The sequence below is a fragment of the Dendrobates tinctorius genome, unplaced genomic scaffold, assembly GCF_039654945.1.
Source record: "Dendrobates tinctorius isolate UK_male_01 unplaced genomic scaffold, ASM3965494v1 ptg000058l, whole genome shotgun sequence".
Lineage (NCBI taxonomy): Eukaryota > Metazoa > Chordata > Amphibia > Anura > Dendrobatidae > Dendrobates > Dendrobates tinctorius.
Window position 1 is genome coordinate 9,955,405 of NW_027361726.1, and position 131,777 is coordinate 10,087,181.

Genomic DNA, 131,777 nt, shown 5'->3' on the forward strand with positions numbered 1-131,777 from the left:
GCCGACAAATCTGCGCCAACTGTGTGATGCCATCATGTCAATATGGTCCAAAATCTCTGAGGAATGCTTCCAGCACCTTGTTGAATCTCTGCCACGAAGAATTGAGGCAGTTCTGAAGGCAAAAGGGGGTCCAACCCCTTACTAGCATGGTGTACCTAATAAAGTGGCCAGTGAGTGTGTATATATATATATATATATACACAGTGGGGAAAAAAAGTATATAGTCAACCACCAATTGTGCAAGTTCTCCCACTTAAAAAGATGAACGAGGCCTGTAATTGACAGCCTAGTTAGACCACAACTATGACAGTCAAAATGAGACAACAGTTCCAGAAAATCACCTTGTCTGATTTGGCAAGATTTATTTTGCAAGTTATGGTGGAAAATAAGTATTTGGTCACCTAAAAACAAGCAAGATTTCTGACTCTCACAGACCTGTAACTTCTTCTTTAAGAGGCTCCTCTGTCCTCCAATCATTACCTGTAGTAATGGCACCTGTTTGAGATTGTGGACAGGTGTCTTTTATACTGATAACAAGTTCAAACAGTCACACTCCAAACTCCACTATGGTGAAGACCAAAGAGCTGTCGAAGGACATCAGAAACAAAATTGTAGCCCTGCACCAGGCTGGGAAGACTGAATCTGCAGTAGGTAAGCAGCTTGGTGTGATGAAATCAACTGTGGGAGCAATAATAAAAAAATGGAAGACATACAAGACCACTGATAATCTCCCTCGATCTGGGACTCCACGCAAGATCTCACCCCATGGGGTCAAAATGATCACAAGAACGGTGAGCAAAAATCCCAGAACCACGCGGGGGGACCTAGTGAATGAACTGCAATGAGGTCAGAGCAGTGAGTTTTCTGTCAGCTGCCCTTCGGCTTGCAAGCCGTTCCTGCCATGCGCTGCTTACAAGCATAAAGCAGCTGCTGGCATCGGAGCAAGATGCGGCGAGGGAGTGCTGCAAAGGTAAGTGTAATGTGTTCTTTTTTTTAATGTTTACTGATGGGGCCATGTATACCAGGACCGGGGTTGGGGGACAATCATTCCAAGATGCTATTAAAGAGAAATGAATATTCATTGACCGCCCATGGGCGTGAAATGCAGTGACTATTCATTTCTCTTTAGCAGTGGGCACAGGATTTAGCCACAGCAGCCAGCTCCAGCCTCTGTGACCCACTGCTCCGCCGATGCCGCTCCCCCACCTCCCCACCACAGCCAGAGCCGGAACATCCAGACTATTTGAAGCACCCCTCAGTTTCCTCCACATTTTCGGAGGAAAAAGTGCATCTTATAGTCCAAAAAATATGGTATATTCTTTTACATAGGAGCAGTATTATAGTAGTTATATTCTTGTACATAGGAGCAGTATTATAGTAGTTATATTCTTGTGCATAGGGGGCAGTATTATAATAGCTATATTCCTGTTCATAGGAGGCAGTATTACAGTAGTCATATTCATGTACATAGGAACTGTATTATAGATACGAAGCAGTATTATAGTAGCTATATTCTTGTACAGAGGGACAGTACTATAATAGTTATATTCCTGTACATAGGGGGCAGTCCTATAGTAGTTATATTCTTGTAGATAGGTAGCAGTATTATAGTAGTTATATTCTTGTAGATAGGGGGCAGTCCTATAGTAGTAATATTCTTGTACATAGGGAGCAGTATTATAGTAGTTATATTCTTGTACATAGGGAGCAGTATTATAGTAGTTATATTCTTGTACATAGGGGCAGTATTATAGTAGTTATATTCTTGTACATAGGGGCAGTATTATAGTAGCTATATTCTTGTACATAGGAGTAGTATTATATTAGTTATATTCTTGTACAGAGGGGACGGTATTATAGTAGTTATATTCTTGTACATAGAAGCAGTATTATAGTAGTTATATTCTTGTACAGAGGGGACGGTATTATAGTAGTTATATTCTTGTACATAGAAGCAGTATTATAGTAGTTATATTCTTATACATAGGAGCAGTATTATAGTAGTTATAATTTTCTACATAGGGGCAGTATTATAGTAGTTATATTCTTGTACATAGGGGCAGTATTATAGTACTTATATTCTTATACATAGGGGCAGTATTATAGTAGTTATATTCTTTTACATAGGAGCAGTATTATAGTAGTTATATTCTTGTACATAGGGGCAGTATTATAGTAGTTATATTCTTGTACATAGGGACAGTATTATAGTAGTTATATTCTTGTACATAGGAGCAGTATTATAGTCGTTATATTCTTTTACATAGGGGCAGTATTATAGTAGTTACGGTATATTCTTGTACAGAGGGGCAGTATTATACTAGTTTCATGCTGGTGCATAAGAGTATCATTGTATTGTATTACTGGAGATCAGATGTTTTAGGATTGTGATCTGTGATTCATCCTTTCCCACTGTCGGCTCGCAGTCTTGGGTTTATGACTGGACACGTTCTCTCATTGTGAAACATTGACATCTAATTCCCCAAAATCACGACATCCCCAGTATATGGAGCTCCGGGGGCGGCTCGGGTTCCTCCGCGTTTGCCGCCTCACACCTCGTATTGGAGACATCACAGCTGCGCTACATCTGATGTTTTCTGTCTGACGTTCTTATTTCCCTTCTATAAATAAGTCACAGGTTTGTCATATGTAAGATGACAGATTGATCCATCCCGTGGTGTTTACTGGAGATACCGGAATAGTGCGAGGTAAACCCCATGTGGCGGTCTCTTACATCCCACAGAAATTCACCCAATAAATCACGATAAGTAATGAATTATAAAGGAACCAACGGGGTCACAAGTGTTGGGATAGGAGAGATACTGTGAAAGGTAAGGAAATCACAGGATTAGATACACCGCTCAGCAGTCAGTATCACAAAGGATAGGATTAGATACAAGGCTTAGCAGACAGTATCACACAGGATAGGATTAGATACACAGCTCAGCAGTCAGTATCACACAGGACAGGATTAGATACACGGCTCAGCATACAGTATCACACAGGATGGGATTAGATACACAGCTCAGCAGTCAGTATCACACAGGACAGGATTAGATACACGGCTCAGCATACAGTATCACACAGGATAGGATTAGATATACAGCTCAGCAGTCAGTATCACACAGGACAGGATTAGATACATGGCTCAGCATACAGTATCACACAGGATAGGATTAGATACACAGCTCAGCAGTCAGTATCACACAGGATAGGGTTAGATACACAGCTCAGCAGTCAGTATCACACAGGATAGGATAAGATACACAGCTCAGCAGTCAGTAGCACACAGGATAGGATTAGATACACGGCTCAGCAGACAGTATCACACAGGATAGGATTAGATATACAGCTCAGCAGTCAGTATCACACATGGCAGGATTAGATACACTGCTCAGCAGACAGTATCACACAGGATAGGATTAGATACACAGCTCAGCAGACAGTATCACACAGGATAGGTTTAGATACACGGCTCAGCAGTCAGTATCACACAGGATAGGATTAGGTACACGGCTCAGCAGTCAGTATCACACAGGAGAGGATTAGATACACAGCTCAGCAGACAGTATCGCACAGGATGGGTATAGATACACTACTTAGTAGATGTATCAAGTATGATATGGATACAGCTGCTTTTAGACAGTATAATATATTATTGGATTAGATACATTAGCTCCTGTGACAGTCACACACATATTAGATACATCTCCAAGGCAGTATCAGACATGATAGGATTAGATACATAGTACCAGAATCAATAACACACAGATTAAGATTAGGTACATAAGTAGACATTATCGCTAATAACAGGATTAGATACTTTAGCTTAGTCTAGTGTCAAATATGCTCTGTACAGTAATATCGCACATAAAAAGCTTAGATGCAGCAACTCAGCAGATGATCTCAAATAGTGTTGGTTTGGATACCGTATCCCAACAGGCCGTACAACACAATATAGGATCAGATACCTCAACACCTGAGCCGGTATCACACATTCTAGGATTAAATGCTGCTGCCTAACAGATGGCATCACACATATAGGATGAGATATTTAATATAATAGGCTTAGATACACATTCCTGAGATATAGTAGTCGGATCTGTGGCTTTCAGTGATGGCGGCTCGGGTTTACCACTGGATTAGTACAAGGATGTGAGTGAAGCTGCAGTTAAGGCGTTAAAGTCGTGTATATGAATTTCGCTGCCCCCAAGAGCTGACAATCCATCCGACATTTCCGGATTTCCTACTTGCCCCATTGGGCATCATTCCCAGGGGAATCGCTCTCAAGATCATGTCCACGTTACATAATGGCCTCTCATGCTTTAGGTTGTGTACCCACGTTCCGAATTGTATGTATTTTTGCTGCGTTTTTCGCTGTGAAAAGACTGCGAAAACGCATACAGAACCCACCCAATGCATTCCTATGGCTGTGCTAATGCTGCGTTTTTTTCCGTGGCTGAATCGCATAGCAGAAAAAAATGCAGCAGGCTCATTATTTTTGTGGAATCGCCGCCATTCCACAAAGAATCGCTGCTATTCCACACCCATAGGAATGCATGAGATCCGCTTACTTTCCGCATGTGGCTATGCCCACCATGCACAAAGTGAGCGGATCATGTGCGGATGGCTCCCAGAGTTTGGAGGAGAGAAGACTGTCCTCCAGGCCCTGGGTATCATATCCCTGTAAAAAAAAGAATAAAATATAAAAAATCGGGTTATACTCACCTTCTGGCGTCCAGCGCAGCCTTATCGATGCTCCCGCCAACTCATGCTCCCAGTAATGCCTTGCGGCAAGGACATGTGATGACGTAGTGGTTTCGCGAGACTGCTACAGTATCGTGAGACTGCTATGTCATCAAAGGTCACAATTTTTTATCTTTTTAATTATTTTTACCATTCTATCTTTTACTACTGATGCTACATAGGCAGCCTTAATTGTAAAAAGCTGGTCACACTCGTCAAACACTGTTTGACGAGTGTGACCAACCTGTCAATCACATTCCAAGCGATGCTTCAAATCGCTTGGAATGCGCTTGATTTCCGCACGCGAAAATCGCAGGAAAAACGTATGAGAAATCCATCCGTTTTTCCCACGGTGGGAGTTGTGGAAATGCTGCAGAAATTTCCGCAGCATCTCTGCAACATGGGTACATAGCTTTACTCCTAAGAGAAATTGCGGCCATAAAGCGGCAATTTATGAGCGCAGCAGTCGCGGAATGTTGTAGGACGCTGAATGTATCAGCCATTAATGTGCCGGGCTGCCGAGTTTTATAACCGTCTTAGTGCACCGGCACTCACCGAAAACAGGTACATAATGAATATATATGTAACCCTCAGGCCACCCCTGTAAGAGGCGCTGTGCACTGCTAGCATGCACGGGTGTCTGTGTCCGCTCATGGCAGTGCCATTGGGGTCTCCGTAGGTCAGCTAGATTTAATGTAAGGACGTCCATCTAATGACTGCTCCCCGTGGCGCCCACGCCGTTCTCTCTGCACACAGACACAATGGCTGGTGACGAGCGCGGAAAGAACCAATCTCATAAGCAACTGTGCAATGAAACCCTGCCACCTGCTGGCCAGAGCGTGGTTTAAAAACAATGCAGTGCCACATGTGCAAGTGCTACTGCAATCCAGCTGTTGCTCATTTTATTGCACAATTGACGAACAGTGCAGCACTGTAAGGCCGGGATCACACATGCGAGAAACTCGCACAAGTCTGACATGTCAATACCCGGTACTGCTGCCAGCACTCAGGAGCGGAGCGTGCAGTTCCATGTATTGCTATGAGTCTGCACGCTCCACTCCCGAGTGCCGGTGGCAGTGCTGAGTATTGACATGTGAGACTCATCCGAGTTTCTCGCATGTGTGATCCCGGCCTTACTGAAAAAACGGCATGTTTTCCTAATTTTGGATAACCCCTTTAAATTGTCACTTGAGCCCCTTCACCCCGAAGCCTGTTTTCACCTTCCTGACCGGACCAATTTGTACAATTCTGACCACTGTCAATTTGAGGTCATAACTCTGGAACACTTCAATGGATCCCGGTGATTCTGAGACTGTTTTCTCGTGACATATTGTACTTCATGATAGTGGTGAAATTTCTTTGATATGACTTGTGTTTATTTGTGAAAAAAAACAGAAATTTGGCAAAAATGTAGAAAATTTAGCAATTTTCAAAATTTTAATTTTATACCCTTAAATCAGAGAGTCATATCACACAAAATACTTAATAAATAACATTTCTCACATGTCTACTTTACTGCAGCACAATTGTGGAAACACAATTTTTTTTTTGTTAGGAAGTTATAAGGGTTAAAAGTTGTAAAAATGAGAAATCGCTGGTCAACAAAATTTGCAAAACAATTTTTTTAGGGACCACATCACATTTGAAGTGACTTTGAGGGGCTTATATAACAGAAAATACCCAAAAATGACACCATTCTAAATACTGCACCCCTCAAGGTGCTCAAAACCACATTCAAGAAGTTTATTAACCCTTCAGGAGCTTCACAGGAATTTTTGGAATGTGGAAGGAAAAAATAAGCATTTATTTTTCTTTCACAAAAATTTTCCTTTAGACCTATTTTTTTTTTACTTTTGCAAAGGTAACAGGAGAAAATAGATCATACAATTTGTTGTGCAATTTCTCCTGAGCATGCCGATACCCCATATGTGGAGGAAAACAATGGTTTAGGTGCACGGCAGGGCTTAGGAGGGAAGGAGCGCCATTTGGCTTTTTGAATGCAAAATTTGATGTAATAGTTAGAGGACACCATGTCGCGTTTGGAGAGCCCCTGATGTGCCTAAACAGTGGAAACCCACCCACAAATGACACCATTTTGGAACCTAGACTCCTTTGGGATCTTATTTTGATGTGTATTGAGCACCTTGAACTCCTAGGTGCTTCACAGAAAATACACAAATCAAATTTTTCCCCAAAAAATCTTTCTTACCTACAAATTTTGTATTTTCACAAGGGCAAAAGGGGAAACTGGACCCCAAAGTTTTTTATGCAACTTCTTCTGAGTTCACCGATACCCCATATGTGGTCGAAAACTACTTTTGAGGCACAGTGCAAAGCTCAGAAGGGAAGTAGCGCCATATTACAGTGCAGATTTTGCTGTACTTGTTTGAGGGTGCCACGTTACATTGGCAGACCCCCTGAGGTGCCAGGACAGCAGAACCCCCCATAAGTGGCCCCATTTTACCAATTAAACCACTCAATGAATTCATCTAGGGGTGCAGTGATTATACTGACACCACAGGTGTGTCACAGACTTTTATACCATTGGGCAGTGAAGAAAAAATAATTTACATTTTTACCACCAAGATTGTGTGTTGGCCGCAAGTTTTACATTTTCACACTGGGAAATGGGTAAAAATGGCACCTAAATTTGTCCCACAATTTCTGCTAAAAGTAGAAATATGCCGTATGTGCCTGTACAGAACTGCTTAGCCATATGGAGAGACTCGGGAGGGACAGCGTGATATTTGCCTCCTGGAGCGCAGATTTTCCTAGACTAGTTTGCAGACTCCATATAAAGAGCCCCTAAGTGCTAGAAAAGCAGAATACCCCGCAAGTGACTGCATTTTGGAAATTATACCCCTTTGGGAATTTATCTACAAATGTAGTGATGATTTTGACTCCATGGGTGTTTTCCAGAGACAGGCAGCAGCGAACGTTGCAGAGTAAAATTGCAAACTGCCGTTGTAGTGACCAGTGCCTTATAGTGGCCAGTACGCTGTAGCAGGGCCGCCAACAGGCCTGACTGGCGTATGGGGCCCGGTGGGCAGAGGGGGCCCGCATTGGGCCCGGTCTTCTCTGCTCACCGGGCCCTTAGTGCGGTGCTGCGGGCGACAGCTAAATGCCTGCACGTCATTATATGACATAGTTGTCATGGGAGATTTCAACTATCCAGACATTTGTTGGGAATCTCTCTCAGGCAAAACTAACAGGTCAAGGAAATTCTTATCCTCTCTTGCTGACAACTTTATCTTCCAAAAGGTAGGGGAGAAAACAAGGGGAACTGCTACCTTGGATCTAATCCTTATAAACAGGGAGGAAATGGTTGAGGAGGTAAAAGTGGCTGGAACCCTAGGAGGTAGCGACCATGCTATTTTAGAATTTTGGATAACTAGAGGCGGAAGACCTGTGAAGACTCAGACGTCAAGGTTAGATTTCAGAAAGGCAGATTTTAAGGGATTCAGAAAGATAATTGGAGGAATCCAATGGCTGGATATCCTTAAAGACAAAAATGTCCAGGAAGGATGGGAAATCTTGAAAAATGAAATTCTCAAAGCACAGTTGTTAACAATTCCGAAAAGAGGGAAGAATAGGAAGCATTTAAGGAAACCAGGATGGGTGAACACAGAACTGAAGCACATGCTAAAAAGGAAGAAAAAAATGTTTATAAAATGGAAAGAGGGAGGCATATCTAAAGAAGAATATAATGCTGTCTGCAGAATCTGCAGGGCACAAATCAGATTATCTAAAGCTGAAAATGAATTGAGGCTTGCAAGAGATGTCAAAAGCAATAATAAAAGATTTTGGGGATATGTCAAAAGTAAAAGAAAAGTCAAAGATGCTATAGGATTTTTACAGGATGAAAATGATGAAATGGTAAGACAGGATGTTGAGAAGGCTGAACTTTTAAATTCCTATTTTGCATCTGTTTTCTCTCAGAAAGGAAATGTAACACCAACTGTTATTCACTGTCCTATTAAGGGAATAGAAGAATCCAGGATATCTATAAACAGAAAGATAGTGAGGAAACACTTAGCTAACCTAAATGAATTCAAGTCTCCAGGTCCAGATGAATTACACCCCAGAGTACTGAAGGAGATAGCAGAAGAAATTTCTGAACCACTTTCCATAATCTTTGAAAATTCTTGGAGAACAGGAGAAGTGCCAGAAGACTGGAGAAGAGCAAATGTTGTTCCTATCTTCAAAAAGGGGAAGAAGGTGGACCCAGGCAACTATAGGCCAGTGAGTCTGACTTCTATACCAGGAAAGATCTTTGAACAAATTATTAAACAACATGTAAGTCAATACCTGGATAAGAATGAAATGATCAAACAGAGTCAGCATGGGTTTGTAACTAATAAGTCATGTCAGACTAACTTAATTTCCTTCTATGACGGTATCACTGATTGGGTGGATCAAGGAAATGCTGTAGATATAGTATATCTTGACTTCAGCAAAGCATTTGACAAAGTCTCTCATACAATCCTTATTGAAAAAATGACTAAGTATGGAATGGACAAGGCAACTGTTAGGTGGATTCATAGCTGGCTTAGTGATCGGACCCAAAGAGTGGTCGTAAATGGCTGCACATCCAGTTGGAAGAATGTCTCAAGTGGGGTACCACAGGGCTCTGTCCTGGGCCCTGTATTGTTCAACATCTTTATCAATGATTTAGATGAAGGAATTGAGGGTAAACTGATTAAATTTGCTGATGACACAAAGCTAGGAGGGATAGTTAATACTAGAGAAGAGAGAGAGAGGATTCAAAAAGATTTAAATAAACTGGAGAAGTGGGCAGTAACTAACAGAATGGTTTTTAACAGGGAGAAATGCAAAGTACTACATCTGGGCAATAAAAATGTAAAAAGCATAAATAGAATGGGAGGAATAGGGCTAAGTGACAGCACATGTGAAAAAGACTTGGGTATACTAATAGATCACAGACTGAATATGAGTCAACAGTGTGATGCAGCAGCAAAAAAGGCAAATGCAGTTCTAGGATGTATTAACAGAAGCATACAGTCTAGATCACGTGAAGTCATTATTTCCCTCTACTCCTCTTTGGTCAGACCTCATCTGGAATATTGTGTCCAGTTTTGGGCACCACATTTTAAAAAAGACATCAACAAACTGGAGCAAGTTCAGAAAAGAGCGACCAGAATGGTGACCGGTCTGCAAACCCTGTCTTATGAGGAAAGGTTGCAGGATTTGGGAATGTTTAGTTTGCAAAAGAGAAGACTGAGAGGAGACTTAATTGCTGTCTACAAATATCTAAAGGGCTGTCACATTGTAGAAGGCTCAACTTTATTCTCATTTGCACAAGGAAAGACTAGAAGCAATGGGATGAAACTGAATGGGAGGAGACACAGATTAGATATTAGAAAAAACTTTTTGACAGTTAGAGTGATCAATGAGTGGAACAGGCTGCCACGAGAAGTGGTGAGTTCTCCTTCAATGGAAGTCTTCAAACAGAGGCTGGACAGACATCTGACTGGGATGATTTAGCGAATCCTGCTTTGAGCAGGGGGTTGGACCAGATGGCCCAGGAGGTCCCTTCCAACTCTACGATTCTATGATTCTATGATTAGTTAACAGCCGCCAGCCAATCGGAGGCTGGCAGCTGACGTCAGCTGCAGCCCGCACCTCGCCGGCATCTTACGTCGGTGTCAGTCGCCGGATAGAGCGCGCTGCAGCATGGAGGGACAGAGCTTCGCCCACCTCTGGAGAGCGGCCAGGTAAGGAGAACTTTGTTTTTTTTTTGTTTGTTTTTTTTGACAGCGGGGATCCGGGGGGCCTGGGGCAGAATGCTGGAGACTGGGGCAGAATGCTGGAGACTGGGGCAGAATGCTGGAGACTGGGGCAGAATGCTGGGCATGGGGCAGTGATGCTGGAGACTGGGGCAGAATGCTGGAGACTGGGGCAGAATGCTGGAGACTGGGGCAGAATGCTGAACATGGGGAAAAATCCTGGACATGGGGGCAGAATGCTGGAGACTGGGGCAGAATGCTGGAGACTGGGGCAGAATGCTGGAGACTGGGGCAGAATGCTGGAGACTGGGGCAGAATGCTGGACATGAGGGCAGAATGCTGGAGACTGGGGCAGGATGCTGTGAAAACTGAGGATGAATGAACTCATGGAGATCATCATCCAACACTGCGGAGACACCATCACATGTTTCTCAACGCAGTGATCTAGAGCAATGCTCCCATCCCTTATGGGAAATATGCAAAAACATGCAAAACACAAGCCGCGGAGACACCATCACGTGTTTCTCAACGCAAGCAATGACCAGCCAGGTCTTTCCACGGGAAGGGCAGTCTCCAATGAAGGAAACCACCTATGCCAAAACATGGTATCCATCCACAGACAGCTGTTTCGGGGTATTGCCCCTCATCAGTGTGGAGTAGGAAACTGGCTGGTAGGAGCAATGCCTAGTAAAAGACTGTGAAAACTGAGGATGAATGAACTCATGGAGATCATCATCCAACACTGCGGAGACACCATCACATGTTTCTCAACGCAGTGATCTAGAGCAATGCTCCCATCCCTTATGGGAAATATGCAAAAACATGCAAAACACAAGCCGCGGAGACACCATCACGTGTTTCTCAATGCAAGCAATGACTAGCCAGGTCTTTCCCCGGGAAGGAACAACCACGGGAAGGGCAGTCTCCAATGAAGGAAACCACCTATGCCAAAACATGGTATCCATCCACAGACAGCTGTTTCGGGGTATTGCCCCTCATCAGTGTGGAGTAGGAAACTGGCTAGTAGGAGCAATGGGTCAGAATGCTGGAGACTGGGGCAGAATGCTGGAGACTGGGGCAGAATGCTGGAGACTGGGGCAGAATGCTGGAGACTGGGGCAGAATGCTGGACTGGGGCAGAATGCTGAACATGGGGGCAGAATGCTGGACATAGGGCAGAGTGCTAGACTGGGGCAGAATGCTGGATATGGGGGCAGAATGCTGGACATAGGGCAGAGTGCTGGACTGGGGCAGAATGCTGGACATGGGGGCAGAATGTGAGACACGGCAGAATGCAGATACGGGGCATGGTTGGAGATAGATGGTGCAGGGTTCGAGACAGATCGCTCAGGATCATGGGGCAGGATGGATACGATGGAGATCATATGGGGAAGAATGGATTCTCATGAGGGCGGGATGGGAGAACATATGGCTGAAGCCAGGAATGAGACACACGGGGTCAGGATGGGGATATGATTACCATAGGGGCTAATTAAGGGATATTATTACTGCAGTGATGTATTTAATTTTTTGAGGATACTGTTTTAAATGGGGGGGCGGTCCTGTTACTGTGCAGAGCGACACTATGTTGCTTTTTTTTCTTCATGTGAGGTAATGTAGAAGTTGAGAAAAAATAAGTAATGTGTTCTGTAAGCGGAGCTCTAGATAACCGTGTTATTTCCTGCAGAGACGATCCCTGGCTGGAAGACGTGATGGCGATCTGTGCTGGATGAATGAAAAGCAAGGATGAAGTACTTCACCTAGAGACATCACTGGTGAGTTAGTGTGTTACCTGTACACTGACTCAATACACTGTATACTATATTTACAGAGGTCCTGTGTATAATGTCACCAGTGATCACTGTGTTACCTGTACATTATATACAGAGCTCCTGTGTATAATGTCATTGATCACTATATTACCTGTGCACAGACACTGCATACTAAATACAGATACAGATCTCCTGTATCTCTTATGGTGATAGCATTATGTTTTTTTTATTAATGATCAGTATTGTAGTATTCAGTCACCATGTGGTGGTAATATGTGGTCTGGGCATGGTGCGATGGTATTTGTCCCTTGTATGTGCTATTATTTGGTCACTTTGTGGTGGTAATATTTGGCTCAGAGTGGAGGGGATAATTTGGATTTGGGAGTGGATAATTTGCTGCATTTCTTTTGGGGAGTGAGGAGCCAATTAGCTTTTCCAGAGCCTTTGTGCTACCAGTAATTTGGAAGCCCCCTATATTCTGTTAACAGATGACAGATCTGAGTGGAGACTTGCTTTTTGTGGATTGAGTGGAAGCTTTTACTGGGAACATTTTACATAACATTTGGGATCACACTTATCCAGCGCTCTATACTGACCACTTACTTTGGGATTTCCATCTAAATCTCAGAATGACGTGATAGATGAAACCCCTGATGGATCCATTCACTATAGTGAGGCAGCAGAGTCACTCTGGAAACTGTCTGGCCTCTGTTCCGCAGTGTCCTTCTTTTCAGAAGTGCACAAAACTGGGTCTGGTGGCACTTTTATGCAATCCTGAAAAGACACTGTCAGATCACAGGTCCTATGACATCCACAGTGCCTCCATCTGCCTCTTTATAGGGAATCTTCCACCCGGTGTTCCACCTGAATCACGTATTTCAGAGATTTACACAGAAACCCCAGTGTAAGGCTGGTTTCACATTTGCGTATGGAGGGATGCGGACTTCCTCAGTGAAGCTCCGCCCCTTGCGCCTCCTCCACCATGAAGCTCCGCTGGCATGCAGCCTGCGTACCCTATCTTTAGCATTGGGTACGAGGCCGTGCCGCTGTATGCGGATGCCTCCGAATGCGTTGTTTTAATGGTGCGGCGACCGCACCAAAATGCAACACGCTGCGTTCGGTGCAGGTCGCCACACTGCCAAAACGACGCATGCAGAGGCATCAGCATACAGCGGCATGGCCTGCGTACCCAATGCTAAAGATGGGGTACACAGGCCGCATGCCGACGGAGGCAGAGCTTCACTGAGGAGGCGAGGCAGGGGGCGGAGCTTCACGGAGGAAGTCTGCATCCCTCCGCAGCTCCTCCATACACAAATGTAAAACCAGCCTAAGCGCTCAGCGCAGAGTGCAGGATAAATGTGTGCCGAGCCTTATTGCAATCTTTGGGAGGCAGAATGAACAACTCCACAGCAGGTGAAGAATTGGTTTTGTTTATTTTTTACGCCATTCCTCGTGTGATATAAGTGATTAGGCAACTTTAGGCAACTTTATTCTTCGGGTCAGTGCGATTACAGTGATACGAGGTTTTTATGTTTGGCTGCTGTCACACACTAAAAGACGCTTTTTATTGCAAAAAAATAGTTTTTGCATCACCATATTTTGAGAGCTATAATTTTTCCATATTTCGGCTGACAGTCATGTGAGGGCTTGTTTTTTGCGGGACGAGCTGCTGTTTCTATTAGTACTTTTTTTGGGCACATTACATTTTTGATTACTTTCTATTTTGATTTTTGAGAGACAGAATAAACAAAACCAACAATTCAGAAATTGCTTTGTTTTTGTTTTTTATACCGTTTCACGTGTGGTAAAATTTGTAAGGCAGCTTAATTCTTTGGTTCAGTATGATTACAGTGAGATCTCATTTATATTTTTTTATGTTTTGCCGCCTTTACACAATTAAAACTATTTTATAAAAAAAATTATTTTTGCATCGCTTTATTCTGAGAGCTATAACTTTTTTATTTTGCCGGTGATGGAGCTGCATGACAACTTGTTTTTTGCGGGACAAGATGACGATTTCAGCGGTATCATATTTATTCACATCCATCTTTTTGATCACCTTTTATGGTACTTTTTGTTCGGCAGTATGATGACATAGCATTTTGTCTCATTTTTTATTTATTTTTTTACTGTGTTCACTGAAGGGGTTAAGTAGTGGGACAGTTTTATAGAACAGGTTGTTATGAATGTGGTGATACCAAATGTGTACTTTTATTGTTTTTTTTTATTTACATGTATTTATAGGAAAATATTTACCGTATTATTTATTTTCTTTATTTAGGGATTTAAAAGAAAATATTTTTACACTTTTGTAATTTTTTTTAAACTTTTTTACATTATCCCAGTGTGGGACAACGTGATCGCATCGCGTTGTCCTGATGGAAGCGTGCAGGGAACTCATTCCTTGCGCGATGCTCCTCTATGCCGCTGTTGTTACTGACAGCAGCATCAGAGGAGTTAAATGCCTGCAATCTGTGCTAGCACTGATTATTGGGGTTGCGGGGTGTCACCTCTCATACAGAGCTGACACCTGCACGCAATCACCACGGTGCTCAGCGTGAGGCTGCGCGATCGTGCCGCCGTACATATACCGCTCTTTGCGGGAACGCAGCTCCCGCAGATATGTACGGTGCTTGTCAGGATAACCTGTTATTTTTTTTTTTTTAATTGTAATCATTCTCATTTTTGTTCTCTCTCCATTCCAGACCATGACGACTTCTTCCTGCCACGACTTGTTTCTGTAAAGTTTATTCCCCAGGGATTATTCTATTTCTATTTTGGTCATCCTTCTCAGCTCTTTTATTTTGACCGCTCTCCTGGTTTCTTCTTCTAAAACCTTTTGCCCATGCAGTAAACACTTCCGTATTCATGGGAGTTCGGCATTGAAAAACAATTGTGCAAGTGTAAGGTTCGGCCAGGACCTGGGCTTTAGTGTCCTGGCCTCCCCTCACAGAAACATATTCATCATTTGTCAGCATACCTGTTCCTTCAGGTCCAGCTTCTTTGAATTCCCTTTTCTGCTGTGGGAGATCTTCTCCAGATAGGTCAGGAGAAACTGAGACACAGTCCAATTCAACTTCAACAATAACATCTTTACTGGTTTTGTTAAACAGCACATCCAAAGACTTCACATTCTTTACAACAGGCTTCACAAAACAATGTCCCTTTTCTTTCCCTGCATTACTCTCGTGATCACAAAGCGTGGGCCCAGGTTGGACCGTCCCTGACAGTTCCTCAGCATTTTCTCTGTGCAGCTCTACTACGGGTATGCTCCCCTTGGTCTGTTTCACCCCAGACACAAGATCATTAATCTCCGAAGTAGAAAGCTACTGAAAGAGAGTACTTCCCTTCTGTCCTGCCTTCGGCATTTGCACCAAATCTTTACTGTCCGTATTTACTGCTTCTGTGGGGTCCCTTGACCGTTTCACCCTGGTTCTAAGGGTTTCTGCCCAAACAATGAGTTGCCACATTAGGGCTCTTCAAACTGCACTAACCCGCTGCTTATCTGTTCTGTTGCTGTGGATGGCTGAAGTTCACTTCACTTTTCAGGTTGCATGACTGCTGTGGCGTCATGGGCCTATAGCCCGTGTGGACAGTTCGGGCGTCCCTAGCCCTCTGGTTCTCACTCTTCATGTGTCTAGCCTTACCACACAGCAGCCTCTCCTACTGTTAACCATGTACTGTACTACACTCTGACTATAAACTATGTGCAATAACATGCCTCCCATCTAGTGGCCAGTATATGCACTGCACTTACCCTATCTTACAATGTTAAACATGTAATAACATATCACATATAATACATTTAGCACAAAAATGGTAATACACTTTACTGTGCAGCAGTACCAGTAAGACAATAAATGGAAATATACCTAGTGGTGTAGCAGTACCAGTAATATACGAGAAAGGGAAAGATGAAGCTATAGCATTTTCCATTCCCTTATACAAGCTCCGAAGCAGACAGCGGCATTGTACAGCAATGTAGCGTGAAGCCGTCTGCACCTGAACATGGTGCGTTGCCTGGATTGCAGTCAGTACACCCTTGAGGCAGCAGTGTCAACAGAGCCAATTTAAAACAAAGTGGGGTCATGGGTAAAAGTTTAAAGTGGGGCCCCAAATGATCAATTATTGCACCATCACACAGAATCATTTTAGTTATATTTACATGCACTGAGTTCATACCATTAAACAAGCGCGATCAACTATATTGAAGTTGTTTGACACTTATTTCCCAGCCTCTTTACTCCGGCTGAGGAACAATGATGGGGACAGAACCATCAATAGTAAATTAATCTTTCCCAATACAGTATCATGTTATCAGCAGCACATCGGCAGTTTTCATCAGGTGATGTGCTGTTGAGAACAATGATTTCTGTTCCGGTATAAACAATCCAATCACTCGATGAATAGGCAGCATTTTGCTCCTTTAGTATAATGCACCCCATAGTCCTCCATGTAGTATAAAGCACAGTCCATAGTCCTCCATATAGTATAATGCACTCCATAATCCTTCATACAGCATAATGCACAGTCCTTAGTCATCCATATAGTATAATCCACTCCATAATCCTCCATACAGCATAATGCACAATCCATAGTCCACCATATAGTATAATGCACTCCCCATAGTCCTCAATATGGGGAAGAAGGTGGACCCAGGCAACTATAGGCCGGTGAGTCTGACTTCTATACCAGGAAAGATCTTTGAACAAATTATTAAACAACATGTATGTCAGTACCTGGATAAGAATGAAGTGATTAAACAGAGTCAGCATGGGTTTGTAACTAATAAGTCATGTCAGACTAACTTAATTTCCTTCTATGACGGAATCACTGATTGGGTGGATCAAGGAAATGCTGTAGATATAGTATATCTTGACTTCAGCAAAGCATTTGACAAAGTATCTCATACAATCCTTATTGAAAAAATGACTAAGTATGGAATGGACAATGCAACTGTTAGGTGGATTCATAACTGGCTTAGTGATCGGACCCAAAGAGTGGTCGTAAATGGCTGCACATCCAGTTGGAAGAATGTCTCAAGTGGGGTACCACAGGGCTCTGTCCTGGGCTCTGTATTGTTCAAATTTGCTGATGACACAAAGCTAGGAGGGATAGCTAATACTAGAGAAGAGAGAGAGAGAGGATTCAAAAAGATATAAATAAACTGGAGAAGTGGGCAGCAACTAACAGAATGATTTTTAACAGGGAAAAATGCAAAGTACTACATCTGGGCAATAAAAATGAAAAAAGCATATACAGAATGGGAGGAATAGGCCTAAGCAACAGCACATGTGAAAAAGACTTGGGTATACTAATAGATCACAGACTGAATATGAGTCAACAGTGTGATGCAGCAGCAAAAAAGGCAAATGCAATTCTAGGATGTATTAACAGAAGCATACAGTCTAGATCACGTGAAGTCATTATTTCCCTCTACTCCTCTTTGGTCAGACCTCATCTGGAATATTGTGTCCAGTTATGGGCACCACATTTTAAAAAAGACATCAACAAACTGGAGTAAGTTCAGAAAAGAGCAACCAGAATGGTGACCGGTCTGCAAACCCTGTCTTATGAGGAAAGATTGCAGGATTTGGGATTGTTTAGTTTGCAAAAGAGAAGACTGAGAGGAGACTTAATAGCTGTCTACAAATATCTAAAGGTCTGTCACATTGTAGAAGGATCAACTTTATTCTCATTTGCACAAGGAAAGACTAGAAGCAATGGGATGAAACTGAATGGGAGGAGACACAGATTAGATATTAGAAAAAACTTTTTGACAGAGTGATCAATGAGTGGAACAAGCTGCCACGAGAAGTAGTGAGTTCTCCTTCAATGGAAGTCTTCAAACAGAGGCTGGACAGACATCTGACTGGGATGATTTATCGAATCCTGCTTTGAGCAGGGGGTTGGACCAGATGGCCCAGGAGGTCTCTTCCAACTCTACGATTCTATGATTCTATGAATATAGTATAATGCACTCGCCATAGTCCGTTACTTAGTATAATGTACTCCCCATGGTCCTCCATATAGTATAATGCACCAATAATCCTTCATATAGTATAATACGCTCCCCATAGTCCTCCATATAGTATAGTACACTCCCCATAGTCTTCCATTTAGTATAATGCACTCCCCATAGTCCTCCATATAGTATAATACACTTCCCATAGTCCTCAATATAGTATAAATGCACCCAATAATCCTTCATATAGTATAATGCACTCCTCATAGTCCTCAATATAGTATAATACACTCCAATAGTCCTCCATATAGTATAATACACTCCTCACAGTCCTCAATATAGTAAAATGCACCCAATAATCCTTCAAATAGTATAATACACTCTCCATAGTCCTCCATATAGTATAATACACTCCTCATAGTCCTCAATATAGTATAATACGCTCCCCATAGTCCTCCATTTAGTATTATACACTCCCCATAGTCCTCCATATAGTATAATGCACTTTCCATAGTCCTCCATATAGTATAATACACTCCCCATAATTCTCCATATAGTATAATGCACTCCCCATAGTCCTCAATATAGTATAATGTACTCAAATCTTCCATAGAGTATAATGCTCTCCCCATAGTCCTCCATATAGTATACAGTGTTGGCCAAAAGTATTGACACCCCTGCAATTCTGTCAGATAATACTCAGTTTCTTCCTGAAAATGATTGCAAACACAAATTCTTTGGTATTATTATCTTCATTTAATTTGTTTTAAATGAAAAAACACAAAAGAGAATGAAGCAAAAAGCAAAACATTGATCATTTCACACAAAACTCCAAAAATGGGCCAGACAAAAGTATTGGCACCCTCAGCCTAATACTTGGTTGCACAACCTTTAGCCAAAATAACTGCGACCATCCGCTTCTGGTAACCATCAATGAGTTTCTTACAATGCTCTGCTGGAATTTTAGACCATTCTTCTTTGGCAAACTGCTCCAGGTCCCTGATATATGAAGGGTGCCTTCTCCAAACTGCCATTTTTAGATCTCTCCACAGGTGTTCTATGGGATTCAGGTCTGGACTCATTACTGGCCACCTTAGAAGTCTCCAGTGCTTTCTCTCAAACCATTTTCTAGTGCTTTTTGATGTGTGTTTTGGGTCATTGACCTGCTGAAAGACCCATGACCTCTGAGGGAGACCCAGCTTTCTCACACTGGGCCCTACATTATGCTGCAAAATTTGTTGGTAGTGTTCTGACTTTATAAAGCCATGCACACGGTCAAGCAGTCCAGTGGCAGAGGCAGCAAAGCAACCCCAAAACATCAGGGAACCTCCGCCATGTTTGACTGTAGGGACCGTGTTCTTTTCTTTGAATGCCTCTTTTTTTCTCCTGTAAACTCTATGTTGATGCCTTTGCCCAAAAAGCTCTACTTTTGTCTCATCTGACCAGAGAGCATTCTTCCAAAATGTTTTAGGCTTTTTCAGGTAAGTTTTGGCAAACTCCAGCCTGGCTTTTTTATGTCTCGGGGTAAGAAGTGGGGTCTTCCTGGGTCTCCTACATACAGTCCCTTTTCATTCAGACGCCGACGGATAGTACGGGTTGACACTGTTGTACCCTCGGACTGCAGGGCAGCTTGAACTTGTTTGGATGTTAGTCGAGGTTCTTTATCCAACATCCGCACAATCTTGGGTTGAAATCTCTTGTCAATTTTTCTTTTCCGTCCACATCTAGGGAGGTTAGCCACAGTGCCATGGGCTTTAAACTTCTTGATGACACTGCGCACGGTAGACACAGGAACATTCTGGTCTTTGGAGATGATCTTGTAGCCTTGATATTGCTCATGCTTCCTCACAATTTGGTTTCTCAAGTCTTCAGACAGTTCTTTGGTCTTCTTTCTTTTCTCCATGCTCAATGTGGTACACACAAGGACACAGGACAGAGGTTGAGTCAACTTTAATCCATGTCAACTGGCTGCAAGTGTGATTTAGTTATTGCCAACACCTGTTAGGTGCCACAGGTAAGTTACAGGTGCTGTTAATTACACAAATTAGAGAAGCATCACATGATTTTTCGAACAGTGCCAATACTTTTGTCCACCCTCTTTTTTATGTTTGGTGTGGAATTATATCCAATTTGGCTTTAGGACAATTCTTTTTGTGTTTTTTCATTTAAGACAAATTAAATGAAGATAATAAAACCAAAGAATTTGTGTTTGCAATCATTTTCAGGAAAAAACTGAGTATTATCTGACAGAATTGCAGGGGTGTCAATACTTATGGCCAACACTGTAATACATTACTCATTGTCCTAAATATAGTATAATGCATTTCCCATAGTCCTTCATACAGTAGTATGCACTCCCTATAGTTTTCCATACAGTATAAAGCACTCCTCATAGGCCTCCATAAATGATAATGCACTCTCCATATAGTGCATAGAGTATAATGCAGCCCCATAGTCCTTGATAGAGTATAATGCGGCCTCCATAGCGTATAAAGCAGCCCCATAGAGTATAGTGCAGACCACATAGAGTATAATGTAGCCCCCATAGAGTATAATGTAGCCCCCATATAGTAGGTTTTGCAGCTCACGTAGAGTACAGTGGGTACGGAAAGTATTCAGACCCCTTTAAATTTTACATTCTTTTCATTGCATTCATTTGATAAATTTAAAAAAGTTAATTTTTTTCTCATCAATGTGCGCTCTGCACCCCAGCTTGACTGAAAAAAAGAAATATAGAAATTTTTGCAAATTTTTAAAAGAAAAACTGAAATATCACATGGTCATATTTCATTTTTTCTTTTTACAGTACCCACTCTATGTAGCCCCCATAGAGTATACTGCAGCCCCCATAGAGTATAATGCAGCCCCATATTTTTCCAGTATTATGGCCAAACACATACCCACTGATTTAAAAATACATACATACTCACCTCTCCCCGTTCTTCGGCTGCTCCGGTCTCTGCAGTGCGTCTACTTAGCAGCTCCACTGCTCGGCAAAGCATGGCACGCGATGAAGTTATGTCAATGTGCCAGTTGTGTCAGACCAAGAGTGGAATGATCATAAGATGGGAGAAGGAGCCTCACCTGACACTCTCTCCTCTATCATTGATTTCAAATGTATCGGCATCCATGATTGATATTGCTGATACAATTGAATGCGTCAGGGGTGCCCCCAGTGTTGGCACCATGCCCCCTGGCTTATGGGCCCAATAGCGTCCACTAGCTGGGGCCCCTGGGCAAATACCTAGTTTGCCTGTCTCTAACCCTTGCCCTGACTGTCAATCAAGTAGATGGAAGGGAGGTTGGCTCACGATGTCATGACTCTTCTTGTTCCGGTGGAACACGAAGCCCCAATTAACATTCAACAATGGAAATGTTACAACGTAATATTCAACCAAAATGAAAAATCATGAGCAACATTATGAAAATCCCACATCTTCTTAAAGGAGAACCCTCACTGGTGCATGAAAGCCAATGGCCAAGAATTTTGGATGCCTAAAGTTTCCCAGAAATGGTCACCCGGAGGTTCCCAAAAGCCACTGACTGGAGACAGGATCCTTGGGGTCACCACATTGCACAGATCTCTCCTTGATGTGGGGTTAGATAAAAAAAAAAAAAAAAAAAAAGGTTGCAACCGACCTCTGTACTGGGGAGGGCCCCAGAGGCTTTACTGGAGCTTAGTAAGTGGGGGCCATTTTACAGGTTTTGCATTTTAGTCTAAGGCCTCTTTCACACTTCAGTTTTTTGCCATCAGTCAAAATCCGCCAAAATTTGAAATTGGCGGATCCGCTTTTTCTTGTTGCGGATCCGCCAATTTCCCCATTGGGATACATTAGTGGCGGATTTTGACGGATGGTCGTCCGTTGCGTCCGATATTCGGCGGATCCGCAAAATTCTTTGCGGATTCTGTCTGAGGGGGACGGAGAATGTAACGTTTTTTTTCGCCGTCAAAATGGCGGATGACGGCGGATCCGCCGTCATCAGCCATGCGGTAGAATGGGGCCCTATGGGCGGCGGATCCGCAGGGATCCGCGATTTTGCGGAATCCGCCGGCAGGATCCGCAAAATCGCACTGCGCATGCCCAGAAAAAAAGATACTTTTCCAGACAGTCCCAAAACTATATAAGATGGGCTAATTGGGCCCAGACATGCAGTAGCAGCCAGACAGCAAGCCAGCCAGACCACCACCAAGCCTGCAAGACAGCCACCAAGCCTGCAAGACAGCCACCAAGCCTGCCAGACCACCCAGCCTGCCAGACACCCACCAAGCCTGCAGCCACAGCTATCAAGAGGCCTGCCAGTACCAGCTTTACCAAGTGTGAGTATACCTATGACATTTCTGTGTATGGCCTGCAAGTGTGTAGCGTGTGTGTGTAGCGTGTGTGTGTAGCGTGTGTGTGTGTGTGTGTGTGTGGTCTGCGAGTGTTGCATGTCTGTTTTTTTTTTTTTTATATTTTTTTTTTTCTGTTGCTTGTGTACTGCATTTTATTTTCATACAATATAATTACAGTTGTATTTTTTATGCTGTGATTGCTGCGATTGAGTGGTGTATGGTATGTGGTGTAATTGGGCCCAGACAATCCGGCACCAGCAACATTGAATACTCCAAGCAAGATATCAGACTCCAGCCTGCCTGACAGAAGATTCAACTAGAGCTATAAAACCTGTCTGCACAGCTGCAAGTCTACCACCTGCAAGACCCCTGGAGCGTGTGTGTGTGTGTTGCATTTTTTTTTTTTTTTTCTGTTGCATGTGTACTGCATGTTATTTTCATACAACTTTAATATTGTATTTCTTGCTGTGATTGTGTGGTGTAAGGCTGGTTTCATATTTGCACTTTATAGCGCAGTGATAACCTGCACACGTCCACCACTAATCCCCGTCCCATCTGGTCATCACCGCCTACTAGCACACATGGACGCTTGCGATCTGCACACCCTATCTTTAGTATGGGGTGCGCAGATTGCAAGCGTTCATGTGCGCTAGTAGGTGGGGATTAGTGGCGGACGTGTGCAGGAAATAGCTGCGCTATAAAGTGCAAATGTGAAACCGGCCTAAATGGTATTGTATGTGGTGTTATTGGGCCCAGACATCTACATCAAACACCAGCCTGACTGTATCAGTCAGGCTGGTGTTTTAATGTAGATGTCTGTGCCCAATAACACCACATTCAATACCATTTAGGCCGATTTCACATTTGCACTTTATAGCGCAGCGATGGCCTGCACACGTCCGCCACAAATCCCCGCCTACTACCGCACGTGAATGCTTGCGATCTGCGCACCCTATCTTTATCATAGGGTGCGCAGATGGTGCGCTGGCAGGATTTTACCGTGTGCTGCGCACTTTTGAAGGTGTGCCCTTGTGCGCCAAACGCAGCATGTTGCATTTTGGCGCGCACGGCACACCTTCAAAAGTGCGCAGCACACTATAAAATCCTGCCAGCGCACCATCTGCGCACCCTATGATAAAGATAGGGTGCGCAGATCGCAAGCATTCATGTGCGGTAGTAGGTGGGGATTTGTGGCGGACGTGTGCAGGCCATCGCTGCGCTATAAAGTGCAAATGTGAAACCGGCCTAAATGGTATTGTATGTGGTTTGGGCCCAGACATCTGGCAACATCCACACTGAAGAAACCGAACCAGACATCAAACACCAGCCTGACTGATAGAATTTCAAACTCCGCTGCAAATCTTCCACCTGCAAGACACCTGGAGTGTGTAGCCTGGCTGTGTGTTATGCGTGTTTGCGTTTTTTTATTTTTCATGTATTGTGGTATTTAAAATAAAGAGCAGAGTAGCTCCTATTTTTTGGAAAAAAAAAAATAATAAAAAAAATAAATAAATAAATTGTTTTGAAAAAATCTACTTTGTATCATTTTAAAAAAGATAAAATTAAGTTACCATAAAGGTAATTGAAGTGTTCTGGTATACAAGTGTGGTTAAAAGTGAGATTGCAACATACCATGAAAAAATGGGTATACACAACTGAGTTTCAGGGAATTCAAAACCATGCAAACACAGTGGGTATACACAGAAATTAAACACCTTCAATCACTGGTTACATACTCTGTTGAGAGTTTCAGGGAATGCAAACACTGGTATACACAGCAATTACACACTACACGCCTTCACTCACTGGTTACACGGTGAGACCTTTTAATCACTGGTTACACTCTCGGTGAGAGTTTCAGGGAATGCAAACTGGTATACACAGCAATTACACACCTTCAATTACTGGTTACACTCAGTTACAAAACACAAAGAAAGTAGGTTTACACAAAATATTAGACACCTTCAATCACTGGTTACACTCTGAGATAAGGGAATGTAGACATGCAAACACTTAAAATTGCGTATAATTAGTTTCAGGGAATTACACATACAAAATGTGTTTTTTTTTTTTAACTTTCATATCATTTTCTTTCAGTTCACACAATGAAGCGCCACCATATTGGAAGACACGGCCAGCCCAACCGTAGCAGAGATTCAGACCGCAGCAGGGATCAACGCAGCAGACATGACCGGTCAGACCGCAGCAGAAACAACCCTGACCGCAGCAGAGAGGAACAGCCACACCGCGGCGTACAGGCAACCATTAGTTTCCCTGTAAGTATAAAGACCTGAAAGCTTATTATGATCCTTTGTATAGTAGCTTAACAAGTCTCTTTATACTTGCAGATCACTTCAAGCACTACCAGCAGGGTAGCAGCAGAGAGAGCCAGCCAGGCTGCAGCAGAGAGGCCCAGCCAGACCGCAACAGAGACTGCGCCAGGCCGAAGCAGATACTGCCAGCCAAACATTTTCCCTGTAAGTATAAAAGCCTGAAAGCTTATTATGATACTTTGTATAGTAGCTTAACAAGTGTGTTTATACTTGCAGATCAGTTCAGGAAGCAACACAGCTGCCCCAAGCCGTAATGTCTTCTCCTGAAAGCTCCCCCTCACATCATCAGCGAGCTGAGGTAAAAAAAATTTTGTTTTTTTTTTATTTAAAATAATTTTTTTGTGGTTAAAAACACTATCCTATTATGTTTTAACAGGAAGCTGATTCAGAGGAGCTTCCAGGAGGAGACGTGCAGGGTGGAGAGACACACGGAGGGGGTGCGCAGATTGTAAGTTTAGCACATACACAGATACATAATGCTACACCCAACACAAACATTCATCACAGTGCACACCATAACTATGCATCCATCCAAACATTTTTTTTTTTTTTCCCACAGTCTTCAGAATCCGGTGCCCGCACTAGAGTGACTCCCAGGACATCCCAGGGTCGTCAAGGTGATGCCTCTGGTGGTCGGCAAACGGTAAGTAACCCTATTTTGATAATTGTTTAAATGAACATCATGTGTTTGAATATAATGTAATTTTTTGCTTTTTGTTTTGTTTTTTATCTTCACAGGTTTCACAGCGTGCTCCCCGCAGACATCAGGAGGAGGGTGTCATTATTGATAGTGATGACCTCATCCATGAGGTGGAAATCCGGGAGCCGCTGTGGAACATGGCAAACCGTCTTCATGCCGACCAACCAACCACACGACGGCTCTGGGATGAAGTCTGTTCTTCAGTTATTGACAACTGGGAGGAACTCAATGCGAGGGCCAGGGATTTTGTGCGTAAGTATTACAACTTCAGTAACTTATATTTCCAGCATGTGAAGTGTTGAATACTAAACCTTTTTTTTTTTTTTTTTTGCTTCACAGGTGACAGGGTTATCACACGGTGGCGGTCGCTCCGGGATCGCTTCAAGAGGGACTACAACAAAGAGATTCAGACCCCGAGTGGATCGTCGGGAGGACGCCGGGGACCCCAGTACAAAAACTACCAAGCCCTGGCGTTCCTGCGATCTACAATGGCGTGCAGAAGGTAAATATTCCCCAAACAATTCCTGTAGTAGAAATGTTTAACCAATTTTTTTTTCAGCAGACTTAAATTAAATATCAATATTTTTAATATACATTTTTTTCTTCTTTTTTTTTTTTTAGCACCATCTGCAGCACTCGGGAGTCTGCATCAGAGTTGCGTCCCTCTGGAGTGATCCCTAGTGAGACCGCCCCCGGTGACCACATCGAGGTATCCGACCCCTCTGTACCTACCCTCTTGTCTGATCCCTCTATCCCCTCCACCAGCACTGGAGCAGCAGGGCAGACTTCATCACATGAAGCTGCTGGTGACGACTTGTTCCCTGTTCCCCACCCCTCAGACACTGCCGCAACATCTCGACCAACTTTTGGTTCTGGCCGGCAGCGTCTGAGGAGTCAGGAAAGGCTGACCTTGTCTGACTGTTTGAGTCTAAACTCAACTGTTCAACACGGTTTCCACACTTATGGACAACGGTTATCTTCTGGGTTGACCATGATCAATCAAAGTATCATGGAACTCAGAAGATACATGGAACAGATGAGTTTAGAATCAAACCAGACACCGAGACATACCTTTTTTCAATCTGTTGTCCGGCAAATGGAAGGTTTAAGTACTCACCAGCAGATGCGTGTGATGCAAGCCTGTCAGAATGCTCTAGTGGAAGTGCTTGCTGAAGCATCTCTTCCTCCCCCTGTCTATCCTTCCACAGTCCATCCTCCCCCTGTCTATCCTTCCACAGTCCATCCTTCCACAGTCCATCCTCCCCCCGTCCATCCTTCCACCACCATCAATCACACAGCCGTCCCTCCTCCTACCACTCCCTCTCCTTTCTCTAGTTCCCCATTCCATTCTTCCCAGTACCTACCTTCCCCATTGCATTATACCCCAATGCCCTCGCCATACCCACCCCCACATACACCTTCAATGTACCCACAAACCTCGTCTGTCCATCCACTCCCGTCCCAACCACATGTGTTAAACCCCCCTTCCACTTCTGGTCCTCACCAACTCCCTCCCCAGTCCCCTACCCCCCCCTCGATGTGGTCAACCCTGTTAACCCCCCCTCCAATACTATCTCCACCCAACATTATCATAGTTTGTAATTTTTCTGTTGTAATATACCAAAAAAAAATTTAAAAAAGGTAATATACCAAAAAAAATTAAAAAAGGTAATATTATACCAAAAAAAAGTTACCAAAAAGGTAATATACCAAAAAAAGTTACAAAAAAAGTTAAGAAAAAAAATTAAAAAAAAAAAATAGTTAATACAAATTGTCAGAAATAAACTGTTTTTTTTCAAAAAACTTTATTGTGATGTTTATTTTTTGCTTCTTTATTCAAATTACACCAGTGGTGTAAAAGGTAAACACAACACTTGTTAACACAACACACAACCCTGGGTAATAGTTCACAGTACACCGGTGGTGTACAAGGTACAAAAAAACACTTGGTAGCACAACATTTGATAACCAACACTTGTGAACATTTCAAAGTGTAAAACGCTTGGTACACAACACTTGGTAACTTTACGCTTGGTACACAACACTTGGTAACTTTACGCTTGGTACCCAACAATTGTTAACACTGCAAAGTGTAAAACTAACCAAATCACATGGTAAAACACAATGCTTGTGCAAAGCAAACACTTGGTAAAATTTCAGATAAAAAAAAAAAAAAAAAATTACTCACAATTGGTATGAAGAAAATTATATCATGTCATCTTGCCAGTCCACTTGTCCCTCTGGTGTAACAAAATAATCTGCAAAGGTATCCCTAATTCTTGCCACTGAACCAGTACTCCGAAAAGTTTGCTGCTCATAATCCCACAAGGTGGTTTCATACACATTTTCATCGATGGAAACTGGTTCCTTTGAAAGGACAAAATTGTGCAGGATTACACAGGCCTTTACCACCTCATCCACAGTCTCTGTTTTCATTTTCATGGCCGTTAACAGTACTCTCCATTTAGCAGTTAAAATTCCAAACGCGCACTCCACCACTCTGCGCGCTCTGGTTAACCGATAGTTATAGATTCTTTTCTGGTGTGTTAATCCACGACTACCATATGGCTTCAGTAGGTGTTTTGAAAGTTGAAAAGCATCGTCGCCAACGCACACAAAAGGCATTGGTGGGCCTGTTGTTCCAGGGAGTGGTCTTGGAGGTGGGAAGTTAAAATTGTCTCCATACAAGCGACGACCCATGGTGGAACTCTTGAATACCTGTGAGTCGTTAGAACGACCGTATGCACCAATGTCCACGGCAATGAATTTGCAGTTTGCATCCGAAATGGCCATAAGCACAATGGAAAAGTATTTTTTATAGTTGTAAAACTGTGAACCAGATCCCATGGGTTTCACAATCCTGATATGCTTGCTATCCACGGCACCGATGCAGTTTGGAAACTGGCAGATATCTTGAAACTTCTCTGCAATCTCCAGCCACCTCTCCTGGGTTGGCTCTGGGATGTATTCCTCCTGTAGAGAATCCCATAATGCCCGGCAGGTCTGTTGTACAATTCCAGCAATAGTGGAAATCCCAATCCGGAACTGGAAATGGAGGGAGGTGAAGGATTCTCCAGTTGCCAGGAATCTTAAAAAAAGGGAAAAAAAGTAAAATTAATACAAACTACAAGCCATAACATAACAATAAAAGCTTGCAGAATCTGAAACATTTTAAAAGGTAGATAACTTACCGAAGGGTCACCATCAAACGCTCCGCCGGTGATATAGAAAACCGCATGTAGGTGTCCCTTCTCCGGATTTGTTCTCCAACACGATCCACCAATATCTCAAAGAATTCCATCCGCATGCGCACGTAGTTGAAGAACTTGTCCGGATTCTCCCTCAATTCCAGGTACAGTGTGGAAAAAACGCCACGGGTGAACCTCTGCGCATTAATGGGATGAATCCACTGGCGCCGTCTCCTCATACGCAGGATTCACAGTCTTCTTTTCTCCCTCTCGATAGCAATAATTGCCAACCGATTCAAGTGAATATCCAATTCCACACAGAAGCTGTCAATACTCGCAATAACTCCTTCCAGACTCGCACTAACTCCTTCCATCGCTGCCACTAGCTCTAAAACCTTTCAAAGAAATTGTATCACAACACCCTAGATATATTTCTCCCTAGTTTCCAGCATCCAATCACATTTGAGAGCATTTTCCAAGAGCGAATCATATTTGGGAGCATCCCATTTTGGAGGTGTGGAAAAACGGATCCGCAAAAAAACGGATCCAACGGATCACAAAACGGATGCAAACTGATGGAACGGATCCGTTTTGTTGAGGATCTGCAGTAAAATCGGTATGGCGGATCCTCAACAAAACGGATCCGTTCCATCAGTTTGCATCCGTTTTGTTTCCATTTTTGCGGATCCGCCATTTTCAAATTTTTGGCGGATTTTGACTGATGGCAAAAAACTGAAGTGTGAAAGAGGCCTAAGGAGCTTCAAATTACTCCTATTCACTTATAAATATGGTACCTCTTGACAGAGGGACTCGTTAAGGCTTAAGAGTTCCCCTTTAGGCTATGGTTATAGTGGCATGTAGAAATTTGTGCAGAAATACCGTTGAGAACAGTTAAGCCAGTTGAAGATTAAATTATTTTTAAAAGGCCTAAATTTACAGATGACACATTTCCTTTGTATTTTAAGCAAAAAAATTGTCATCTTTTCATTTTAAAAATTACAAAAAGATAAATGGACCTATACAAAAGTTTGGGCACCCTGCATAGTTAGAACCTAGTAGCGCCCCCTTTTGCAAGTATCACAGCTTGTAAATGCTTTTCGTAGCAAGATAATAGCCTTTCAGTTCTTGTGTGAGGGATTTTCCTCCTTTCTTCCTTGGAGAATTCCTCCAGTTCTGAGAGATTCCTGGGGCATCTTTCATCCTCTGCTATTTTGAAGTCTAGCCACAGATTTTCAATGATGTTCAGATCAGTGGACTGTGAGGGCCATTGTAAAACCTTCAGCTTGTGCCTTTTGAGGTCGTATATTGTGGATTTTGACATGTGTTTAGGATCATTATCCATTTGTTTGAAGCCATCCTCATCCTCTTTTCGCCTTCAGCTTTGTTACAGATGTGTTTATGTTTGCATCAAGAATTTGTTGAAATTTCAGTTAATCCATTCTTCCCTCTACCCATGAAATGTTCCTTGTGATATTGGCTGCAACACAACCCCAAAGTATGATTTATCCATCCCCATGCTTAATGGTTGGTGAGATGCTATTTTCCTGATGTTCTGTGCCCTTTTTTCTCCACCTTTGATCATTGTGGCCACAGTGTTCTAGTTTACCCTCATCAGTCCACAAGACTTGTTTCCAAAATGTGTTAGGCTTGTTTAGATGTTCTTTTGCATACCTCTGACACTGAATTTTATGGTGAGGATGCAGGAGAGGTTTTCTTCTGATGACTCTGCCTTGAAGGCCATATTTGTGCAGGTGTCTCTGAACAGTAGAACAAAGTACCACAACTCCAGAGTCTGCTAAATCTTTCTGAAGGTCTTTTGTAGTCAAGCAGGGGTTCTGATTTGCCTATAAACAATTCTTCAAGCATCTCACTGAAATTTTGCTTGGCCTTCCAGAACTTATCTTGACCTTCATTGTTCCTGGTAACTGCCATTTCTTAATTACATTTCTAACTGGGGAAAGGGCAACTTTAAAATGCTTTGCTCTCTTGTAGCCTTCTGCTTTGTGGACCTTCACCATTTTCATAGTGCTTGGCAGCTGCTTAGAAGAATTCATGGCTGCTGTTTATGGCACAAGGTTAGAAAAGACTCAGTTTTTGTAAAGCTGGGAAATTTGCATCATCATCAGTGGACAAGCCAGAACCGTAACAGGCTAATTAAGGTCTGAAACCTTGGTCAAAGTTATCTGAGCACACAAATTTCCAAGGGTGCCCAAACTTTTGCATCGGCCCATTTTCCTTTTTTAAATTTTTAAAATGAAAAAAAATTACAATATATAATTGCTTTGCCTAAAATACAAAGGAAATGTGTCATGTGTAACTTTAGGCCTTTTAGAGATAATTTCATCTTCAACTTGCTTAACTGTTCCCAATAACAGTAATTTTGACTAAGGGTGCCACAACTTTTACATGCGCTGTACAAGGCAACTTTGGCCAAAGATTGATAGGTGTCGCTGCTACACTGTAGCACCACACAAGTGAATGGGATCGCGCGGAGACGCCAAGGGTACAACCAAGTCACTAAAAAATCCAACCTTGTCTGAATTTGTAAGGCTAGTTTCACACTAGCGTTTTGGAGCGCAGCGACGGCCTGCGCACGGCCGCCGCTAAGCCCCGCCCCCTGCCGAGCCCCCTCCAGTAGCTCCGCCCACCGGCGCATGACGCTGCATGCGCCCTGCGTCCCCTATCTTTATCACAGGGGGCGCAGGCCGTGCGCAGTAGGCGTTTGGCGGCGCATGCGTCCTTTTGACGGTGCGCCGACCTGCGCCAAACGCAACCTGCTGCAGTTTGGTTGCGTCGGCGCACCGTCAAAAAGGCGCATGCACCGCCAAACGCATACTGCGTACGGCCTGCGCCCCCTGTGATAAAGATAGGGGACGCAGGGCGCATGCAGCGTCATGCGCCGGTGGGCGAAGCTACCGGCGGGGCGCGACAGGGGGCGGGGCTTAGCGGCGGCTGTGCGCAGGCCGTCGCTGCGCTCCAAAACGCTAGTGTGAAACTAGCCTAAGCTTTGCTTGTCTCGGTCGCGGGACCCTTGAAGTCGCAACGTGACCTTATTGTCTTGCATTGCGCTATGATGTAGCAGTGACACCAATAAATCTTTTTCCTTGCGATGTCTTGGCCAAAGTCTTTGCCGTGTAGCCCCAGCCTTAGTGTCAGTCCATTACTTCTTCTAGTAGACAGATCTGAATATTTTGCTGGTTGAAATGATTTTCTTAAAACTGCAAAGTAAACTTATTCCTGTCACTAATCAGATGCACTCTCAACTAAAGGAACATTGCAGCAGATACTAAGGAAGGTGGAAAAGTGAAGGAGAGAAAATAACAGTAAAATTCAGGTTAGTTCAAAATAAAAAAACGAAAAAGACTAAACTGCACCGCAGACCCCCAAAATGAAGCCACTAGGGGGCAAATCTGTATGCTACTCCAGTGCACAGGTATATACTGATCACCCTCTAGTGGTGTGTTACAGAGACTGCGCCTTTGATCAATTGTCACCATATACAGGTAAAGGTGTTAAAGAGCAAGAAGTAACTGATAAAGAAACTCCAATAACATAATCAGGGAGTAATTGGAAGCATTTACAGGAGTTTCTTCCCTTCCTATCTCTCATCCCACTGAAGGACATTGTATTAAACCTCTGTATGTTTAGAAATGGCAGATAAATGGGAACAATAACACACAGTCAGCTGTACAACAGATAGATAAGAGATGGACTTTCTAGTGAGTGTCCCTTTAAATGTCCTTGCTTTTAGCAGTTAATGATTGATTCTTTCAGAACCAGTTGGTAACCTGATCTGTGACTCCTAAAACTGAAAGCGCAACTAAAGAGCTTCAGGTTGGAGGCGCTCGTCAAGTCACCTTGTATACCTGGGACGAAATCAATCGCCAGACTTCTTCACTTCCAGCAAATGGTGAGTAAATGCGATGAAGACCCTCATATCATAATATGCCTTTTGTTGCAGCAGTGAGGGGGTTAATGAGGCGGCATAATATTAGGACTTATGAAAATTACAAGTTAGTCTCTGACGAGTCGTCAGGCATGAAAGTAATAATTTTTTGAATGAGTCGGAACGTTATTAAAGGGATTTTCAAATGTAATTTTCTTTGCCAAAGGCTAAATGTATGTAATAAAGCCATCTATACTTGTCGCCTGATGCCTATCGATTCGCCAACCTGGCGCGATGTCGTCTGCGCGTCACTCACAGTGATGCCACACCAGGTTGGCGAATCAAAGGAGAAGTCAGAGATGGCGGCAGGTAGGAGGCGGTACGTATGGCGCCAAACCGGCGCCCATGGAATACTGGACCAGGGTCCCCGACACAATCCACTCATCTCCATTAGTTTTACATATAACAAGCTTTGCCATAAGAAAAAAAATAGAAATATTAGGATTTAAGTTTTTTTTTTTTAACAGCTGAGGGTTTGCTACAATTATTATATACTCAAAACTGTCAATGCGATTACCTGGACGCCCGCCTGATACAATGTATCAGAGCCAGGGAAACGTATCAGTATGATCAGTCTGTGCTGATGGCGGAGAATTATCCTGGATCGGTTTCAGCTTCTGGATGTGAACAGGAAAGTTTTCCTTTACGGGCAGGACGGATCCGGCAGTCGGTGTACAGAGATTATCTCTGGGGTTCACGGTGAATTCCGATGACTGCCGGGGATTTCTCTGCATTCTGATCTGCACACATTAGATTTCATCCTCCTGATTTCAAAGCTACAACGTAAAATACAAATTTTGACAACGTTTGTGACTGTTGGGGCATTGATTATTACTTTGTGGGATAGATTCTCTTTTTAGGTCAAAGTTTTGCCAGACCGTGAAGTATTGTTTATCTCACTGGAACGGGCAATAAACTTCGGACCTGCAAATACGATTTCCATAAAGCAAATGTGTAGACTTCTTGTGAAGAGAAACTGATAAGCTGATATGAGCATAGATGAGAAGGTATCACATACTAGAGCCATCATAGATTCCCTCAACTCTGATGCATGGCTGCCCTCTTCACATGCACATCACTTGTGGGACATTAATGTGTCATTACTTTGGGACGTTATAAACCTTTCTTTTTATTGAACTTTTTAGGGCTTTTTTGTGATTTTATAATTGAAGTAGTTTCCCTTTTGTTCTCTATCCGGCCCAGACCACTATGACATCTTCTCCCACCTTTAGGACTTGTGTCTGCCAGAGGTGTATCTAGGCTTTCCGACACCTGGGGCAAGAATTTGGTTTGCCCCCCCCCCCCCAAAAGCACTCGAGATTTGCATACTTTGTCATGTACCGACGAGCTGCTCTTCCTAATGCTCTCAATGTTCAGTGAAAAACTGAGAGAAGCAGGAAGAGAAGCTCATTGTCACAGGACCATAAGTATGAAAATCGCATATGAGATGAATGAAGTGTCCATGTGATGACTACTGGAACCTGCAGCGCTGAATCCTGACATTGCAGGCCTCTGAATTACAATGAATGCACTGCACACATTTAGGCACATTTAGGATTCTCCGGTACCGGTGGCAAGAGTACACGGTCATGTCAGCACAAGCATGTGATTTATATACTTCTGGCCACATTCCGAATAGACGTGCCCGGCCTCGCTCCATTCATTTTCATTGAGTGAGGCCACACATGTCTAGTCAGCATGTGACCGCATTTATGTAAATTATCGGCACGAGAGAATCCTAACAGTGTTCAGTGAGCACTGTGAGAGTTCAGAAGTCTGCAGTCACATAGAATGACTGCAGACTCAGCACAAACCTGGAAAACCCCTTTAATGCTCCTAATAAATAAAAACATGAGAATAATATTTACATCCAGGTACCTTAGAGATGACGTTTTCTCTGGAGTCGTTCTCCTTTTTTTCTTCTTGTCCAGACCCCATGATGAGTTTTCTCATCCACAGCCGTCTCTGTAGACTTCCATCTTCTCCGGTCTTCTGCAGCAAATCTCCATACAATCCCCTTAAAGATAGAAGTGTCATTATAATGCTCTTAAATAAAAATATCTGCAATATACTGTCGCCTCACACTATTCCCCTCCCTCGTCATAATGTCTCTTCTAACATCCCCCTGTTCACCATACTGTCTCCTCATATATTTATCCCCTCACTCTCTATACTGTCTGCTCACACATACCCCTGACTCCCCATACTGTGTCTGCACACATCCCATCACCCTCACTCCCCATACTATGTCCACATACATTTTTCCCATCGCTACTCATACTGTGTCCACATACATTTACCCATTCGCTCCACGTACTGTCTGTACCCATCCTGTTTCCTCAAACATACATACTCTTCATTTTGTGTCCTCCCCACACACATTAAATCCCTCATCCCCACTGCAAATCCCCTCACATACATTAAATCCCCCATCCCCACTCCAAATCCCCCCCCACACATTAAATCCCATCCTCCCCACTCCAAATCCCCCACACACATTAAATCCCCCCATCCCCATGCCAAATCCCCCCACACATTAAATAACCCCCCATCCCCACTCCAAATCCCCCCACACATTAAGTACCCCCATCCCCTCTCTAAATCCCCTTACACATTAAATAACCCCCATCCCCACTCCAAATCCCCCCACACACATTAAATCACCCCATTCCCACTCTAAATCCCCCATCCCCATGCCAAATCCCCCCACACATTAAGTACCCCCATTCCCTCTCTAAATCCCCCCACACTTTAAGTACCCTCATCCCAACTCTAAATCGCCCCACACATTAAATAGCCCCCATCCCCACTCCAAATGCCCCACACATTAAGTAACCCCCATCCCCACTCCAAATGCCCACACATTAAATAACCCCCCATCCCCACTCCAAATGCCCCACACATTAAGTAACCCCCATCCCCACTCCAAATGCCCCCACACATTAAATAACCCCCCATCCCCACGCCAATTCCCCCCACATATTAAGTACCCCCATCCCCACTCTAAATCCACCCCACACATAAAGTGCCCCCCATCCCCATGACAATTCCCCCCACACATTAAATAACCCTCCCATCCCCACTCCAACCCCCTCCCCGCACTTTATGTATCTCCCTTAATCTTCGGTGGATCTTCAGCTCCAGAGTGGAGCACACTTACCACCAGTGTCCTGGGCGCTGGCGAGTGACGTCAGCAGCGTGATCACATGACCTGATCACGCTGCTGGCGCCGCTCTGACCCGACGGTTAGAGCATCATTTGTACTGGCGTCTGTATAGACGCTAGTACGATTGATTGCTGGGAGCCGGCGCACTGTAGCTTCTCTGCGCCGGCTGTCAGCTTGACAGCTGACACAGAGAAGGGCCGACTCCCAGTCCGGGGAGGCAGAATGCAGCCGCCAGGGGAGACACTGTGGACCACCAAATTAGGCGGCTCCACTGCGCCAGGGGCACATGCTCCAGCTGCCCCCCCTGCTGGATACACCTCTGGTGTCTGCAGTCTTTTGCCCAGATATCTTGGCTTCCTAATTTTTAAAGTCCTCTCCCTTACCTAGTCACCAACCTCAATACAAGTGCCACATCCTCCCACTTACCTTTACGGACTCATACAAAAATAATAATACCTAAACAGTGTCCCATACAGTAATAGTGCCTAGTTTCCCCATGTAGTAATTGTGCCTAAATAGTTTCCCAGGCAATTATAGTGCCTAAGTAGTGTCCCATACAGTAATAAAGCCTAAATAGTGTCCCATACAGTAATAGTACCAAAATAGTGTCCATACAGTAATAGTGCCAAAATAGTGTCCCATACAGTAATAGTGACTAAACAGTGTCCCATGCAGCAATAGTACCTAGTATCCTATAGAGTAATAGTGCTTAGTGTCCCATACATTAATCATACCTAAATAGTGTCCCATACAGTAATAGTGCCTAGTGTCCCATGCAGCAAAACTGCCTAAACAGTGTCCCATACAGTAAGTGACTAAACAATGTCCCATACAGTAATAGTGCCTAGGGTCCCATACATTAATCGTACCTAAATAGTGTCCCATACAGTAATAAAGCCTAAACAGTGTCGAATACAGTAACAGTGCCTAGTGTCCCATTCAGTAATAGTGCCTAAATAGTGTCCTATACAGTAATAGTGCCTAATCAGTGTCCCATGCAGCAATAGTACCTAATTTGTGTCCCATACAGTATTAGTGCCTACATGGTGTCCCATGCATTAATAGTGCCTAAATAGTGTTCCATACGGTAATAGTGCCTAAATGGTGTCCCATGCATTAATAGTGCCTAAATAGTGTTCCATACAGTAATACAGCCCAAATAGTGTCCCATACAGTAATAGTGCCTAAATAGTGTCCTATACAGTAATAGTGCCTAATCAGTGTCCCATGCAGCAATAGTACCTTATTAGTGTCCCATACAGTAATAATGCTTACATGGTGTTCCATGCATTAATAGTGCCTAAATAGTGTTCCATACGGTAATAGTGCCTAAATGGTGTCCCATGCATTAATAATACCTAAATAGTGTCCCATACAGTAATACAGCCTAAATAGTGTCCCATACAGTAATACAGCCTAAATAGTGTCCCATACAGTAATAATGCCTAAATAGTGTCCCATTCACTAATAAAACCTAAATACGGTAGTTTCCTATACATTAATAGTGCCTCAGTCTTGCTCCGTGCAATAAAATGTTATCTCCCTCATGCTTCTTTTTGGACCCACGAGGAGATGAAGTGGCTGCTTGTGTGGTAGACCTACCCATGTCCTGACGTTTACCAGCTCACATAACGTAACACCAGAGAAACACTTAAACAGTTACGATAAGTTCTGGCTCTGACAACTCTTGGGGATGTAGAAATTCCCCCTGTCTTGAAAGCAGCAAACACTTGTATGTTTTATGTCATCAGGTACAGATCCAGAGATAGTAGACAGCTATGGAGACCTCGGTAAATGGATCCCACCCAAAACCTACAGAAGACACTGAACTGCGTAAAGTAGACAACGGAAATCTCCAGAGGCCCCTGCAGAAAAATCAAAGCTTTCTGAAAAAAATGGACAATTTTCGAAAGAGTAAAAGAAATTTGAAATTAAATGAAGAAAAAGAACCAATTTCTCCAGAAAAACTGGAACCGCAACTCGGAAAAGATCAGAATGCGAAATTCAGTAAACGTTCCATAAAGAGACAGAGCTGCGTAGATGAACCCGAATCTCCAGACAAAGTGGAAGCTTTTGGGTCTTTGGTGTTCAGACTAAGCAAGAAGAGCCCAAACAAGCTGGATAAAAAAGAGGAACCCAGCTCTCCAGAAAGGAAAGGACTCCAAGAACCGAGTTCTCTGGTGGACAAATTGAGGAGAAGTGTGAGAGCCAAGATGAAAGTTGACTACAACGGAGCTGAGAAGAATGCTACATTGGAGGAACCAAAGCGTAACGACAAGGAGGAACCTCAGATGTTGTCAGGTAAGGGGGTCCAATGTTGGTGCTGGGATCTACTATGAAAATGGGATAGTTCCTGAACAAATTGGTTCATTTTTGGCAATTTTTTTTTAGGTTGGTCAGATGTTACCTATTGTGACAGCCAACATATTAAAGGAGACAAATAAGTAGGATGTGTCTCGAGTATTGTCAATCCAATGTTGCCTTTGGAAAGTCCCTTTTAGTTAGAAAAGTCCCACAACTATAATTTAATCACACTTTCCCCTAGTGATTAGTTGTGAGTGTGATTGAACCAGGCAGCAAATGTGCATTACACAGTTTTAATTTAAATCAATTTGTGTATGACATGGACACACCGGGTCCTCCAGAGAGATACTCTTTGTAGCTGCACTTTGCCATCACTTATAGACGAGGATCCTGAAAAGGTGGAATCTTCTCTATTAATTCAGAATTCTTGGAATGAGCGAATCTGCAAAAATTCATATTTTCTGAATCGCTAGAATTATTCCCACGAATTTAGTTCCAGTACATAAGAAAATAATCTCTGGAATCTCTCAAAGGAGTTATGTATGTAGGGTGAAAAAAAACCCTACACTCTCTTGGCCGTCAATTGTCTCGTCGCTCAGCTGTGCTCCGGTCTGAAGTTTTCTAGCAGCTGCCATCTTTGGCATCTCTTGCGCTGACTAGGTTCCATAAAGGCTTAATGTATGCCAAAGATGGTGACCACCAGAAAATGCTGAAAAAATGGAGACTGGACTGGACAGAGGCTGCCGATGGGACAGGTGATGGCCTGGTGAATAAATATTTTTTTTATTTTTCACCCCTTCCTTTTACTTTAGAAGTCTATGATATAACTGCCAGCTGACATTTTGCCGGATTTGCCAAAAAATGAGTCCCCCCCAAAAAAATTTCAGATCTAAATGTTTGGAAAATTAATTTAGTCTCGAATCAATTTGCTCATCTCTGCATATTTCCTTAAAAGCTTAGCCTTCCTCTATCCCTGTAGAGACTGGGCCAAAAATGCTGCAGATTTTCTTTGCAAAATATAAATCCTCAACGGACAAAAGTCACAGGGAAAGCATCGTTATTCCAAAGGGAAACTGACGATAAAATCTGCATTATGGTAGCTTCTACTTTGGATTTTCTTCATTGGCCACATGCACACATTGAGTATTTGGAGAGTTTTTTACCCCAGTATTTGTAAGCCAAAACCAGGAGTGGAACAGTCAAAGGAAAAGCATAATAGAAATATTTGCACCCCTTCTGCATTTATCACCCACTCCTGTTTTTGGCTTACAAATACTGGAGTAAAAAACTCACCAAATACTGAATGTGTGAATGTGGCCTTTGACTTTGACTCAGAAGCAAAAAAAATCTGCAATCAAATCCGAGATTGGTGGAATTTTTCAGCAGATTATGTGCAGATCCGGAGCAAAACCCGTACCTGCAAAATAGGTAGAAAATAAAAACAAAGTGTATTCTCACTTTACCAATTTTCTGCCGAACCCCAGGGGAGAGCGGCAGAAAATTACCAAGGTAAGAATATAGATTTGTATTATTTTTTTACACTGTTTCCTACACACGGATCCAAAAGAAAACTCGACATTTGCTGCAGGATCGGTGAAAGGGTCGTCCGAAGGTGAAGGTTATCGATTTCTGTTTAATAAGTACAGTTCATTGTATTTCAAGGTCCCCGGATAACTGTATAGACTTGTGTGGAATGCAAAGTATGTGCAAGGAAGTCACAGTGAAGGTCTGCAGTGACCTGCAGAGAAAAACACGCCTGATATCATTACAATCTAATCAAAAACACGCTAAAGAATTGTCACAAACCATAAGTTCTTATAAAACTACGCACCTTTTAGAAGTGGCATATAAGACATGTTCACATTGATTTTTTTTATGTGTTCTTTTTTGTCTGAAAAATAAACATCTAAAAAAGGCTTCTAAGGCTGGTTTCACATTTGCGTTTTTTAGCGCTGGAAAAAAACGCATACCTGCGCATGCGGTTTTTCCCCTATATTTAACATGGGTGCGCATACCTGCGCGCTGGTTAGCGCATGTATGCGATTTTCATGCGCTGCGTTTTTTTGGGGTGTGCGTTGGTATTTTCCAGACGCAGCATGTTGCATTTTTTGGCCCTGCAAAAAAGCGCATGCGCACATATGCGCACGTTTTGCGCTAAAAATGGCCATTATAGCCTATGGATGCGCATATGTGCGCACTGGCATGCTCATGTATGCGTTTTTTTGCATATGCGTTTTTTTTTTAAACCATGGAATTTAGGGGTTTGGGTTAGAGTTAGGGTTAGTTAAGGGGGTTTAGGGTTAGGGTTAGGGTCAGGGTCAGGGTTAGGGTTGGGGTTTGGGTCAGGGTTAGGGTTAAGTATGGTTTGGTTAAGGGTTAGGGTCAGGGTTAGGGTCAGGATTAGGGTTAAGTATGGTTTTGTTAAGGGTTAGGGTCAGGGTTAGGGTTAGGGTCAGGGTTAGGGTTAGGGTTGGGGTTAGGGTTAGGGTCAGGGTTAGGGTTAAGTATGGTTTTGTTAAGGGTTAGGGTCAGGGTTAGGGTCAAGTATGGTTTTGTTAAGGGTTAGGGTCAGGGTTAGGGTCAGGGTTAGGGTTAGGGTCAGGGTTAGGGTTAGGGTTAGGGTCAGGGTTAGGGTTAGGGTCAGGGTTAGGGTTAAGTATGGTTTTGTTAAGGATTAGGGTCAGGGTTAGGGTCAGGATTAGGGTTAAGTATGGTTTTGTTAAGGGTTAGGGTCAGGGTTAGGGTTAGGGTTAGGGTCAGGGTTAGGGTTAGGGTTAGGGTTAGGGTCAGGGTTAGGGTTAAGTATGGTTTTGTTAAGGGTTAGGGTCAGGGTTAGGGTTAGGGTCAGGGTTAGGGTTAGGGTTAGGGTTAGGGTTAGGGTCAGGGTTAGGGTTAGGGTTAGGGTCAGGGTTAGGGTTAGGGTTAGTTAGGGTTTAGGGTTTGGGTTAGGGTTAAGTATGATTTGGTTAAGGGTTAGGGTCAGGGTTAGGGTTAGGGTTAGGGTCAGGGTTAGGGTTAGGGTCAGGGTTAGGGTTAGTAAAGTCATGGTTTGGGTAGTGTGAGGGGCCACCTAAAAATGTTGGAAAAAAACGCAAACGCGGTAAAAACACACTAAAAACGCATACAAACGCATAAAAACGCTGCGTTTTTTTCATGCATGCTCATAAAAATGCTTGAAAAAAACGCAGCAGTTGTATGCTTATGTATGCGTTTTTTCAATGCGTTTTTTTGCGGGAAAAACGCGCTGCAAAAAAAAGCAAGTGTGAAACTAGCCTAACAGACACATGGTTTCGAAGTTTTTTTATTTTTTTAAATGCGCTTTTTGTTTTTCACTATTTTGAGGTTAGATTGAGCATTGTCTGGTGATCAAGTGATTGCAGGTTCCAGTCCCCAAAGAAAACTAATTCAAAGTGCAAGAAATCTGATATAATTAGAAAAGCAAAAAAACACCTGAGCAGAATTTTTACTTTCTTGGCCTTTTTTCAGAGAACATGAATGATAACACCAAAACTTTTTCTCCACTCATGGTTAGTGGTTGGGTGAAGCTATTTATTGTCAAACTACTGTGCTTTCTCTTTTTAAATCATAATAACAACTCAAAACATCCAAATGACTCTGATCAAAAGTTAACACACCCATTTCTTAATATTGCCCCCTCAAACATCAATGATAGCTTGAAGTCTTTTGTGGTAGTTGTGGATGAGGTTCTTTATTTTCTCAGATGGTAAAGCTGCCCACTCTTCTTGGCAAAAAGCCTCCCGTTACTGTAAATTCATGGGCTATCTAGCATGAACTGCGCAGTTGAGATCTCCCCAGAGTGGCTCAATGATATTGAGGTCAGGAGACTGAGATGGCCACTCCAGAACTTTCACTTTGTTCTGCAGTATTCAATGACAGGTCGACTTGGCCTTGTGATTTAGATCGTTGTCATGTTGGAACATCCAAGTACGTCCCATGCACAGCTTCCAGGCTGATGATTGCAAATTTGCCTCCTGTATTTGTTGATAACATGCTGCATTCATTTTTCATTCCACTTTGACCAAGTTTCCTGTGCCTTTGTAGCTCACACAACCTCAAAACATCAGCGATCCATATCCGTGCTTTACATTAGGAACAGTGTTCCTTTCATCATAGGCCTTGTTGACCTCTCTCCAAATGTAACATTTATGGTTGTGGCCAAAAAGTTCAATTTCAGTCACTCCAAATTACCTTGTTCCATAAGTTTTGAGGCTTGTCTCTCTGCTGTTTTGCATATTGTAGGCGAGATACTTTGTGGCATTTGCGCAGTAATGGCTTTCTTTTGACAACTCGACCATGCAGCCCATTTTTCTTCAAGTGCCTCCTTATTGTGCATCTTGAAACACCCACACCACTAGTTTTCAGAGTTCAGTATTTCAGCTGATGTTATTTGTGGATTTTTCTTTGCATCCTGAACAATTTTGCTGGCAGTTGTGGACGACATTTTTGTTGGTCTACCTGACCGTGGTTTTGTTTTTACAGAGCCCCTGATTTTCCATTTGTTAATCACAGTTTGAATGCTGCTGACTGGCATTATAAATTCCTTGGATATCTTTTTGTATCCCTTTCCTGTTTTATACAGTTCAGCTACCTTTTCCCGTAGATCTGTTGACAATTCTTTTGCTTTCCCCATGACTCACAATCCAGAAATGTCAGTGACTGGATGAAAGATGCAAGAGTCTGTCTGGATCCCAGAAACTCACTCAGCTTTTATGCACACACACTGATTACAAGGAAACAGGTCACAGGTGAGGATGTTACCTTTAGTAGCCATTCAAACCTATTTGTGTCAACTTCTGTGCATGTTATCAAGCCAAAATCACCAGGGTATGTGAAGTTTTGATCAGGGTCATTTGGATGTTTTGAGTTGTCATTATGATTTAAAAAGAGAAAACACAGTAGTTTGACAATAAATGGCTTCACTCAACCACTAACCATGAGTGGAGAAAAAGTTTTGGTGTTATCAATCATATTCTCTGAAAAAAGGCCAAAAAAGCAAAAATTCTGCCGGGGTATGTAAACTTTTGAGCACAACTATGTGTGTATATATGTGTATAATCTTTTACATTCGGTACTGTCAAGGAGAATCATATTTCCAGGTCATTTTTACAACACATTTGCTGTAAGATCAAACCCCCCAAATCATTTTCAGGGTTTTTTTTATCAGTACATTATACTGTACAGTAAAATGAATGGTGTCATTGTAAACTACAACTCCTCATATGTCTATGTGGACAAAATAAATAAAAGAATTATGAACGTTGGAAGAAACAAACAAAACAAACTTAGAGTGCACAGGCAAAAAATTAATAAATTAATATATATACGGTATATTCTGGTCGTGATGGAGTTCAGGGACGTTGTAAAGAAAAGTGGACCCAAATTCCTCCAGAATGACGTGAGAGACTGATCAAGTCACACACAAAAAAAAGCTACATTCTGTTATTGTTACTAAAGACGATTCTATAAAATATTGATTCACGGGTGTACTTTCTTTTGTATACACAGCATTCTGCATGTTAGGTTAGTTTTTGCCAATTTGTCATGTAAATCTGAGGTTGGATTTACTTAATTTTAAGACATGTTCATTTTTATGACCTGATACGTAAAAGCATAGAATTCAAAGGGGGTGTACTTATTTTATTTCTCATCACCCCATATCATTTTGTTACATGTCAATGTTCTCTTCCCCTAGTGATGGAAATAAATGGTCTTATACAAAGCCGAGAACTGATAAAAGCCTTCGAAAACATAAAACTGATGGAAGATAAACTCCTGGAGGACTGTGGCGCCAATGACTTCCACGAGAATGTGACTGAGTTCACCATACGGGGCCGAGACGTGGACTTGCTCTACGAATCCCTCTTCAATATGATGAGGTCCATTGTAAAGGACTCTCTTGGCCAAGACCAGGTGGATGAACCATTGATCTCCTCCGTGGTCTCGGTCATTAAGAAAGAAGCAGAAACTCACAAAAACCCAACAAAGACCCCTGCACAGTCTGAAATCCCCCTCCTTGGCCAACCAAGAGGATGGAAAAAGTTATGGAAAGAGGCGGTAAGAGACAGCGTGAGCAAAAGGGTAGCGTCACTGCCTCTGAGGGACGACGAGAAGGGCTGGCTGGCGACTCACCTGGAGACCCTCAAGTCAACGACTATGGAAGACTTGAAGAAAGTGAAGAATTCCCTGAGAGTGCTGTACCCCGAGGACTATGACGTGTGCGGCACCTACTTGATGAGTTATCAGGACGCTCTGACCTCACACCTACAGAAACATCTCCTCCCCGTGGCCTCGGAGTTTAGTCAACTGTACGGTCTGCTGGACTGGATAATGAATCAGTACGGAAGGTAGGACAAAATAATACAGGTCATGCGGGGGTTGAAACTAATATAACGATCTGTTGTCCAAAAAAGATACAAAATACAAAAAAGTAATAGAAAATATCTTATGCTGTAGATTTAAAGGGAATGTGTCCTCAGAAAACGACCTAATGTTTTATCAGGATTTTATAATAAATGCTTTGTCCCCCATGCAACAATCTTTATAAAAATAACAGAACTAAATCTCGCAATTCTCACATTGGCCACCGTGGTATTTATAGAGTCTAACTTCCTGTTTCAGGAAATCCACAGTAACAGCAATCATCAGATTCAGACCCTGTGTTATGTATAAAGCATCTAATGCACATGTGTAAAGATCATTGTGAAGGGAGGGGGAGGAGGTGAGCTGTGACATTGCCTATTGTGAATAGTGGATCCTGTGTTATCTACTGTATATAGAGGTGTTATCGGTCATTGTACAGGAGGAGGAGGTGAGCTGTGACATCACCTATTGTGAATGGTAGATCCTGTGTTATCTAATGTATATAGAGGTGTTATCAGTCTTTGTACAGGAGGAGGAGGAGGAGGTGAACAGTGATATCACCTATTGTGAATGGTAGATCCTGTGTTATCTAATGTACAGGGTGGGCCATTTATATGGATACACCTGGGTGGGCCATTTATAAAGTTGGATCCAAAATGGCCGACTTCAAAATGGCCACCATGGTCTCCACCCATCTTGAAAGGTTTCCCCCCTTACATATACTAATGTGCCACAAACAGGAAGTTGATATCACCAACCATTCCCATTTAATTTAGGTGTATCCATATAAATGGCCCACCCTATATATATAGGTGTTATTAGTAGAGTTGAGCGATACCGTCCGATACTTCAAAATATCGGATAGGAATGGATCGGCCGATCTTTAAAAAAAGTATCGGTATCGCCGATGCCGATACCGGAAGTCCCATTCAAGTCTATGAGACTTCCGGTATCGGAATTGGAAAAACCCTTTCCTGCCCTTGTACAGCCTCTCGGGGGTCTGTATGGGCCTTCCGGGGGTCTCTGCCGGCCTGCCGGGGGTCTGTGCAGGCCTGCCGGTGGGCTGTGCGGACTGCCCGGGGTCTGTACCGGCCTGCCGGGGGGCTGTGCTGATGTGTGGGGGTCTGTACCGGCCTGCCGGGGGGCTGTGCCGGCCTGCCGGTGGTCTGTGCACCCTGTGGGGGTCTGTACCGGCCTGCCGGGGGGCTGTGCCGGCCTGCCGGGGGGCTGTGCTGATGTCCAGGGGTCTGTGCAGGCATCGTCCGATGGGACTACAAGTCCCATCGGGTGATGCCTGCTACCATGACAGTGATTGACACATTAGCCAATGATGGGACAGTAGTAGTCCCATCATCCGGCTAATGTGTTAAATGTAAAAAAAAAAAAATACTACATACATACATACATACTACATGCATGCTACATACATACTACATGCTACATACATAATACATATATACTACATATATACTACATGCATGCTACATACATGCTACATACTACATACATACTACATATATACTACATACATGCTACATGCTACATACATACTACATACATACTACATGCTACATACATATTACATACATACTACATATATGCATCATACATACTACATGCTACATACATACTACATACATACTACATATATACTACATGCATGCTACATACATACTGCATGCATGCTACATACATACTACATGCATGCTACATACATACTACATGCTACATACATGCTACATACATACTACATGCATGCTACATACATACTACATGCTACATACATACTACATATATACTACATGCATGCTACATACATACTACATGCTACATACATACTACATATATACTACATGCATGCTACATACATACTACATGCTACATACATACTACATGCATACTACATACATACTACATGCATGCTACATACATACTACATGCTACATACATACCACATATATACTACATGCATGCTACATACATGCTACATGCTACATACATACTACATACATACTACATGCTACATACATACCACATATATACTACATGCATGCTACATACATGCTACATACATACTACATACATGCTACATGCATGCTGCATACATACTACATGCTACATACATACCACATATATACTACATACATACTACATACATGCTACATACATACTACATGCATGCTACATACAATACATTCATACAATACATACATAGACATACAGTACATATAACATACTTACCAATACTTGTCACATTGTTCCCCGAAGCCATTGTCGTCTACGGAATAAATATTAACATAACAAACCACAAAAATACTCACCCATTATTACCCCAGTATTTTTGTGGTTTGTTATGTTAATATTTATTCCGTAGACGACAATGGCTTCGGGGAACAATGTGACAAGTATTGGTAAGTATGTTACTATATGTTATGTGTACTGTATGTCTATGTATGTATTGTATGAATGTATTGTATGTAGCATGTATGTAGTATGTATGTAGTATATATGTGGTATGTAGTATGTATGTAGTATGTATGTAGTATGTATGTAGCATGTAGTATGTATGTAGCATGTATGTAGCATGTAGTATGTATGTAGCATGCATGTAGTATATATGTAGTATGTATGTAGCATGTAGTATGTATGTAGCATGCATGTAGTATATAGGTAGTATGTATGTAGCATGTAGTACTGTATGTATGTAGCATGCATGTAGTATATATGTGGTATGTATGTAGCATGTAGCATGCATGTAGTATGTATGTATGTAGTATTTTTTTTTTTTTTTTTTTACATTTAGCACATTAGCCGGATGATGGGACTACTACTGTCCCATCATTGGCTAATGTGTCAATCACTGTCATGGTAGCAGGCATCGCCCGATGGGACTTGTAGTCCCATCGGACTGATAGGAACTGAAGGAGTTAAATTGAGTTCTGTCTATGTTGCATTCTCTTGTTTAAAACCTTATCTGTTCTTCGAGGAGATGTCTCAGACATCTCCCTTGTGAACCAAGGTCAAATACCTCTGCTTTTTCGCCTAAATGACTTTCTTTGTCGAAAACAAGTTGTAAAATCATTTGTACTGCGCATGTCTGTAAATGTCTAAATTCTTTACTATAAAAGACGGAAGCCTAACTGATAAGCCAGAGGCGTCTTGGAGGCATCCTGAGTTGTACCATACAGCTGGTGTCTGTGTAGTTCTTCTCCACGGAGCTGATTTAATTAGAGACATATGATGCTTCACACCCAAGAACATCGGTCCTTCAGATGAAAGAGTAATCTGAGGGATCCCGACAGGACGATGCCTGCACAGACTCCCGGACATCAGCACTGCCCCCCGGCAGGCCGGCACAGCCCCCCGGCAGGCCGGTACAGACCCCCACAGGGTGAACAGACCACCGGCAGGCCGGCACAGCCCCCTGGCAGGCCGGTACAGACCCCGGGCAGTCCACACAGCCCCCCGGCAGGCCGGCAGAGACCCCCGGAAGGCCCGAAATGACGGCGCATCATGATGCGCGCACACACCGCGCATCATGATGACGTCATTTCGGCTGTCAATCAACTTTGAACTTCCGATTCCGGAATCAGATATGACAAAAGTATCGGAAGTCAGTATCGGAATTCCGATACCGCTAATATCGGCCGATACCCGATACTTGCGGTATCGGAATGCTCAACACTAGTTATTAGTCATTGTACAGGAGGAGGAGGAGGTGAGCTGTGGATCCTGTGTTATCTGTCATTGTATCACGTTATCTGAACACGCCTGCTCAGTTTGCTTATCACTAAAAATTACTGATTTTGTTTTTTTTTTAGTAGAGCTCGTGATATGAAAAAACCATTGCCAAAATAGATAAACACAAAAACTTTATCTAAAGAATGGTCATTTTCAGATGATAGATTCCCTAGATCCTGAGTAGAGAGACCCCCTAACATGGATCTAGAAAGGGCTCTGGAGATACTAGTTGCGCTTGGACCCCGATAACTATGGTGACCCTACAGCACTTGTGCCCAGTAGGATGTTAGCAGTGACATATGGCCGGTGCTGCTAAAGTCACAGATTTTGTGCTGGGATCTGACCCTTCACGTTCCACCTCTGCTGAGGAGGAAACAATCCTTTCTGTAACCATTGCCAATAGGTCTGGAGATTAGTGTCCTGGATCCCAGCTCAGCCGTATATGTAAGATGATGAATGGAGCGAGAGCAGCATGCATGGTCACGTCTGCATTCACAGGTCCCATTCCTGAGACACAGGCAGGGAAAGCTATAAATGTGCCTTATTAAATGAAGCCGTGGGATAAAGCTTTGCCATGTTTGCTATCAGGGAAAAGTGTCCTCGTCCACACTTCCCAGCAGCCTGTAAATCCCCTTTCCCTGTAGGATCCCCGCAGATATTCAGAAAGCTCCGAGTTACTAGAAATTCCATTATGTGTAATATAATAACAAAAAGGAGGGGAGAGTAGGGGATGCAGCTGTAGTCTAACAGTTCACCCTGGTTCTCACACTGCCATGGTGATCCCTTTATAATTCGGTCGTCCATGACAGCACCACCTGAGAGAGGGGATCCGCCCTTTAGGAACAGGAAACCCACAGATACAAAAAGGGTGGCACCTCTCCCACGCATCAGTTGGTTTCCTGTTCCTAGAGGACAGGACTCTCTACAGATCGTCCATCATGGAGTCGTCATTTGAGTACCCAGGCCGGCTGACCGACCCAGGTAGCGAGGGGGTCTCCTACCTCGGTCAGTGCGGGGTCCCTGGAAGCGTCACGGTGGGGCCGGGTAGGTTACCACGGCAGTGGACGGAGCAGGTGGAGCAGGGGTCCGGTGGATGCCGTCTCCAAAACGCCAGCACCTGGTATGTATGCCCCGGTCCTGCTGCGATTCCCCAGGCCCGGTCCTCCCGGTCAGTGCTGGCCCCTGGCGGGCTCATGGCGGCGTGCGCGGGGGGGCTGGGGGGCATTCCGGGCAGGAGGCGCTGCGCAGCTCCTTCGCGCGCGCTCCCGCAGGGCTCTGATGAGCGGCGGAAGTGATGCGGCGGAAGGGGCGGAGTGATAGCGCCGAAAGCGGAAGTCGGGTGCCGGCCGGCCTCTGGCGCGCGCCGCGCGTGCATGCCCGTCCGGGGGTCGCGCGGTGACCCGGGTAGCGCGAGGGGGGCCGGAGCATGGGGGAGGGAACGTGAAAGGCCGGGTGGGTGGTGCTATGGCAGGATACCTGCTGACCCGGACACCAGGAGGCCATATAAGGCAGATGGGGACGCCGCTGGGGTGCTTCTGAAGGCCCCAGCAATGGATACAACGGAAGCCCCCTTAGACCAGCAGGACGAGGCGCAGGAACGCCCGCAAAAACAGGCCACGACAAAACCGCATGTGAGTGGCCAGCAGAAAAAACAGAGACGAACTAGCGACCAGAGCCGCGAAAGTTCCTCCAGAAAGGACCCCCTGCCTCCCTCCGTGATCCGGTACCTGCTTCATCTGCATGGGTAAGAGATCTCCGTGAATGTACCCTGATGCAGTGTTCCCTTATGTTTTTTTTTCAGGGGAAGAAGGCTACGGGAAAACAGAAGCACAGGGAATGTGCTCTCTGTAGTTCCCCCCTACCAGATGGCCACCCTAAAAAATTATGCCAATCATGCATTCGGCAAACGGTAGGGGTTATTAAAGACAGGGAGTCCAGGGGTAGATTGTCAGGCCCTTATACTCTCCCCCGTTTATGCAGGTAGCGGAAGAGACACCTGACTTCACTTCAAACCTGAGAGAGATGATCAGGGCAGAAATGAAAGTCTTACCTCAAAGAGAACCTTCTAGAAGAAGAGAGGCTAGTGGTTCAGGCTCGGAGACCTCAGTCGCCCCTAGGAAAGGTGACAACTCCTCGGACTCCTCGGCCTCCTCGTCGTCTTCCTCGGATGAAGACTCTAGCCGGTTCTGCTTCCCCTTAGACCAGATGGACAGATTAGTGAAAGCAATACGGTCCACCATGGGGGTAGCGGACAAAAAACGGGAACTCTCAGCACAGGACATAATGTTCGGGGGTCTAGACCCCAAAAAACGCAGAGCTTTTCCATTAAACGATAAGGTTCAGAGCCTAATTGACAGAGAATGGAAGAGACCGGAAAAAAGGGGCTCCATGCCACCAGCCTTTAAGCGGAGATACCCCTTTGATAACCCGGTAGTAAACAGATGGGATAAAGCCCCGAAACTAGACGCAGCAGTAGCCAAAGCATCTAAAAAATCCGCCATACCATTTGACGATATGGCCTCCTTGAAAGATCCGCTAGATAAAAAAGCGGATTCTTTTCTTAAAGGGACATGGGAGATGTCAGCAGGCGCGTTAAGACCAGCGGTAGCTGCCACCTGTACAGCCAGATCCATGATGGTCTGGCTAGATCAGCTGGATTCCGAGCTAAAAGACGGAGCTTCAAGATCATCTATTCGGAAAAGTTTGCCGATCATTCAGAATGCCGCGGCGTTTTTAGCCGATGCTTCTGCAGACTCTGCAAGAATGGCGGCTAAAGCCGCGGGTCTATCTAATGCAGCGTGAAGAGCGCTCTGGTTAAAATGCTGGCCAGGAGATATTCAAGCCCGGTCCCGTCTCTGTTCCATTCCCTGCGAGGGGGAGTACCTATTCGGCCCCGTCTTGGACGAATTGTTAGAGAAAGCTGGAGATGACAAAAAGAAATTTCCCAGTCTCCCGAACCCCTCTTACAGACGTCCCTTTACCAGGAAAGGTTTTTTCCGGAGAAGGCCGTCCAGAGATCAGGGCAGATGGGATGAGAAAAAAAGGAAAGGTACAGGATTCATGTTTGGAGGGGGGCGCCAGGAAGGTCCAGCTCGGGATACAAAAAAGCCGCCCCAATGACTAGTTGCCCCGGTAGGAGGGAGACTAGCTGCCTTCTACCCATCCTGGTCTCTGATCTCTAATAGCAGCTGGATATTGGGGATAATAGCCGTGGGACTACGACTAGAGTTTTCTAGGGTTCCCCTTGATCAATTTAAAGTCACCCCACTCAGGTCGTCTGCTTCAGAACAAGCTGCCCTGGAGGCCGAGGTTCATGACCTGTGCGCCAAGAAAGTCCTGATAGAGGTTCCAGAGGGAGAATGGGGGAAGGGATTCTACTCCCCTCTGTTCCTGGTCCGCAAACCAGACAGCTCCTTTAGGACAATAATAAACCTTAATACGTCCTTTTTTGGCGCGCACTTTTGACGGTGCGCCGTGCGCGCCAAAATCGAACTTTTCGGATTTTGGCGCGCACGGCGCACCGTCAAAAGTGCGCAGCGCAGGTCAAAGCGCAACTAGCGCACGGCCTGCGCACGATCTGCGCACCCTATGCTAAAGATAGGGTGCGCCGATCGCAGGCGCCGCTGTGCGATAGGAGGCGGCGCTACAAGCAAGGGGCGGGCACGCCGGGCAGAGAGCCGGCTCGGGGGCGGAGCTACCCCCGGCCGTGCTTGCGCTTAAAAAGCGCTAATGTGAAACCAGCCTAAAAGACGCATACTACCATATACCCATCCATGCAGGCCATCAGCGGTTTCTCAGAGTGGCGGTTCAGTTGGATGGGTCAATTCGACATTTCCAATATGCGACCCTCCCTTTTGGAGTGGCAGTCGCTCCCCGAGTGTTTACTAAAGTAATAGCGGAGGTCATGGCCCATCTACGTGAATCGAACATTCTGGTGATCCCCTACCTGGACGATTTTCTTATTGTAGGCAAAATGGCGAATCACTGATTACAACAGCCACAAAAGGCAATGTCTGCCCTAGAACGGTTAGGATGGTTGCTGAACGTCAAAAAGTCTCGGTTGCAACCAATGAAAGTCCAACAATTCTTGGGCCTAACCCTGGATTCTGAAAAACAGGAATGCCGTCTGCCTCCGGAGAAGTTTGTTCGCCTCCATTATCAGATCCTGAACGCCTCCAATAACCCCACTATGTCCCTCAGGAAAGCCATGTCCCTTCTAGGCTCTCTTTCGGCCTGTATCCCGGCAGTCCAGTGGGCCCAGTTTCATGCAAGGAAACTACAGAGCGAGGTCTTATTACATCAAAAAGTCCTTGGGGGTTACTTGGAGGGTCAGCTAACCTTGTCCCGTAACACAAGGGAATCCCTAGAGTGGTGGTTAGACAAGGATAACTTGTCTAAAGGGGTGCCCTGGGAGTATAACGTAACCCGCATAGTCACCACGGATGCTAGTCCTTACGGTTGGGGAGCTCATATGGGTGAAATACTAGTCCAGGACCAATGGCAACATGATCAGTTAGGAATGTCATCTAACCTAAAAGAATTGACAGCAGTAGAACAGGCGGCTAAAAAGCTCCTTGTGTATCTACAGGGCCATCACGTGCGAGTGTTCTCCGACAATCAGGTCACCGTGGCATATATCAATCACCAAGGCGGGACCCGTTCCAGACCCCTGATGATTGTAGCAGAGCGGTTGTTCCATCTAGCAGAACAATACTTTCTATCTTTAACCGCGTTGCATATAAAAGGAAGAGACAACATCACGGCAGACTTTTTAAGCCGCAATCAGCTAAAGCAAGGGGAATGGTCCCTAAACACCTCCATATTCAATCTGATTGTTCAAAAGTGGGGATATCCAGAGGTAGACCTCTTCGCCACCAGAGACAACAGGCAATTGAAACAATTCTGCTCCCTGAATCCCAGAGAGAATCTTCTGGCGGTAGATGCCTTCCTGATAAAGTGGGACTTCAAACTAGCCTACGCCTTCCCTCCCCTATCTCTTCTACCCCTGGTGATGAGGAAAATCAGGAAAGACAGAGCGAGGGTTATAGTCATCGCTCCATTTTGGCCCAGGAGAGCATGGTTCTCATGCCTCAGGACCATGTCGGTGTCCGATCCTTGGGTTCTGCCGGACATCCCGGATCTCCTGTCCCAGGGCCCAGTCTTCCATCCTCAGGTGGCTGGCCTTCATCTGACGGCGTGGAGTTTGAACGGTCATTATTAGAAGAGAAGGGCTTCTCCGCAGACCTAATTAACACCCTACTTAAGAGTAGGAAAATCATTACCACAAAAATTTATGTCAGAATTTGGAAAAAATTGCTGGGGATTCAGCGCCTATAATGCAGATATTAGAGTTCCTACAAAAAGGTCTGGACATGGGGCTCTCTACCAGTACCCTTAAAGTACAAGTGTCAGCCTTGGGGGCCCTGTTTAGCTGTAACATCGCTGGTAATTATTGGGTAAGCAGGTTCATTAAGGCGGCAGGTAGATCCAGGCCAATAATGAAGGATAGGTTCATGCCGTGGGACTTGAACCTAGTCCTCACTGCTATGACAGAGACCCCATTCGAACCTATCTCGTCGGCTTCCCTAAAAAACCTGTCCCTCAAGGTAGCCTTCCTGGTAGCTCTAACATCAGCCCGCAGAATAAGTGATATCCAGGCTTTATCTAGGTGTCCTCCTTATTTACAGTTCAAAGAGGATAGGGTAATACTTAGACCTGATCCAGCGTACTTGCCGAAGGTAGTTTCTAGTTTCCATAGGACACAGGAAATAGTTCTTCCATCCTTCCTCCCTAATCCAACCAACGAGAAGGAAAATAAACTACACACCCTGGATGTCAGGAGAGGCCTCATAGAATATCTGACAGTCTTTTGGTATAAGGGTGCTGCAGGCTGTAGTCCCTCCCTAAAGCTGATATTACTCTCTGTAAATCTCTCAGGTGGTGCTGTCATGGACGACCGAATAAAGTCTTAGTTACTCACCGGTTAACAGTATTTTTCGGAGTCCATGACAGCACCCGTATATTCCCTCCCTTTAGTTTAATTGGGGTGCGCACGTCTATTTCTTGTATACGCTCACTGGTGATAAAAGTTTATAATTGTAAATAATACTGTACATAAATCATGCATTAACCTTGGAAGTCCTCTTGTGCTCTGTAATCCAACTGATGCGTGGGAGAGGTGCCACCCTTTTTGTATCTGTAGGTTTCCTGTTCCTAAAGGGCGGATCCCCTCTCTCAGGTGGGGCTGTCATGGACTCCGAAAAATACCGTTAACCGGTGAGTAACTAAGACTTTTTTCTATAAAAGGATACTTTTCTTTACTTTTTACCAATGTGACCAAACTCAAATACTCAACTTTACTGGACAGTTTTGAGTTAAGGTGGACTTTTTTGTATGATCTAAGTTAAGGATCATTTAATTTGCCTTTTGCAGAATGCTGGGAATGAAGCTTTCCCATCATACATCACACTGGAGACAGAGCTCCATATCCCCTGCATCCCTGCAAATTATCCGTAGATTTAGATAATAAAATTCTGCTTACCCGCAGTCACCACTGGGGGAGCTAACTGCTTACAAGTATTTGTGGCGCCCCTGAGGATTCAGTTGCCACAGAGGTACTGCACCTCCTCCTGAGGTGTGGTGCCCCACCATCCAGGTAGGTTGGAGGCTCCTGACCACGCTCCAACACCTGAATCCCACACAGCACAGTAGTTCAGCAAAGCCACATTGCGGCTCCCTGCTTGGAGTGTAGCAGAGCACCTTTGGTGGCTCCCTGCTTGGAACACGAAACATGCTGGGAGGCGGGTGGAGTTAGAATACATAAAAGAGCGGGAAGGTTTAGGATTTCAGGTCAGTCAGGAGGAGAGAGTGAGGAGAGAGGATCCCTGGGAGAGGGATGGAGGAAGGAGGTGCTGCAGCAGACCTCAGTGACCTGGGTCTGCTGGCACGGGAAAGGAAAGAAGGAGAAAGACATTGAACAGAAACCAGATCTTCCATAAGAAGGAGAGACTAGTACGGAACGAAGGAGTAAAAGGGAACAGAGGACGTGGGTTAGGAGAGAACCCTGCCTAGAAGTTCTAAGCGCAAGGCCGGGGACCGGTCCCCGAGGTTGTATGGATACTAATGGTCCTACAGCAGACACCGGTGGAGTAGTGAGCTGTAAATGCACTACTCCCATCTAAGACTTGAGGGCACAACAGCAACTTGGATAGTGAGCCGGGACTCAGGAGTAGGGAGTCCCCAAAGCAGGCTACAGCTGTCTGCCGTACAAGTATGGTTCTTGGGAACATCTGTCAGGAGGAACTCCAGTGTAACTCAGTACTAGGAGTACTTCACACTTAAAGGCGCTATAAGAGGAGACGTTCAGAAAGGCACATGTTGGCGGAGTGTTGGAAGGGAGCATTCCATCTGACCTGGAGGTTGACTGTGTCCCTGACCCGGAGGACACAGCACGGAGGCAGGCACCTGTGTGTACTACAGACTTGAGTAAAGCTTTGGAACTACATGCCCTGGTGTCCTCCAATTATTCCTGCGCTAACAGACCCTGTACCACTACATCGGGGTACCAGCTTCTACACCGCCTGTGCCTCTCCTCTACCCCTACATCTACACTGCCCTGGGACTACAGCTCCACCTGTGGGGAGCTACACCATCTTGGCTGCACCACACCACCAGTCCCAGAGGACCTGCATGCAGCGTCGGCTTAACATCTCAGTTGCCGAACACCACAGGTGGTGTCACGAATTATTCATTTAATCAACTACATTCCACCATTCAAACCTCCCCTAATACTTGGGCGCCCAGGGCCACGGACCGGGTCACCGCTGCTGTGACACATCCCGTCGTCACCGGCCCGGTACAGAGTACCCCACGGCCCTGGGAGGGCGACCCATATTCACATGCAAAGAGATCCCTCTGGCGGTGGTTGCAAGTAGCTGCAGATTTATATTAAACTGAGGTAAAAAAGCAGATTATGTTCTGCATCCCCAAATCAGTGCTGTAAAGGGTTACATGGCGCAGATTGGGTATCAGTCGTAGTTTGGGCTTCTGCAGCAAAGGGGCAACCTTCAGCACTTTCCCCCTGACTAAGCCCTATGGGGAGCAGCAGGAACACATACTGTATTCCTCTGTCATGTCACCAGTATCCGGCCTGCTGGGGGTGCGGGGTTCTCCCTAATACAGTATTTCAGCATCTATCATTTCAGGTCTTTTTAGTTCACTTCTTGTTTTCCCCATAGCAGGCATTAATAACACAAAGGTTGGTATAGCTGCTAATCCTACGCATGGTGACTAATGATCCAGCCACGGGGCCGCGTGTTCTGCAAACAAACCATCGTCCCCAACACTTTGTTTTTCACATCGTTACCAGTTTGAGCTTTGTGTCAGCGCCATGATGTCACTTGCTATAAGAGAATGTATACAGTCATGGCCAAAAGTATTGACACCCCTGCAATTCTGTCAGATAATACTCAGTTTCTTCCTGAAAATGATTGCAAACACAAATTCTTTGGTATTATTATCTTCATTTAATTTGTCTTAAATGAAAAAACACAAAAGAGAATGAAGCAAAAAGCAAAACATTGATCATTTCACACAAAACTCCAAAAATGGGCCGGACAAAAGTATTGGCACCCTCAGCCTAATACTTGGTTGCACAACCTTTAGCCAAAATAACTGCGACCAACCGCTTCCGGTAACCATCAATGAGTTTCTTACAATGCTCTGCTGGAATTTTAGACCATTCTTCTTTGGCAAACTACTCCAGGTCCCTGATATTTGAAGGGTGCCTTCTCCAAACTGCCATTTTTAGATCTCTCCACAGGTGTTCTATGGGATTCAGGTCTGGACTCATTGCTGGCCACCTTAGAAGTCTCCAGTGCTTTCTCTCAAACCATTTTCTAGTGCTTTTTGAAGTGTGTTTTGGGTTATTGTCCTGCTGGAAGACCCATGACCTCTGAGGTAGACCCAGCTTTCTCACACTGGGCCCTAAATTATGCTGCAAAATTTGTTGGTAGTCTTCTGACTTCATAATGCCATGCACACGGTCAAGCAGTCCAGTGCCAGAGGCAGCAAAGCAACCCCAAAACATCAGGGAACCTCCGCCATGTTTGACTGTAGGGACCATGTACTTTTCTTTGAATACCTCTTTTTTCTCCTGTAAACTCTATGTTGATGTTTTTGCCCTAAAAGCTCTACTTTTGTCTCATCTGACCAGAGAACATTCTTCCAAAATGTTTTAGGCTTTTTCAGGCAAGTTTTGGCAAACTCCATCCTGGCTTTTTTATGTCTCGGGGTAAGAAGTGGGGTCTTCCTGGGTCTCCTACCATACAGTCCCTTTTCATTCAGACACCGACGGATAGTACGGGTTGACACTGTTGTACCCTCGGACTGTTGGGCATCTTGAACTTGTTTGGATGTTAGTGGAGGTTCTTTATCCAACATCCGCACAATCTTGCGTTGAAATCTCTTATCAATTTTTCTTTTCCGGCCACATCTAGGGAGGTTAGCCACAGTGCCATGGGCTTTAAACTTCTTGATGACACTGCGCACGGTAGACACAGGAACATTCAGGTCTTTGGAGATGGACTTGTAGCCTTGAGATTGCTCATGCTTCCTCACAATTTGGTTTCTCAAGTCCTCAGACAGTTCTTTGGTCTTTTTTCGTTTCTCCATGCTCAATGTGGTACACTCAAGGACACAGGACAGAGGTTGAATCACCTTTAATCCATGTCAACTGGCTGCAAGTGTGATTTAGTTATTGCCAACACCTGTTAGGTGCCACAGGTAAGTTACAGGTGCTGTTAATTACACAAATTAGAGAAGCATCACATGATTTTTCAAACAGTGCCAATACTTTTGTCCACCCTCTTTGTTATGTTTGGTGTGGAATTATATCCAATTTGGCTTTAGGACAATTCTTTTTGTGTTTTTTCATTTAGGACAAATTAAATGAAGATAATAATACCAAAGAATTTGTGTTTGCAATCATTTTCAGGAAGAAACTGAGTATTATCTGACAGAATTGCAGGGGTGTCAATACTTTTGGCCATGACTGTATACTATCTATATACTCAATGTATCCACGTGGCCCATAGTCCGTATATACCGCCTCTCGTGGTTCATGGATACAATGCCAGAACTACAGTGAAGACTGACACTTCACAGACAGTAAATGCATAGAACCAGCATCACTCCCATCCATGGCTGTACCTAATAATGCAGCTGTATATGCCATTGGGGATGTAATCGGGTGTGAACTGGGCCACATGGCACGAAGAGCAATACTGTTAGGAAAATAATGAAGTACCTTGTTGGATTTGCCAGTGGAGCTGCCTAATCAGTGATGACATCCCACATGCACAGTGATGTCACGGGTCAGGCTCCCAGGCTGCTCTCGTCCTCTGTATCCACTCGCATTCAAGGTAAAAGGATCTGGAGAACTCTGCATAGCAATGACTCGTGTCTCTCCTCGTGCCCTAAAACCAAAAACTTGTCCCTACAATTACATACTGAGCAGCACATGTAAAAACACAAAAACTAAGCTTGGGTTTAAGTTGGTATACATGAAGCACATAAGCGCATGTTCACATTGGCCACAAAACAGACAAAACCTACAGGAAACAAAATGGTCATAAACGTGCTTTAACTAAAGAAGAAACAAGCAAAAGTGAATTGAAATAACACAGGGTTCTTAGTAACACTGGTTTTAATTAATAAGAAAGAATTAAAGCCATCCCACCAGCGCCAAGGTGACCTTTAGGTGACAAGGTGACCCTGAGGTGACAAGATGACCCTGAGGTGACAAGGTGACCTTTAGGTCACAAGCTGATCCTGAGGTGAGAAGATGACCCTGAGGTGACAAGATGACCTTGAGGTGACAAAATGACCCTGAGGTGACAAGGTGACCCTGACGTGACAAGGTGACAAGACGACTCTGAGTTGACTAGGTGACCTTTAGGTGACAAGATGACCCTCAAGTGGCTTTCTTCCAACTGGACCTCAGTATCTAACTTCACCACCTCCGCTCTCCCTCTATCTGACCACCATCTACTCACTTTCTCATCCCTGTCCTCCTCACCTGTCACCCATGTCCAGCAACACGCGCACCCCCGCAGAAACCTCGCACACCTACATACCAACACGCTCTCTGACTCTATTCTGCCACTGTCCTCCATATCTTCACTGCACGACACAGACAGTGCCACAGCTTTCTACAATGCCATTCTCACATCAGCTATTAATGCAGTCGCCTATCTCGTTCATGGCAGAGTGCGACATATCAATAAACAACCCTGGCACAATAACATCACTAAAAAGCTCCAGCAAGTGTCCAGGGTTGCAGAGTGGCGTTGGAAGAAAATGCACTCGCCAGGCGACTTCACTGTATTCAAACATGCATTCAAATCAGCTCTCACCTCTGCTAAACAGGCCTACTTTACATCCCTTGTATCTTCCTTATCCCACCACCCCAAACAGTTGTTCAACACTTTTAACTCCCTCCCCCGCCCACCACTGTCCCCTCCTACTTCCATAATCTCTGCTGAGGACTTTGCCATGCACTTCAAAAATAAAATAGACCAAACAAGGCAAGTCTTTGTTGTCCGACCACCACAATCCCTTTGTATGCCAGACCAAAGGCCAAACCCCATAACTTCCCTCTCCAAAATCACTGAAGGAGAGCTTGCTCATCTTCTCTCCAAATTACACCTCACCACTTGTGCACTTGACCCCATCCCACCTCCTCCTCAACCCCACCACTACACTAATCCCATCCCTAACCCATCTCTTCAACCTATCACTAACTTCTGGTACCTTCCCCTCTGCTTTCAAACATGCCACAATCACACCTATCCTCAAAAAGCCGAGCGCTATGTCCAGCTATTGCCCCATATCTTTGCTCCCATTTGCTTCCAAACTCCTTGAGCAGCACGTCCACATTACATTTGTTTAGATACATATATAAAAAAAATTGCAAAAGTATACACAATCCAATCTTCATCATTTAAAGAGTTCCTGTCCCTTTCCATAAATATGACATTTCCCCAGCTGTGAATGCCGCTGTTCTCCTGAATCTGGCACTGTTTTTCTTTTGTTCCTGTGCCTCTCTGTTCCTGAGATATGGCCTCTTCTTCCCTGAGCTAAAATATTGGCTTTTTACCAAGTGGGTGTGTCCTAAAGAAGAGTTTTTAGGATCACACCCACTTGGATAACAAGACTATATTTATATATAGGGAAGAAGAGCTCGTATCTTAAGAACGGAGAGGCGCAGGAACAAAAGAAAAACAGCGCCAGATTCAGGAGAACAGCGGCATTTACATCAGGTGAAAAAGACATTTATGGAAAGTGATTGTACTTTCCCCGTACCTAGAGGGTTAATATCCGTGGGTTAGATAGATTTACATTAGAAATCCAGCAATGATTAATCCTTCGGCGGCACACTGTGATGACACGTCCTTGGGCTGCATTAAGTGCTTTCTCTGTACCCGTAATCACCGCTGGCGCACACTCCGCGCCTATCAGCCTCCGCCGGGAGGAAAGTGAATTTATCAGCACGGAGCCGAGTCGGGGGGTAAGAAGGAGCCGTGAGAGCCACCGCCCATATTGGATGAGCGTCACCCCCGACCGTCGCCATGGCAACAGATCTGCCGCCATCTCTGACAATCTGACATCTCAAGAGTGTAAAACGTCCCCAAAATTAAGGAAATCCTCAGGAAATGTAAACCCCGGACCCGTCTTCATCTGGCAGCGACACTATCACCATCGTTAATCACTCGGACTGGTACTTTATAAAACTACAACTTCCTGCATACCATGACAGTGAGCGGCTGCCATGGCATGCTGGGGGTTGTAGTTGTGCAATAGTTGGACGGTCATGAATTATACACCATCTTGAATGGCGACTAATATGCTGCTCGTCATTCCCGGGGCGCTGATTGACAGCCACTGACATTACAACTTTTGCAAAACTACCACTCCCTGCATATTCTGATAGTCCAAAGCTGCCATGGCATGCTGGGACTTGTAGATTTTCTGCAGCTGGATGGTCTGGGTTTTGGAAAGCTGGGTGACAGCCATTGTGGCAGCTGCTAATCTCCTGGAGCAACGTTGTAAAACTACAACTCTCAGCATGTCCTAGGAGATTTAGGTTCCCCTGTTTTTTTCTGGTACAGATTTAGAAAAGTCTCATTATGACTCTTTTTGTCTGTTTAACCCCTTACAGTGATAAGTTTATGGGAAATCCGGAACTTCATGAAGAAATTAACCCCTTTAGTCTTCGCCCTCTGCTGGAAGGAGAATGTCTTGAAAAACTGAAAAAAGATTATAACCAAACTTTACAGGTAACGTAGACGAATATTCTCTGTCCTTTCTGTAATTCAAAAATTAAAGGGGTTGTCTAGTATTTCAAAAACATGTCTGCTTTATTCTCAAAACAAGCGCCACACCTGACCACAGGTTGTGTGTGGTATTGCAGCTCAGCCACCATTCACTTCATTGGAGCAGAACTGTAAGACCAGACAGAACCCATGGAAACATGCGGTGCTGCTTTTGGAAGTAAAGCGTTTTTTTTAACCCTTGGACTGATTAAGGTTTCAGATCACCACAAACCCCACCAGACAAAGCAGCGGAGCTGGAGCCAGAGAGCAGAACCAAAGACTCTAAAAACTAGAAATACAAGTTTTATCTGGAGAAATCCTACAGAAAATAAAGATTTAATCTCCTGCTGATCTGTTCCGTCATCTGCTGGGGTCAGCTGATGCTCTGCCTCCATACGTCAAGTGGGAGGGGCTTAGCAATCTTTTGTCCTATTACATGCAGGGCCAGTGGCGGATTAAGTGGACTATGGGCCTGGGGCTGTTCATAAAACCTGGGCCCCTGTACCCCCCTTCGCACCTGAGCGCTGCGGTCCCCGTGCGGGAATTGACAGCCGTACGGACTGCAGCACTTGGTTTGCTGCGGGTCCATACGGAAAACCCGCCACCATTCCACCAGGTGTGGACATGGCCTAAAAAGACGTTGCACATAAGCTGTAGGCCTACGGCCAATACGCACAAAATCGCCCAACGTGATCCTGGCCATAGGGGATCTACTTTAATTTGAAGTCCCCTTACTTCATCCATTGCAGTCCCCTATCACCCACTCACTTCATCTGCAGTGCCGCTTCATCATTTGCAGCCCCTTATCCCCCCTTCCATTTCATCATGTGCAGTCCCCTTCCCCCCCAACTTCATGTGCAGCCCCACTCCCCCCATCATCATGTGCAGTTAATTTTACCCCCACATCATGTGCAGTCCCCCTTACCCCCACTTCATGTGCAGTGCCCCTTACCCCCAATTCATCATGTGCAGTCCCCCTTACCCCCAATTCATCATGTGCAGTCCCACTTACCACTTAATTCATCATGTGCAGTCCCACTTACCCCTTAATTCATCATGTGCAGTCCCACTTACCCCTTAATTCATCATGTGCAGTCCCCCTTATCCCCCACTTCATCATGTTCAGCCCCACTCACCCCCCCTTCATCATATGCAGCCCCACTCACCGCCCTTCATCATGTGAAGCCCCCACTCATTCCCCCTTCATCCTGTGAAGCCCCCACTCATCCCCCCTTCATCCTGTACAACCCCAGTCACCCCCCCTTCATCCTGTACAACCCCACTCAACCCCCTTCATCCTGTGTAGCCCCACTCACCCCCTTCATCATGTGAAGCCCCCACTCATCCCCCCTTCATCCTGTGAAGCCCCCACTCATCCCCCCTTCATCCTGTACAACCCCCACTCACCCCCTCCCCCATTTAATTCATTTTATAAATAAAAAAAAATAAAAAAAGTTCCCCATACTTACCTCACAGCCGGCTCGCTTCCCAGCAGCGCCTCTGCTTTCAGCATCCTCCGGGACATGTCGGCGCGTGCACGATGACGTCATCGCGCACGCCCGACATCTGACCCGGAAGTACAGCCGGAGGGAGCTGGAGCTGAGCAGCCGTCAAGGTGACGGCCGTGCACAGCTCCCGGCCCCGGCCTCATAGAATGTGACGCGGGCGGCTGTCTGCTGCCGGCGGCGTCACAGCACGGGGCACGGCCGGCACTGTACAGGTGCTGGGGGAGCGGCCTGGGGGGCATTTGCCTCTCTGACACCCGGCCCAGCCCGCCCCTGCCCCTGGGCCCCCAAAAAACCTTGGGCCCTGGGCGACCGGCCCATCCGCCCCTATTAAGATCCGCCATTGTGCAGGGCAGACGGGGGAGGCTCCTGCTGCAGACAGTTGTCTTACAGCAGAACATTGCTGATCTCCTGAGACACAGAGATTTCTTTATGTATATGACACAAGATAGGATCAGTTGAATACACCGCGACTTAGTGATCACTTGAAGGTCAGTCTTCTGGACCGTCACTGAGAATGGAGGAGGGGAGGCAGCATTTGAGATCTTCTCAAGCACTGCTTCCTCTTCATGCTTTTTTTTTTTTTTTTTAACTAGTACAAGTAGAACATCAGGAAAAACAGTAATGGGGATGCAAAAAATTGAGCAGAGATGTGGCTCCTTCATTCTCAGCATTTTGAGATTCCCAAAGCTTGGACCTCCAGCAATCACTAAGAATTAGAATCATAGAATGGTAGAGTTGGAAGGGACCTCCGGGGTCCTCGTGTCCAACGTCCTGCTCAATGCAGAATTCACTAAATCATCCCAGACAGATGTCTGTCCAGCCTGTGTTTGAAGACTTCCATTGAAGGAGAACTCACCAGCTCTCGTGGCAGCCTGTTCCACTCATTGATCACCCTCACTGTCAAAAAGTTCTTTTTCCAATATTTAATCTGTATCTTCTCCCTGTCAGTTTCATTCCATTGCTTCTTGTGTTTCCATGTGCAAATGAGAATAAGGATGATCCTTCTACAATTTGACAGCCCTTGAAATATTTGTAGACAGCTATTAAGTCTCCTCATCCTTCTTTTTTGCAGCTAAACATTCCCAGATCCTTTACCCATTCTTCGTAGGACATAGTTTGCAGTCCGCTCACCATTCCAGTCGCTCTTCTCTGAACTTGCTCCAATTTTTCAATGTCTTTTTTAAAATGTGGTGCCCAGAACTGGACACAGTATTCCAGATGAGGTCTGACCAAAGAGGAGTAGAGGGGGATAAGTACTTCACATGATCAAGATTCTATTCTTCTGTTAATAAATCCCAGAATTGTATTTGCCTTTTTTGCTGGTGCATCACACCGATGACTCATGGTCAGTCTGTGATCTTTTAGTATACCCAAGTCTTTTTCACATGTGCTGTTGCTTAGCACTATTCCTCCCATTCTGTATATGCTTTTTTCATTTGAATTCCCCAGATGTAGTACTTTGCATTTTTCACTGTTAAAGATCATTGGTGTTAGTTGCTGCCCACTGCTCCAGTTTATTTATATCTCTTTGAAGCCTCTCTCTTCTCTAGTATTAGCTATCCCTACCAACTTTGTGTTATCAGCAAATTTAATCAGTCTACCCTCAATTCCTTCATCTAAATCATTGATAAACATGTTGAACAATGCAGGGCCCAGGACAGAGCCCTGTGGTACCCCACTTGAGACATTCTTCCAACTGGATGTGCAGCTATTCATGACCACTCTTTGGGTCCGATCTCTAAGCCAGTTATGAATTAACCTACCAGTTGCCTTGTCAATTTCATACTTAGTCATTTTTTCAATACGGATTGTGTAAGAACCTTTGTCAAATGCTTTGCTGAAGTCAAGATATACTATTTCTACAGCATTTCCCTGATAAACCCAGTCAGTGATTCTGTCATAGAAGGAAATTAAGTTAGTCTGACATGACTTATTAGTTACAAACCCAAGCTGACCCTGGTTAATCACTTCATTCTTATACAGATACTTACATACATTTTTGCTTAATAATTTGTTCAAAGATCTTTCCTGGTATAGAAATCAGACTCACCGGCCTATAGTTCCCTAGGTTCACCTTCTTCCCCTTTTTGAAGCTAGGAACAACATTTGCTCTTCACTAGTCTCCTGGGACTTCTCCTTTTCTCCAAGAATTTTCAAAGATTATGGATAGTGATTCAAAAATTTCTTCTGCTATCTCCTTCAGTACTCTGGGGTGTAATTCATCTGGACCTGGAGACTTGAATTCATTTATGTTAGCTAAGTGTTCCCTCACTATCTTTCTGTTTGTAGATTATTATTATTATTTATTTATATAGCACCATTGATTCCATGGTGCTGTACGTGAGAAGGGGTTACATACAAATTAAAGATATCACTTACAGTAAACAAACTTACAATGACAGACTGATACAGAGGGGAGAGGACCCTGCCCTTTCAGGCTTACATGCTACAGGATGGTGGGGAAGGAGACAGTAGGTTGGTGGGTTGCAGCAGTTCCGGTGTTGGTTGAGGTGATATCACCGGTAGTGGTGAGGAGGTAGTGGGGTCATTGCAGGCTATAGGCTTTCTTGAAGAGGTGGGTTTTCAGATTCCGTCTGAAGGATCCAAATGTGGTTGATAGTCGGACATGTTGGGGCAAAGAATTCTAGAGGATGGGGGCTATTCGGGAGAAGTCTTGGAGGCGGTTGGATGAGGAGCGAATAAGTGTGGAGGAGAGAAGGAGGTCTTGTGATGACTGGAGCTTACGTGAGGGAAGGTATCGGGAGATTAGTTCAGAGACATATGGGGGAGACAGGTTATAGATGGCCTTGTGGGTTAGTATTAGTAATTTGAACTGTATATGCTGATGGAAAGGAAGCCAGTGAAGAGATTTGCAGAGGGGAGAAGCGGAGTAGTAGCGAGGAGAGAGATGAATTATTCGGGCAGCAGAGTTAAGGATGGACTGAAGAGGTGCAAGGGTGTTAGCAGGGAGACCACAGAAAAGGATGTTGCAGTAGTCGAGGCAGGAGCTGATGAGGGCGTGCACAAGCATTTTAGTAGATTGGGGGTTGAGGAAAGGATGGATTCTGGAAATATTTTTGAGCTGGAGGCGACAGGAGGTAGAAAGAGCTTGGATGTGTGGTTTGAAGGACAGGGCAGAGTCAAGGGTTACTCCGAGGCAGCGGACTTCCGGTACTGGGGAAAGCGTGATGTCATTAACTGTGATAGATAGGTCAGGTAAGGAAGATCTGTGAGATGGAGGAAAGATGATGAGTTCAGATAACCTGGATTCTTCTATTCCTTTAATATGACAGTGAAGATCAGTTGATGTTACATTTCCTTTCTGAGAGAACACAGATGTAAAATAGGAATTTAAAAATTCGGCCTTCTCGACATCCTTTCTTACCATTTCATCATTTTCATCATGTAAAAATCCTATAGCATCTTTTGGCTTTTCTTTTACTTTTGACATATCCCCAAAATCCTTTTTATTGCTTTTGACGTCTCTTGCAAGCCTTAATTCACTGTCAGCTTTAGATAATCTGATTTGTGCCCTGCAGGTTCTGCAGACAGCATTATATTCTTCTTAAGATATCCGTCTTTCCATTTGATAAACATTTCTCTCTTCCTTTTTAGCATGTGTTTAAGTTCTGTGCTCATCCATCCTGGTTTCCTTAAATGCTTCCTATTCTTCCCTCTTTTCGGAATTGTTAATGATTGTGCTTTGAGAATCTCATTTTTCAAAATTTCCCATCCTTCCTGGACACTTCTGTCTTAACAGATATTCAGCCATTGGATCCCTCTGATTCTCTTTGAGTCCCTTAAAATCTGCCTTTCTGAAATCTAACCTTAAAGTCTGAGTCTTCATAGGTCTTCCTCCTCTAGTGATCCAAGATTCTAAAACAGCATGGACGCTATCTCCTAGGGTCCCAGCCATGCTTACCTCCTCAACCATTCCATCCCTGCTTGTAAGGATTAGATCCAAGGTAGCAGATCCCCTTGTTTTCTCCCCTACCTTTTGGAAGATACAGTTGTCAGCAAGAGAGGATAGTGCTTATTTTCTTACGGAGATGACATTACCCTTTTAACCAATAAATTATGGATTTTTGCAGCCACCACTAGGAGGAGCTCCATGCATATGAGTTTGTACTGCTAAGATTGATCCCAATGTAATAATCAGTATGTGCTATGCTGCCCCTAGTAGTGGCTACAGGAACAAGATGTGACTATGTAATGGGGAGTAATGGCAGCAGTTCAGAGGTAATCACACTCTTACCAGGGATTATCCTTAGCGGCCCACTGTGTGTGCTGATGGTTGATCAGTGTGATCGTCTACTGACTCCACTGATGCTAGTCTATACAACATCCACGTGTTCCTGATACAGAAAATTATATATATAAAAACCACTTCTTCTCCGTATAGAGCCCCAAGCACTACTTCCGTATCATTTTATGTCATACACAATGGGGCTTTCATTTACGGTGACTCCTATCATCCTTCCTTGTAGGAAACAATCAGGACATATCTGAACAACATAATAGAAATGGAGAAGAAGAACTGGGAGAATGGACAAGAGGTGGAGAAGCTGATACTGACAAACAGCTGCCACCTACCTATTTACACAGACATTGAGGAGGTAAGTGTGCTGGGTGCAGTCATGCGGATGCCTCATGACTAGGACCGACCTTCACCTCGTGTGAGAATGGTTGGCATGAAACAATCGTCTCGGGACTGAAGACTGAAAGCTTGAAGACCTTTTCAATGGTATTTGGTTTCTATTTACCATCAAATGTCGCATGACTTTCAGCCACAACTGAAGCCCATGTTATTCCAGAGGGGAAATATTATATTGTGAATCTTTTCTTGTACTAGATTATAACCTATGGACTCCTATAATTATTATGAGATGACTCTGAAGACAATGTCCCATTCTAAAGATAATGAAATGACTCTGCCGACAATGTCCTCCTCTACAGAAAATGAGATTACTCTGCCGACAATGTCCTTCTCTACAGATAATGAGATGACTCTGCCGACAGTGTGCTCCTCTACAGATAATGAGATGACTCTGCCGACAGTGTGCTCCTCTACAGATAATGAGATGACTCTGCCGACAGTGTGCTCCTCTACAGATAATGAGATGACTCTGCCTACAGTGTGCTCCTCTACAGATAATGAGATGACTCTGCCTACAGTGTGCTCCTCTACAGATAATGAGATGACTCTGCCTACAGTGTGCTCCTCTACAGATAATGAGATGACTCTGCCTACAGTGTGCTCCTCTACAGATAATGAGATGACTCTGCCGACAATGACCTCCTCTACTGATAATGAGATGACTCTGCCGACAATGTCCTCCTCTACTGATAATGAGAGGACTCTGTCGACAATGTCCCATTCTAAAGATAATGAGATGATTCTGATGAAATGTCCCTTTAAAGGGAATCTGTCACCCCTTTTTTGAGATATCATATAATGATATAATTCAATTGTGTGTCAGATAAGGATTCTCTTAGTACTTATGCTTCCCCCTGACCCCGCACCTTTCATGCATAAATACCTTTTTTATATCGGTTCAGATGTATGTAAACTGCCGCGGTCCGGTCCGCTGGGCGGGGCTTATTCACCTGCTCCCCCCCCTCCCTGTCTTGCTCTACGCATTTCTTCTTGTGTAGAGCAAGACAGGGAGGGGGGGAGGTGAATAAGCCAATATAATAAAGGTATTTATGCATGAAAGGTGCGGGGTCAGGGGGAAGCAAAAGTACTAAGAGAATCCTTATGTGACACACAATTGAATGATATCATTATGATATCTCAAAAAAGGGGTGACAGATTCCCTTTAAGTAGTGGTCTGGCTTTAGCTGCTCACCGCTGAGCCAGCCAGGCCTCGTGGTTTGCAGGAAGCTCCAGTTTACCAGTTGTCTTGCACTTTGATACCTGAAAACAATTTATGTTCCTGAAGATTTTCTCCGGCATTAAATATTTTGGCGTTTATCTTGTGGAATAAAGCGAAGCTCGTGGGTAATATGCTACTACAGCGCAGTGACTCATGCGGATGATAGGAGTATTTCCAGCCGCTAACTGGCAGAGTGCAAGAGATGGGGGATTTGGAAACTACAATTTCAGATCCATTTGAATTTCAATGGCCGGTAACATTGTCATCACAATAGCGGCTCTGCCAGAGGACAAAGTGTTTTAATTGTTGGAATCAAGAAATTTCAATATCTGACGCCAAACACTTTTCCATTTCACTGCCGTGCTGGATTTAAAGGGGCAGTACATACAATTCCGGTGTAGTCTTCTTCCTCTTTGATCTGTCAAGGAGAGAAAGTGGAGAAAGACAGGACTGCAGGGTCAGACTACACTAGGTCTGTTTGTAGTCTGTCACCATAGAGACACATAGGTCTGCATAGGAGCTGTTTGCACAAGGCAAAAGGAGAATCTCAGTCCTTACTTGCCTTTTTTATGGAACATTAGAAAGAAAAAAATAATAATCTACACAGCCAATAAAATCATTAATAATTTGTAAATTCAGCTAAAATGATTATTTTTTATGGGGAATCCAACACCGCTACACGGTTTATTAATAATCTCAGTTATTCCCATTATTCTTGTTGGATAGAGCTTGCTCAAAAATAAGCAATTTTGCAACTTAGAAAAATTTTCAGTCATTCTTGATATTCACAATTCCTTTTGCTTATAGGTTGTTGCCTTGGACACTGACCACTGCTGCTAGAAAGCAGATCAAGCGCAGCACTTACAATCCTTTCTAATATGCTTGTAAGCACTGCTCTGAAGCCTGCCAGGATCTCTGGAGGCCCCTGATACCTTCTAATCCCGAGCAGCTTCATAATAAGCTAGACAGCAGCAGTGGTTGGTCTCCTATGCAACAAAATGTAAAGAAAAGTGATAATATCTCAACAAGTCTGCAAATTTTAATAAGCAATAAATATCAAAATTAATTCTTTTTACAAGAACTATCCAACAATATCAATTTCCATGTGAACATCAAAGTTTTAACTATTTACCTCTGGAAAGCTCAGGACGGCCAGAGAGTCAAAGCTCAGGACGGCCGAGAGTCAAAGCTCAGGACGACCAGAGAGTCAAAGCTCAGGACGACCAGAGAGTCAAAGCTCAGGACGACCAGAGAGTCAAAGCTCAGGACGACCAGAGAGTCAAAGCTCAGGACGACCAGAGAGTCAAAGCTCAGGACCACCCTAGACTTCATAATTCACCTGTTTCTTGCCTGTATCTACAGTGCAATTATAGTTGGCTCTTTCACTGCACATTGTCACCTCCACATTGTAAGGTGATATCATTGACTCTGAATGTCAGTATTGTGCCACATTGTATAGGAGGGTTATTGGCACTGTAAGGCAATATAGGGGTAGAAAGGAAAGCTGCCTATATCTGCCCTTCTAATGAGCTGCAGTCTTTTTTACTTGCCAGGGCTTATTTTGACCTTTTATGACGTAGCATTCAGGCACCAACCCTGTGTGCATGTTCTATCTTCTGCAGATTATAGGAACTCATGTCCGAAACTCGGCGATGCTGTGTGAGGAGCTGGAGATTTCCACATTCAATACCTGCATAGACGAGCTGGGAACATTCACCACAAGGTTTGTTATTACACCCAAAGCTTCCATGTTCTCCAGAATGTTCCTGTTCTCCTAGACGGTGCATCAGTCTATCATTTATAGAACAGCACTTCAGGCCTCAGAGCTGCTCAACATAACGTAAATGTGAATAGCAAGAAGCAATCGTAGACTGCTCATAAAAAAATTCTTTGTTCTACCAGAATTCACAGCACACCACATGTATAAAACAAAAAGTAGTGAGCTCCCTCTAGTGGTAGCTGTAGAAATATGTATGTTGTGAGCTCTCCCTAGTGGTGACTGCATAAATCTGAATGTAGTGAGCTCCCTCTAGTGGTAGCTGTACACATCTGTATGTAGTGAGCTCCTCCTAGTTGTGGTATGTAGTGAGCTCCCTCTAGTGGTGACTGTATAAATCTCTATGCCGTGAACTCCCCCTAGTGGTGGCTGTATAAATCTGTAAATCTGTATGTAGTGAGCTCCCTCTATTGATGGCAGTATGATTCTCTATTTAATGAGCTTCCACTAGTGGTGGCTGTAGAAATACGTATCAAGTAATCTCCTCCTAAAAGTCGCTGCATAAATCTGTGTGTAATATAGCCAGTTGTGCATATGTAAATCTATATACAGTAAATTCCCTCTAGTGATATCTTTATAAATGCATATGTAAATAGGGCCCCCTGGTATTTGCAGTATAAATCTGTCTGCACCAAGCTAACTCTAGTGGTGGCTGTATTAATGCATATGCAGAGAGCTCCCCATAGTAGTTGTATGATTCTGTATGTAGTGAGCTCCCTCTAGTGGTGTCTGTATAAATCTGTATGCAGTGAGTTCCCCCTGTTGGTGGCTGTATGAATCTGTTTGTAGTGAGCTCCCCCTAGTGGTGACTGTATAAATCTATATACAATTAACTCCCCCTAGTGTTGGCTGTATAAAAATAGTTATGCATTGAGCTCCCCCTACTGGTGACTGTATAAATCTGTATCCAGTGATCTCATCCTAGTGGTGGCTATATAAATCTGCATGCACCAAGCTCTCTCTAGTGGTAGCTGTATAAATCTGCATGTAGTGAGCTCCCTCTAGTGGTGACTGTATAAATCTGCATGAAGTGAGCTTCCTCTAGTGGTGGCTGTATAAATATGCATGTAGTGAGCTCCCTCTAGTGGTGGTTGTATAAATATGCATGTAGTGAGCTCCTTCTAGTGGTGGCTATATAAATCTGCTGTAGTGAGCTCCCTCTAGGGGTGGCTATATAAATCTGCATGTAGTGAGCTCCCTCTAGAGGTGGCTGTATTAATCCATATGCATTGAGCTCTCCCTAGGGGAAGCTATAGGGGCAGGATTGCATGATGAGTGTTTCCCTGATGTGGATCTACTTTGTCCCAGTTTGTTGTCCCTGTTGGGAGGAATGGTCATTCCCTGGTCCATATTCCAGCAGGAATATAAATGGGATCTCTTTTTGTACCATAGGGTTTATCCTTTTATCACTGGAGCCCTCATTCACACTGCACGTTTAGTGTTGTCATAGGTTTCTCCTGTGTGTAGGATACAATGTCATCAGTGATTACAGCATACATCTGTTCTGTCCTCAGACTGCAGACTGCCTTCCAGGATCGTGTCGGCACCAGTTTCACCGATTTATTTGTTCAATACACGGTTGTCTATGTGAACAGTTTAACAAAACTCAGGTGAGTAACTAATGCATCAGTGTTCAGCCTGTGACTGTCCCGCTGGCGCAAAACTAAAACTCCCAACAAGTCCTAACAGCCACCAGGATCAGTGTTGGGGTTTCCATAGGGCAGATTATGTGATGCAGTTTGGTGTGCAGTTATTTGGTATAGCTCTAGTGTTGGGTGCAGGATCAGGTGCACTGTTATGAACAGAGATAGGTGCACAGCCGGGTGTAGCGTTGTGTGCACAGAAGGGCGTGGCATAGGGTGCACAGATGGTTGTGGCATTGGATGCACAGATGGGCGTACCATTGGATGCACAGACAGGCATAGTGTTGGGTGCACAGACAGGCATAGCGCTGGGGGCAAAGACGGGCGTAGCGTTGGGTGCACAGATGGACATAGCATTGAGTGCACAGACGGGCGTCGTACTGGGTAAAGAGTTGGGTGTGGTGTTGGTGGTAGTGTTGGGTGCATAGCCGGGTGTTTTGCTGTGTGCAGTGTTGGAGGCAGAGTTTTGTGCAGAGCCGGGTGTATTGCTTGGTGAAGTGTTGGGTGCAGTGTTAGGGGTAGAATTGGGTGTAGTGTTGGGTGCAGTATTAGGGACAGAGCTGGGTGTAGTATTGGATGCAGTGTTGGGTGCAGAGCTGGGTGTAATAATAATAATAATAATAATAAATTTTATTTTTATAGCGCCGACATATTCCGCAGCACTTTACATTTCAGAGGGGATTTGTACAGACAATAGACATTACAGCATAACAATAATCACATACAGTAGATTATAACAAATACCCAGAGGAGTGAGGGCCCTGCTCGCAAGCTTACAGTCTATGAGGAAAGAGGGAGACACGAAAGGTGGGTGGTAACAGTTGCCCTGATTGTATGGACCAGTCATAATGTTAAGTGTGTAACAGTACAGACACAGAGGGCTAATGGAGGCATAAAGCATGTGGGAACATGATGCGGGGAACCTGGTTATGGTAAAACTTTTGGCTCTGCCACACAGGGATAGATTAGGTTAATGTGTTGGGGTGGTAGGCCAGTCTGAATAAATGGGTTTTCAGGACACGCTTAAAATTGTGGGGATTGGGGACTAATCGTATTGACCTGGGAAGTGCATTCCAAAGAATTGGCGCGGCACGTGTAAAGTCTTGGAGACGGGAGTGGGAGGTTTTGACTATTGAGGATGCTAATCTCAGGTCATCAGCAGAACGGAGGGCGCGGGTAGGGTGGTATACTGAAACAAGGGAGGAGATGTAGGGTGGTGCTGAGCCATGGACGGCTTTGTGAGTGAGGGTAATAAGTTTATACTGAATTCTGGAGTGGATGGGTAGCCAGTGTAATGACTGGCACAAGGTAGAGGCATCGGTGTAACGATTGGTGAGGAATATGATCCTGGCTGCAGCATTCAAGACAGATTGGAGGGGGGAGAGTTTGGTAAGAGGGAGACCGATTAGAAGAGAGTTACAATAGTCGAGACGAGAATGAATAAGAGAAACAGTAAGAGTTTTTGCAGAGTCAAAGGTAAGAAAAGGTCGAATTCTAGAAATGTTTTTGAGGTGCAGATGACAAGAGCGAGCCAGTGATCGAATGTGGGGGGCAAAGGAAAGCTCGGAATCAAGTATGACCCCAAGACAGTGGGCCTGTTGCTGGGGAGTAATAGTGGAACCACACACAGAAATGGCAGTGTCGGGTATAGGTACATTAGTAGAGGGAGGAAACACCAGGAGTTCAGTCTTTGACAGGTTCAGTTTCAGATATAGTGAGGACATGATATTAGACACAGCGTTTAGACAATCGCCGGTGTTTTCTAGAAAGGCTGGCGTGATGTCAGGAGAAGAAGCGTATAATTGGGTGTCATCAGCATAGAGATGGTACTGGAAACCAAATCTACTGATTGTTTGACCAATAGGGGCAGTGTACAAGGTGTAGGGTGTAGGGTGTAGTGTTAGGTGCAGTGTTGGGTGCAGAGTGGGGTATAGTGTTGGGTGTAGTGTTAGGGGCAGAGCTGGGTGTAGTATTGGGTGCAGTATTAGGGGCAGAGCTGGGTGTAATGTTGGGCGCAGTATTAGGGGCAGAGCTGGGTGTAGTGTTGGGTGCAGTGTTAGTGGCAGAGCTGGGTGTACTGCTGGGTGTAGTGTTAGTGGCAGAGTTGGGTGTAGTGTTGGGTGCCGTATTAGTGGCAGAGATGGGTGTAGTGTTGGGTGCAGTATTAGGGGCAGAGCTGGGTGTAGTGTTTGGTGCAGTATTAGGGTCAAAGCTGGGTATAGTGCTAGCTGCAGTGTTAGGGGAAGAGCTGGGTGTAGTGTTGGGTGCAGCGTTAGGGGAAAAGCTCGGTGTAGTGTTAGGGGCAGAGCTGGATGCAGTGTTAGAGGCAGAGCTGGGTGTAGTGTTGGGTGCAGTGTTGGGGGCAGAGCTGAGTGTAGTGTTGGGTGCAGTGTTAGGGGCAGAGCTGGGTGTAGGGTTGGGTGCAGTGTTGGGGACAGAACTGGGTGTAGTGTTGGGTTCAGTGTTAGGGGCAGAGCTGGGTGTAGTGTTGGGTGCAGTGTTGGGGGCAGAGCTGAGTGTAGTGTTGGGTGCAATGTTAGGGGCAGAGCTGGGTGTAGGGTTGGGTGCAGTCTTAGGGCCAGAACTGGGTGTAGTGTTGGGTTCAGTGTTAGGGGCAGAGCTGGGTGTAGTGTTGGGTGCAGTGTTGGGGGCAGAGCTGAGTGTAGTGTTGGGTGCAGTGTTAGGGGCAGAGCTGGGTGTAGGGTTGGGTGCAGTGTTAAGGGCAGAGCTTGGTGTAGTGTTGGCTGCAGTCTTAGGGCCAGAACTGGGTGTAGTGTTGGGTGCAGTGTTAGGGGCAGAACTGGGTGAAGTGTTTGGTGTTGTGTTAGGGGCAGAGATGGGTGTAGTGTTAGGGGCAGAGCTGGGTGTACTGTTGGGTGCAGTGTTAGGGGCACAGCTGAGTATAGTGTTGGGTGCAGTGTTGGGGCAGAGCTGGGTGTAGTGTTGAGTGCAGCATTAGGGCTGGGTGTATTGTTGGGTGCAGTGTTAGGGGCAGAGCTGGGTGTAGTGTTGGGTGTAGTATTAGGGACAGAGCTAGGTGTAGTATTAGCGGCAGAGCTGGGTGTAGTGTTGGGTGCAGTGTTAGGGGCAGAGCTGAGTGTAGTGTTGGGTGCAGTGTTAGGTGCAGAGATGGGTGTAGGGTTGGGTGCTGTGTTTAGGGCAGAGCTGGGTGTAGTGTTAGCGGCAGAGCTGGGTGTAGTGTTGGCTGCAGTCTTAGGGGCAGAGCTGGGTGTAGTGTTGGGTGCAGTGTTAGGGCCGGAACTGGGTGTAGTGTTGGGTGCAATGTTAGGGGCAGAGCTGGGAGTAGTGTTGGGTGCAGCATTAGGGCTGGGTGTAGTGTTGGGTGCAGTGTTAAGGGCAGAACTTGGTGAAGTGTTTGGTGTTGTGTTAGGGGCAGAGATGGGTGTAGTGTTAGGGGCAGAGCTGGGTGTAGTGTTGGGTGCAGTGTTGGGGCAGAGCTGGGTGTAGTGTTGGGTGTAGTATTAGGGACAGAGCTAGGTGTAGTATTAGCGGCAGAGCTGGGTGTAGTGTTGGGTGCAGTGTTAGGGGCAGAGCTGAGTGTAGTGTTGGGTGCAGTGTTAGGTGCAGAGCTGGGTGTAGGGTTGGGTGTTGTGTTAGGGGCAGAGATGGGTGTAGTGTTGGGTGCAGTGTTAGGGGCAGAGTTGAGTATAGTGTTGGGTGCAGTGTTGGGGCAGAGCTGGCTGTAGGGTTGGGTGCAGTGTTAAGGGCAGAGCTGGGTGTAGTGTTGGCTGCAGTCTTAGGGGCAGAGCTAGGTGTAGTGTTGGGTGCAGTGTTAGGGCCGGAACTGGGTGTAGTGTTGGGTGCAGCGTTGGGGGCAGAGCTGGGTGTAGTGTTGGCTGTAGCATTAGAGCTGGGTGTAGTGTTGGGTGCAGTGTTAGGGGCAGAGCTGGGTGTAGTGTTGGGTGTAGTATTAGGGACAGAGCTAGGTGTAGTATTAGCGGCAGAGCTGGGTGTAGTGTTGGGTGCAGTGTTAGGGGCAGAGCTGAGTGTAGTGTTGGGTGCAGTGTTAGGTGCAGAGCTGGGTGTAGGGTTGGGTGTTGTGTTAGGGGCAGAGATGGGTGTAGTGTTAGGGGCAGAGCTGAGTGTAGTGTTGGGTGCAGTGTTAGGTGCAGAGCTGGGTGTAGGGTTGGGTGTTGTGTTAGGGGCAGAGATGGGTGTAGTGTTAGGGGCAGAGCTGGGTGTAGTGTTGGGTGCAGTGTTAGGGGCAGAGTTGAGTATAGTGTTGGGTGCAGTGTTGGGGCAGAGCTGGCTGTAGGGTTGGGTGCAGTGTTAAGGGCAGAGCTGGGTGTAGTGTTGGCTGCAGTCTTAGGGGCAGAGCTGGGTGTAGTGTTGGGTGCAGTGTTAGGGCCGGAACTGGGTGTAGTGTTGGGTGCAGCGTTAGGGGCAGAGCTGGGTGTAGTGTTGGCTGTAGCATTAGAGCTGGGTGTAGTGTCGGGTGCAGTGTTAGGGGCAGAGCTGGGTGTAGTGTTGGCTGCACCATTAGGGGCAAAAGCTGGATGTAGTGTTGGGTGCAGTGTTAGGGCCAGAGTTGGGTGTAGTGTTGGGTGCAGCGTTAGGGGCATAGCTGGGTGTAGTGTTGAGTGCAGTGTAAAGGGCAGAGCTGGGTGTAGTGTTGGCTGCAGTCTTAGGGGCAGAGCTGGGTGTCGTGTTGGGTGCAGTGTTAGGGCCAGAACTGGGCGTAGTGTTGGGTGCAATGTTAGGGGCAGAGCTGGGTGTAGTGTTGGATGCAGCATTAGGGCTGGGTGTAGTGTTGGGTGCATTGTTAGGGGCAGAACTGGGTGTAGTGTTGGGTGTTGTGTTAGGGGCAGAGATGGATGTAGTGTTAGGGGCAGAGCTGGGTGTAGGGTTGGGTGCAGTGTTAGGGGCAGAGCTGGGTGTAGTGTTGTCTGCAGTCTTAGGGGCAGAGCTGGGTGTAATGTTGGGTGCAGTGTTAAGGGGAGAGCTGGGTGTAGTGTTGTCTGCAGTCTTAGGGGCAGAGCTGGGTGTAATGTTGGGTGCAGTGTTAGGACCGGAGCTGGGTGTAGTGTTGGGTGCAGTTTTAGGGGCAGAGCTGGGTGTAGTGTTGGGTGCAGTATTGGGCTGGGTATAGTGTTGGGTGCAGTGTTAGGGGCAGAGCTGGGTGTAGTGTTGGCTGCAGCGTGAGAGGCAGAGTTGGGTGTAGTGTTGGGTGCAGTGTTAGGGCCAGAGTTGGTTGTAGAGTTGGGTGCAGCATTAGGGGCAGAGCTGGGTGTAGTGTTGGCTGCAGCATTAGGGGCAGAGCTGGGTGTAGTGTTGGGTGCAGTATTAGGGCTGGGTGTAGTGTTGGGTGCAGTGTTAGAGCCAGAGCTTGGTGTAGTGTTAGGTGCAGCGTTAGGGGCAGAGCTGGGTGTAGGGTTGGGTGCAGTATTAGGGGCATAGCTGGGTGTAGGGTTGGGTGCAGCATTAGGGGCAGAGCTGGGCGTAGTGTTGGGTGCAGTGTTAGGGGCAGAGCTGGGTGTAGGGTTGGGTGCAGTGTTAGGGGCATAGCTGGGTGTAGGGTTGGTTGCAGCCATAGGGGCAGAGCTGGGTGTAGTGTTGGGTGCAGTGTTAGGGGCAAAGCTGGGTGTAGGGTTGGGTGCAGTGTTAAGGGCAGAGCTGGGTGTAGTGTTGGCTGCAGTCTTAGGGGCAGAGCTGGGTGTAGTGTTGGGTGCAGTGTTAGGGCCGGAACTGGGTGTAGTGTTGGCTGCAGTCTTAGGGGCAGAGCTGGGTGTAGTGTTGGCTGCAGCATTAGAGCTGGGTGTAGTGTTGGGTGCAGTGTTAGGGGCAGAGCTGGGTGTAGTGTTGGCTGCAGTGTTAGGGCCGGAACTGGGTGTAGTGTTGGGTGCAATGTTAGGGGCAGAGCTGGGTGTAGTGTTGGATGCAGCATTAGGGCTGGGTGTAGTGTTGGGTGCAGTGTTAGGGGCAGAACTGGGTGTAGTGTTGGGTGTTGTGTTAGGGGCAGAGATGGATGTAGTGTTAGGGGCAGAGCTGGGTGTAGGGTTGGGTGCAGTGTTAGGACCGGAGCTGGGTGTAGTGTTGGGTGCAGTTTTAGGGGCAGAGCTTGGTGTAGTGTTGGGTGCAGTATTGGGCTGGGTGTAGTGTTGGGTGCAGTGTTAGGGGCAGAGTTGGGTGTAGTGTTGGGTGCAGTATTAGGGGCAGAGCTGGGTGTAGTGTTGGGTGCAGTATTAGGGGCATAGCTGGGTGTAGTGTTGGCTGCAGCGTTAGGGGCAGAGCTGGTGTAGTGTTGGGTGCAGTGTTAGGGTCAGAGCTGGGTGTAGTGTTGGGTGCAGTATTAGGGCTGGGTGTAGTGTTGGGTGCAGTGTTAGGGGCAGAGCTGGGTGTAGTGTTGGGTGCAGTATTAAGGCTGGGTGTAGTGTTGGGTGCAGTGTTAGGCTGTGTTCACACGCTGCGGATTAGGTGCGGATTCATCCGCGCGGATTTTGTAAAATCCGCAGGTGAAACCGCAGGTCAAAAGACCTGCGGTTTTACCTGCGGATTGCTCTGCGGTTTTGTCCTGCGGTTTTTCATCTCCTCAATAGAGGAGATGGCAAACCGCAGGAGAATCCGCAGAAAGAATTGACATGTCAATTCTTTCTGCGGATTGAAAACCGCAGATAATCCGCGCGGAAAATTCCGCACCGTCTGCACTGCGGTTTTTGATTCCCATAGGGAATCATGGTACTGTACACCGCAGCAAAAACTGCTGCGGGTCCGCAGCGGCCAAAACCGCTGCGGAACCGCAGCAAAATCCGCAGCGTGTGCACACAGCCTTAGAGCCAGAGCTGGGTGTAGTGTTGGGTGCAGCATTAGGGGCATAGCTGGGTGTAGGGTTGGGTGCAGGATTAGGGGCAGAGCTGGGTGTAGTGTTGGGTGCAGCGTTAGAGGCAGAGCTGGGTGTACAGTAGTATTGAGTGCAGTATTAGGAGCAGTGCTGGGTGTAGTGTTGGGTTTAATGTTGCATGCAGTACAGGGTAAAGAGTTTAGTAAATTCTTAGGCCTCTTCTTATCGCTACACATTTATTGGTTTCTTTTATGAGACATATAAGCGAATGTCACACAATATCTGAACACATACACAGACATTGGTTGTGACTAAGAATAATCTTACCTCAAATATTCAACTAGTGAAACAATCTAATAAAAAATTAACTGGTGAAGAGGACAGTGAAAAGATTTTGCCTCTTCTGATTATATCAGTTGATATTTGGTGGTGCCCGGACCTGGATTGTCAGCGAGGACTATCACTCCCATTGTAGGAACACCTGGAGGTCTGGAGCTTCCCGACACAGTGCTGGAAAATGACAAAGAGCTTGTAATAACAATTTGCTACAAATCCTCTCCGTTCTCAAAACCAGAGAGTTTCAGTTCTATTAACTTGTCAGTAGTGATGAGCGAACATCCTTGGATAAGGTGTTATTATGCTTGTGTGCTAACTGAGTGACTTCGGCGTGCTCCGATAATAATGTGCGAGTCCCAAGGGCTTCATATCTCATCTGTTTGACAGACACAACACATGCAGGGATTGCCGGGCGAACAGCCGCGGGGACTTGTACTTATTTTTTGAGCACGCCGAAGACACTCGGTTAGTGCACGAGCATGCTCAGATAACACCTTATCCCAGCACGTTCGCTCATCACTACTTGTAAGTGCTGTCCATAGGACTGGGGTCCCCCTTCTTTAGTGCTGTGGCACTTCTCCAGTGCAGGAGAGGTAAAGGTGCCTCTGCTTGCAGCAGTAAAAAGTGAACACTCAGCTCTGACGAGAGTCTCAGCCATGCTGCCAGCCCAAAGTGTTAATTATTAGGAGCACAGGGCCTCCTGGCATGAAGGAACCTGGGAGGCAGGGAACAGGGATAATGAGAAAATCCTTTAAATGCTATTATAAAGGTAAATTCAAACATGTAATTATGAGAATAGCCAGTAGGTGGTGCCAACAAGCAACTATTGATCGTCAGCACCCACTAAAACAAGCAGAAAACAAACCATTCATGTGGATCTAAATACAAAACATGAATCCTCATAAAATGTAACAGCACAAAATATAATACAAATCATCTAATATAGAATGAATACCAATATATAAGTAATATAAAGTGTGATAAAAATAATCTCAATACAATATATCAGGCTGCACCTCCATCCAACATTAGAGGGTGCTGCGAGCTGTATATAAAAGTGCTGTAACTACACGATCAGACAAATCAGGGTCAACTGCAGGTCTTTTCTGGAGATCTCATCTACCACATACTCAATCTGGCAAGTATTGATCAAGCTGACCCAGATGGTCATGGGACCTCAAATGACAGGTTGACTTGGTGGTCTTTCATCACCCTCTTTGTGGATAGAGAATCCTTTCCCTCCAGTCCCTTCTAGATTAGAATTCTATTTTGATACATTGTAACAAGTTATAAAACAAGGAATTTTGAGAAAGTTAATTCTCTGATGACATACTATATATACTCGAATATAATCCGACCCGAGTATAAGTCGACCACCCTAAGTCACCCTAATCGAGTCACCCTAATGACTCGAGCTTAAGCCTAGGGTGGAAAATGCAGCAGCTACTGGTGAATTTGAAAAATAAAAATAGATACCAATTAAAGTAAAATTAATTGAGACATCAGTAGGGTAAATGTTTTTGAATATCCATATTGAATCAGGAGCCCCATATAATGCTCCATACAGTTCATGATGGCCCCATAAGATGCTCCATACAAAATTCACCCCATATAATGCTGCACAAAGGTTAATAGCCCCATAAGATGCTCCATAGAATAATATGCCCCATATGCTGCTCCATAAAGGTTATGGCCCCATAACATGCTCCATAGATTATGCCCCCATAAGTTGCTCCATAGATTATGCCCCCATATGCTGCTCCATAGATTATGCCCCCATATGCTGCCCCCATATAATGCTCCATAGATTATGCCCCCATATGCTGCTCCATAGATTATGCCACCATATGCTGCTCCCATATGCTGCTCCATAGATTATGCCCCCATATGTTGCTCCATATATTATGTCCCCATATGCTACTTTGATAAGATGCTCCATATATTATGCCCCCATATGCTGCCTTCATATTATGCCCCCAAATGCTGCTCCCATATGCTGCTCCATATATTATACCCCCATATGCTGCCCCCATATGCTGCTCCATATATTATACCCCCATATGCTGCCCCCAAATGCTGCTCCATAGATTATGCCCCCATTTGTTGCTCCATATATTATACCCCTATATGCTGCCCCCATATGCTGCTCCATATATTATACCCCCATATGCTGCCCCCATATGCTGCTCTATATATTATGCCCCCATGTGCTGCCCCCATATGCTGCTCCATATATCATGCACCCATGTGCTGCCCCCATATGCTGCTCCATGTATTATACCCCAATGTGCTGCCCCCATATGCTGCTCCATATATTATGCCCCCATGTGCTGCCGCTGCCACTGCAAATAAAAATAAAAAAATAACATACTCACCTCTCCGTCGCTGGAGGCCAGGTGCCGGTGTCACTGCTGGCACATGAGATATTCACCTGTTCCCGCTCCATCGCTGCTTGCTGCTGTCTGCCACGTCATCTGTCAGTGACGTTCAGGCAGCAGAGGGCACGGCGCGCACTAACCAAGTCACTGCACCCTCTGCTGGCTGAATTTCACTGACAGAGGATGCAGCAGACAGCAGCAAGCAGCAATGGACCCGGGACAGGTGAATATTGCATATACTTACCCCGTCCTGGTGCGGTCTCTGCAGCCCCGTTCTCCCACGTTCTCCCTTCCTGCCTTCAGCGGTCACGTGGTACCGCTCATTAAACTCATGAATATGCGCATATTCATGAATTTAATGAGTGGTACCATGTGACCGCTGAAGGAAGGTAGGGAGACCGTGGAGAAGCGGGGGGGCTGCAGAGACACGTCAGGAGGGGGTAAGTATGACTTGACACCCCCCCCGCTGACCCCCTGGCGTATATGACTTGAGTATAAGCCGAGAGGGGGACTTTCAGATCAAAAAAATGGGCTGAAAATCTCGACTTATATTCGAGTATATACGGTAATAGAAGTTAGAGGTAGCAAACTGCTCATTAAAGGAGCTGACCATTACAGATGGGCGAACATGAACAGTAAAGTTCGGCGTCAATACCAAACACTTACTGTTCAGGCACAGACACCAAACATGGACTTCACTAGTAAGTCCGTGTTACTGTTCGGGTTCGGCTGCCCAAACATCGAGTGTTTGTTGTGCTGTAATGTGCATAGCAGTGCGGCAAACACAGCTTCTGATCGGCATGAAAATCAGAGGTCAGAGAGCCGCAGTTCCCACGCTGTCAAAAGACAGCATGAGTACTCCGCTATGTTCGGAGGTATAAATCTTACTTCTGGTCACTGGTGTCAGATGATGGGACTACTACTCCCATCATCAGAAGCTTGCTGACATTAATTACAGTGAGAGCAGGAGCAGATGATTGGAGCATTCATTAGCCGGCATCTGTGCTGTAAATAATTTAATAAAAAAACTGCGTGGGTTCTCCTGTATTTTTGATAACCAGCCAGGAAAAACTCACAGCTGGGGTCTGCAACCCTTTACTGTCAGCTTCAGCAAGACTGGTTATCAAGAATAGAGAGGTCCCCACACCATATTTTTAATTTATTTAAATAAATAATTTTTTAAAAAAAACAGCGTGCAGTCCCCCCGATTTTTGACAACCAGCCTTGCTAAAGCAGACAGCTGAGAGCTGATATTCTCAGGTTGGTAAGGGGCCATGGATATTTGCCCCCCAGCCTAAAAATAGCAGCCTGGGTTTGGGTTTGGCTACTCTTCTGGTACACGAACCCAAACTTTTTGTAACTGTTTGGCTGAATTCTCCAGACCCAAACATCCAAGTGTCCGCCCATCTATACTGTCCACCTCTGAATACAGTTTTTTTTAAGCTTAACACCTTTGTGACCGGGCAAATTTTTTAAAAATTCTAACCAATGTCAATTTATGTTTTAATAACTCTGGTACCCTTCAACAAACCCCAGTGATTTTGAGAGTGCTTTTTCGTAGCACATTATACTTTATGATAATGGTAAATTTAGGTCGATTCTAGTTGTAAAGAAACACAACACATATCAGAATGTAAAAATTTTTGCAATTTTCAAACTTTGCGTCTTTGCGTCTTTGTGTCATGCGTCTGTTAGGAACGGCGGAATGCACTAAATACAAATAATAATAAAGTGCGTTCGCCGCTTGGGGTCCACCGTGCAGTAGGTGATATAACCGCTGCTAAGTGGTGGCAGGAGCAATATAGCGGTAATGCGCACGGGGTTAAACTTCACCCAGGTGCGCAAAGCAATCTCAGTTAAGTCACAGAGATGCAAAAATAAACACAAATACAAAGACTGAGCCTGTTGAGGTCACAGTACTCAGTAGCAGCCCTCCTTAGCTGCGGATGCTAAGGAGGGCTGCTACTGCAGCGCGGCGTCGACACTGCCACTAAACGACAATGCTATGACGCAAGCGCAATGTCGGACGCTAGCAGCTGTGGATGTTGCAGCAGAGGAGCGCTGGCACTGATTCTAACTCAGTCCCTAACCACATAAGTAATATCAGAGGGAAGGGGTTTCATAATGAGTGTCATTTACCAGAATCATACATCCGTCCTCATACACACAGCAGCAAGTAGTCTATACTAGCGCATGGCGGAACAGCCATGCGCGCCTTTTATAGCATCCGGGACCTTCCGCAAGCTTCCAGATCTCTGAGATGGACCAATGAGATCTGGAGCGGGACCTGAGCACATGACTCCCGATCTCCAATGGGAGATCGTCCCATGAGCATGCTCAGTAGGAGGACAGAAGGACTTTGCCTCAGGAGAGATTTGCTGCAAGGCAATCTCCTCTGCAATCTCCTCTGCAGTAGATAAAGAGCAGGAGACTGCAGAATGTGAGGGTCTGGATCCCTGAGGAGTAAACACAGAAATCCGACTCCTAACATTTGTGCTCTGAGTCTCTCGCACAGAGAGGATTGGTGCACAGCTGCGGAGGAGGCAGAGAAACTAATTTCTCTATCTCCTCCATTGCCGGCGTCGGCGTATAGCGCACATCACTCTGATGATAGCCAAGTGATGTGCGCTGTGTCACTCACACCCATAGGCTTATATGGGTGCGAGTGAGCCGAGACTCGGCCGAGTGTTGGTTACAATCGTAACATGCTGCGATTTCACTCAGACGCTGAAAACGGCCTAGAAAAATAACGCTGATGTGAGTTCCCCCATTGATGAATACTGGTCCGAGTGCTCTGCAATGTTTTATCGCATAGCACTCATCCGTATTCATCGCTAGTGTGACGCCGGCCTAATCCAGATAGTCATACCACAGAAAAACATGAATAAGTAACATTCCCACATGCCTGCTTTACATCAGCACCATTTCTAAAATGTTATTTTATTTTGTTAGCCTTTTAGGAGGTTTATAAATGAAGCAGTAATTTTTGATTTTTTCAAGAAAATTTACAAAATTTATTTTTTTTAGGGACCTATCCAGGTTTGAAGTGACTTTGGGGGTCCAATATATTGGAAACCCCGCAAATGTGATACCATTTTAAAAACAGCATTCCCTGACATATTGAAAACTGTTGTCTGGTAGTTTATTAACCCTTCAGGTATTTTCAGGAATTAATGCAAAGTGGCATGACAGGAATAAAGAAGTGTATTTTACCACCTAAATGTCGCTAACTTCTGAACTGATCGCTATAGCCGGGAGACTCTAAGGCCGCTATTTGGCCATGCACTGCCATGACAAACATCAGGACCACACAATCATGATCTTGGTGTGTCAATTAGGTTAAAGCGGAAGCCCCCACAATCTATTAACCATTTATATGATGTAGCTGTAGCCATTTTTTACAGCAACATCTAAGGGGTTAAACAGATATGGACGGTGCTAACACTGATCGTTTGTGATAGAGCAAGTTGTCAGCTATAGTGTACGGCCGACAGCGCCTGGATTGTCACCTGTATGGGGATGCTAGTCTCATATCTCAGGTCAGTAAAAAGACATATTGGCTGTCATTAAGGGGTTAAATGAATGTATTTGAGTTTATTTTTTTTAATTCCATTTAATTAAAAATAAACTGAGCACTGTTTTACTTTTACAGGCTCTTTGTTTTCCTGCACATTCAACCCTGATGTTGTCAATAATTAGCTGAGAGGAGCCATTAAAAAGACAGATAAAAGATTTAAAAATTAGACTGTCAGAATGAGCTCTCTGACAGATCCTCCGTTAACTCATTCATAATATCCTGTCGCCTTGCTTCACCAGAGAGGATGTAAAAGTGTGATGAAAGTTGATAAATGCAGAAGTTATGTTTTTTTTTCTGTGAATTATTTCTAAACCCCAAGATCCCCTTTATTAAATCAAAAAGAAAGTCTGACCAATTTTGCACTGGGCCAGCTGGGGTCATACATTACTGGGTCAATGAGAATGAGAATGAGGCATTTTTTTCTACTGATCCAATATAGCTCAATTTGTGTTTTTTATTCAACTTGCCCACCAGCGATCATACTGATATATTTTTTTTTTTTTAAACTCTATTTTTATTGCAAATTTTTTGTTACCAAACAAAAAGAAAAAGAAACCACAGATACAAGTCATGGTACATAGTTGCATAGTTTGGAGAAACGCATCCTCGCAGCCATAATTGTAAACATGTACACCTCGTAGCAGTCTGTCTAATAATCATTAGCGTCTCACTTCCTCCCTATGATTACATATTAGAAGATCAACCTTGACCTTGTTGCCCTTATCCCTCCCCAACAATCTCTCCCCCCCCCCAAAAACCCTAAAACCTTTTCCTCCCTTGCTTAGTAAAAAAAAAAACCTACTCGCTCACAGACCCTAAGACCTTCCGTCTTTGACTTTCTTTGGCTCACAGAAATCATTTGCTTCAGTTCAGGCTTAATATTCCCAGTGTTCCCCCCAAGGATTCCCTGTGGTACCACGTTGTGTCTCTGAAAGGACCAACTATGCGTTGTATTTCCTCCTTATTACAGTGCTCCACAATATTATGCCTCCATTTTGTAAAAAATCTAGATGTTTCGCAAGACTTCCTCTTCTCTGCCTCTAACCTCTCCATTAGCATTACATGTTTCAGGCGTCCCGAGAGTTCTTTTATGGTGGGCATGTCCTTCTGTAATACTGATATATTTTTGTTTACTGACCCATTAGGGATCATACACTGAATGAATCAGACATTGTCTTCTATAATAGGCCACCAGGGATCACATTATGTTTTATCTCTCTACTGGACCAGTAGGGATTAGATTTTACTTCCTACTAGATCATATAACTAAACTATGTTCTGTTTTAATCAATGGATTGACAAAAATCACACCGTTGTTCTGATTGATAACACTGTGTTACCAAGGTTTTGTCCCTTGGACAATTTTGAGTGTTCCTGATAGATTTTTTCATGCTGATTTCAGAAATAACTTCAGATTTTTCCTATCACGTAAGGTTTTTGAGAAATTATATGAAACATTATATAACACATATATGAACTTTTTCTGAAACAGTATATTCTGAATTTTCCACTGACATAACATAAATCGCTGATCTACACATATGCAAGCAAGTATTATGCGAATTCCACGCAGGCGCAGTAAATCATTCGGCTGGCTGTGTATGGAGCATACCACATCTCCTGTGCAGGGGAAGAATCAAAAGACAATACTAACATACTTAGAGCATGGCTGAATGGATCATGACCTTCAATGCCATTCGCTGTCCCAATGATATGGAGAGAGCAGAGAGATCATGTAACAGATTGCTACTTCTGCCTTACAAATGTAACAGGATATTCAGCAAAGAACAAGAAATCAATAGAATAGCCTAATCTTTCTTCAGCCATAAGACCAGTGCCACACGATAAGTCTCCGTGTTCCAAAGCCGCCCAAAGTATGGACAATGGAGGACGACGAAGATGAACTAACAATGTCAGTGGAAAATGAAACTGCTGCAGACCCAGACTTTGAGCCTTCTACATCTAATCCACATGTGTTCAGTCAAGCTGATCTGAGTGACTTGGTCAGAGATTTGAAATTGTCAAAGAGGCATGAAGAATTATTGGGATCAAGGCTACAAGAACGGAATCTCTTATTACCAGGAACAAGAGTTTCTGTTTTTCAAAGTCGTCAAGAAGACCTTAATCAATTTTTCAACCATGTCGACAGTTTATCCTGTACAACAACATCTTGGGGTTGTTTGGTGCTCTTGGATGCGAACATGACCCAAAGGAATAGCGACTGTTCATTGACTCGTCAGTTTTAAGTTTTACTACACAACGGAAATATCTATCCTTCTATACCTATTGGACATGCCATACACATGAAAGAAACGTATGAGAATATGAAGTTACTGTTGACCCGCATTAATAGAAATTATAACTGGAACATACACTCACTGGCCACTTTATTAGGTACACCATGCTAGTAAGGGGTTGGACCCCCTTTTGCCTTCAGAACTGCCTCAATTCTTCATGGCAGAGATTCAACAAGGTGCTGGAAGCATTCCTCAGAGATTTTGGACCATATTGACATGATGGCATCACACAGTTGGCGCAGATTTGTCGGCTGCACATCCCTGATGCGAATCTCCCGTTCCACCACATCCCAAAGATGCTCTATTGGATTGAGATCTGGTGACTGAGGAGGCCATTTGAGTACAGTGAACTCATTGTCATGTTCAAGAAACCAATCTGAGATGATTCGAGCTTTATGACATGGCGCATTATCCTGCTGAAAGTAGCCATCAGATGTTGGGTACATTGTGGTCATAAAGGGATGGACATGGTCAGCAACAATACTCAGGTAGGCTGTGGCGTTGCAACGATGCTCAATTGGTACCAAGGGGCCCAAACAGTGCCAAGAAAAAATTCCCCACACCATGACACCACCACCACCAGCCTGAACCGTTGATACAAGGCAGGATGGATCCATGCTTTCATGTTGTTTACGCCAAATTCTGACCCTACCATCCGAATGTCGCAGCAGAAATCGAGACTCATCAGACCAGGCAACGTTTTTCCAATCTTCTACTGTCCAATTTCGATGAGCTTGTGCAAATTGTAGCCTCAGTTTCCTGTTCTTAGCTGAGAGGAGTGGTACCCAGTGTGGTCTTCTGCTGCTGTAGCCCATCTGCCTCAAAGTTCGACGCACTGTGCGTTCAGAGATGCTCTTCTGCCTACCTTGGTTGTAACGGGTGGCAATTTGAGTCACTGTTGCCTTTCTATCAGCTCGAACCAGTCTGCCCATTCTCCTCTGACCTCTGGCATCAACATGGCATTTCCGGCCACAGAACTGCCGCTCACTGGATTTTTTTTCTTTTTCGGACCATTCTCTGTAAACCCTAGAGATGGTTGTGCGTGAAAATCCCAGTAGATCAGCAGTTTCTGAAATTCTCAGACCAGCCCTTCTGGCACCAACAATCATGCCACGTTCAAAGGCACTCAAATCACCTTTCTTCCCCATACTGATGCTCGGTTTGAACTGCAGGAGATTGTCTTGACCATGTCTACATGCCTAAATGCACTGAGTTGCCCGCCATGTGATTGGCTGATTAGAAATTAAGTCTTAACACACAGTTGGACAGGTGTACCTAATAAAGTGGCCAGTGAGTGTATGTTGTATTGTTGTTTTATTTGTGAGTGGGACAGTCGAGCACGAGAAATGCACTATTTCAGAAAGGACTGGTCACGCCGTGAAAACCTGGTTGCTGGACAGAAGAATGTTAAACATAATCCTCTTGTTGATCCAGCAAAGATATTTCTCCCTCCTTTGCATATTAAACTTGGGATTATGAAGAATTTTGTCAAAGCAATGAACAAAGAATCGGAAGCCTTTTCTTACTTGCGACAGAAATTTCCAATAATAAGTAATGCAAAGATTAAAGAAGGTATTTTTACTGGCCCACAGATCAGAGATATTATGAATTACATGACAGTAGCTTTGATGGTCTTTTGCAAGGTGCTGAACAAGTGGCATGGAGAGCCTTTAAAGATGTGACCTTCAATTTCCTTGGCAACAGCAGGGCACCAAACTTTGAACAACTCATGGCCAACATGCTCACAGCATATCATTTGATGAAATGCAATATGTCACTAAAAATGCATTTTCTACATTCTCACTTGGACTTTTTTCCTGCCAATCTTGGTGCCGTTAGCGATGAACACGGTGAAAGATTTCACCAAGACATTGCGCTGAAGGAGAAAAGGTACCAGGGAAAGTGGAGTACGTCAATGCTGGCTGACTACTGCTGGAATCTTATTCGAGAAGCATCTGACACGGATTATAAACGAAAGTCGTCTGCAAAACACTGTATGTATGTAGTATCTCGGATGTCATAATGTAGAATATAAACTGTTGTTTCTTAAAAACCTTACGTGATACAGACTTTTGGAGCACATATTCGTGTTCAGCATATCAAAATCTAGAAGATACCATAAAATTTTCTCAGTGGACAAGAACTTCCCTGAAATTTGTTGTGCAGTGTTTACCAACCTTATTTTTGCCTCTGGACTATCACTATTTTTTTCTTCTACTCGACCATCAGGAATAATTTTATGGGTTTTTTTTTTCCACAGAGCCATCAGGTACTATTTGTCACACTAGCCCATCAGGGATTAGACACTGTTTTCCTTTTTGTAATTTTTAAAATGTAAAATATGAAAAAAGAAAAAAGAAATAAAATATATTTTTTCTCTATACATATATAATTTTTTTTGCCTAAAATGTAACGTAAATGTGTCATGTGTAACATTAGGCCTTTAGAGATAAATTAATCTTCAACATGCTTAACTGTTCATATTGACGGCAATTTTGACCAGGGCTGCCCAAGCTTTTACATTACACAGTATGCACAATTTTTTTTACTGGAACATCAGGGATCAGTTTTTAATTTTCCTCATGCATTTTTTTGTACCCCTAGCCCATTAGGGACCATACCATTTGTGTCAGTTCCAAAAAATGCACAATCTAATCCCTGATGGTACGTTAGAAAAAACAAACTATCATGGGAGAATTCTGAACACATATATGAGTATATCCATTGCCACGAAACATGGCATATAATACATGAATGACTGCTCTATGGGCCAAATACTGAGTAGCACCCGGGGTGCAGAACATCAGGAGCTCTGGGTGACAGGAGGACGTTCCAGAATCTCTCAGTTTATTACCATCTAGATATGTCTGCAGAATATAAAACCGCCTCGCAGCTTGTCTCTCACTTTTCCCGAGTGATATTTGCATTTCCTCGTATTCTCTGGGTTCCTGGCAGCACCCTGGGCCTCTTGTAATTATTTAACTCACTTTGATAAAAACAATAGTAAGTGTCTTAAATCATGAGTCACGGGGAGGATCGGCTCTGTAATAAACCTTCACTGCCAGAATAAACCTCAGCTCCCTAGAAGAGATGGTAATAAGTAAAATGGGAAAACACGCCAAGCCGGAATTCCCGGCATCTGGAAATCGGCTTTTCTGAGTCTGAAAGCCGGAACCGAGCACTGAATGTTACTGCTACTTGTGGTATATTAAAAATATATACGATTTGTGTAATTTCCCCATTGTGCTACACTGGCTTATGTCTGAAAGACCACCAGGCAGCTCCCATGTACGGCATTCATGTTTGGTCTATGAGCTGATAAGTCTAGACCTAGGCATATATCAGACAGGACACCAGAAGGGTCAGTGCTGCTGAGGGTCCACAGCAAAGTAATACATATAAAATCAGGATTCATATTTGGGGGTCCCACACCCCCATTATCAGCTTCTGTAGAAGACAAGTGAAAAATTGGCATAAGAAAAAATAAAGAGTAAAGATTGTGGCCCCACTGATGATGATTTCTCTACTCCTCCCACCCACCCAACTGCGCTGACAATTTGTTCACTAAGGGGAACACTGTAAAAGCTCCTCCCACAGACTAATAGAAGCACCTCCCATAGACTAATAGAAGCACCTCCCGTAAAATAATAGATGCTCCTCCCATAGAATATAAGGTCATCCCATAGAATAATAGAAGTTCCCCCATAAAATAGAAGCTCCTCCCATAGACTAATAGAAGCTCCTCCTGTAGAATAATATAAGCTCATCCCATAAAAATAATGGAAGCTCCTCCCATAGAATAATAGAAGCTCCACCCATAGACTAATAGAAGCTCCTCCCATAGAATAATAGGAGCTCCTGCCATAGAATAATAGAAGCACCTCCCATAGACTAATAGAAGAACCTCCCGTAGAATAATATATGCTCCTCCCATAGAATATAAGCTCATCCCATAGAATAATAGAAGCTCCCCCATAAAATAGAAGCTCCTCCCATAGAATAATAGAAGCTCCTCCTGTAGAATAATAGAAGCTCCTCCCATAAAAATAATAGAATCACCTCCCATAAAATAATAGACACTCCTCCCATAAAATAACAGAAGCTCTTCCCATAGAATAATAAATAGAAGCTCCTCTTATTAAAAATTAAAAGAAGCTCTTCCCATAAAATAATAGAAGCTCCACCCATAAAATAAATAGAAGCTCCTCCTATGGAAAAATGTAAGATCCTCCCATAGAATAATAAACAGAAGCTCCTCCTCCTCCACATCACTGGAATCAGGGTCTCAGCCTCAGATGGGCGATAAAAAGTATGGTGACAGATTCCCTTTATGAAATCATGGTGGAGGGTGGACTTCGATGTTGACTTTCCCCCTTCATTGCCTCGTGCAGAAAGGGGCCACAAAATCAGAAAATCTTGGGCCTAGGTATAGTGGGGCAGAACTAGTAATTACAATGGACCCCTGTGATTTAGTAAGACCCCTGATAGGTGGGATCCCTGGAACTCGTTTTACATTGGGATCCCGAAGTTTCGAAATTCATCGTTGCCGAGAACCCAACAGCGATTATAGTAATCTTTTACTTTGCTTCCATTGATGACTGATATTAATACTTCGGGGCTTGTGGCTTCCCACAGGAAAGTGATGACTATTTCCTGCCCCCATTGCTAACCAGACTTGTTATATATTCCTCTCCTCTGCACATACTGTATGTATGTTGTTCATCCAGCATCATGCTCCATGGGTAGCCCCATCTCCCCTAGCAGCCCCGTACCCTCATGATGGGTGTCTGGTGAGCAGATACCTAATTTTTCCGGCCCTCCACTGTCACCCCCTTTCACGGACCCACACGTGTGGTTTGCAGCTCATGTCTATTGCTGATAGATTTGCTTATCCGCCTTCCTCAGTCTCCTTTACATTATTTTCCACCACAATACGGGTTTTCCTGTCAAGTGACAAATTCATCGCACCCAGATACATTGGAGCAGCTGTTATCGGTTATTACATTATTTCCTTTTTATGCCAGGTGGTTACATTTTTCGTTGCAGCAAGTTTTACTTTTTTTTTTTTTTTTCGTATTTTCAGACTTCTGTTTTGTGTCCTATCTACATGTCCATTCGTTTTCCATCACTGTACAGGGGCACGATTCCCTTTTTCTAGATCTTATTTACAATTTTTGTTTTATTTTGTCTAATTTACGCTGGTTTTACCAAATATTTTCTCACCCAGACACAACACAACGCAGTCTGATGCAGAGCAATGCACATGTGCAGAAATCAACCTGACCAATGCCATCAAAAGTCTGAAGCAGCATTGTATCCAGCTTTTTAAGAAGGACACAAAGGTGAGGACAAAATACCAAAGTGAATGATCAAACTTCAATGTCATTGTCCAACATTTCTGTACAGTCATTACTAGATTTTTCCTGATACAGAGCTCAAAATTCACTGCTTAGAGCCAGAATGATTATAAAATGATGTCTATCTGCTGCCATCACTAGAGGAAGCTTATGAGCTTTTTGCAAACTAATACATAGAACTCAGTAAAGCTGTATACAGTTAGCTCCTCAGCTTCCCCTAGTGGTGAATGAAAGTTGTCCATATTTTATGTTTAAGCCTAGAAGTTGGGTGTATTAGTTCAGAAGGACCACAGCTAGAGGAGAGGAAGGCACATTCAAGGAATTTAGTCAGAGTCACCACAGAAAAGAAGAATGATAATGGAGGTATGTAGTCAAGAATAGCTGAGAATGACTACTAGAAGTCACGTGAGCCAAAGTGGCCACGAGATAAACTATTAGGACTGGAAAATGGAATAAGCTAATGTTAGGACCACAAACCTGGACTAACAGGAGTGGAGGAGGCAAGAGTCAGGGAAAGGATGTCCAAGGTAGGAAAGTTTAGATGCTATATGAAGGACATCTTAAAAGGGAATGTGTTGTCAATGATCTATTGTTGAAAAATATTTGTTACATTTATTTATTTTTTACATTTCAGCAATTTTTTTTCATATCATGATCTCTATTAAAAAACAAAATTACTAATTCTGCAATTTTCACACTGGCCACTAGGGATATTTTGAGATAATACTTCTGTTCTTTAAGAAAGATATTACAACAGTTTCCTTATCAGCAGAGGCAGGATTACAATGACTGATAGTGATTACACCTCTATATATAGAAGATAACACAGGATCCACCTTTCACAATAGGTGATGTCACAGCTCACATCTTCCTCCTGTACAATGACTTATAACACCTTTATATACAGTAGATAACATAGGATCCAAGATTCACAATAAGTAATGTCACAGCTCACCTCCCCCTCCTGTACAATGACTGATAACACCTCTATATAGAGCAAATAACACAGGATCCACCATTCACAATAGGTGAGGTCACAGCTCACCTCCTCCTGTACAATGACTGATAACACCTCTATATACAGTAGATAAAACAAGATTCACTATTCACAATAGGTGATGTCACAGCTCACCTCCTCCTATATAATGACTAATAACACCTCTATATACAGTAGATAACACAGGATCCACCATTCACAACAGGTGATGTCACAGCTCACTTCCTCCTCCTGTACAACGACTGATAACACCTGTATATATAGTTGTCAACACAGCCCCCCTCCTCCTCCTCCCTTCACAATGACCTTTGCAAACTTTCATTAGTTCTTAAGTACAAGATAACGGATCTGAATCTGTTCATTGCAGCTATTGTACAAGTAAGTTCCCGGAAACATCAGGAAGTTAGAGTTGAAGAAAGCCCCAGCACCATGGGAACTGCAAAATTTACTATTTTTATTTTTAATAAAGATTGTGAAAAGAAAAAAAATACAAAACATAAAACCTGATTTGAACAATAAGTCATTTTCTGATGACACATTCCTGTTAACCAAAGCATAGCAAATGTTAAGATGAACTGGACCCAGCGACACTAAGCCATGGTACTGGTTCTGGTCCATGATCGCATGGCTGTGTGTGCTGGATGCAATAGCGCAAGAAAGAAGAAGGAACTCTAGGTTGCCATCTTAGTAGCCTATAGCTTTCCAGAGACAGAGGAAATTGTGATGCGTCACCCATGACTGTTTCAAAAGATGGTGGTCCATGGACCAGGCGATGTGTCACCCATGACTTTATGAAGAGATGGTGGTCCATGGACCAGGTGATGTGTCACCCTTGACTGTGTAAAGAGATGGTGGTCCATGGACCAGGCGATGTGACCCCCATGACTGTTTGAAGAGATGGTGGTCCATGGACCAGGCGATGTGTCACCCATGACTGTGTGAAGAGATGGTGGTCCATGGACCAGGTGATGTGTCACCCATGACTGTCTCAGGAGATGGTGGTCCATGGACAGGTGATGAGTCACACATGACTGTCTGAAGAGATGGTGGTCCATGGACCAGGCAAAGCTCAGGGTTTCTGTTGGCCTTTGTCAGGAGCCACATTACCAGATCACTGTCCCTTAGGGCTGCATCTATGGCCAAATTGGTCACGTGTATCTGCCAATCCCAACACTTTCCAACACAAATCCTCTTCCCTTTCATGTGTCTTTGTCTTCCACAGCCACAATTTCATAAGATAATCACCAAAAACTGGCTGATAAAGAACACAGCGTTCAACGCCATCATGAAGTCTACAGGAATCCTGTGCCGCTGCCTGAAATATTTACTTCCGCCGCACAATAAGGTACTTTGAGCTTCTATCCCTGTGGATCAGCTGCCACCCTACAGGATTTCTCATAACCTATAAGTTACAGGAAATCCTGTACAGGTAGAGAGTTACGTAATGTTATGACCTAATCAGGACATCCTGTGTGGGGGTCCTTGATCCGGACACCACGGATTAAGGGAAAAGAGTGCCATATGGTTGACACTAGAGACCACCTTCAATGCTTCTGACTTTCTCAATGACAAATATGCAGGTAACAAAAAGTCTTAAAACTTTTTAAAAACTTTTCATAGTGCAGAAGGTCCAATTATTTTACAGTTTGCAAATCTGGCCGTCTATTGTAGGGGCTTTTATATTTAGAAAGCTGGACCATTAGAGGACTGCATCTGGCACTTCTATGGGGAACCTGCGAATGGCACTGATACAGAAGGCATTGTGTCAGGGTACATTGTTGATGTGGATGCACTCTTGGTGTATCCTATATGTATGGCACTGTTATAGGGTAATTATCATAGGCAGCACTCCTATAGGGACTGCTGTTAGGGCCCTGTATCTATGTATCTAGCACTATTATGGGGACATTGCAGCTGGCCATGTCTTAGTAACCAGTGGCATTGCATGGGCTGGTGGCACAGAGAAGGTGGCCCTGGATTTAAAAGATAGCTGTGGCATTGCTGATGCCCCAGATGTTCATGGGTGCGCCACTTTGAAATGTATCAGTGTCAGCACGATGTTAATATGGTGGAGTCTTGTGGTGGAGCGGGGGCTATGGGCCCCGTCATTCTCTGCTTGCTGCAGGTACTAGGTCTGTGTTATGTCAGGGCTCATAAATCCCACACCTGGTAGCAGCATATTATTATCCCATCACTGCTGTGATACAGTAATGCCCCCTCCCCCGTCAGCGCCATGGATGTGGAAATGAGGCAGAGAGTACTTGGCGGGGGACGGTTTTGCAGGTGCGCTGCCATCATTTCCTCTCCCTTAGACACAGTTCCCTGGGGTGTGAGGTGCAGAGGATGCAGCTGTGGCGGAATAACCCACACAAAAACCTACCTAGTATCTTAATAAATGTTCATTTATGGCTCCCACGAGGCTCCTCTTTCAGCTTCTGATTGTTTTTATTGCTTTTTCAAAAATTTTTTTTTAGTCTCATGTTTAAAGGATAAAAACTTACTGTAATTTAAGGATTGAAAAATTCTGTAAAATCCAATAAATCTGGGATCAGGGGGATCTAATTGGTGCAAAATTATCAGATCATTTCGTATGAAAGAAAAGACTAAAACCCCTTTAAATTCCCTTTCTTTTAAGGTATTATCTCATATGTCCAAGTGGAGCATACACATGTCACAGAGGGGGGTCCTATGCTTGTATTAAAAGAGCCTCTGTTAAAGTGTCTCTCCCAAAATAACACGTTATCCTCTCCATAAAATAAAGGATAACTTGGGAACTGACTGATGGGACCCTCTGGGATCGGGAGATTGCAGCTCAACAACCCTAAAAATGAGACCCTGCATCCCCACCCTTAGTTGTGGAGGATGCTCTTCATTCATTGCCTTTGGGGCTTCCAAAAAAAAATGCTAAACCTGACTTTTTCCAGCAGCCCCATTAACAATGAATGGCGCACTACATTTACCAGCTGTCACATACCCACTGGTTTGACAATAACTATTAGATCATTAGTAATAGACCATTGGGACCCCCCAATGATTGTCAAAATGGGGTCCCAAATTCCCTTATGATAATTGAGTAAAGCATTCAATTCTTTCCGGCAGTCCCTTAGCAACAGAGCAATAGCGTAAATACTCGACCACTACATCATGGACACCAGAGTATGGGAACCCTTTGTTCTGGTGATCAGTGGGGTCCCCCCTGGTGGAGGGGGTACTTGTAGGCGAGTACTATGGTGGGAGCCTTCGTCAGTCTAGGACTTGTGCCTCTTCACTTCTTACCATTGTTTTGTTGGTTTTTACACTTTGTAACATTGAGGTTTCTGAAATTTGTGAAATTCCTTTCTGGAGCTTCCTTTTTAAAGGTTTTTGTGCTTTTATTCTTAGAACTCGTGTTGCTTTTACTTTTGCAACTAAACGTCTAGAATGAGTCATGAGATGGAAAGGTTGAGCATGAAATGGTTCGTGGTGGTCTGTGGTTTCTCTCTGAATGTTCGACTTAGGCCTGTTTCACACTTCCGTTTTTGTGCCCGCCAAACGGATCCGTTTCCGTTTTTTTGACGGAAACGGATGCCAACGGATCCGTTTTTAAAAAAACGGATCCGTTTTTTTGACGGATCCGCGGTAACCGTAATGGAAGTCTATGGGACAAAAAAAACGGATCCTGCAAAAAATGGCGGATCCGTTTTTTTACGGAAAACAACGGATTTTGACGGATTTGAAAAAACGGAAGTGTGAAACAGGCCTAAGGAGTTTAGTTTCTTTTGAACATCAGAAGCGGCGGTCATATAAGTTGTAGTCTCAATAAATGTAATTAATCCGTATAATAAATATCTTATTCCAGAAGAGGCCTGATATTATAACAATTAAGTGGCCAAATATCTATTATCTACCTTTCTATCATCTATCTTCTATTATCCATCTATTACCTATCATCTATTACCTATTATCTATCATTTATCTATCATCTGTCATCTATTCTATCATCTATTATCTATCCATCTATCATCTATTATGTATTATCTATCTATCTATCTATTTTCCATTTTCTATCATCTATTACCTATTGTATTATCTATATATCATCTATTATCTATCTATCATCTATTACCTATCATCTATCCATCATCTATATATCATCTATCTATTATTTATTTATTATTATAGTGCCATTTATTCCATTGCGCTTTATATTTATCATCTATCCTCTATCATCTATTATGTATTATCTATCTATTATCTATTCTTTTATTTATATATCATCTATTATCTATCATCTATTATCTATTACCTATTTCTATCTATTATCTATATATCATCTATCCATCATCTATATATCATCTATTATTATTTATTATTATAGTTCCATTTATTCCATTGCGCTTTACATGTGAATAGGGGTATACATGAAAAAAAAAAAAAGTACAATAATCATGAACAATACAAGTCATGACTGGTACAGGGGGAGAGAGGACCCTGCCTGTGAGGGCTCACAATCTACAAGGGATGGGTGAGGATACAGTAGGTGAGGGTATTGCTGGTCGTTTAGTGGTTTGGTGGTTACTGCATCTATCAATTTTGGACTTACTCAGTGGTCCTCCACAGCCACCCACACAGACGGACATACACTTGACCTCATCTTCACCCGCCTCTGTTCCCTATCTAATCTCACATCCTTTCCCTTCCCCATACCTGACTACCATCTATTCACCTTCTCATCCTTGTCCTCCTCATCTGCCCCCCATGTCCAGCCACTAGCACATCCTCGCAGAAACCTCACACACCTAGACATTCACAGACTCTCAGACTCTCTTCTACCTCTGTCCTCCATATCTTCACTCCACGACATGTACAACGCCACCGCTTTCTATAATGCCACCCTCACATCAGCCATAGACTCAGTTGCCCCTCTCATGCATGGCAAAGTGCGACAAATCAATAGGCAACTCTGGCACAAAAATCTCACCAAAAAACTTCGACAAGCATCCAGGGTCGCAGGGTGGCGTTGGAAGAAAACACGCCTGCCAGACGACTTCACTGCTTTCAATCAAGCTACACTTGCCTTCAAATTAGCCCTCATCTCTGCTTAAGAGACCTATTTCACAAACCTTGTATTTTCATTATCCTACAACCCAAAACAACTGTTCAGCATATTCAACTCTCTCCTCTGCCCACCACTGCCACCTCCAACTCCCTTCATCTCTGCCGAGGACTTTGCCACCTACTTCAAAAATAAGATCGACCAAACAAGGCAAACCTTTACTGTTCCACCACCCCAACCACTCCATATACCAGACCTCTGCCCCTCCCTAATAACCTCCCTCTCCAACATCACTGAAGGAGAGCTTACTCACCTCCTTTCCAAATCACACCTCACCACCGGTGCACTTGAGCACATCCCTTCCCACCTGCTCCCCAACCTCACTGACACGCTCATTCCAGCCCTAACCCATCTCTTCAACCTTTTGCTATCTTCTGGTACCTTCCCCTCTGTCTTCAAACATGCCACCATCACACCCATCCTCAAAAAACTAACCTTGACCCAACTGCTATTGTTCTGTCCTCACTGAATAAGGCAGACTTTTATTTGCAGCTGTACAGTTGAGCTAAACCGCTATACTGGGGTCCAATAAGGAGACTGTAGGTTTAATCTGTGCTTTATTGAACGTGATGGCATATTGATGAGCGGTGAAACTACAATAAAACATATATACACTCAGTCAGTACGGGGTACATTGGAATACATGTATACATTATAAATCAACATCTGCACTACTAGCTGAGCAGGGGAAAACTAACTAGGCAGGCTAATATGGGACAGAAATTAGATACAGGAAGCATGATTACATACCAGCGATGTGCTCACAAGGGGAGAAGAGAAATGAGATGCTTCCAGGATGCAGGCTGAGGGAAAATGGTGGACTGGAGGGAAAATGGGGGCTGAACTAACCATAATCCTTTGCAAAAGGCTACCAGGATGCATTGCAACCTTGCCAGAATGCATTGCAAATGGAGGTAAATAGAAAGTGAAAGTAAAATAACACAATAACACTGCGGTTATAGTCACTTGAGGGAGCTAGAAACAATGAAAACGATAGATTCTATGGAAAAAACTGAAAATTCTGCATATTCACTAGTAATCACTGTAAATATTATCAGACAGACAATCAAAGATTATGAATTAAATGTCGGAGACAGAACACTCCCAATCTGGCATCAACGGATGTCACTATTTTCATCCACTGAAGACAACAATAGGACCAGTTCAGTTACTGGTATTAAGAATGTCTTAAGTTTATTCCCTTTGGCCATCCTAAGTTAAACTTTGCGGACGCTGCCATGCTTACTCGGGAATGTTGCAGTCACTTGTCCAAGTGGCCACTGGTTCTGGTGGACTTGACAGTCTTTTACAAGGACAAGGTCACCAATCCTCAGATTAGGCCTAGTAGATTGCGACTTTGCAGGGTAGACAAATATAATTTGCGCCACCTGTCCCAGAATGTGTTTGCAAGACTTTGTACCTGTCTCCAATGGCACTTGTAGAGGTCCTTAGCATCAAATCCTCCTGGAGGGGCACTGGATAGTCCTGTTTTCTGGGTGAGGAGAGTAGCTGGAGTCAATGTATGAAGTGTAGACACCTGAGGGCGGATTTCAGCACCTGAGTCCTCTCTCACTAGTTCAAAGGTGTCTGGAAAACGTTCCGCATTGTACAATAGTTTTGGTTCTGAAAGCCATGTTGTGCTTCCTAGTCGACATGCGTCAACTGCTCTAGTTGCGTGATCTGCAGGAGTTTTGTCTGTGGGAATGTAATGCCACTGTTTTGGATGAACTGATCTCCTAATTTGTAGCACTCAGTTGAATCGTATAGTTTCATTGTGGATGTATCAAAGGACAACTTTGCTGTCTGAGTAGAACTTGGCCTGTGTCAGGTCGATATCCATCTCGGATGCGATGAACTCAGCTAACACGACGGCTAAGACTGCAGCACAAAGCTGTAACCTGGGTATAGTGTGCTCTGGCTGTGGAGCAAGTTTGGCCTTCCCCATAACGAATCCAGTGTGGCTCTGACATTTGGAGTCCACAGTTTTGAGATAGGCAACAGCGGCAATTGCTTTGACAGAAGCATCTGCAAATACGTACAGTCTTTGGCTTTGTATTTCTGTAGACGGCACAAGGGTGTATGGCCTTGGCACATTCAGGTTGGAGAGGACTGCTAAAGAGTTCTTGTTTACTGTAAACGATATCTATAACTTTGTATGTAACCCCTTCTCATGTACAGCACCATGGAATTAATGGTGGTATATAAATAATAATAATCATCTATCTATCATCTATTATCTATCATATATCTATTATCTATCCACTAATCTTCATTCTTTTTATTTATCCATCCATTTGTGTCCATCCTTCCTTCCTTCTATCCAGTTATCCATCTTTATTCACCTATTTCTATCTACAGTATTTCCAAATAACTATAGATATTAAAATGATCTATCATCTATCTACAGTATTATCTGTCATCTATTATCTATCATCTATCTATTATCTATCTCAGCATTAATTCCAGTATTTTTTGTCTTCACAGGACTTTGCACATGAGATTCACCAATATCTAGTGACAGAATACATTTCTCAGACAATGAAGAGGAAACTGAGCCTGAATCACTCAGAAAGGAAAAAAGCCGCTCAGAAAATGAGTGAAGAGGCCGATCTAATAAATAAGGCGGCAGACGACATGGTGTGTGTCAGGGTTCCCATATTGTAGTTAGGTGTCGGCAAAAAAACTTATGACAGGGATACAGGTGTGAGGTATGGGCATGTGCAAGTGTGTGCAGAAATGCTACATTTAAGGTGTAAAGTAGCAAAAAGCATTCCAGCAAATTCATGTTACCGATACTTGTGGTCCCCCCGGGCCAGTGATCACAAAGACATGGAGGTCACACGGCACCACAGTCCTTGAGTGCCAAGCAGAAGTGCTGGGAAGTGCTACCTTGTACCTTGACTTCATCACATGATGAATTTCAGAGCTGCAGATTGGATTAGAGGGATCATGTGATGCACCCGGTAACTCCTCAGAGCCAGGAAGTGCTTCCTCCTCTATCTTATGTAGGCCCCTATAGGCGTCTCTATAGAGAATGTAATTGTATCCAGGGGGATAACAATGTAATTACGGTAATATATCTGCTAGATTTACTTTGAAAACGTGGACAAAACCTTCAAGGCGACAAAGTACACTGTACTCAACCACAAGTCTGCATAATGCCACTATCCTAGGTGCTCATCCTATTGATGTATACCCCAAGGTCCCATGCCATAGTTTTAGAGGACACTTGTGTCATTTGTAATACAGGTGTGGCAGCGGTGTCAATGCTGCTCTTGCGCCTCCTATGGCTACTCCCCTGTATCACCTTTGTCCTTTTTTTATTTAAAGGGCTCTGATCTGGACAATTTACTTCCAGCAATTCCCTGTATTTCTGAATTAATTGGTGCCAAGAAAAAAGATGATATCAAAGCCAAAGTGGACCTATTGTTTCGCCTTTATCCAGATGTCAGGTACAGTACACGTAATGCATTCTGCAGGCCATGTTCTTGCCAATCTTTATCCTTTACTTGCTTCCATGTTAGGAGTAGTTTTAGTGTTGTAGGATTCACATTCATATTGCAAGAAATATTTCTTAGGGCTTACTTATTTGTAGACTGCAGAACACTACATCTCATAGGAAAAAATACCTGCACCATGAAAACGGCAAGCTTTTCTAGTTTGATTCCGTTTTCCCTGTGACACCCGAGAGCGGTTTCCATGAATGCATTTAATGGTCACATGTGGCATTCACAATGTGAAGCCCATAAGAAGATGGTTAAATTGAAATGATAGAATATACCATCGTCATTAAAACAGAGTTTGGTTGCATTTCCATTGATGAGATTAATGGTGAGATGTGACTTTTACAAGGTAACGCTTTTAAGATGGTTTCATTGTTATACGTTATAGAAATGGAGGAAAATACATCCCTATAAAAACTGCAAGTCAGACTTTTGTTCCATTTTCAATGTGGTACCACCATGGGGCTTCCTTTGATGCAATAAAAAGTACCTGTCAAGTCTCCCATGCCCTCCAACCCAACAGAATTTGTATATGTATTCGCTGCCTAACAAGCCCTTTATGCCCTTAGTCATCTAAACATATGTTTAAAAAAGTATGGGGCGTTAGTTTCCCCAGACTATTCGTCCTGCTCAGCACCTTATCTCACTCCTGCGGGCGTAATAACATGATTTGCAAGAGCCAGTATCATTGCCAGCTCTCGGAAAATCTCAATATGTGCAGCTTTATTAAGCCACGTCACTGCTCTTCTGAAGTTGGGTGTACGCTTCCTAGCTTCGCAGGCATGCAGTGCATAACTTGAAATCCAGGAGACGGCTCAAGTACACTAAGGAGCCGAAGATCAACAGGAACAAGAGGAGTTAACTGTAAGCACGGCTGAAGAAAGCCATGCACATGTTTGAGATCTGCAGAGGGCTGGTGATGATGCAGTTCTTGTAAATCAAGATATCATGCCCACAAGGGCATGATAATATGCAGATGGAGGTGACTAGTCTGAGGAAACTAACGTCCCATTGACTAGTCAAAAGGTTCATTTGCATATGAAAAACTGAGTTTTTAAATACTTTTTTAAAGTGTGTTTAGGTGACTAAGGGTCGTGACAAAGTCACTGGAAAAGTGCTGAAGGGGAGATATGTTTAGCTTAAGTGGTTTGAAACCCAGAAGTTTGCTACGGCACACTATGTGTTGAGAGGGGTTAATCAGCAATTTTAAGGGCTGTTTTTTGTGGACAACCATAGAGCGGGTGTGAGGTTGTCCACCTTATCTCCACTTCAGGGTGTGGTCTAGGGTTTAAATACTCCGCCTTCTGAGGCACTCAATGTTCAGTGTGTTTGGAGAGGCTAACTCCAGAGAGGTGTTCTTGTTTGTGCTAACCTGAACCATGTGTTTTGCTAATCCTGAGTAGGCAGATGCCTGCTACCACAAGGACTGTACTTTGCTTTGTGTTACCACTTTGTTTTTGTTTTTCCTGCTTTTTCCCAAAGGGCCTTGTTTATTTATAATGCACCATGGTTTATGTCTCATATATAATAAATCAGAAAGACAGTGTTCCCTCGTCTACCTCTGTATTCAGCTGAATGAGCCGATCTACCACAGGGTATAAAGGGCTTGTTAGACAAGTAATTTAGCAATTGATATACAAATGCTGGTGGGTTGGAGTGGAGCACCTGTCAGGTTCCCTTTAATAGTGCAGATTGATGTTTACAATGAAATAGGGAAAATACCACCACTTTGATACTATCAAGTCTGATTTCAGTTTTAATGTGGCACCGCAAAGGGTTTCCATTGATGCATTTAACAGTGATATGTGGCAGGCACAATGTGACACTTGTAATAACATGGTTGCATTGTTTTATTATTATTTATTTATAAAGCACCATTGATTCCATGGTGCTGTACATTGAGAAGGGGTTATATACAAATTACAGATATCACTTACAGTAAACAAACTAACAATGACAGACTGATACAGAGGGGAGATGACCCTGCACTTGCGGGCTTACATTCTACAGGATGGTGTGGAAGGAGACAGTAGGTTGGGGGGTTGCAGCATCTCCAGTGTTGGTGAGGAGGTAGCTCTGGTAGTGGTAAGGAGGCAGTGGGGTCATTGCAGGCTGTAAGCTTTCCTGAAGACATGGGTTTTCAGGTTTCGTCTGAAGGATCCAAATGTGGTTGATAGTCGGACGTGTTGGGGCAAAGAATTCCGGAGAATGGGGGATATTCACGAGAAGTCTTGGAGGAGGTTGGGTGAGGAGCGAATAAGTGTGGAGGAGAGAAGACGGTCTTGGGAGGAGCAGAGATTACGTGAGAGAAGATATCGGGAGATTAGTTCAGAGATATATGAAGGAGACAGGTTATAGATGGCCTTGTAGGTTAGTATTAGTAATTTGAACTGGATACACTGAGGGAATGGGAGCCAGTGAAGAGATTTTCAGAGTGGAGAAGCGAAGGAGTAGCGAGGAGAGAGATGAATTAGTCAGGCAGCAGAGTTAAGGATGGACTGGAGAGGTGCCAGGGTGTTAGCAGGGAAGCCACAGAAAAGGATATTGCAGTAGTCAAGGTGGGAGATGATGAGGGAATGCATAAGCATTTTAGTAGATTGAGGGTTGAGGAAAGGACGGATTCTGGAAATATTTTTGAGCTGGAGGCGACAGGAGGTGGAAAGAAGTTCGATGAAGGACAGGGTAGAGTCAAGGGTTACTCTGAGGCAGCGGACTTCCAGTACGGAGGGAAAGCGTGATGTCGTTAATTGTGATAGATAGGTCAGGTAAGGAAGATTTGAGAGATGGGGGAAAGTTGATGAGTTCTGATTTGGTCACATTGAGTTTGAGGAAGCGAGAGAAGAAGAAGGAGGATATGGCTGATAGACACTCTGGGATTCTGGACAGCAGAGAGGTGACGTCTGGGCAAAAGAGGTAGATCTGAGTGTCATCAGCATAAAGGAGATACTGGAATCTATGGGACTTGAGTTGCCCCAGGCCGTGTATAGATTGAAAAGAGTAGGGGTCCTAGAACAGAGACTTGGGGACTCCAACAGAGAGAGGGTGGGATGAGGAAGTAGTGTGGGAGTGGGAGACGCTGAATGTGCGGTTGGAAAGGTAGGAGGAAATCCAGGACAGGGCGAGGTCTTTGATGCCAAAGGAGGAGAGGATCTGTAGTAGGAGGCAGTGGTCAACTGTGTCGAAAGCAGAGGACAGGTCTAGAAGGAGGAGTATAGAGTATTGTACGTTAGCTTTGGCTGCAAGTACGTCATTAGTAATTTTAGTCAGGGCTGTCTCAGTGGAGTGATGGGGGCAGAAACAAGATTGTAGATTGTCAAAGAGCAAGTTAGATGAGAGGTGGAAGGAAGGTTCAGTATGGTCGTGCTGCTCCAGGAGTTTGGAAGCGAATGGGAGCAGCGATATTGGGCGATAGCTGGACATAGCGGTTGGGTCAAGGGTTGGCTTTTTATGGATAGGCGTGATTGTGACATGTTTGAAAGCAGAAAGGAAGGTACCAGAAGTTAGTAATAGGTTGAAGAGGTGGGTTAGGGATGGGATAAGTGGTGGTGAGGTTGGGGAGGTGGTGGGATTGGGTCGAGTGCACAGGGGGTGAGGTGTGATTTGGAGACGAGACAATTAAGCTCCTCTTCAGTGATGTTGGAGAGGGAAGTTATGGGGTTTGGGCATTGGACTGGTATACAAAGGGGTTGTGGTGGTTGAACAATGAAGACTTGCCTTGTTTGATCAATCTTATTTTTGAAGTGTGTGACAAAGTCCTCAGCAGAGATGAGAGAGGTTGGAAGGGGCAGTGGTGGGCGGAGGAGGGGTTAAAGGTTTTGAATAACTGTTTGGGGTTGTAGGATAGTGAAGATATGAGGGTTGTGAAGTAGGCCTGTTTAGCAGAGGTGAGGGCAGATTAGAAAGCGAGTGTTGCCTGTTTGAATGCAGTGAAATCGTCTTGCGAATTTGTTTTCTTTCAACGCCGCTCTGCATCCCTGGACAATTGCCAGAACATTTTAGTGGTCTTATTGTGCCAGGGTTGTCTGTTGATATGTCGCACTCTGTCATGAAGGAGAGGGGCGACTGTGTCAATAGCTGATGAGAGAGTGGCATTGTAGAAAGCAGTGGCACTGTCTGTGTCGTGGAGTGAGGATATGGATGCCAGTGGTAGAATAGTCAGAGAGCACGTGGGTGTCTAGGTGTGAGAGGTTTCTGTGGGGGTGCACATGTTGCTGGACAGGGGTGACAGGTTAGGATGACAGAGATGAGAAAGTGAGTAGATGGTGGTCGGATAGAGAGGGGAGGTGGTGAAGTTAGATAGAGAGCAGAGATGGGTGAAGACCAGGTCTAATGTATGTCCGTCTGTGTGGGTGGCTGAGGAGGACCACTGAGCAAGTCTAAAAGATAAAGTAAGGGACAGGAGTTTGGAGGCTGTTGACTGAAGGGTATCAGTAGGGATGTTGAAGTCACCCATGATGATAGTGGGGATGTCAGTGGAAAGAAAGTGAAGAAGCCAGGTAGAGAATTGATCAATAAAGGCAGTGGCTGAGCCCGGAGGTCAGTATATGACGACCACTGGGAGGTTGGAGGGAGAGTAGATGCAGAGTGGACTTCAAAAGAGGGGAGGATAAGGGAGGGAAGAGGTGGGATTGGGTTAAAGGTGCAGTTAGATGAAAGGAGAAGACCCACTCCTCCACTGTGTCTGTTGCTGGGGCGAGGTGTGTGGGTGAAATGGAGGCCGCGTAACACAGAGCAGCAGGGGAGGCGGTGTCAGAGGGTGTCAGCCATGTTTCTGTGAGGCCAGGGAAGGCAAGATTGTGAAAGAGAAAGAGGTCATGAATCACATGAAGATTATTGCAGATGGAGCAGGCATTCTAAAGTGCTCCAGAGAGAGGGAGAAGGGGGGTGGGCGTCAAGGGCACAGGTTTTTCGATGGAGAGATTGCGGTAGTTGATATTAGATAGGGAGCGGTAGGAGGGGGAATTAATAGGAAGTATTAGCTGTGGGGGTCTAGGATTGGGAGATATGTTGACAGCAGTGAGGAAAAGCAGAGGGAGGGAGAGCAGGTGGGAGAAAGAGAGTGGTCGGCTTGTTTTATGTTTTATTAGGAGACATCTGAGGTTGAGGAGCAGGTCAGCAGAGGAGGTCAGGTGAGTAGGTAAGAGGGAAGGGGAGATGATTATTTGGTTAGAGGGTGATGGGGTTTGGGGATAGCAAAGGAGAGTGAGGATTAATGGAGCAAACACTGTAAGGGCATATATAAACATGGTGAAGGAGTAAGATGGGTTAAAAGAAAAGCTAAGTCCAAGAAATGAGAAGTTCTGACTCATCAAACATAGCCAAAAGAGACAGATACATAGTGTGGGGTCACTCCTGTCTCCTGCCGTGACTAACTGCTGTTGAAATAACTGCAGCTTCTGTATACTTAGCTGCAGTTATACTTTGCGGCAGGAAGCGTGCATGCACCCTACACACGTGCACCCCTTAGAATGCTACCAAATTTATAAGACTGAGTAGAGGATCAGGTGAAAGGGATTGTGGGAGCTGGTTTGGGATAAATTAGCAGTTGGCTAGCACACCATCGGTGGATAGATTATCAAAGACCCGGGGCCTAGCTACATCTATATGGTAGGGTGATAGGCAGCAGATGAGACAGCAAGCAGAGGTTTAGAGTTGAACTATTAAAATATATTGCAGGGTGATAGGCAAAAAATGTGCAAAAATGACACTAGTATCAAAACTGAAGCCAGAGATTGGTGTTGGTTTCCATATGGCACCACATCTATGAATACATTTGATAGTGACGTGGAAATCCAAGTCTGACAGTCATGAGTTGATGGTTCCATTAAAATAAAAAATACCATTATGAAAACAGCAAATCAGAGTTTAGTTTAGTTATGGCTTTTATCTGTTACTGTAATGAGGTCTCCATGTATGCAATTGATGGTGACATGTGACATTTACAATATGATACTTCTAATGGGATGGTTTCATTGATATGTGACTACAAATTAGGGTAACATATCAGAAGCATGAAATATTCAGATATAAGTTTGGTTGCAATGTGATGCTCATAACAGAATGGTTACATTGACATGGGGGAAATACTAGCACTATGAAAACTGCAAGTCACAGTTTGGTTGTGGCTTCCATGTGGTACCGTAATGGGGTTTCAAATCATTCAATAAATTGTCCCATATCATCATCACAATGTGACACTTTAATGGGATGGTTACAAATGTGACAAATTAATGAGGAAGATATCACCACTAGGATAAATGCATGCCAGAGTTTGGTTTTGGTTTCCATGTGGCATTACTATGTGGTTTCAATAAATATATTTGAAAGTTGCAATCACAATTTCAGGCTTCTAATGGAATGGGTGAAAATAAAACAAGTATGAAAACTGCAAGTCTGAGTTTGGCTGATGTGCCCATGTGGTACTGCAATGGGGTTTTCATTCACTGAATCAGTGGTAAAATTCAACAATCACATTGTGATGTTCATAATGTGATGGTTACATTTAATTGGGGGAATATACCGTCACTATGAAAATTGCAAGTCAGAGTTTGGTTCCAATGTGCAACCACAATGGGTTTTTCCTTGGTTTTATAATGGACTTGAAAATGCAAGATAAATGAATTCACATAATGGCTAACGGAAATAAGAGTTTTCAGAAATGGTAATGAAAAATACATACAAGAGAACAAACAAAAAAGGAAATGGCAGGAAATGTACAATATATTCTGTGTATCTAAAGATGAGCAATGCACATGTATTATACTCAGTCCCTGTATTTGGGGAATCCTTCCCCTGTAGAGCCAACAGCAGATTTAACGCTCCATCATCTTCATCATCATCGTCATCATCATCGGAGAAGATGGCCCAATGAAAATTAAGTCCATAAAAAATTCTTAAACTTTTATTGAGTGCTGCTTTGTGTATGATCACCGTTGGTAAATTTCCTCCTCTGTCCTTTGCACCAAATATTAATGCAGAAAACATGGCACCCATTCCAATATTTGAATTATTTTCTGCCTTTTTTCTTGCAGTAAGGATCACATTTTATGCCTTTTACATCTTCACGGAGTTAGGAATAGTTCTAGTCTCCTTGGACATTTCCAGAAATTGCAGGAGGAGCAGCAACAGAACTTATCATTACAAGACAATCAGCACCCAAGAATATTCTCAGGAATCGAATGCTCACCACAAATGGCTTGTTTTGTTTGCTTCTGAGATGATGGCAGCGTCCAAAACTGCCCAAATGTACCCTAAAGATGACCATGAATGTGGACCGTGCCCCAGCGAGTATGGACTGGATATTAATTCACTTTTTAATAGCAGAGCCACAAAACAGAGCTTGAAATCTACTGTGAAAGACAACAGAGGGATTATACCGTGTTTCTTAATTTGTGTATAAGAATCCTCTATAGTCGAACTGTTAAACATTTCTACTAAGTCACCAGTACAGCTCCTGTATGAACAACCATGCTACTTTCCCAGACCCTTACAAATCCCATACAGAAGTATCAAAAATGGGTATAATTAAGGTTCCGAATTCCAAAAAAGCTAGGTGAAAGCCCAGTGTCCATCCTACAGGGGCAATCTGTGGAGGGCATCAGGGTTCAGACCACTTCCCTACCTTCATCGCTTGCTCATTACTCCTTTCTTACTTGATAGGTTGCTAACCCCAAACCATTTAGCTTCTCCATTTAGTTCAGCATAATTGTTCATTAGACCCCAAGATCCAATCCCATTTGGAAATTCTGTTTAGCCATACAATAAATCCTGAAACTGTGCCCTTTCTTTAATGCCACTGCCTACCCTGCCTTAAGCCTACCTCAGACCTGCCAGCCAAAAACCGATGAAAGGTTAAAGGACTAGTTTAACCATCTATCTTCAGGAGCACACCACTCCTTTCCTCCTGGCTTCCTACTTGTTGGGTGTCGTGCACTCTTGAATAATTGACAGTTCGGATTAGCGGCATTGTGCTGCTGACCTGAAACTGTGTGGGCTACCAAAGGCAGCTTTGCCTTGGCAGCATTGGTGGAGCGAAGCGTCACTGCGATTGGGGTAGCTTTACAGCAGCTACATAGTCAAGAGCTTCTACTTGGCAGGAAAACCTGCCTCCGCTAATAGACTACAGGGAAATTTAAAAAAAAAATCTCTCCATGAGAATAGAGAGAATTTTTTAATTAAAAGGTAAATTGCAAAGTTGCTTGTTTTTAAAATTAGTTTGTAATTTTACCTATTTATGGTAATGAGGAAACACCTTTAAGAAGAAGGTTTAATACCATGGTAAACGAGATGGACCTTTTTTTTAATTCATTTTATAAATTTACAAAACCCAAGGAAAAAACAAGAAAACAAAGGAAGTAAATCAGAAAATGGTAACAGTGCATGTAAATAATACTTAGTTAATGCTATGTTGATCAAAAAAGCTACCCCCCACAACAAGTTGTACCCATCAGCATAGTCTGGGTGAATACACCTATTCATGTTGGGACCGTCCTCATGGATACACCTTGTCGTGGCGGGACCGTCTTGATCGGTACACCTTGTCATGGTGGGATCGTCCCAATGGGTACATTTTGTCATGGTAGGACCATCCCGATAGGTACAGTTTGTCGCAGTGGGATCGTCTGGATGGATACACCTTGTCGTGGTGGGATTGTCTGGATGGGTACACCTTGTCTTTCTGGGACAGTCCCTATGGGTACACCTTGCCGTGTTGAGATCATCCCAATGGGTAAACCTTGCTGTGGTGGGATCGTCTCAATGGGTACACTTTGTCGTGGTGGGACCATCCCAACAGATACACCTTGTCGTAGTGGGATTGTCTGGATGAGTACACCTTTTCATCGTGGGACTTTCCCAATGGGTACACCTTGTCATAGTGGGATTGTCTGGATGAGTAAACCTTGTCATGGTGGGACTGTCCCAATGGGTACACCTTGTCGTGGTGAGACCGTGCCGATGTGTACACCTTTTCGTGGTGAGACCGTGCTGATGTATACACCTTGTCGTGGTGAGACTGAGCCGATGTGTACCCCTTGTCGTGGTGAAACCATGCTGATGGGTATAACATGTCGTGGTGGGACCATCTCGATGGACACCCCTTGTTGTGATGGAACTGACCCCATGCATGCACATTTTCATGGTGCGATGGTTTTTATGGTTTTTTGATCAAAATAGCATTATCTAAGTACCCTATGATATTTTTATGTACTGTTACCTTTTAAAGATTTACTTTGCTGTACTGTCTATGCTCATTTTTTTTTCTTGGTTGTTGTCTATGAAATGGCCACAGTGTGAATGTGCTCTTACACTTTGCACATATACCAGCTTATAGCCCAGCTCAGTGTTTTGGTTTTTCATTGTATAAATTTAGCTGCATGATCTCACGATAGACATGAAACGACTGTGAAAATAAAGTATCCAATGCTGCTGCAATGTGAGCAAAGATGGGACCTGTAATTCACTGCCAAAATGTATGTGTTTATGTATTTGTTACTAGTGATGAGCAAGTACACTCGTTGCTCGGGTTTTTCCGAGCATGCTCTGGTGTCCTCCGAGTATTTAGGCGTGCTCGGAGATTTAGTTTTCGTTGTCTCAGCTGCATGATTTGTGGCTGCTGGACAGATTGAATACGTGTGTGGAATGCCTGTTTGTTAGGAAATCTCCACAGGTATTCAGCCTGTCATGCAGCTGAGACAACGAAAACTAAATCTCCGAGCACGCCAAAATACTTGGAGGACACCAGAGCATGCTCGGAAAAACCCGAGCAACGAGTGTACTTGCTCATCACTATTTGTTACCAATATGAGATACAGATATAGTAACATTCCTTCACAATGCTACACAAGGAATAATAATAATCTGTTTGTGAAATGATTAGATGTGAATGTAAATATTATAAGTAATTAAAAAAAACAGAGGCTCGTGTCTTGATATTTATCTCAGTCAATATTTATGCTTCACAAGGAGAAAAAGTTTTTTTTCCATTTTATTTATCTTTGTACAACAATTTTGTGAACAGTTTTAAATGGTCACCATCGTTTCATCAATCTTTGCATGAAAGTGAAAATAATTAACTTTGTAATATGTCTTATACAACTCTGCTTCTTCACTTATGAGCCACTTCTCTGTTCGCCTCCTGAACTCATCATTTCCTCTGAAATGAAGCTAAGATCTGATGTGCTCAATTCGAGACTGACTTCCAGCTCACTGAGGGATCAGGTCACAGCTGCCTGTCTATAAAGAGAGAATAATAAAGATAGTGTAGTTTTTCAGTAAGTGTTCATCTCAACTCAGAGATGGATTTATTGCTTCTATAAATGAGTGAATTAGCCGAGATTCAAATTTGGCAGATTTGCATATATTTGACTGAGAAATTAGATTTAAACAGCGTAAATTTGGTGCAAATTCAATCTGTTAGGAAAAGGTTAGAAAATAATAAACTGCTGCACTCTCCTTGGTCCTCCCATAGTCCTATCGGTTCCTCTGACCCCACACAGAAAAGCCTCTCCACACAACAATGATGTCACCACCATGTGCAATGGTGGGGATGGTGTTTTCAGTGTGATGTGCAAGTGTTAGTTTTCTATCACACATAGCATTTTGCATGTAGCCCAAAAAGTTCTCCTTTGCTCTCCTCTGACCAAAGCCTCTTCTTCAATATGCTCACTGAGTCCCCTATGTGGCTTTTTGCAAATAGAACTTAGGGCTTTCATAAATCACTTTCTTCTTACCTCTCTTCCATAAAGGTGAGATTTGTGGAGAATAAGACTAACAGTCATCTTGTGGACAGATTTTCTCATCTAAACTGTGGATCTCTGCAGCTCCTCCAGTGACCATGGGTCTCTTGCCTGCTTCCCTGACTGGTGCTCTCGTTGCTTGGGATGTTAGGTGGACGGCCATGTGTTGGTAGGTCTGCTGTTCTGCCATACTCCTTCCATTGGATGAAGGATTAAACAGCGCTCTGTGAGAGTTTCAGACCTTTGGCTATTTTTATATATCCTAACTCTGCATTCCTCCTCTCTAACACTTTATCCCTGAGCTGTCTGGTTTTCATGTTGCTGTATGATTACTAATGTTTTCACACAAACCTCTGTGGCCTTCACAGAACAGCAGTAGTTGTACTGAGAAGAAATCACACCCAGGTGGAAGCAGTGTACTAATTATGTGACTTCTGGAGGCGATTGGTCACTCAGGATTTTATTTAAGGGAATCAGATTACATAGGGCTGACTACAAATTCACATCACAATTCTCAGATTTATATTTTTAACCCCTTAGCGACCGCCGATACGCCTTTTAACGGCGGTAATTAAGGGTACTAAAACCACAGCGCCGCTAATTCACGGCGCTGTGGAGAAAGTGAATAGCGCCCTCCAGTGTCGGATTTTCTCCGGGGTCTTGGCTGCCGGGGGTAGCCGAGACCCCAGAGAACATGAATCGGTCGGTTTTTACCGACCTTACTTTTGCAATCGCCATTATTAACCCTATAACGGCGACCGCAAAAAAAAGGCCGCGATTTTACATTTAATTTCTCTTTCCTCTGATGTGATCGCACATCAGAGGAGAGAGAAAGAGGGTCCCTGATCCCCCCCGGTACCTCTCCGTGGTCCTCTGTCCCCTCCCGGTGGTCCTGCATCCCGCCGACGTCCTCCGGTGAGCGCCGCCATCTTGGATCCGGGGAAAATGGCGGGCGCATGCGCAGTGAGGCCGCCGGGAATCTGCCAACTCCGGCTGGCAGATTCCATTCATTCATTTTGATCACGATGATAAACTATCATCGTGATCAAAATAAACAAAATAATACATAATCCCCCCGTTTATCACCCCCTTAGTTAGGCCAACATAACGAAATAAAGAAAATATATTTTTTTTCAGCTTTCCATTAGGGCTAGGGCTAGAGTTAGGGTAGGGCTAGGGTTAGGGTTAGGCTAGGGTTGGACTAGGGTTAGGGCTAGGGTTAGGGTTAGGGCTTGGGCTAGGGTTAGGGCTCGGGTTAGGGCTAGGGTTAGAACTAGGGTTAGGGCGAACTAGGATTAGGGTTAGAATTAGGATTAGGGATTAGGGTTGGGATTAAGGTTAGGGTTGGGGTTAGGGTTGGAGCAGGAATTGAGGGGTTTCCACTATTTACCAACTTTGGGGGTCTAAAAATTGGGTCTAAAAAAATCACTTTTGTGGAAATAAAAAAGACTTTATTTTCACGGCTCTGCGTTTATAAACTTCTGTGAAGCGCTTGGGGGTTCAAAGTGCTCACCACACATCTAGATAAGTTCCTTAGGGGGTCTAATTTCCAAAATGGGGTCACTTGTGGGGGGTTTCCACTGTTTAGGCCCATCAGGGGCTCTGCAAACGCAACATGACGCCCGCAGACCATTCCATCAAAGTCTGCATTCCAAAATGGCACTCCTTCCCTTCCGAGCTCTCCCATGCGCCCAAACAGTGGTTCCCCCCCACATATGGGGTATAGGCATACTCAGGACAAATCGCACAACAACTGTGGGGGTATGATTTCTCCTGTTACCCTTGTAAAAATAAAAATTTGGGGGCGAAAAGATCATTTTTGTGGAAAAAAAAATGGATTTTTTTATTTTCACAGCTCTACGTTATAAACTTCTGTGAAGCACTTGAAGGTTCAAAGTGCTCACCACACATCTAGATAAGTTCCTTAATGGGTCTAGTTTCCAAAATAGGGTCACTTGTTGGAGGTTTCCACTGTTTAGGCCCATCAGGGGCTCTGCAAATGCAACATGATGCCCGCAGACCATTCCATCAGTCTGCATTCCGAAATGGCACTCCTTCCCTTCCAAGCTCTCCCATGCGCCCAAACAGTGGTTATCTCCCACATAAGTGGTATCAGCGTACTCAGGACAAATCGCACAATAACTGTGAGGGTATGATTTCTCCTGTTACCCTTATAAAAGTAAAAATTTGGGGGCGAAAAAAATCATTTTTGTGGAAAAAAATGGACTTTTTTTTTCACGGGTCTACGTTATAAACTTCTGTGAAGCACTTGAAGGTTCAAAGTGCTCACCACACATCTAGATAAGTTCCTTAATGGGTCTAGTTTCCAAAATGGGGTCACTTTTTGGAGGTTTCCACTGTTTAGGCACATTAAGGGCTCTCCGAACGGAACATGGCATCCGATCTCAATTCCAGCCAATTCTGCGTTGAAAAAGTCAAATGGCGCTCCATCCCTTGCGAGCTCTGCCGTGTGCTGAAAAAGTGGTTTACCCCCACATATGGGGTATCGGCGTATTCAGGAGAAATTGTACAACAAATTTTGTGGTTGATTTTCTCTTTAAACACTTGTGAAAATAAAAAAAATTGGTTCTGAATTAAATTTTTTGCAAAAAAAGTTAAACGTTAATTTTTTCCTTCCACATTGCTTTAGTTCCTGTGAAGCACTTAAAGGGTTAATAAACTTCTTGAATGTGGTTTTGAGCACCTTGAGGGGTCTAGATTTTAGAATGGTGCCACTTTTGGGTATTTTCTGTCATGTACACCCCTCAAAATGACTTTAAATATGATGTGGTCCCTAAAAAAAAATGATTTTGTAAATTTTGTTGTAAAAATGAGAAATCGCTGGTCAACTTTTAACCCTTATAACTTCATAACAAAAAAAAAAATGTTGCTTCCAAAATTGTGGTGATGTAAAGTAGACATGTGGGAAATGTTATTTATTCAGAAATTTTTGTGACACATCTCTCTGATTTAAGGGCATAAAAATTAAAAGTTTTAAAATTGCAAAATTTTCAACATTTTCGCTATATTTCCGTTTTTTCATAAATAAACACAAGACTTTATTGAATAAATTTTACCACTAACATGAAGTACAATATGTCACGAAAAAACAGTCTTAGAATCAGCGGGATCCATTAAAGTGTTCCAGAGTTATAACCTCATAAAGGGACAGTGGTCAGAATTGTGAAAATTGGCCTGGTCATTAAGCTGCAAACTGGCTCTGTCGCTAAGGGGTTAAAATAATTAAAAGAAACCCTCCTTGAACAAGGTCCTATAAAAGGACACACAAATATGTACATGAGACAAGATACACTAATATCAATGCTTCACATAAGCTTCTGGTGAATATTTATGGCCGCCATGAGAAAGAGGGTTGCGTGCCACACACTGCCCCCGGTATACCCAGAGCATCATTTTGATAACCCTGTTGCAATCTGCACCGTTATTCCTCGTGAATTCACTCATCTTACTCCAATGTTGTTTGTAAATCACTTGTCTCATGTCCTGCAAGTATTAATTATGTCCCATTTCTGGAACGCGGGATGTGGCTTGGCTCATCAGCTCTCTGCATTTATTTGCTGTCGGCTGATTTTCCGGAATCGGAGCGGTTGGCTCATATACATCGAGCATGATGAAGAGACCTGAGTAGTCTCGAAAGCTTGCAATGTGTTACCATCTTTTCAGTTAGCCATTAAAAGGTATCAACTACTGAGGACTCTCAATCCTGAATATTTTTCATACATCCAGCAGTAACTCAGTGACAAACGTGTTGGGCTGGAGAGGATGAGCTGAAAGAGCGAGGGGTCAACCGACAGCCAGATCAGCTTTGCGCTTCTGCAAGGGATTAATTGTAAGCTCTTGGGTCAAAATGCTCAATCTGTACTAGGTCTCTGTATCTAGAACATGCCGGTGTCTCATATGTCAGATGGATCTTGGTGCAATTGCTACTTCTGCACCATTATAACGAGGGCACTCCAGAGATCCAGAGGGTCTTTGCCATCTGCCCTCTAAAGCAAGACTTGATTGTCGAGTAGGCAGAAACGGAAATCCCTTCCCCAAATCATGTCCTCTGGGGATATTTATAAAAAAGGAAACACATGGACAACTCTGCAGAACATGCTCCAAGCGGAGGAAGTCAGTGATCACGCACTACAAGGAAGAGATATAATTATAATGTATCCAAAAGTTCATAAACTTGGCATGTGTTGCTGTAGCGGTGTAAGGGGGACATTGGGTGTAAAGGGCATATTGATCTCGAGTACGCAGCGGATCTATTATTTGGATGATTTTTTTATTCTTCTGTATTTCTTATAAAACATTTGCAGGATGAAGTTGTTGTGATGAGTCTTGTCTCTCCGCATTTATATCTGCAGTGCAGACCTGTGTAATTACATTATGGGGAAATGGAAAATGGAAGAAAGTCTTCCAGTAAATCCCGTGCTGCGTGCTATTCCCAAGAAGAGCAAGATGAGGATCTGTAAGACTATAAATAACCCGTACATTAGCTCCGACACGAGAAATCCAATATGGTACTTGTGTGATGGAGATTTGCAACCTGCGGCTTTCTATTGCTGGTATGAGACTATAACTCCTAGTGTGCAATCCACTGTCAGGGCACAGAGACCTCGGTACTGAAATCTGGCGGTAGAAAAAAATATTTAATTGGCATGGTATGGCAGTACTGTGGAGCAGAACAGTAATTTGGATACCAGGAGGTGGAGATTAGCAGTAATCTGGAGCCCAGGAGGTGGAGAATAGCAGTAATCTGGAGCCCAGGAGGTGGAGCATAGCAATAATCTGGAGCCCAGGAGGTGGAGCATAGCAGTAATCTGGATCCCAGGAGGTGGAGAATAGGAGTAATCTGGAGCCCAGGAGGTGGAGCATAGCAGTAATCTGGAGCCCAGGAGGTGGAGCATAGCAGTAATCTGGATCCCAGGAGGTGGAGAATAGCAGTAATCTGGAGCCCAGGAGGTGGAGAATAGGAGTAATCTGGAGCCCAGGAGGTGGAGAATAGCAGTAATCTGGATCCCAGGAGGTGGAGCATAGCAGTAATCTGGAGCCCAGGAGGTGGAGCATAGCAGTAATCTGGATCCCAGGAGGTGGAGCATAGCAGTAATCTGGAGCCCAGGAGGTGGAGAATAGGAGTAATCTGGATCCCAGGAGGTGGAGAATAGCAGTAATCTGGAGCCCAGGAGGCGGAGCATAGCAGTAATCTGGATCCCAGGAGGTGGAGAATAGCAGTAATCTGGATCCCAGGAGGTGGAGAATAGCAGTAATCTGGAGCCCAGGAGGTGGAGAATAGCAGTAATCTGGATCCCAGGAGGTGGAGAATAGCAGTAATCTGGAGCCCAGGAGGTGGAGCATAGCAGTAATCTGGAGCCCAGGAGGTGGAGCATAGCAGTAATCTGGATCCCAGGAGGTGGAGAATAGCAGTAATCTGGAGCCCAGGAGGTGGAGAGTAGGAGTAATCTGGATCCCAGGAGGTGGAGAATAGCAGTAATCTGGATCCCAGGAGGTGGAGAATAGCAGTAATCTGGAGCCCAGGAGGTGGAGAATAGCAGTAATCTGGAGCCCAGGAGGTGGAGAATAGCAGTAATCTGGAGCCCAGGAGGTGGAGAATAGAAGTAATCTGGATCCCAGGAGGTGGAGAATAGCAGTAATCTGGAGCCCAGGAGGTGGAGAATAGCAGTAATCTGGATCCCAGGAGGTGGAGAATAGCAGTAATCTGGAGCCCAGGAGGTGGAGCATAGCAGTAATCTGGATACCAGGAGGTGGAGCATAGCAGTAATCAGGATCCCAGGAGGTGGAGCATAACAGTAATCTGGATTCTAGGAGGTGGAGCATAGCTCTAATCTGGATCCCAAGAGGTAGAGCATAGGAGTAATCTTGATCCTAGGATGTGGAGTATAGCAGTAATCTGGATCCCAGGAGGTGGAGAATAGCAGTAATTTGGAGCCCAGGAGGTGGAGCATAGCAGTAATCTGGATCCCAGGAGGTGGAGAATAGCAGTAATCTGGAGCCCAGGAGGTGGAGAATAGCAGTAATCTGGAGCCCAGGAGGTGGAGAATAGCAGTAATCTGGATCCCAGGAGGTGGAGAATAGCAGTAATCTGGAGCCCAGGAGGTGGAGAATAGGAGTAATCTGGAGCCCAGGAGGTGGAGAATAGGAGTAATCTGGATCCCAGGAGGTGGAGAATAGCAGTAGTCTGGAGCCCAGGAGGTGGAGCATAGCAGTAATCTGGATCCCAGGAGGTGGAGAATAGCAGTAATCTGGAGCCCAGGAGGTGGAGCATAGCAGTAATCTGGAGCCCAGGAGGTGGAGCATAGCAGTAATCTGGATCCCAGGAGGTGGAGAATAGCAGTAATCTGGAGCCCAGGAGGTGGAGAATAGGAGTAATCTGGAGCCCAGGAGGTGGAGAATAGCAGTAATCTGGAGCCCAGGAGGTGGAGCATAGCAGTAATCTGGATCCCAGGAGGTGGAGCATAGCAGTAATCTGGAGCCCAGGAGGTGGAGAATAGGAGTAATCTGGATCCCAGGAGGTGGAGAATAGCAGTAATCTGGAGCCCAGGAGGTGGAGCATAGCAGTAATCTGGATCCCAGGAGGTGGAGAATAGCAGTAATCTGGATCCCAGGAGGTGGAGAATAGCAGTAATCTGGAGCCCAGGAGGTGGAGAATAGCAGTAATCTGGATCCCAGGAGGTGGAGAATAGCAGTAATCTGGAGCCCAGGAGGTGGAGCATAGCAGTAATCTGGAGCCCAGGAGGTGGAGCATAGCAGTAATCTGGATCCCAGGAGGTGGAGAATAGCAGTAATCTGGAGCCCAGGAGATGGAGAGTAGGAGTAATCTGGATCCCAGGAGGTGGAGAATAGCAGTAATCTGGATCCCAGGAGGTGGAGAATAGCAGTAATCTGGAGCCCAGGAGGTGGAGAATAGCAGTAATCTGGAGCCCAGGAGGTGGAGAATAGAAGTAATCTGGATCCCAGGAGGTGGAGAATAGCAGTAATCTGGAGCCCAGGAGGTGGAGCATAGCAGTAATCTGGATCCCAGGAGGTGGAGAATAGCAGTAATCTGGAGCCCAGGAGGTGGAGCATAGCAGTAATCTGGATACCAGGATCTGGAGCATAGCAGTAATCAGGATCCCAGGAGGTGGAGCATAACAGTAATCTGGATCCTAGGAGGTGGAGCATAGCTCTAATCTGGATCCCAAGAGGTAGAGCATAGGAGTAATCTTGATCCTAGGATGTGGAGTATAGCAGTAATCTGGATCCCAGGAGGTGGAGAATAGCAGTAATTTGGAGCCCAGGAGGTGGAGCATAGCAGTAATCTGGAGCCCAGGAGGTGGAGAATAGCAGTAATCTGGAGCCCAGGAGGTGGAGAATAGCAGTAATCTGGATCCCAGGAGGTGGAGAATAGCAGTAATCTGGAGCCCAGGAGGTGGAGAATAGGAGTAATCTGGATCCCAGGAGGTGGAGAATAGCAGTAGTCTGGAGCCCAGGAGGTGGAGCATAGCAGTAATCTGGATCCCAGGAGGTGGAGAATAGCAGTAATCTGGAGCCCAGGAGGTGGAGCATAGCAGTAATCTGGATCCCAGGAGGTGGAGAATAGCAGTAATCTGGAGCCCAGGAGGTGGAGCATAGCAGTAATCTGGATACCAGGAGGTGGAGCATAACAGTAATCTGGATCCTAGGAGGTAGAGCATAGCTCTAATCTGGATCCCAAGAGGTAGAGCATAGGAGTAATCTTGATCCTAGGATGTGGAGTATAGCAGTAATCTGGATCCTAGGAGGTGAAGTATAGCATTAATATGAATGTCAAGAGGTGGAGCATAGCAGTAATCTGGATCCTAGGAGGTGGAGGATGGCATTAAGATGAAGGTCAAGGAGGCGGAGCATGGCATTAATATGCAGGTCATGGAGGCGGAGCATAGCAGTAACCTGGATCATAGAAGGTGGAGCATGGCATTAATATGAAGATCAGGAGGTGAAGCAGAGCAGTAATCTGGATCCTAGGAGGTGGAACATAGCATTAATATGAAGGTCAGGAGGTGGAGCATAGCAGTAATCTGGATCCTAGGATGTGGAGCATGGCATTATTATAAAGGTCAGGAGGGGGAGCATAGCAATAATCTGGATGCTAGGAGGTGGAACATAGCAATAATCTGGATCCTAGGAGGTGGAGCATGGTATTAATATGAAGGTCAGGAGGGGGAGCATAGCAATAATCTGGATCCTAGGAGGTGGAGCATGGCATTATTATAAAGGTCAGGAGGGGGAGCATAGCAATAATCTGGATGCTAGGAGGTGGAACATAGCAATAATCTGGATCCTAGGAGGTGGAGCATGGCATTAATATGAAGGTCAGGAGGTGGAGCATAGCAGTAATCTGGATCCTAGGAGGTGGAGCATGGCATTATTATAAAGGTCAGGAGGTGGAGCATAGCAATATTCTGGATCCTAGGAGGTGGAGCATGGTATTAATATGAAGGTCAGGAGGTAGAGCATAGCAGTAATCTGTATAATAGGAGGTGGAGTAGAACAGTAATCTGGATCCCAGGAGGTGGAGCATAGCAGTAATCTGGATCCTAGAAGGTGGAGCATAGCATTATTATGAATACCAGGACATAGCAGTAATCTGGATCCTAGAAGGTGGGCTGTTGGGGGCTCCCTATCTGGATTTTCTAAAATGAACATATAGAGTGTTCCTGCCTGGTCTCTCACTATATAATGCCCTGTGGACTCTACAAGCCTTAGATGACTCAGTGAAAGAGCTCAGCGAATGAACAATTGTTCTTTTATAGACGGGGCTCTGATTTATCCATCCTTGTATTGGGCTTTACACATATTAAATGTATATTACCCAGGCCACTTCTGGACTCCTGTAAAGAACAAGCCTCTTTAGCGTCTGCAGCCTCCTGCTCTGTGGCCCCGGAAACTCTTCTTTTATAATAGAAGTCCATGGTGTGGGGCATGGGCTCTACTAACATGAATGACTGAACTCCGCTATCCTCCTTCCATCATGGATGCGTGGCCTGAGCACCATCACTGGACCAGTACAGTGGCTTACAATATTCCTACAAGCTACAATAAAGAGCAGATAGAACATGAGATGATAAAAACAAATGCAACAACGGTAACTGAGAAGCAAAAGGGGAAAGCAAAGACAAGAGTTCTCCCCACTCCTAACACACGGTCTTGTTTCTGCATCCCACATGAGTGTCTGGAGAATGCTCAAGTTGTAACTTAAGTTACCTACAGTTCTGCATAGTCATCACTTAAAGGAGTTGTCAGGCACTTAGATACAGATGACCTATCATCAGGACATGTCATCAATATCAGGTCTGTGGGGATCCGACACCTGACACCCCCACTGATCAGCTGTAAGCAGGTCCTGCAGCCAATGGAAGAACACAGTGCCCATAGCCAGAAAACCACAGCACTATATACAGTCTAGTGGCCGTTCTTAGTACTGCAGCTCAGATCACATTCACTTCATTATGAGCTGAGCTGCAGTACTGACAATGGCCACTACACAGTATACGGCGCTGTGCTGTTCCACCTTTGAACATGGCGCATCCAGCAGGACCAGGTAACAGCTGATTGGTGGAGGGGCTGGAGGCCGGAATAGGTCACCAATACCTCAGTTATGTACCATCCCTTTAATGAGTAACATAGTAGCATAGTTAGCAAGGCCGAAAAAACACATTTGTCCATCCAGTTCAGCCTATATTCTGTCGGAATAAATCCCCAGATCTACGTCCTTCTAAAGAACCTAATAACTGTAAGATACAATATTGTTACACTCCAGGAAGACATCCAGGGCTCTCTTGAACCCCTCAACTCAGTTCGCCATCACCACCTCCTCAGGCAGGGATTTCCAGATTCTCACTGCCCTAACAGTACAGAATCCTCTTCTATGTTGATGAAAAAACCTTTTCTCCTCCAGACTTAGAGAATGCCCCCTTGTGACCGTCACCTTCCTTGGTATAAACAGATCCTCGGAGAGATATTTGTATTGTCCCCTTATATACTTATGCATGGTTATTAGATTGCCCCTCAGTCGTCTTGTTTGTAGACTAAATAATCTTAATTTGGATCATCTCTCTGGGTATTGTAGTTCCCCATCCCTTTTATTAATTTTATTGCCCTCCTTTGTACTCGCTCTAGTTCCATTATATCCTTCTGAGCTCCGGTGCCCAAAACTGTACACAGTACTCCATGTGCGGTCTAACCAGAGATTTGTACAGAGGCATTATAATGCTCTCATCATGTGTATCCAGACCTCTTTTATTTTTAATGCACCCCATGATCCTGTTTGCCTTGACAGCCACTGCCTGGCACTGGCTGCTCCAGGTAAGTTTATCATGAACTAGCATCTCCAAGTCCTTCTCCATGTCAGATTTACCCAGTGGTTTCCCGTTCAGTGTGTAATGGTGATCTTGATTCCTTCTTCCCATGTGTATAACCTTACATTTATCATTGTTAAACCGCATCTGCCACCTTTTGGCCCAAGTTCCCAACTTATCCAGAGAGATGTTCAAGACCAAGGATAGACAGACTTTTGGGCATCTCGAGGCTACATGGCCATTCAGTTACAGCATTCATTAAAGAAATCTTCCAACAATAGGCTCCTGTAGCCTATCTCATTACTAGGACCTCCACCACCTAAGAAGGGTGATCAGAAGAACCAAGCTCGAAAAAGAGGAAAGTACATCATTATTTATTTTTAGCTAAAGGTTTTTCATTATAAAGTAATATTTTTGGCTCAAAACAAGTAGATCCCAGCTCTAGAAGCTGGTAAAGGGTCCGGGGCACAGATCACTCTCATTACACCACAAAAGAAGGGAGTTTAAGGTGGGGAGATATCACTTGGTCCCACGTGCAGTCACTGTTTACATACATTACATTACTGATCCTGAGTTACATCCTGTATTATACTCCAGAGCTGCACTCACTATTCTGCTGGTGCAGTCACTGTGTACATACATTACATTACTGATCCTGAGTTACATTCTGTATTATAGCCCAGAGCTGCACTCACTATTCTGCTGGTGCAGTCACTGTGTACATACATTACATTACTGATCCTGAGTTACATTCTGTAATATACCTCAGAGCTGCACTCACTATTCTGCTGGTGCAGTCACTGTGTACATACATTACATTACTGATCCTGAGTTACATCCTATATTATACCCCAGACCTGCACTCACTATATGGACACACCCTTTAAAGAGGTTTTAAGTCATTTTTCATGAATAGGTGCCTTCCTTGTAGACTCTATTTGGAGGAATAGGGTTTTAAGTATTTGAGTGGTACCCATGTAATACTTTGACATTTTAATAATAATATATTCTGCGGCAGCTACCTCAATGGTACAATAGACTATCTTCTTCTGAGCCAAGTTAAACAATAAACTGAAAAAAAAGTTTCACAACCTTGTGCAAGAGCATTTGGAAGGCAGTAATATTCCTAAATTACAGCAGTAGGTTTGCATAAACAAAATTGTTTATACTTTCACATCGCAGACACCAGCGACATAGCAAAGTCCTGCTGAAAATACAATAGAATGACTGATGAGCTAAATGACTGTAATACTGCCCCCATGTACAAGAATATAACTGCTATAATACTGCTTCCTATGTACAAGAATATAACTACTATAATACTGCCTCCATGTACAAGAATATAACTATTATAATACTGCTTCTATGTATAGGAATATAACTACTATAATACTGCTCCTATGTACAAGAATATAACTACTATAATACAGCTCCTATGTACAAGAACATAACTACTATAATACTGCTCCTATGTACAAGAATATAACTACTATAATACTGCCCCTATGTACAAGAATATAACTACTATAATACTGCCCCCATGTACAAGAATATAACTATTATAATACTGCTTCTATGTATAGGAATATAACTACTATAATACTGCTCCCTATGTACAAGAATATAACTACTATAATACAGCTCCTATGTACAAGAATATAACTACTATAATACTGCTCCTATGTTCAAGAATATAACTACTATAATACTGCCCTATATGTACAAGAATATAACTACTATAATACTGCTCATATGTACAAGAAAATAACTACTATAATACTGATCCTATGTACAAGAATATAACTACTATAATACTGCTCCATATGTACAAGAATATGACTACTATAATACTGCTCCTATGTACAAGAATATGACTACTATAATACTGCTCCTATGTACAAGAATATAACTACTATAATACTGCCCCCATGTACAAGAATATAACTACTATAATACTGCTTCTATGTATAGGAATATAACTACTATAATACTGCTCCCTATGTACAAGAATATAACTACTATAATACAGCTCCTATGTACAAGAATATAACTACTATAATACTGCTCCTATGTTCAAGAATATAACTAATATAATACTGCCCTATATGTACAAGAATATAACTACTATAATACTGCTCCTCTGTACAAGAATATAACTACTATAATACTGCCCCTATGTACAATGTGAGAATCATGTGGGAATAGTGGATGAGGGCAGGTATATCTCGCCCAGATTCCTTTCCTAAGTGGCCTAGTCTGGTCAGTATCACACCTGCTTGCTAATGGATAATGGGAGGTGGATATAAAAGGATGCAAGGTGGTTGTGTGAGTGTCTCAGCCTGGGAACACAGAGAGCCTGTCTGTGTGAGAGACACACACGTGAGTGAAAGCAGTGCCCACTGCAACTGTGGTTTGGCTGGACGGGAGAAGCCCGCCAGTTGGTAGTTAGGTTGTACTTTGTTTAGTTAGTGCCGGACAGGCAAGGATTTGTTTTATGTTTTATTTCTTTTATGCATTGCTTTCACCATTAATAAACCTGACCCAGAGTCAGTTATACTCGAATCCCAGCCCTGCGCCTGAGTTTTATGCTGAACGCACGTGACCTTTGACCACAGCAAAGGCGATCCCGGAGTGTTTTATCACATTGTGGTGGAGAGCGCGGGCATCACGTTGCAAGCATGAGCATGGAGGACGTGGTGAAAGCGCTGGTACAGTCCACCGCTGTCCAGCAAGAAGCTAATCGAGTGATGATGGCCCAGCTGAAGGAGTTGGTGGACATGACAACTACCGATCGATCGCTTCTCCAGCAGGTGGCGCAGCGCTTGGCAAGCTTACCTGAGCTTAACCTGGAAGCCGAGTCGAGAGTGATTCACGTGAGTCGGTACTGGCAGAAGATGACGAACGAAGATGACGTCGAGGCATACCTGACCATGTTTGAACGGACGGCGGTGCGAGAAAAATGGCCGAAGGCATGATGGGCCGGCCTGATTGCCCCGTTTCTTTCCGGTGAGGCTCAAAAGGCGTATTATGACTTGGAACCTGAAGCTGCGCAGGACTTTGACAAATTGAAAGCCGAGATCTTGGCCCGGCTGGGAGTGACGACCGCTGTCCGTGCACAGAGAGTGCATCAATGGACTTATCAGCCGGATAAACCACCGCGGTCACAGATGTTCGACCTGATCCACTTGACCAAGAAGTGGCTACAACCCGAGGTGCTGACAGCGCCAGAGATAATCCAGAGAGTCGTCATGGACAAGTACCTGAGAGCTCTACCGCCAGCCCTGAGGAAGTGGGTAAGCCATGGAAATCCTACGACGGCAGATCAACTGGTGGATCTGGTTGAACGTTACTCCGTGGCAGAAGGACTCCGAGACGACGCTACCCCACCTCGTTCTTCATCATCTCCACGTGGAACCGGTAAGACTGTTCCAGGGAGTAGGGGAGATGGAAAAATCCCTAAGACAGTGGGGGAGGAAAACGGGACTGCCCGCACTGCGAGGCCGAGAGTAACGAACTATGGCCTAAGCAAGGGGCCCGTTAGGTGTTTCCGCTGCCAAGAGATGGGACATATTGCTGCGAACTGTCCGGTCACTACTGAACCCATGCAGTGCGACGTCACAGACTCTAAAAACCGCATGTCTATGGTTGCACGGGTAGTGAGTGTGAATGCCGGTCAAAAGGATGTGGAAAAACACTTGTGTGGTTTAACTGTTGATGGCAAAAATGTGGTGGCATTGTTAGACTCGGGAAGTGTGGTGACTCTGGTGAAGGCCAGTCTGGTGTCAGCCCCGACTGGACCATCAGACAAATTTTCTGTAACATGTGTGCATGGAGACACCTGTTCGTACCTCACCACGGTCATATGCATTACTACTTCCTATGGGTCTGTGCAACATAAAGTGGGACTCGTCCCGGCGTTATTGCATGATGTTATCCTGGGCCGGGATTTTCCCCACTTCTGGCAATTGTGGGAGAATCAGTTGATACCCCAGGGTAATAGTGTACATGATTCTTCTCCCAGGGCGCGTGTGGGTCCCGAACCCCTGGAAGAGGTCTCCCCGGAAGACTCTGGGGAAGAGTCTGCGGGAAATGACCTGCCGTTCCCGTTTTCAGTCATGGCGGGTGATACGGAGGAGACCGGGGAAGAGGAGGAGGCCGACAGCCGTCCACCTCCCCATTTGCCGGATTTAGAAGTTCAGAAAGATGACTTCCAAAGCGAGCAAATAAAGGATCCTACCCTTTCTCAGGCTAGGACAAATGTAAAAGTGATAAATGGGGTACCCGTAGAACCTGGCTCTAGGCTGGCATATCCTTACATGGTTCTGGAGAATGATTTACTCTATCAGATAGAGAAAAAGGGGGAAGATACGGTGCAACTATTAGTCATGCCAAAACCCTACCGGCGGCAGGTGCTGGACCTGGCCCACGGACATGTGATGGGAGGTCACCTGGGAGTCCAGAAAACCACCGAAAGGATATTACACTGTTTTGTTTGGCCAGGCATGCATCATGATATTCGTGTATATTGCGAGTCTTGTCCTGACTGCCAAGCCTCTGCACCTAAGCCCCGGTTCTGTAGCCCTTTGGTACCCCTACCTATTATTGAAGTCCCGTTTGAGAGGATTGGGATGGATTTAGTTGGGCCCCTTCCACGGTCTGCACGTGGACACCAACATATCCTGGTCATCTTGGATTATGCCACTCGTTACCCGGAGGCCATCCCTTTGCGTAACACGGCCACCATTATGCCTATCGTCAAAGAACACATGATACAGGCTCAAGGCGCCCAAAAAAGAATCTATGATAGGGGCGCCAAGATCCGTACGTTTGCACCCGGAGATAGGGTGTTGATCCTGGTCCCCACGGTGGACAGGAAGTTCCTGGCAAAGTGGCAGGGCCCCTTTGAGATCAAGGAAAGAGTTGGTGAAGTAAACTACAAAGTATACCAGGCAGGTAAACGGAAACCTGAACAGATTTATCATGTAAATCTGATAAAGCCCTGGAAGGATCGGTCTGCCTTGTCAGCGGAGCTGGCCCGTCCTGTCTGCTCGCATACCGTACCGGAGGTACGGGTTGCAGAGACTCTCTCGGAGCGGCAACAGACTGAAGTCAGGCAGTTTCTACTTCACAACCAAAAGTTTTTCTCAGAAAAACCCGGGCAGACTATGCTAATGAAACATGACATCGTAACGGAACCTGGTGTCACAGTTCACGTAAAGCCCTACCGAATCCCAGAAGCGCGCCGTGAAGCCGTTTCCCGAGAAGTGAAGGCAATGTTAGAGTTAGGAGTCATTGAGGAATCGCACAGTGCGTGGTCCAGCCCGATTGTGCTAATTCCTAAACCGGACGGCACCATCCGGTTCTGCAATGACTTCAGGAAACTGAATGCGGTCTCAAAATTTGATGCCTACCCCATGCCCTGGGTCGACGAGTTAATAGATCGGTTAGGAAAAGCCCGGTATATTACGACCCTAGACCTAACAAAGGGGTATTGGCAGATCCCTCTGGCTGAGGCTGCCAGAGAAAAGACGGCATTTGCTACGCTGGAAGGTTTATTTCAGTATGTGTATATGCCGTTTGGACTGCACGGGGCACCGGCGACCTTCCAGATACTGATGGATCGAGTCTTGAGGCCACATAGGCGGTATGCTTCGGCCTATTTGGATGACATTGTCATTTACAGCTTGGACTGGGAGACTCATCTCCAGAAAGTACAAGCTGTGATTGACGACCTGTGGGAGGCAGGTCTAACCGCGAACCCCAAGAAATGTCACATCGGGCTAGAAGAAGCCTGGTATTTGGGGTATGTAATTGGGAGGGGTGTTGTTAAACCCCAGGTTGATAAGATTCAGGCGGTTCAGGACTGGCCACAACCTGTCAACAAGAAGCAGGTGCAGGCCTTCCTGGGGATCGCCGGTTATTATCGCCAGTTCATACCCAATTTTGCAGCCATCGCTACCCCCCTGACGGATCTTACAAAAGGGAAAGACTCCGTCATGATTAAATGGAGTTTAGCGGCTGAAGAAGCCTTTCATAGCCTAAAACGGGCACTTTGCTCTCAGCCCGTACTGGTGACTCCGGACTTCCGCAGCGAGTTTGTGGTACAAACGGATGCCTCTGATACCGGTATCGGGGCCGTACTCTCACAAGTGAGGGACGGAGTGGAACACCCAGTCCTCTATCTCAGCAGGAAGCTGAATAAACACGAGCAAAGGTATGCAGTCGTAGAAAAAGAGTGCCTCGCCATTAAGTGGGCTCTAGAGGGCCTCAAATATTACCTGGTGGGCCGAAAGTTCAGGCTGATCACTGACCATGCCCCTCTCAAGTGGATGCACTTGAACAAGGAACGGAATAGCCGTGTGACCCGGTGGTTCCTTGCCCTGCAGGCCTACACTTTTACGGTGGAGCACCGCCCAGGGGTACAGATGGGAAATGCAGATGCCCTGTCCCGAGTGCACTGTTTGGCGGGTGTCATTGCTCGACCGGAGTGGTCTGAGCAGAGGGGGGGGATATGTGAGAATCATGTGGGAATAGTGGATGAGGGCAGGTATATCTCGCCCAGATTCCTTTCCTATGTGGCCTAGTCTGGTCAGTATCACACCTGCTTGCTAATGGATAATGGGAGGTGGATATAAAAGGATGCAAGGTGGTTGTGTGAGTGTCTCAGCCTGGGAACACAGAGAGCCTGTCTGTGTGAGAGACACACACGTGAGTGAAAGCAGTGCCCACTGCAACTGTGGTTTGGCTGGACGGGAGAAGCCCGCCAGTTGGTAGTTAGGTTGTACTTTGTTTAGTTAGTGCCGGACAGGCAAGGATTTGTTTTATGTTTTATTTCTTTTATGCATTGCTTTCACCATTAATAAACCTGACCCAGAGTCAGTTATACCCAAATCCCAGCCCTGCGCCTGAGTTTTATGCTGAACGCATGTGACCTTTGACCCCAGCAAAGGCGATCCCGGAGTGTTTTATCACAACAAGAATATAGCTACTATAATACTGCTCCTCTGTACAAGAATATAACTACTATAATACTGCCCCTATGTACAAGAATATAACTACTATAATACTGCTCCCTATGTACAAGAATATAACTACTATAATACTGCTCCCTATGTACAAGAATATGACTACTATAATACTGCTCCTATGTACAAGAATATAACTACTATAATACTGCCCCTATGTACAAGAATATAACTACTATAATACTGCTCCTATGTACAAGAATAAAACTACTATAATACTGCTTCCTATGTACAAGAATATGACTACTATAATACTGCTCCTATGTACAAGAATATAACTACTATAATACTGCCTCTATGTACAAGAATATAACTACTATAATACTGCTCCTATGTACTAGAATATAACTACTATAATACTGTCCCCTATGTACAAGAATAAAACTACTATAATACTGCCCCTATGTACAAGAATGTATCTACTATAAAACTGCCCTATGTACAAGAATATAACTACTATAATACTGCTCCTCTGTACAAGAATATAACTACTATAATACTGCCCCTATGTACAAGAATATAGCTACTATAATACTGCTCCTCTGTACAAGAATATAACTACTACAATACTGCTCCTATGTACTAGAATATAACTACTATAATACTGCCCCTATGTACAAGAATATAACTACTATAATACTGCTCCTATGTACAAGAATATAACTACTATAGTACTGCCCCTATGTACAAGAATATATTATAATACTGCTCCTATGTACAGGAATATAACTACTATAATACTGCTCCTATGTACAAGAATATAACTACTATAATACTGCCACTATGTACAAGAATATAACTACTATAATCCTGTCCCCTATGTACAAGAATATAAC

The 131,777-nt window shown here is 44.4% G+C and overlaps 1 protein-coding gene across 1 annotated transcript; it reads left to right on the forward strand.

Moving 5' to 3' along the window:
- The first annotated feature begins 32,585 nt into the window (after positions 1–32,585).
- Positions 32,586–112,530, forward strand: EXOC3L4 (exocyst complex component 3 like 4). Its single transcript, XM_073578026.1, has 12 exons — positions 32,586–32,693; positions 37,647–38,196; positions 43,913–44,564; positions 61,541–61,658; positions 67,690–67,818; positions 70,701–70,801; positions 72,370–72,465; positions 93,113–93,227; positions 95,462–95,584; positions 101,819–101,971; positions 102,665–102,786; positions 109,869–112,530. Exons 2-12 carry the CDS (start codon positions 37,674–37,676, stop codon positions 110,050–110,052), a joined length of 2,316 nt encoding a protein of 771 aa, XP_073434127.1. The 5' UTR covers positions 32,586–32,693; positions 37,647–37,673; the 3' UTR covers positions 110,053–112,530.
- The last annotated feature ends 19,247 nt before the right edge of the window (positions 112,531–131,777 follow it).

What these genes read in the sequence shown, in the direction of transcription:
- EXOC3L4 (XM_073578026.1), top strand. Translation starts at nt 37,674, where the DNA reads ATGGAGACCTCGGTAAATGGATCCCACCCAAAACCTACAGAAGACACT. An exon ending in ATTATAACCAAACTTTACAG is followed by an intron (nt 61,659 to 67,689) that starts GTAACGTAGACG and finishes CCTTCCTTGTAG; the next exon opens with GAAACAATCAGGACATATCT. An exon ending in AACAGTTTAACAAAACTCAG is followed by an intron (nt 72,466 to 93,112) that starts GTGAGTAACTAA and finishes TTTCTCACCCAG; the next exon opens with ACACAACACAACGCAGTCTG.